General features: G+C 40.0%; 1 protein-coding gene and 1 non-coding gene across 2 annotated transcripts; both read left to right on the forward strand.

Moving 5' to 3' along the window:
- Positions 1–32,550: 32,550 nt before the first annotated feature.
- Positions 32,551–114,714, forward strand: LOC129651056 (CWF19-like protein 2). The gene is made up of 2 exons (XM_055579781.1): positions 32,551–32,690; positions 112,474–114,714. Exons 1-2 carry the CDS (start codon positions 32,551–32,553, stop codon positions 114,176–114,178), a joined length of 1,845 nt encoding a protein of 614 aa, XP_055435756.1. The 3' UTR covers positions 114,179–114,714.
- Positions 80,534–80,641, forward strand: LOC129651867 (U6 spliceosomal RNA). The gene has a single exon (XR_008714371.1). It is a non-coding gene; the product is annotated as a U6 spliceosomal RNA (small nuclear RNA).
- Positions 114,715–144,179: the final 29,465 nt, after the last annotated feature.

The following is a 144,179-nucleotide window of genomic DNA, read 5'->3' on the forward strand; positions in this document are numbered from 1 at the left end:
GCCTGGTGGGCTGCCGTCTATGGGGTTGCACAGAGTCAGACACGACTGAAGTGACGTAGCAGTAGCAGCAGCAGCAAGGCTGTATATTGTCACCCTGCTTATTTAACTTCTGTGCAGAGTGCATCATGAGAAACGCTGGGTTGGAAGAAGCACAAGCTGGAATCAAGATTGCTGGGAGAAATATCAATAACCTCAGATATGCAGATGACACCACCCTTATGGCAGAAAGTGAAGAAAAAGTAAAGAGCCTTTTGATGAAAGTGAAAGAGGAGAGTGAAAAAGTTGGCTTAGCTCAACATTCAGAAAACTAAGATCATGGTATCTGGTCCCATCACTTCATGGCAAATACATGGGGAAACAGTGGAAACAGTGTCAGACTTTATTTTTTTGATCTCCAATCACTGCAATAGTAATTGCAGCCATGAAATTAAAAGATGCTTACTCCTTGGAAGGAAAGTTATGACCAACCTAGATAGCATATTCAAAAGCAGAGACATTACTTTGCCAACAAAGGTCCGTCTAGTCAAGGCTATGGTTTTTCCAGTGGTCATGTATGGATGTGAAAGTTGGACTGTGAAGAAAGCTGAGGGCTGAAGAATTGATGCTTTTGAACTGTGGTGTTGGAGAAGACCCTTGAGAGTCCCTTGGACTGCAAGGACATTCAACCAGTCCATCCTAAAGGAGATCAGTCCTGGGTGTTCATTGGAAGGATTGATGCTGAAGCTCAAACTCCAATATTTTGGCCACCTCATGCAGAGAGTTGACTCATTGGAAAAGACCCTGATGCTGGGAGTGACTGGGGGCAGGAGGTGAAGGGGACGACAGAGGATGAGATGGCTGGATGGCATCACCGATTTAATAGACATGAGTTTGGGTAAACTCCGGGAGTTGGTGATGGACAGGGAGGCCTGGCGTGCTGTGATTCATGGGGTCGCGAAGAGTCGGACAGGATTAAGTGACTGAACTGAACTGAACTGAACAATTCAGAAATAATCTGATTAGATTAGATGTTCATCTTTGATCCATCCAGTCAGATACAGCCAAGTGGCAAGTTGTCTGTTACAGCTAAGTGGCAGTTATTTTATGCAAATCAATATTCTGAAACTCCACACATGCAAACTCTAATTTGCTCTCAAGAGAAAGAATGTTCTCCTATTCTGCACTGTTCTTTTTCCAATTAGACAGTGAAGTCAATGGATACCTTTAAGATGATTGGCTAGTTTAGACACATTTCTTTGAGGAACACATAGAATCAAGAGGAGTCTATTTAAAACTTTTAAAAGAGAAAAGAATGGAGGGGATAAAGGAAAGGAAATCCTTATATCCTAAGAAATAAGTGCACTCAAATTTCTAATATGTGTTTTATGAGACACTACTGTATATTTAGTTTTTAGGCCAAAGATGCCAAGATTATGGCCCATTTGGTGAGCTTAGCACCAATGGGAAAAAGCCCATAAGAAGAATGTTATGGTTAAAATGTACTAGAATCTTACTCCTATAACTGCTAGTTTCAAAGAAGCTCTCATTCTATCCTATACACATTTCCCAAAAGCTGTAGGAACTTTTTAAAGCCACCAACCTGAACACCAAGATTATTATTTTCAAAAAATCTCTTCCAACTACCATAATGCCTCAGAAACCAAAGCACTTGTTAATCCATTTTGAAGTTTATTTGGGTCAAACAAAAGAGAGCAACCTTGACTTTTTTAAGCACATGACCTCCAGTTTAATGTTTATTTTTTTTAAATATCACAACATTGTTAATCGTCTATGCTCCAATATAAAAACAAAAAATTTAATTAAAAAAAAACAAAAAACAATGTTCACTGTTTTGATATTTAAAAACACTTTTTAAAATAAAAGGCTGCTTTTGCTTTGAGAAGCACACACAGCGAAATGCCTGGCAGAGTATCCAAGGCCTCCCAGGAGGTAGCTACAATAAAAAGGAGAGATGGCGTTGGCTATAAACTTTACCATCATGTTAGGTGAAGCCACTCTTCATTCATCTTCAAGCATTCATTCAACCCACATGTGGTTCCTACTGAGCCCATCTTGCCTGTGAGGTTCTGTGGGAATCCAAGGCAAACCACAGCTACTAAAGACACATTGCTACCAAGTAAGAAGGGGAAAGAGATAAGAACCCACATACCTAAACAGCAAAGCAGAGTGTACTACATAACATTCAAAGCACTAAAGAAGGTTGGAAGAGAGTGTAGCAGTAAGGTGTTTGGCTTTGGAAAAATGGAAAAAAAAGAGGTTTAAACACCAGGTTTGCCACTCCTAGCTATTTGACCCTGATCAAGTTTTTACTATCATTTAACTATAGTGTTTTCATCTGCAAAATGAGGATAATAAGAATACTCACCTCACAGAATTGTGGTGTGTATAAAGTTAGAACAGAATGGAAAGGTACTTGTTGTATGAAAGAAATGTCACTTGTCCGAAGCCTTAAGTGATGGCTTCTATATTTGAAAAATAATGTAAATAATGTACTATAAATTTGTTATACACAATAACGGTACAAACTTTCAAAAATATAATGAGTTAAAAAAGAAAAATAAATTCCAATTCCCATTTCCAGTGACAAACCCTAGTGAAATTTTGCTAAACTTCTGTCTAGCCTTTTTTCTTCTCATAGATTAATACTATTATATGTAATAAATAAATAATATAGTTAAATTTCCTATATTTTAGAGTCAAATAAACTAGTTATTTACTTTATTAATTTTCTATTGCTTTTTATTTTAGAGGGCCTCATCTAAATTCACATATTGTATGTTAACATATACTGTATTATACTCTATCATCAGCTAGGGCTTCCTAAACTCTCTTTCACAATTCAAGGCTAAAAGGACGGGATTAAGAATAAACTATGAATTAAAGGAAAAGATGCAAAGAAGGAAAAGTCCTACTCTAAAACGCATGAAAAGAAGTCGCTCACTGATTAACTCACATTTTTACACACAGACTATATGCTGTGATACTAGGCTCTGAGGATTGTTGTTGTTTAGTCCTTCAATTGTGTCCCACTCTTTGCAACTCCATGGACTGCAGTATTCCAGGCTTCCTTATCCTTCACTATCTCCCAGAGTTTGCTCAAACTCATATCCATTGAATTGGTGATACCATCCAACCATCTCATCCTCTGTCATCCCCTTCTCCTCCTGTCTTCAATCTTTCCCAGCACCAGGGTCTTTTCCGATGGATCAGCTCTTCATATCAGGTTTCCAAAGTATTGGAGCTTTAGCTTTAGCATCAGTCCTTTCAATGAATATTCAAGGTTGATTTCCTTTAGGATTGATCTCCTGGCAGTCCAAGGGACTCTCAAGACTCTTCTCTAGCACCACAGTTTAAATTCTTCAGTGTTCAGCCTTCTGTATGGTCCAACTCTCACATCCATGCATGACTACTGGAAAAATCATATCCCCTGGAGAAGGGAGAGGCTACCCACTCCAGTATTCTGGCCTGGAAAATCCCATGGACTGTACAGTCCATGGGGTTGCAAAGAGTTGGCAATGACAGAATGACTTTCACTTTCACTGGAAAAACCATAGCTTTGACTATATGGACCTTTGTCAGCAAAGTGATACCTCTGGTTTTTAATATGCTGTATAGGTTTGTCATAGCTTTCCTTCCAATGAGCAAGTGTCTCTAATTTCATGGCTGCAGTCACCATGCACAGTGATTTCAGAGCCCAAGAAAATAAAATCTGTCATTGCTTTCACTTCCCCCCTTTCTATTAGCCATGAAGTGATGGGACCAGAGCTATGATCTTAATTTTTTGAATGCTGAATTTCAAGCCAGCCTTTTTCACTCTCCTCTTTGACCCTCATCAAGATGCTCTTTAGTTCCTCCTCACTTTCTGCCATTAGACAAATCTGCATATCTGAGGTTGCTGATATTTCTCCCTGCAATCTTGATTCCAGCTTGTCATTCATCCAGTCCAACATTTTGCATGATGTACTCTGCATTGAAGTTAAAAAATCTTGTTGTACTCCTTTCCCAATTTTGAACCAAGAAGCTAGAGTTCTTATTAAACTGTATGTCAATGGGAAAAGGAAACCAATGCACTATATATGAAGCTTTTGCCCTGCATGATACATAAAATGCCATTTACCATAGCCCTGAGAGGTAGGCATGACAGTCCAGTTTACATGTGAAGAGACTGAGGCAGAAAGGAGATGTGACTTGTTCTAGGTAATAGGTAGACGAACTAGAATTAGAACCAGCTGGCTTCACAAGTATGCAATCCATGTAGTCATGTGGCACCTGGTGCTCTCAAGGGTCCCAGTTGTCACCATTTTGAAATTTTTAATAAACTTACCTCTGAAGTTGAGTTTTATAAATGAAGTCTAATAGGCCAATGGTACATGTTCTTGGAGCTTGGCACCCACAGCGCATATGCACTCTCCTTTTCCACCACCTCCCTGACTCCCTGGATGGGTTCTTAGCCTCCTGCTTCCTGACCCCAACTCTCTGCTGCATGGCCTTGCCCGCTCCACACACAAGCACTGGGTCCTCCACCCAGGCCAGCAAGGAAGTCTTGTTGGCAGCAAGAGGTCTTCTTTTTGCCTACAGTGGGCCTGTGGGCACAGGAAGAATTCATGTCAGGTGTGTGCCCTTCAGCATCTCTGGATAAGGCAAGGCAGTGCCTGTCCTTGCCATGGGCTAGCAATGCCACAAACATTCGACAGGTGAGTCAGTGGAGACCTCTTACTCACTCCCATACAGGTACCAAGAGCGTCCCTGCAGAGAGGTTGCAGTCCCTTAGGGGATGACCTTATGGGAAGCGGAGATTGAATTCCCGTTATGGGGCCTCTCATTTTCAACTTCCATGTCCCGTGTCCTTTCCGTGGGCTCTGCCAGTTATGTAGCAGGCCCTGATCCAAATCCAGACCAGAATGACTTCAAAGTCTTTGCTTCCTGCAATGTCCCACAAGGTTGGGGATCAGCACAGCACAGTGTGAGTCTGAGGTCAGAGGGCTTCAGTCAGCCTCGCACCAGAAGTTCTGGCAGGAACCTGGCAGGAGAACAACTCTGCACCAGCTGCCTGGAGAACACCCACCATTTCTCCTGCCTAAGCAGCAGTTTCTATCATATCTACATTGTCTCCCTCCTTCTCTCTGTCCCCATGAAACAGTTCTGTTTTACTGTGCAGAAGTATCTCTTTCCTTCTATACACCCCTCCAGAGAAATCATGCCAGTGGTAACAGATGAGTAACGTTGGTGGAGACAGACCTGAGAGGTTTTTGGAAAGTCTCGAATGCTCAATAGGAAGAAAGTGAACTGGAGAAGAGGCAAAGGAAACAGAGATTAAGGAGGTGGATGACCAAACATCCTGGTTTTCACAGAGCTGAGGAGTTTCTCAAGATATAAAACTGGACAGCCCAGGGCAAACTAGGATCATCAGTCACTCCAGAAGATCAAATCATAGAAACAGTGAGCACTAATGATGCCAGTGTTTCACAAATGCCAAAGCTCTTTCCTTTCCATGATCAAATCTCATTCAGACAACAATCGTGTAAGGAAGGCTGAATGGATTATCAACCTGTTTTACTTATGAAGATGCAAGAGCTCAGAGAATATAGTGATTTACCCTAAATTCAATAGTTCCTAAGTACTGGATACACCTGAAACTAACACAACATTGTGAATCAACTCTACTCCAATATAAAATAAAATGTTTTGATGTGGACCATGTTTTTAAGTCTTTACTGAATTTGTTATAATATTGCTTCTGTTTTATGTTTTGGTTTTTTGGCCGTAAGGCATGTGAGATCTTAGCTTCCCTGGTGGTTCAGATGGTAAAGAATCTGCCCACAAAGCAGGAGATCTGGGTTCAATCCCTGGGTTAGGAAGATCCCCTGGAGAAGGGAACAGCAACCCAATCCAGTATTCTTGCCTGGGAAAGCCCATGGACAGAGGAGCCTAGTGGGCTACAGTCCAACGGGGTCAGAAAGAGTCAGACATAACTGAGCAACTAACACTTTCACTTTCATGTGGGGGTCTTAGCTCTCTGACCAGGGATGGAACCCCTATCCCCTGCTTCAGAAGGCAAAAATCTTAACCACTGGACCACCAGGAAGTCCCTAGTCATGGAACAATACTGCAAATCTACATAAGTTAACAGAGTAGGACTAATGAGACCTGATAACTGATTGAATGTGCTGAGGAAGAAAGAGAAGATGGGCTTTGGGTTGACTGAGAGCAGAACACTTTCTTGAAAAGAAATAGAGAAATTAAGAAGAAAGAATTGTTTGGGTTGGAGCAGCTCATGCTCTGAATCTCTTCAGTGGGCCAAGGTCTTGAAAATACTCAGCCAAAATCATGGTTGCCTAATCAATCAATCTGTTTTAAGCTCTGAGACACACCTTGGCTTTCTGCTTCTACTCAGGAAATACTCTAATATTCTAGGCCCCCTTCCTGACAAGATACGCATTAAGTACTGGCAGTAAATCAGGGTGACTTTACAGTGGGCAGGAAGTAAGCAAGAGGTAATCAATTCTCTGTAAAGGTCCTGAGGCTGGGGACCACAAAAGTAACCCAGAAGGGAGGGAAGTGGAGAGGTCGGGACGCTGTCTTTAGGATTCCTTTCTTTCATTTACTCAATTAATTTCTTTAAAAATCAATTTCCAGAAGCCAGGCTACGTTCAGAGAATGCGAAGTGACAGTCCTGTCCTTGCAAATCCCATTTATCTGTCACTGAAGAACACAGGCTGTGACCTGTGCTGTAATATACGTCTGTCAGTGCCTGGAGCTGGGGGGAAGTCTAGGAGAAATAATGTAAATGGGACCTTGAAGAAGGAGCTAAAAAATTTCCAGGTAAACAAGGATAGAAAAAAGCAATTCATTCCCTTATTCCTTTATTCAGCTGAAGATTTATTTTGTGTCTACACAGTGCGCCTGGACCTGCGCTAAGTGACTAGTCTCCACACAGTACTCAGAGACTGCGTTCAAGGCTGCCAGGCTATGCCGTGCTTAGTCGCTCAGTTGTGTTGACTCTTTCTGTAGCCCACCAGGCTCCTCTGTCCATGGAATTTTCCAGGCAAGAATACTGGAGTGGGTTGCCACTTCCTACTCCAGGGGATCTTCCTGACCCAGGGATCGAACACACGTCTCCTGCATTGGCAGGTGGATTCTTTACCACTGCTCCACCTGGGAAGGCCAAGTTCAAGGCTATCTGGTACCAACTTGTACCATACTGGGACTCCCCCACAGAGGACCAAAACCTTCTAGAAATGGAGAGGGGCTCTGGGTGGAGGAGAGGGCTTATGTCCAAAGATGAATTCCCCTATAGTCCTCTGCTTCAAGCTTACCTGAAGGGCAGATGTAGATACACTACCTGTAGAGAATTTGTGGGATGAGTATAACAAATACAGAAGCTACCACTTCTTAAAGCACATGTCATGTTCCCAGGACTGAGTTTTGTCACGTTTTAAGTTCATCCTAACTTTATTTCTGATGTCAAAATGAAAACTCAGAGAAGTTAAACGAATTCCTCAATGCCACACAGCCAAGAAGTAAGAGTCCAGTGCCTTTCTGACTCATATTCTATGTTCTCACCACTGTACTGGACTTTCCCCAAGGCAAGTAACTAGTGTGTGACTATTGATGGAATCGTCAATCCTTCATATCTTCCATTCCACAACTGCTCTGCCTTTATAATTATCATCATTCCTTCTACTACTACAAAAGTTAATAACTAGAAGGCAGGATGTTATATAACAATCATGTTTCATGATAGAAATAACTACTCTTGGGCTCTTCCAATAGGAAATAGCTAGATATGTATTCATTGGATGAGCTTTAAGATCACTCCTACTCTTTGAGATGCTGATTTCCTGAAAACTCCAGGATAAGGCTCAGAACCAATCTTGTTGAGTTTCACTGGTAACCAACACATTTGTGACATTTTCCCTCCCTGTTCTCCCAGCTTCCTTTTTTTTTTTTTTTTTGGTTTTGTTTGTTTGTCTTACTGCGCATTTGTTTAATTCTTCCAAAATGCTGGTAGAAGTTACGAAAGTTGTGTAAGACCTCACATTATCAATCTAGGCTATTCAAAGCATATGCTAGCACAGGACTGTTTTGTGGATATTATTCCTCTTGGTTACAATTATGACAACCAAACAGAGCTTTTACTACAAACAAAGTTGCAATTACAAATTAAAAAAAAAAAAAAGTATCTGGGCAACAGAGAAAAGCTGTATCTCTGAAATTGACTCTTAGTTTTTAGAAGCAGAAGTGGGGCAGAGGAGGAGGAGGAAAGAGGATTATGCCGCCTACATTCAGCGATTCCATCCAGAAAGCCTCTCTTCTGTGGCCGAGAACCTCGACTCCAGCTTCCATCTGGTTTCCATAAGGCAAGGGAACTTGGCGAATGACTGGCCACGTAAGTGCCGCACGTGCATATCCTGACCACGAGCACCAGTATAAGAAGCCAGACGGAATGAAGAAATTTCCCTTGGTCCCTCCATGCAGTCTAGAGCAGGGAAAGTTGTTGCTTTCAAGAAAAATGGAGCTCTCCTCCACCCTGACAGGAAGGTTCATAAAGAACTAAGCATTTAACTGCATCAAGAATGCCCAAACCCCCAATAATGTGATGTTACCAATTATTCTAGAAATGTCAGGTATATGGTCCAACTCCACTGCTGCTATCAATTCTATACCATGTACGCACAGGTAGCAGGACCAAAGAGAAAGAGCCGAAACTTGGATCCAAATGGATATGACAATTCTTTACTCACTAACTGTGTAGCCTTGAACAGAGTACTTAAACTCTTTGAAGAGCATGCAGACTGGCCCTAATTTATGAGATTGGTATTCATGATACACAGGAAACATCCTGTACACAGTGGATGTTTACTAAATAGCTAATTAAGGCTGAGGTGATGCTTTTGTTCAAGATTTGTAGTTATTAAAACATGTTTATTGTATGTCTGGCCCTGGGATACTGCACAAACATTGCCCCCCATTAACCTCTTTAACACAACTTAGTTGCTTTTAATATATACAACTTACAGCACTTCAATTCAAAGGTCATGGAACATTCAATGGTCCTGAGATTGCTGCTCCAGAATAAAAGGCCCACCCATGGGTGCCCAGGATGCAGAGCAATGCATGGCAGATCTACAGCTAACCCAGTGTCCCAAGTCAGTTTTTCTGTCAACTATTCCACTTGCTCTCCTAAATCTTTCTGAATCTAATACAATAATTTCAGTCATCTTTCTAAAAGCCTCACCATAGAGTTACAGAGCTGGGAGAGGTCTGAAAAAATCCCTACTTTGCTTTTTAGAACAATCAGGTAGTCTAAGTGATAGTCCCCAAAGATGCCTAGTCCCTGGAGCCAGTGAAAATAAGAAAGAAAGTTTAGTCCCTCACTCGGGTCTGACTCTTTGTGACCCCATGGACTGTGGCCCACCAGGCTCCTCCGTCCATGGGATTTTCCAGGCAAGAGTACTGGAGGGGGTTGCCATTTCCTTCTCCAGGAGATCTTCCCAACCCAGGGATTGAACCTGGGTATATAAACGTATATGAAACATATATGAAAAAGGGACCTTGCACATACATTAAGTGAAGAATTTTGAGATGGGGATGAGCTGACAAATGGAGGAGTATGGGTTTTACTCCACATGCCTGGAGAGTCACTGAAGGTTTTAAGCACAATGAGATGACCAGACTCATTCTTTAGAAAGTTCAACCTGTAAATGGAAAGAGATTCAAGTTAAGTGGTGTTAAGGAAAGCTGAGTTCAGGGCAACAGCTGTGCAGTAGCAAAGAGAGGATGAATTTAAGCAGAGCCAATATGACTTGGTGAGAAGAAAGGGAAGCATTATGGGTGGCAGGGAGTGATGAGCCTGAGTGACTAAGTAGCCATTCCAGTGCCCAGGAGGAAACTGTGGAGGTGAGCTTGATCTGGGCTGAGAGGGCAGGAACTGTACCTACGTGAAAATCTGAAATTGATGCTCACACTAGATATTTTAAAAGATGTTCTCACCCCAATGACACGTTGATCTGTTGAATTGAAGGCAAGATGGAGAACATTTACACTGATAAGAAGCAATCACCGTGATTAAATTAATACATCATAGCTTTTAGTTTTGTCACTTTATTAATGACAAATTCATAAGATAGGATATAATGACTGTATTATTAATTTGTTTTTATTAGTATTATAGTTAGAAAGAAAACTATTTTCATGACCTATATTTTCCAAATTGGGAAAGGAATATGACAAGGCTACATACTGTCACCTGCTTATCTAACTTCTAAGCAGAGGACTTCAAATGCCAGGCTGGATGAATCACAAGCTGGAGTCAACATTGCCAAGAGAAATAGCAACAACCTCAGATATGCAGATGATACCTTCTGCAAACATTAGAAATGCAGAAAGTAAAGAGGGAACTAGAGTCTTTCAATGAGGGTGAAAGAGGAGAGTGAAAAAGCTGGCTTAAAACTCAACATTCAAAAAACTAAGATCATGGCATCTGGTCCCATCATTTCATGACAAATAGAAGGGAGAAAAGTGGAAACAGTGACAGATTTTCTTTTCTTGGACTCTAAAATCACTGCAGATGGTGACTGCAACCATGGAATTAAAAGATATTTGCTACTTGGAAAGAAAGCTATGACAAACCTAGACACCATATTAAAAACCAGAGACATCCTTTTCTAGTTGCTTTAGGTGTAGAGTTAGGTTATTTATTTGACTTTTTTCTTGTTTCTTGAGGTGTGCCTGTATTGCTATGAACTTTCCCCTTAGGACTGCTTTTACAGTGTCCCACAGGTTTTGGGTTGTTGTGTTTTCATTTCATTTGTTTCTATGCAAATTTTGATTTCTTTTTTGATTTCTTCTGTGATTTGTTGGTTATTCAGCAGCGTGTTGTTCAGCCTCCATATGTTGGAATTTTTAATAGTTTTTCTCCTGTAATTGAGATCTAATCTTACTGCATTGTGGTCAGAAAAGATGCTTGGAATGATTTCTATTTTTTTGAATTTACCAAGGCTAGATTTATGGCCCAGGATGTGATCTATCCTGGAGAAGGTTCCATGTGCGCTTGAGAAAAAGGTGAAATTCATTGTTTTGGGATGAAATGTCCTATAGATATCAATTAGGTCTAACTGGTCTATTGTATCGTTTAAAGTTTGTGTTTCCTTGTTAATTTTCTATTTAGTTGATCTATCCATAGGTGTGAGCTCCAGAAAAATAAATGACCCGATCAAAAAATGGGCCAAAGAACTAAATAGACATTTCTCCAAAGAAGACATACACATGGCTAACAAACACATGAAAAGATGCTCAACATCACTCATTATCAGAGAAATGCAAATCAAAACCACTACGAGGTACCATTTCACACCAGTCAGAATGGCTGCGATCCAAAAGTCTACAAGCAATAAATGCTGGAGAGGGTGTGGAGAAAAGGGAACCCTCTTACACTGTTGGTGGGAATGCAAACTAGTACAGCCACTATGGAGAACGGTGTGGAGATTCCTTAAAAAACTGGAAATAGAACTGCCTTATGATCCAGCAATCCCACTGCTGGGCATACACACTGAGGAAACCAGAAGGGAAAGAGACACGTGTACCCCAGTGTTCATCGCAGCACTGTTTATAATAGCCAGGACATGGAAACAACCTAGATGTCCATCAGCAGATGAATGGATAAGAAAGCTGTGGTACATATACACAATGGAGTATTACTCAGCCATTAAAAAGAATACATTTGAATCAGTTCTAATGAGGTGGATGAAACTGGAGCCTATTATACAGAGTGAAGTAAGCCAGAAAGAAAAACACCAATACAGTATACTAATGCATATATATGGAATTTAGAAAGATGGTAACAATAACCCTGTGTACGAGACAGCAAAAGAGACACTAATGTATAGAACAGTCTTATGGACTCTGTTGGAAAGGGAGAGGGTGGGAAGATTTGGCATTGAAATGGCAAAGAATGGCATTGAAACATGTATAATATCATGTATGAAACGAGTTGCCAGTCCAGGTTCGATGCACGATACTGGATGCTTGGGGCTGGTGCACTGGGATGACCCAAAGGGATGGTATAGGGAGGGAGGAGGGAGGAGGGTTCAGGATGGGGAACACATGTATACCTGTGGCAGATCCATCTCGATATTGGCAAAACTAATACAATATTGTAAAGTTTAAAAATAAAATAAAATTAAAAAAAAAAAAACAGAGACATCACTTTGCTGACAAAGGTCCGCATAGTCAAAGCTATGGTTTTTCCAGTAGTCATGTACAGTTGTGAGAGTTGGACCATAAAAGTGGTTGAGCACTGAAGAATTTATGCTTTCGAACTGTGATGCTGGAGAAGACTCTTGAGTGTCCCATGAACTGCAAGGAGATCAAATCAGTCAGTTCTAAAGGAAATCATCCCTGACTGTTCATTGGAAGGACTGTTGCTGAAGCTGAAGCTCCAATACTTTGGCCACCTGATGCGAAGAGCTGACTCATTAGAAAAGACCCTAATGATGGGAAAGATTGAAGGCAGGAGGAGAAGAGGGCGGCAGAGGATGAGATGGTTAGACAGCATCACTGACTTAGTGGACATGAATTTGAGCAAACTCCAGGAGGTAGTGGAGGACAGGGGAGCCTGGCCTGCTGCAGTCCATAGGGTCACAAAAAGTTAGTGAACAAAACTTAGTGACTAAACAACAATAAATACTTTAAATACTGGAATGTGCCGGATTCATTTTGATATTTGGCAAAACTAATACAATTATGTAAAGTTTAAAAATAAAATAAAATTAAAAAAAAATAAAAATAAATAAATAAATACTGGAATGAAATTATCAGCTTTCAGTGATCACAAAAAAGAAGGAAACTCAGCCTGATCCTTTCCTTAAAGGTGACAGGTGTTTTGTCCTCTCTATCACAAAGAGTGCAGAAATAAATAATGCAGGTGTCCATATGTATAAGCCTTAATTTCTTTTTTTCTTTTTTGGCAGTGCTATGGTAACTTGCAAGACCTTAGTTCCCTGACCAGGCATTGAACCTGGACCCATGGGTGTGAAAGTGCTGAGTCCTAACCATAGGGCTGCCAGGGAATTCCTGTCTTCTAATTCCTTTATCTGTTTTTCAGACACAAAGAATGTCTACTACATAAACAATTTCTACATGTCATTATATGAGTAAGCACCTTGATTACTCAGTGCCAGTAATTTGACCTATTAAAAAGTAAACATTTTCAAAAAGGCATGATTTATTTTCCTGTACATTACTTTGCCAACAAAGGTCCGTCTAGTCAAGGCTATGGTTTTTCCAGTGGTCATGTATGGATGTGAGAGTTGGACTGTGAAGAAAGCTGAGTGCCGAAGAATTGATGCTTTTGAACTGTGGTGTTGGAGAAGACTCTTGAGAGTCCCTTGGACTGCAACGAGATCCAACTAGTTCATTCTGAAGGAGATCAGCCCTGGGATTTCTTTGGAAGGAATGATGCTGAAGCTGAAACTCCAGTACTTTGGCCACCTCATGCGAAGAGTTGACTCATTGGAAAAGACTCTGATGCTGGGAGGGATTGGGGGCAGGAGGAGAAGGGGACGACAGAGGATGAGATGGCTGAATGGCATCACTGACTCGATGGACATGAGTCTGAGTGAACTCCAGGAGTTGGTGATGGACAGGGAGGCCTGGCGTGCTGCGATTCATGGGGTCGCAAATAGTCAGACACGACTGAGCAACTGAACTGAACTGAACTGAAAGCCACTTGAACACATTCTTAAAGATATATTTTTAAAAACTTTCTGTTTCATTTTCTTAAGAGATTTGTGAAAATCAGTGTTCTTTTTTTATGTATTTATTTTTAATAGGAGAACAATTGCTTTATAATATTGAGTTGGTTTCTGCCATATATCAACATGAATCAGCCATAGGTACACATACGTCCCCTCTCTCTTAAACCTCCCTCCCACCTCCCACCCCATCCTACCCGTCTAGCTTATCACAGAGAACCAGATTTGAGCTCCCTGTGTCGTACAGCAAATTCCCATGGCCATCTAGTTTTACATATGGTAATGTGTATGTTTGCATGTTACTCTCTCAGTTTGGCCCACCCTCTCCTTCCCCTCTGATATCCACAAGTCTTCCTTATGTCCATGTCTCCATTGCTGCCCTGCAGACCAGTGTACTTTAAAAACATAAACTCCCATCTAATAAAGTTCATGCGATTCTGAGATCCCGAATAAATCCTGGGTAAATCCACTTGTTCTAACATTTGCAGGTGCTTCAAGAGAATTTCTGCCTGAACAATGTGCGTTTTAGAGCTAGAAGGTGCCAGAGGAAACTGAAGGTGCCAGAGGAAACTGAGACCTGCAGGGAATTAAATAAACTGCTCCAAGTATTGCAATTAGAATCCAGCCATACTCCCTATCCACCATCCTTGTCATTACTCTCACACAGGCCTCAGGCCTTCGAGCCCTGTGGCAGCCTTTGGTACCACTCTGCATGAAAGCAGAGCTTGTTAGCGGAGCCAGGGCAAGGAGCCTCCCAGATCCATCAGATTTCCTGTGTCTGATGATAGGTAGGCCTCAGAGAAGAACAAAGTCACTCAAGCTTCACCTTTGAGTAATATATGTTTACATGCTAAATCACTTCAGTGTGTCCAACTCTGCGACCCCGTGGACTTCAGCCCACCAGGCTCCTCTGTCCATGGGATTCTCCAGGCAAGAATACTGGAGTAGGTTGCCATGCCCTTCTCCGGGGGATCTTCCTGACCCAGGGATCAAACCCGCATCTTTTATGTCTCTTGCATTGTCAGGCGGGTTCTTTACCATTAATACCACCTGGGAAGCCCTTGTAATACAGGGTTCTATTAACCTTATCCTCGGGGTTGTACAGCTGTAGCTTTCTGCACATGGCCCACCAGGCTCCAGTGGGTTTTCCTGCCATGCCATGTCTAACAGCAGCAGGCCTAGGACTAGACTCTGATCAGCCCTCCAGTGTAAGCATCATGAATCAATCTATGGTTAAATACACACACACCACAGAACTCGGACTTGTGACAAAATCTTGCATATGCCTACCAACACAGCAGTATGGCTGTGAGTTATGAATTGCACCATTCCTGATAGACCCAGGACTGCCTCCCTTCAGAGAGAGTCTCTTTCTTGCACTGTCACTAAACACAGAAACCAGGCTGCTTTCTTTTTCTGAACAATTTTTTCAGTAGGGTCACTGTATTTCACCTCTGTGACATGTTAGGGTCTAAAGAGAGGCAAATGGTTCTTCTTCCCTATGCTTCCTCTCACAGGAGAAGTGAATATTATTTCTCAGTGACCCAGAGGGTCTGCATCTAATATAAACCACACAAAGTCAGCCTGGAAGGGAAAAAATCCCTAAGAAATGCAGGAGAGAATGGATGTGCTATCAGATCAATGCAGATGCTCAGGTCCCCAAGAGTCTGTCATGGACTGAATTGTGTCCCTTCCCCAAATTTGTATGTTGAAATCCTAATCCCGAGGTATCTTAGAATGTGACCGTATTTGAGACAGGATCTTTAAAGAGGTAATTAAAGTCAGATGAGGCCACTGTGGCGGGGCCTTAATCCAATATGACTGGTGTCCTTATAAGGAGGAGAAGCACCAGGATGTGTGCACCCAGAGAACAGGCCATGTGAGGACACAGCGAGAAGATGGCCAAGATCTGCAAGCCAAGGAAAAAGGCCTCCACAGAAACCAAACCTGCTGAACTTTGATCTTGGACTTCTAGCCTCCAGAACTCTGAGAAAAGAAATCTCTGCTCTTTAAGTGACCCATTCTGTGGCATTTTGTTATGGTAGCCCTAGCAAACTCATACATAGGGTGATTCAGAAAATAACATGGATCTAGACCTTGATTCTAGAACCCAGCATCCAAAGGGTGCACAAAGCTCTGTGCTCTATGTCACTTGACATGATCAAATCTGACCAGTTTTCCTTCAGAAGGAGCACAACCTACGGTAATCAATCTCCCAAACAATGAAAGAGAAGGACAATGGCTGTGCAACAAGGTGGATTTCTTTTTGGCAGCCAAGGAACAGGGTCATATTTCATGGAGCAAACCAAATCCAAAGATTATCCTGCCCAAGAAAATGTCTATTCTATCAAACATCCTTATATAGCATTTGAAGTAAGAGTTCTTTCAGAAGAAGGAAATGGCATCCAATATTTTTGCCTGGAAAATCCCATGGACAGAGGAGCCTGATTGGCTACAATCCATGGGGTTGCGAAGAGTCAGACATGACTGAGCATGCACACAAACATACACAGTAAGAGTTCATTAACTCAAACCTTCCACTTACTTGCAATCTGCGATAGGAATTATACTAAATTTATCTTTATAGAAGGTATAAATGAGGTAATTAAGGAAATCAATCAATCAACTTGAAGGAAATGGAATATTTACTTAGCTCAGCTTCAAGTGCATTAGAAATACACATTTGCATGTACATAATGACTATGCCAAGTCTAAAGCACTCATCTCTCTTCATAGAGCAGTTCATCCCTTTCTGTCTCATCCTAGAAGATTGGTTCTTAATCCTTGCTCACTTGAAAGTTGACTTGGAGAAGCTAGAAAGATAATGAAAATCTACCAGAACCCATAGAAATGAGAGGGTAGGATGGATCAGTATGATTTCTTATGTTTAAACATCCCCAAAGATAGCAAAAAGTGCACTCTATAAATGCTATTTCTAGACTCCTTTACCTGTTATCTAAACAATAAGTTTTACTATAATGACAGATTTAGGTACTAAAGAATCATAAGAAGTTTATGAATTATAAAGCTGAAATGGCATTAGAGACCATCAGCTCCAACTCCTTTATTCTGAGTTGTAGAAACAAGGGCAAACAGAGGTTAGCAACTTTTTAAAGTTCATTTACTCATCAATAAGTACTTTTTTGTGTGGCAAGCGTTGGGCTGGTCACCAAGTTGGTTGCTGACAAAGTCAGGACCAGCACCCAGGACCTTTGACCTTGAGCTGCTCCTACTCCCACCCTCAGTGCTGCCCCTGAATTCATTTTTTCAGAAATCATGTGACCTCCGGCATAGCTTGCGTACCTCTGTCTGCATGCATTGAGGATTGATTCCCCTTCCTCAAATGTGGGAAAAGAAGATGCCTAAAACAAATCCCAAATGCTAGCAGAATTACACTCATAGAAAGGAAGAAAAACTCTACAAATTCTACCTCGAGTATTTGAAAATGCCTGTGATGTTTCAATGACACTATATTTTGAGCAGAATTGAGGCATAAGTAGTATTTGCTAACAATATGATTGAATGTAAAAAGTATCATGGGGACATCAAGAAGTTGTGGAGCAAGGCAGAAGGAGGAATATTATGACAGGAGTTGTAATAAAGTTATGGAGGTAGAAGTGGGGAGGTTGGGAACAAATTAGATTATTGTTGAAGAATGACTAAACGGTCAGAGAGGGAAAGGAGTGGTGCTCAAGGCAGATGGAAGAGAATATATATGTGTACCTAGAAACATATGTTTAATGTGGAAAGTGAAAATGTTTTAAAAAGTAGAAAGTATGACACAAAAATATGTCATTATCAATAACATGATGTTCTTTTGTCTAAGAACTTATGTGGGCTTCCCTGATGGCTCAGTAGTAAAAAAAAATCTACCTGCCAATGCAGGGGACATGATTCAATCCCTGGGTTAGGAAGATCCCTAGAGAATGAAATGGCAACCTACTCCTGTATTCTTGGGAAATCCCATGGACAGAAGGAGCCTGGTGGGCTACTGTCCATGGGGTTTCCTGAGAAACCTATATGAGAGTCAAGATGAAACAGAACCAGACATGGAACACCTGACTGGTTCAAAATTGGGAAAGGAGTACGACAAGGCTGTATATTGTCACCCTGCTTATTTAACTTCTATGCAGAGCACATAATTAGAAATGCCAACTTGGATGAATCACAAGCTAGTATCAAGATTGCTAGGATAAATATCAATAATCTCAGATATGCAGATGACACCATGCTTATGACAGAAAGTGAAGAGGAACTAAAGAGCCTCTTGATGAAGGTGAAAGAGGAGAGTGAAAAAGCTGGCTTAAAACTCAACATTCAAAAAACAAAGATCATGGCATGTGGTCCCATCACTTCATGGCAAATAGTTGGGGAAACAATGAAAACAGTGAGAGACTTTATTTTCCTGGGCTCCAAAATTACTGCGGATGGTGACTACAGCCAGGAATATAAAAGACCCTTGCTCCTTGGAAGGAAAGCTATGACAAACCTAGACAGTATATTAAAAAGCAGAGACATCATTTTGCCGACAAAGGTCCCTCTAGTCAAAGTTATGGTTTTTCCAGGAGTCATGTATGGATGTGAGAGTTGGACCATAAAGAAATCTGAGTGCTAAAGAATCGATCCTTTTGATCTGTGGTGTTGGAGAAGACTCTTGAGAGTCCCTTGGACTGCAAGGAGAACAAAACAGTCAATTTTAAAGGAAATCAACCCTGAATGTTCATTAGAAGGACTGATGCTGAAGCTGAAGCTCCAATACTCTGGCCACCTGATGTGAAGAGCCAGCGCACTGGAAAAGATCCTAATAATGGGAAAGAGTGAAAGCAAAAAGAGAAGGGTGCAGAGGATGAGATGGTACCAACTCAGTGGACATGAATTTGAGCAAACTCCGGGTGATAGTGGAGGACAGAGGAGCCTGGTGTACTACAGCCCATGAGACTGCAAAGAGTCGGACAGGACTTAGCAATTGAACAACAATAAAGAAGTTACATGAATGGGCTATTTTTCAGTCTTATTCTTTTTTTTTGTTAATACCTTCATCAAGTCTCCAAAAGTGCCTCAAATGCAAATATAACAACTTTTTTGAATAAGTCAATATTTACCCTGTTTTCTTTGGGGATGGGGGGACTTGCTTGGCCATTCAGCTAATATTTCAGCAATGCTTCTAATTGGGCATTGGGTAGTTTGAGATGCTTCTCAGACTTGTGAATGAACCAAAAATAATATTATACCTGCTATGCTCACAAATTGGTCTTAGTTTATTGATGCCCTTCCCTGCCCGCCAACAAAGTGATACTGGTAAATTTCTCCAGAACAGAATTTATGAAATTCAAGTAGTAGCATCAAGAGCACACATGTGTGCACGCGCGCGCGCACACACACACACACAATCTGCCCATCTGTTTAATGCTTTGGAATCTAACAGAGACCAAAATAAGTGTCTATTTTGTTTAGAGTCCTAAGAGCATGTTAGAAAGAAGAAAAATAGCAGTTCATGAGGAGATACTTCAACATTCCTGTATTTATTATTAAAAATAAAACCTTGTATATATAAATGTTCTAAAATTAAAAAAAAATAAAATAAAAAAAAATAAAACCTTGCTTTTGGCTTATGATAGAATATCTGGTACCAAGCTAGTTTTCCTTCTATAAATGTTAAAACTCAGAGCAAATAATGAGAAAATTAAATTTTAAAATAGCATTTGCAATAGCATGAAAAGTATAACATTCTTTAAAATAAATTAATTAAAGATGTACAAAACCTCCACACTGAACACTAGCAAATTTTATGAAATAGGTTTTTAAAAATCTAAATAAATATATAGGTATATGTTTATGGGCAGCAAGCTCAGTATTGTTAATACGTCCATTCTCTACAAATTGATTCGTGGATCCAGTGCAAACTTAGCTAAAATTCTAGAAGACAAGATGACTCAAAAATGTATATGGAGATGCAAAGGGCCACAAATAGCAAAAGTAGTATTAAAAAAGGACAAAGGTCAGATGAGTTACACAACATAATGCAAAGATTTACCATAAACTTTGTTAAGCAAGACCTCACCTATTGACTAAGGATACAGATTCATCAATAGATCAACAAGAAAGACTAGAAAGTCCAGACATAAACTCACACATATATGGCCAGCTGATTTTTGCAAAATACACCAGTGTAATTCAATGTGAAACAAGAGTATTTTCAACATGGGGTTCTGCAACCGCTGTACATCCTTGTGCCAAACTCTTCCCCCAAATAAAAACCCATAATCTCCATTCCTATTTCATGTCATACACAAAGTTAATTTAAAATGAATCACAGACATAGCATAAAGGGTGAAATTGTAAGAACTCTGGAAGAAAACAAAGGAGAAAATCTTTATATACTTTGGGTAGGCAAATGAAATGCAAATTCCTTAAACAAGACACAAAAAGCATGCAACATGAAAGAAAAAAATTATAAATTTATCATCAAAATTGAAATGCTCTGTTCTTTAAAAGATACTACTAAGAAATGGAAAATGTCAACCACTGGAAGAAAATATTCATAATACAGATATATGACAAAGAATTAGAAAATAAAAAGAACTCCTCCAACTTGATAAGAAGAGAAAGAAAAATAAACAAATACACCAAAGATTTAAAGAGATACCTAATTAAAGAAAATATTTGAATGACCATAAGTGAATAAAGATAGTAAACATCTTTAATCATCAATCAGACTCCATGATATACTTACAAAATTGCTATAATTAATAGACCAATAATTATACCAAGTGTTGACAAGGATAAGGGGCAGCTTATACAGCGCTACTTGTATAGTAAAATGTTACAACCACTACATGGTTTCTTCCAAAGTTAATCATAGACTTATCTTACAACTCAGCAATTTCAATCATAGGTAGCTGCCTAAAAGAAATGAAAACATATTCACAAAATGATTTTATGTGAATATTTAAGTAACTTTTATTCATAATAGCCCCAAACTGGAAATAACCCAAAAGTTTATCAGCTGGTGAGTAGATAACCAAACTGAAGTGTATTTAAACAATGGAATACTACTCAGCAATAAAAACAAATGAGCTACTAAGAGATGCAACAACATGAATGAGTCTCAAACATGGAGTGAAAGAGTCCAGACATGATAGAACACACCCAATATGATTCCATTTACATGAAGCTCTTGATCTTGTAAAGCTAATTAATTGTAATAGAAATCTGGTAACTGTCAGCCTTAGGCAAGGATGGGGTGGCGGGGAGGGAACCTACAAAGACCATGAGAGAAATTTCTGGAGTGATGGAACTATTTTGTGTCATATTGAGGTGGCAGTTGCCCTTGTACCATACATTTGTTAAAACTCATCAAAGTATAAACTTAAAATGTAAGCATTATATTATGTCAAGTATAATGGAAAAAATTTGATTAAAAAAATCATAAACAGAAATACATGCTACTTTATAGTTTACAAAGGCATTTCAATGTTCAGTTGATCTTCTTAATCCTTAACACCACCATGTGAAATAAGCACGTATATCAAGCTTCACTTGTGAAAAAAATTACAGAATCACACAGTCTGTTCATGAACTACAGTGTATCATTTGCACAAAGGATTTATTCCAACCTATCCTGGAAGGAATGAGACAAGAATTCACCACCCCCCCATGCACACAAATTATAAAAGCTGCTTAGGATGAAGCATCACCTAGATTTTCAGGGAAGGGGTGCTTACAATAATAATGGGCATCATGAGCACCATTTATTTATAAGGTGGCACTATGACAAGCTCTATCCAAGCAATTCTCAAAATAATCCTGGGAGGTAGGCCTTATGATCGCCATACACAGATGAGGACAATGAGCTTCAGCAAACTTAAGGGACTTGCCCATGTTCAAACAGCTATTTGGAAAAGCTGGGAACCAGACCTGATGGAGTCAAAGCACAGCTTTCTGCATACATAGCACCACATTGGCTCCATATTTGAAATAACTGGAGATATATCTTCTTGGCAACTAAATTTACCCAAGCAAGCTGTCTGGGAATGGTACTTCAGAAAAGATTAAGGTAAGGTCGAAAGAACTTCAAGAATAGGATGGTGTGTTCTACAACGCAAAGATCATGTAGGTGTCAGCACTCCTCCTGAGGGTAGACACTGAGCTCCAAAGGAAAGAGGGGTATCACTCTATGAGGGAACAGGGAGGCTCACCCAGCCACCTGTGCTGATCACCTGGGAAGCTGAACATGGATGTAATAGAGACTTCAACATGGCCAGGCAGGCAGTACACCCTGGGATGAGAAGATGTTTCCAGTAGAAGATCTGGAGCCACAGAGTCCTTGATGCAAAGCATTGTGGGATAGATGGGTGTTCATTTTCTTTAAAGAAAAATGAACACCCATTTTTCTTTAAAGAACAAAAATTAGAGAAACAGCAAAGCACAGGGGATCATTATAACATATTGGGATTGAGTATTAACATTTGGTGAAAAAGAGTTTGAAGCTAAAGAATGCTGTGTGAAAATTCTGACTCTGATACTGGGTTAAAATCATGTCTCTGTATTTGCTTGGATAGGCATGCAAACTTGGATAAGTTACTTTACCTACTTTACCTCTTAAGCTTCCCTCACCTTAGCTGTCTAATGTAGATAACATAATATCTACTACTGTGGGCAAGAATACCTTAGAAGAAATGGAGTAGCCCTCATAGTCAACAAAAGAGTCCAAAATACAGTACGTGGGCGCAATCTCAAAAATGAAAGAATGATAGCTGTACATTTCCAAGGCAAACCATTCAATATCACAGTAATCCACATCTATGCTCCAACCAGTAAAGCTGAAGAAGCTGAAGCAGAATGGTTCTATGAAGACCTACAGGACCTTCTAGAACTAACAACCAAAAAAGATGTCCTGTTCATCATAGGGGACTGGAATGCAAAGTAGGAAGTCAAGAGTTACCTGGAATAACTGGCAAATTTGGCCTTGGGGTACAAAATGAAGCAGGGCAAAGGCTAATAGAGTTTTGCCAAGAGAAATCACTGGTCATAGTAAACACCCTCTTCCAACAATATGTATAGAGAAGATTCTACACATGGGCATCACCAGATGGTCAATAACGAAATCAGATTGATTATATTCCTTGCAGACAAAGATGGAAAAGCTCTATACAGTCAGCAAAAACAAGATCAGAAGCTGGCTGTGGCTCAAATCATGAACTCCTTATTGCCAAATTCAGACTTAAATTGAAGAAAGTAGGGAAAACCACCAGACCATTCAGGTATGACCTAAATCAAATCCGCTATGATTATACAGTGGAAGTGACAAATACATTCAAGGGATTAGATCTGATAGAGTGCCTAAAGAACTATGGATGGAGGCCCATGACATTGTACAGGAGGCAGTGATGAAGACCATCCCCCAAAAAAAGAAATGCAAAAAAGCAAAATGGCTGTCTGAGGAGGCCTTACAAATAGCTGAGAAAAGAAGAGAGGCTAAAGGCAAAGGAGAAAAGGAAAGATATAAGCATCTGAATGCAGAGATCCAAAGAATAGCAAGAAGAGATAAGAAAGCCTGCCTCAGTGATCAGTGCAAAGAAATAGAGGAAAGCAATAGAATGGGAAAGATTAGAGATCTCTTCAAGAAAATCAGAGATACCAAAGGAACATTTCATGCAAAGATGGGCTCGATAAAGGACAGAAATGGTATGGACCTAACAGAAACAGAAGATATTAAGAGGTGGCAAGAATACACAAAAGAACTATACAAAAAAGATCTTCATGACCGAGATAACCACGATGGTGTGATCACTCACCTAGAGCCAGACATCCTGGAATGTGAAATCAAGTGAGCCTTAGGAAGCATCACTATGAACAAAGCTAGCAGAGGTGATGGAATTCCAGTTGAGCTATTTCAAACCCTAAAAGATAATGCTGTGAGCGTGCGGCATTCAATATGCGAGCAAATTTGGATAACTCAGCAGTGGCCACAGGACTGGAAAAGGTCAGTTTTCATTCCAATTTCAAAGAAGGGCAATGACAAAAAATGTTCAAAGTACCACACAATTGCAATCATCTCACACGCTAGCAAAATAATGCTCAAAATCTCCAAGCCAGGCTTTAACAGTACACAAACCATGAACTTCCAGATATTCAAGCTGGATTTAGAAAAGTCAGAGGAACCAGAGATCAAGTTGCCAACATCTGTTGGATCATAGAAAAAGCAAGAGAATTTCAGAAAAACATCTCCTTCTGCTTTATTGATTAGGCCAAAGACTTTGACTGTGCAGATCATGACAAACTGGAAAATTCTTCAAGAGATGGGAATCCCAGACCACCTTGCCTGACTCCTGAGAAATCTGTATGCAGGTCAAGAAGCAACAGTTAGAATTGAACATGGAACAACAAACTGGTTCCAAAATGGGAAAGGAGTATGTCAAGGCTGTATATTGTCACCCTGTTTATTTAACTTATATGCAGTGTACATCATGTGAAATTGCTGGATGAAGCAAAAGCTGGAATCAAGATTGCTGAGAGAAATATCAATAACCTCAGATATGCAGATGACACCACCCTTATGGCAGAAAGTAAAGAGGAACTAAAGAGCCTCTTGATGAAGGTGAAAGAGGAGGGTGAAAAAGTTGGCTTAAAACTCAGCATTCAGAAAATGAAGATCATGGCATCCGGTCCCATCACTTCATGGCAAATAGATGGAGAAACAATGGAAACAGTGAGAGACTTTATTTTCTTGTGGTCCAAAATCACTGTGGATGGTGACTGCAGCCATGAAATTAAAAGACCCTTGCCCCTTGGAAGAAAAGCTATGATCAATGTAAACAGCATATAAAAAGCAGACATATTACTTTGCCAACGAAGGTCCATATAATCAAAGCTATGTTTTTTCCAGTAGTCCTGTATGGATGTGAGAGTTGGACTATAAAGAAAGCTGAGTGCCAAAGAATTGATGCTTTTGAACTGTGGTGCTGGAGAAGACTCTTGAAAGTCCCTTGGACAACAATGAGATCAAATCAGTCAATTCTAAAGGAAATCAGTCCTAAATATTCATTGGAAGGACTGGTGCTGAAGCTGAAACTCCAATCCTTTGGCCACCTGATGCGAAGAACTGACTCATTAGAAAAGACCCCGATGCTGGGAAGATTGAAGGCAGGAGGAGAAGAGAAGGACAGAGGATGAGATCTTTGGATGGTATCACCAACTCGATGGACATGAGTTTGAGTAAGCTCTGGGAGTTGGTGATGGACAGGGAAGCTTTGTGTGCTGCAGTCCATGGGGTTGCAATGTGTCAGACACAACTGAGCAACTGGACTGAACTGAACTTCCTGGTACTGATGTTAAGATGGGTGCTTGCAAAGCGCATATCTACAGCACGTCAGGAATTATAAATGACAACCTTGAAAGTAGGCTATTTTTCCACTATGGAAAAAGTGCCTTATAGAGTAAAGAAAGAAAAAGAGAATTTCTGCAGTAAGAGATTTCCCAAAGGACCCCAGCAAATAGGGCCAACTGCAATCCAAGGCCACTGGACCACCCTGGAAAAGCAAAGACCTCTTCTTAGATTTGTGTGGGAAACCCCTCAGCCCACACTGTGCTTTTAGCCCATTCAGTCTGGAAACAGAATGTCACATTTTTTGGTCTGTGCTGTGTACTAGCCTGCTCCAAAGTTGAAGGGAACGGCATTCTCTAGGCACAAAGAATGCACCCAGACCCACTGATTGGAAATGTATTTTTAAACCAAAAAGTTTGGGTAGAGTTAAGCAGCCTGGAAGCTTTTAGAGATCTGTAGCAAATGGGATTCAGCACAAAGACCTCCCAGGATGTAGAACTTGTCCCAGCAGGAATTAAAGCTGTCTCAGATCTGGGAAAGATTTCTAGGGACTTAAGTAATTACCAAAGATCTATTTGTGGCAGATCCCCAAGGTGGACACTAAGACTCTGAGGGTCTGTTCTCATGTGAGACCTGCAAATGCAGGCTTCTTTGCCCCAACAGATGGGCAAATTTTGACAAATATAGGCTTAGTTGGATCCTTGAGATATTGTTGTGTGGAAAGACTTCAATTTCTAGTTTGGATGTTATACGGGGATGTGTCATTGATGATTATTTCCTACAAGCTCAATTTCTTCATCTCTAAAATGCAGACCCACTGAAACTGTGTCCCCAGGGGACCACAAATCAGGACAGTGGATCTGACAAAGGATGGGTACAACACAGCAGCTGAGCGGGTGGTCTCTGGGGTCTGAATGCCTAGGTTAAACTCTGGCTTCATCAATTATGTATAATGTATTTTCTTAACTTGCCAGCCTCATTTTCCACATCTGTAAAATGGAAATAATGCAAAGTTGTATAAGAGTTGGGATTCAGTAGAATTTTATATTGAATAATTAAAAAAAAAATTAAATCCTTGCATGTTCCTGGCTTAGAGGAGCTAAGGATCAATATGTTTTAACTCCTGTTAGTGAAATGGGACTATCCTTGACAATCTGGGGCACACAGCAGCCACAAGAATGATGGGACAGAATCCTTGCTCAAGTGGTTCATCTTATAACATTGCAAAAGAGTCCAGTAGCTTCTGTTATAAGATGGCCATTGATCTGGATTTGTTCTCCTTGTCACTCAACACATAATTACTGAGATTATGTGCCCAGATAGGGCCAAGCATCTGGGGATACAAAGATGTAGGAGGAATGGTCCCAGACTTTTCTGAACTCACTGAAGGGTGGGAGAGTCAGGTCCAAAAAGATACCATGGTAGACTAAAATCCATCTCATTACAGTGTGATAAGTCAAGTGAGAGAAGAAGGCAGAGGGCTGTGGACATGCAGAGAAAGGGCCCAAGGGGAGTGAAAGGCCTCCTAAAGGACGTAAGACTCAAGGGGATACACAAGAGAATGAGAAGGTGAGCTCATAGCTGAAGAAGCCAAAGGAAGCATGTTCAAAGCAGGAAGGCCAGCCAGGACAAAGGCCTAGAGATGCCACACACAGTTTGGGAACTGTTGAAATGACCGAGAGATCTGACAGTAATTCACCTTGGCTAGAGGCCAAGATGTAAGGGCAGCAATGAAGCTGGAACCTGATGTGAGTAGAAGCTTATCAGGGAGCTCCCATGGGCTGAACTCGGGTTTCCAACCTCAGCACTGCTGACCTGTTGAGCGGAATGATTTGTGTTACGGTGGCTGTCCTGAGTGTTACAGGATGTTTAACAGCATCCCTGGCCTTCACGCACCAGGTGTCAACAGCCCATGCACGTCCCATTCCCCACTGTGACAGACAAAAATGTCTCCAGACGTTGTCAAATGGCCCTGAAGGGGCAAAATCTCCTGGTTGAGAGCCACTGGACTAAACTGAGGACCTTGAACATTATACTGGGCTACAGACTCCTAAGGTTAGGTGACATGGTCAGATATACATTTAATTTAGGTTGTTTCGGATTAGGAAGTCAGCACAAAGACAGCCAATCTGGCTATTTCAACCATCTAGGAAAGAGATTACGAGTGACAGTGGAAATGCTAAAGAAAGGATGTTCTTGCTACAGCAATAGCAAGACACAGATACAGATAAACATATAGATACACAGCTCTCTACATAGATATATAATATATACTAATTGATAATTAGCATATATACTATACAGATATATAATAATATCAGTGTGTGTATATAATACTAAGTATACTATAATATATATGTAATATATAATACATACACACACACTAACTGGCTCTATCGGAAAATGGGGTGGGGTGGCTAAGGGAGAAGTGAATATTAAGTCTACCTCCTCTCCAAAGACAAACAGGAAAACTTTTTTATACTATTATTCTCAAGAAAATTTATAAATGCCACCATTGCACTTGAAAATTGATAACACAACTTCACAAATATTAGCTCATCAAATTCTCACAACAGCCCCTTCAATTTGGTTTTACCTGATATGAAGAACTGACTCATTGGAAAAGATCCTGATGCTAGGAAAGATTGAAGGCCGAAGGAAAAGCGGACAACAGAGGATGAAGTGGTTGGATGGCATCACCGACTCGATGGACATGAGTTTGAGTAAGCTCCAGGAATTGGTGATGGACAGGGAAGCCTGCAGTCCATGGGGTCGCAGAGTCAGACACGACTGAGCTACTGAACTGAACTGATATTACAGATAAGGAGTCTAAGGTTTAAAGGGTTAGTGATTCACCCAGAATCACACAGCTAGTAAATTGTGGAGCATGGATTCACTTCTGGAGTTCAAATCCCATTCTCTTTCCCGCATATCATGAAAGATGTTTCATAAACACAGGCTTATGGTATTCTGACACTGCAATCAGTTTGATCTAGGGCGTTTTTAAAGGAACTTCGCTAGTTTTTCAAACAATACATTTCCAAGCAGATGATCTCATAAAAATATATAAAGAATAGAACCACAAAAAGTTCTGCAAAGTTTTTATGCTTTTTTTTTTTTTTGTATGTGCTTTCTTTTTTCCCTCTTTGTTAGGTGCTAATTAAAAACGTGCTGTCCTTTTTTTATACTCACTCCAGGCTCTTATAAATAGGGCTCACCACCCCTCACTGAAATGCTTGTACCCAGAAATTCTCCAGGTTTCTGTGAATTTCATGCCTGGAGTCCTTGCACCCTAAGCAGACAACTGAGGCGAGAGTGTCAAGCCCTCTCCTTAGCTGGTTTGAATTCCTCCTGTTGCTAACAAATCTTTCAGCTTTATGCTTAAGAGGAGAAAAAAAATTAGTGTTCTTTTTTTTTTTCTTGCTTGGTGCAAAGTTTACAGCTGATAAATCTGTCTAAATATTGTTAACAGGTCAAGTGCACCTGGGAGCCAAACATGATTTCTCCAGACCCATGAAGAATGTGTGCATTTTCCCTGGCTATACCCACACATCATTTGTTATACTATTTGAAAGGCTTGGCCAGTGGCTGTACCCAGCCTCACTCCCACCCTGAGTTATAAAGCTTGCTCCACTTACAGAGTTTTCCAGCAATTACGGGAAAAAATTTCTGGGAGGAACATCAGTATTGTTTTGCACACTGGGCAAGAAATAGAAAAGTTATGGAATGTATTCAAACTATACAGTTGCTCTGTTTCTTTCTTTCTCTCCTTCTCTCTCTCCTCTCCCTCTCTTGCTTTCTCTTCCTTTCTCTACATAAATTTCCTGAAAATTGGATTACTGTCAGAAGACTACTTTGGCCACTGGAGGTGAAAAGAAACCAATATTTGTCTAGAGCTTTTCATAGGCTAGGTCTTGCATTACTCCTTAGCCTGTTTATCTCATGAATTTCCTGCTTATCTAAGGAAACTTGGAGGCTCAGAGTATGAAAGACTTGCTGAAGAGTGCTTAGCAAGTGAGGGTGCTGCTGCTGCTGCTGCTAAGTCGCTTCAGTCGTGTCCAACTCTGTGCGACCCCATAGACGGCAGCCCACCAGGCTCCCCCGTCCCTGGGATTCTCCGGGCAAGAACACTGGAGTGGGTTGCCATTTCCTTCTCCAATGCAGGAAAGTGAAAAGTGAAAGTGAAGTCGCTCAGTCGTGTCTGACTCTTAGCGACCCCATGGACTGCAGCCCACCAGGCTCCCCCGTCCACGGGATTTTCCAGGCAAGAGTACTGGAGTGGGTGCCATCACCCTCTCCTGCAAGTGAGGGTAGAACTGACATGAGAGTCTGCTTTTGCCAAAGCCTGTTCTGGGCACTGAAGTGGCATTGATGAACGAAACAAAGACCTCTGTCCTTATAGAACAGACATTCTAGACATGCAGACAGGTAATAAACATGATAAATACATAGAATATAGAGTATGTTCAAGACAACGAATGCTGCAGCAGCCACTGATGCTGTTCACTAAGTGTTTCCTGCGCTCAGCTTTCCATGAGTCTGCTTCTTGCAAATGAGTGGTAAGCAGTGTCACTTCTGGGGTACATAATTACTAGTTTGAAACTCTCCAGGACATTCTTGTCTCTGTTATGATGATTGTTCTATTAATCTGGGTCCCAAGTAAGAACCCAAGAGTTCAGCTGAAGGAAAAAAGGGCAAGGCTAGGCACAAGAGAGAGGTTCCATTGCTACTGTGTAAGCAAAGAACACTTAATTAGCAGTAACACCGTAAGGGGAACTGGGAGGCCCTGTCCTGGGGCTCATAACCAACAGTACAAATAGCCCGCAGCCAGGGGAACCAGGTGGTAGAGTCACGTCCCATTGTGGAAGGAGCACCGGATAGTTAGTGGAGGAACTGTGGAAGGTGTGTCAAGTAGACATGGGCTCAATCTCAGCTAGGCCATTAACTAGCTAAACAAACATCCTTGACCTTGAAATAGTGTTGGGGCTCAGTTTATTTGCAAATGCAAGTAACGAACTCTGGCTTTACAGAGTTACTGCGTTGAAATGGAGTGTGTGAAATGGAAATGGCTGGTTCTGTGTTCATTACGATCAGCGTCCCCACAGCGCCTTTGTCTCCCGACCCTAGTGGTCTGCAGGTTCTCTCTCTCCTTCTCTCCCTCTCTCTCTCTCTCCCTCTCTCCCCCTCAGGAATGAGAAGTCAAGTTGTGTACTCTCTGCATCAGGGTACAGGCATGACTTTTTCTCAGTCAAATGGCTGTAATTAAACCGTCTTTCCTTTTATAAGCCTGGTTTTTGTTTTCCTCTCTTTGGTTTCTTTGTTTCATTTTGTTTGTGTGCTTTTTTTTTTTTTTTTGCCTCTTTTCATTTGTCTTCAGAAAATTATTTATGCATTCACTGTTAAACATTCCAAAGACTGAACATCCTCTTCAAGATTTGTTTTATATTGTGTAACAAATAACATTGATTCTCACTTCCTATGACAGCTGCTTCTCCTCTCTTGGCTCCTCTCTCTCTCTCTCTCTCTCTCTCTCTCTCTCTCTCTCTCTCTCTTTCTCAAGAAAACTGAAGCACACAGCCTCCTAGCTCCCCTTCAGTGGTCTCCATCCGCATCTCCATCCGCACATCATCCTCTCCTCTCTTGGGACCCTGTCTGTTGATTGAAATATATAATTGGATTAAGCAGGTTTATGTCTCTGTGTCCTGTTTCCTGTGCAATTTATGTCCTTCACCACACATCAGTAAGAAGGATAAAAAAAGCTAGTGTCTTCCTTGCTCAAAAAGAAAAATCAATTATCCTCCTTCTAAAATGAAATCATATGTATTTATTTGGCAAGAAGTCTTCAAAGAAATCAAAGTATCCCTCTAAAATATTCAGGCCATTATTACAAACCCCCAGAGTCTGCTTGAATGTTTTATTAACCATAAGTGTATTGGCTACCTACTAGGCACTTGATATCAAATACAAACAAGCTCTAGTCCCTCCCCTCAAGGAGCTTCCAGCACAGAAGAGGAGGCAGACATGGCACATTACAGAACAGGATGATTCACGCAGCGAGAAGAGTGCAGCAGCCAGAGGGCCCAGGGCAAGGGGCGATAACGCAGTGGCCATTCTGGCAGGAGTTCAGGGTCTGAGGGCACAGGGGCATGGGAGGTACGTTGATAGGGAGAGAGCACCCAGACCAGATCATAAAGAGGCCCAGTTTATTTTTCTTAATTGCAGTATAACTTCTTAACAATGTTGTGTTGGTTTCTGCTGTATAGCAATATGAATCAGCTGTAAGTACACATATATCCCCTCCCTCATGAGCCTCCCTCCCAACCCCTCTAGGTCATCACAGAGCATCGAGCTCAGAGCTCCAGTTTTATGAGAGAAAAAGTGTGGACTTTTCTTGTCTTCCTCAAGAGAGGGGAGAATTAGAAGACTGTGGGTGTGGAGGTTGATTCCATAGTGACTTTAGATTGGTTCTAATTCAAAAATGGAAAGAGCAGAGAGAAAGCAAAAGAATGGAATCAATTAGAAACTGTGCTGGGAAACTAAACACATTATCTTGCTTGATTCACAAGCTATTGTTACTGCACTCATTTTACGCATGGGAAGGCTAAGGTTCAGAAACTTGAATGTGGGGAGAGGCATTGCTGCACTACTTCCCATGAGGGCTGACCACTGGGGGCCAGTGGCGTGTATCCCTCCCGGCTAGGATGTCCTCACACGGGGTAGGAGATGGGCCGAGTGCCCTGTACCTGCCTGAAGGGCTAAGAGGCATGAAAAGCTCTTCTGAGTGCTGGCTGGAAAACCCAAATGCCACGTCCTTACCATACAGGTTTTCTTCCACCAATTTGTCCACTCCAGGGGCTTTTATAATTATGGTTTTTAGAAGCTGACAGAAGCTAGATGGTGAGCTAGATGAACTACTGGTAGCTGGAAGAAAGACGAGTGTTCAGCAAATTTTAAAATTATTAAGATGGCATATCCCTAGATAAAGATTTTATAGCCCCTGAAACACTTCTGTTCTCTCCCATTGTTTGGAACTTCAACTTTGATATGTGAAAAGTGCTTAGACCCCAGGACATCACAATTGGATAAAAAGTGACTGCACAAAAGGAAGACAAGAAGCTTTGCCTTGGGATGAAAAGAAGCACTTCACTGGAGAAACCACAAGTTCATCACCCAGCCCAGCAGTGTCTCCTGCATCTCCTCCCTCTGACAGAGACAGAAGGTGGTGCTGAGGGCTCCAAGTAATTCCCACTCACGGCAATTCCTTCAGCAGGCTTTTTCCTTGAGGCAGACTACCTGGAAAAGGAGACTTCCTGGACTCTTGCTTCCGTGAGGGTCAATCAGGAGGAGTTAACAATGACCTTGGCCTTTGTCTTAAGCCCTCATTCTCAAAATGATGGTGATTTTTATTTTTCAGTGGTTTGGCAGATTGCAGGTTCACCAAGGCCTACTACCAGATGCAAGCGGTCAATAATGGCCAATCACAACGTGGATACTGGGCAAGACCAGGACCCCCTGAGCAAGAACCTGGTTCCCCAGAAACTAGTCAAAGCCATTTCCCCAGACTACCTGCATGATAAGGAGCTGCTGGCTGGCACCAAGAAGAAACTTAGGTACGTTGGCCAAAAAATCACTGTTCAATCTGTTTGGAAGGCTAGGCTTCTAAGAAGAGTAGAATTAACCCCAGGAAAGGTGTGAAGGATCACAGCCTGGGGCCTGTCACCCCTCATTACTGGTCAACCTCAATTAAGCCTAGTTTTAACAGATGGGTTGTCATTCCACTTTTCCTGTTTCCTTGAAAATTATTGACCAAGTTTAGCAATTATTCTCTCCACCACATTTGTACAGAACTGATTCTTTGGCTCAAGTACTGAAAAGCAAGAGTTCTTTGGGTTTTCTAGCACCCTTAGTCCCCTTTTATCCCCTAATGATCCTTTCGGACAGCTGAGGCAGATAATATCAACAACTTCTCACCTGACATTTAAGAATTGGAATGAAGGGTAGCTTTTCCAGAATTAGAAGGGAGACCGCCTGACAAGCAAAACAGTTTTCTCCATGAATATCCTGTAGGATTGAACAGTGAGGCCCTGGTTCCCCCTGTTGCATATTTACATGCTGCAGTTTTAAGCCAAATTTCTCTCTCCCCTTTGAAAGTGCTGTAGGGAAGTAGTTTCATAATGCAGAGGAACTCCATCAAATTTGGATTTTATTTGTAAGATGAAAGGTCCCCTTTGTATGTAGGCATAATGGGAACAGGATCCAAGTCAAGACCATCTTCCTGAACTCCTATTTCCTTTTTTCTTTCTTTTTTGGGGGGAGGATTCCTCTCCAGGCAATGCTGTGTGTCTAAAAAGGGCAAAACAGTCACTGTTATTATTGCTTTTTGTCACTGTTTTCATTCTTATTAATTCATTGGTGGTGGTGGCAGTCTTCATCACCTCGGGCTCTCTCAATTCCTGATAGAAACTTTAGTTTTTCTGGCTTATTCACCAAGACATTGCACTGACATGAAATTCTACCATCTATCTGACACTGGTCTGCCTCCATTCTGCCCCTGATTCCCCCCCTCCCCCCACCCTCAGTGCACAGGTCAGAAAGTCACACTCTTGTGGCCTTTATCTCTTTCCTATGGTTTGTAAAACTTCATAACCACAAGACTCCTCTCTATAAAATGCTCAGATTCAAAATTTTGTGTTTCTCTCTCAGTGTTGAGCAATGTTTCTACTCAGATAATTCAGGAAAAAAGAATATTTATAACCCCCTTTTCTCTACAATTCAAAATGAGGACAGCTGTATTGGGTTCCCAGACACTCTGCTATTGGAGGGGCCAGAGGGCTAGAGAAACTTTGTGGACAAGTTCACCAAAAACGCCCTGGGAATTAAGGACTGCCCCAGGGCAGGCTGCTCAATCCATCCCCCTGAGAGCTGGAGACCTAAGAACACCTCACCAGCCTCGAGTATCAATGAGTTCCAGTTATACTTGGGCAGTTGTGCTTAATCGGTTTGATATGATATTTTTGATAGCTTGCTTATAATATATCAGATCAGATCAGATCAGTCACTCAGTTGTGTCCGACTATTTGCGACCCCATGAATCGCAGCACGCCAGGCCTCCCTGACCATCACCAATTCCCGGAGTTCACTCAGACTCACGTCCATCGAGTCAGTGATGCCATCCAGCCATCTCATCCTCTGTCGTCCCCTTCTCCTCTTGCCCCCAGTCCCTCCCAGCATCAGAGTCTTTTCCAGTGAGTCAACTCTTCGCATGAGGTGGCCAAAGTACTGGAGTTTCAGCTTCAGCATCATTCCCTCCAAAGAAATCCCAGGGCTGATCTCCTTCAGAATGGACTGGTTGGATCTCCTTGCAGTCCAAGGGACTCTCAAGAGTCTTCTCCAACACCACAGTTAAAAAGCATCAATTCTTCAGTGCTCAGCCTTCTTCACAGTCCAACTCTCACATCCATACATGACCACAGGAAAAACCATAGCCTTGACTAGACGAACCTTTGTTGGCAAAGTAATGTCTTTGCTTTTGAACATGCTATCTAGGGTGGTCATAACTTTCCTTCCAAGGAGTAAGTGTCTTTTAATTTCATGGCTGCAGTCACCATCTGCAGTGATTTTGGAGCCCAGAAAAATAAAGTCTGACACTGTTTCCACTGTTTCCTCATCTAGTTCCCATGAAGTGATGGGACCGGATGCCATGATCTTCGTTTTCTGAATGTTGAGCTTTAGGCCAACTTTTTAACTCTCCACTTCCACCTTCATCAAGAGGCTTTTTAGTTCCTCTTCACTTTCTGCCATAAGGGTGGTGTCATCTGCATATCTGAGGTTATTGATATTTCTCCTGGAATTCTTGATTCCAGCTTGTGTTTCTTCCAGTCCAGACTTTCTCATGATTTACTCTGCATGTAAGTTAAATAAACAGGGTGACAATATACAGCCTTGATGTACTTTCTCCTTTTCCTATTTGGAACCAGTCTGTTGTTCCATGTCCAGTTCTAACTGTTGCTTCCTGACCTGCATACAGATTTCTCAGGAGGCAGATCAGGTGGTCTGGTATTCCCATCTCTTTCAGAATTTTCCACAGTTTATTGTGATCCACACAGTCAAAGGCTTTGGCATAGTCAATAAAGCAGAAATAGATGTTTTTCTGGAACTCTCTTGCTTTTTCCAAGATCCAGCAGATGTTGGCAATTTGATCTCTGGTTCCTCTGCCTTTTCTAAAACCAGCTTGAACATCTGGAAGTTCTTGGTTCACATATTGCTGAAGCCTGGCTTGGAGAATTTTAAGCATTACTTTACTAGCATGTGAGATGAGTGCAATTGTGCGGTAGTTTGAGCATTCTTTGGCATTGCCTTTCTTTGGGATTGGAATGAAAACTGACCTTTTCCAGTCCTGTGGCCACTGCTGAGTTTTCCAAATTTGCTGGCATATTGAGTGCAGCACTTTCACGGCATCATCTTTCAGGATTTGGAATAGCTTAACTGGAATTCCATCACCTCCACTAGCTTTGTTTGTAGTGATGCTTTCTAAGGCCCACTTGACTTCACATTCCAGGATGTCTGGCTCTAGGTCAGTGATCAAATCCATCGTGATTATCTGGGTTGTGAAGATCTTTTTTGGACAGTTCTGTGTATTCTTGCCACCTCTTCTTAATATCTTCTGCTTCTGTTAGGTCCATACCATTTCTGCCCTTTATCGAGCCCATCTTTGCATGAAATGTTCCTTTGGTATCTCTGATTTTCTTGAAGAGATCCCTAGTCTTTCCCATTCTGTTGTTTTCCTCTAGTTCTTTGCATTGATCGCTGAAGAAGGCTTTCTTATCTCTTCTTGCTATTCTTTGGAACTCTGCATTCATATGTTTATATCTTTCCTTTTCTCCTTTGCTTTTCGCTTCTCTTCTTTTCACAGCTATTTGTAAGGCCTCCCCAGACAGCCATTTTGCTTTTTGCATTTCTTTTCCATGGGGATGGTCTTGATCCCTGTCTCCTGTACACTGTCACGAACCTCATTCCATAGCTCATCAGGCACTCTATCTATCAGATATAGGCCCTTAAATCTATTTCTCATTTCCACTGTATAATCATAAGGGATTTGATTTAGGTCATACCTGAATGGTCTAGTGGTTTTCCCTACTTTCTTCAATTTCAGTCTGAATTTGGCAATGAGGAGTTCATGGTCTGAGCCACAGTCAGCTCTTAGTCTTGTTTTTGTTGACTGTATAGAGCTTCTCCATTTTTGGCTGCAAAGAATATAATCAATCTGATTTCGATGTTGACCATCTGGTGATGTCCATGTATAGAGTCTTCTCTTGTGTTGTTGGAAGAAGGTGTTTGTTATGACCAGTGCATTTTCTTGGCAAAACTCTATTAGTCTTTGCCCTGCTTCATTCTGTATTCCAAGGCCAAATTTGCCTGTTACTCCAGGTGTTTTTTGACTTCCTACTTTTGCATTCCAGTTCCCTATAATGAAGAGGACATCTTTTTCGGGTGTTAGTTCTAAAAGGTCTTGTATGTCTTCTTAGAACCGTTCAACTTCAGCTTCTTCAGCATTACTGGTTGGGGCATAGACTTGGATTATTGTGATAATGAATGGTTTGCCTTGGAAACGAACAGAGATCATTCTGTTGTTTTTGAGATTGCATCCAAGTACTGCATTTAGGACTCTTTTGTTGACCATGATGGCTACTCCATTTCTTCTGAGGGGTTCCTGCCCACAGTAGTAGATATAATGGTCATCTGAGTTAAATTCACCCATTCCAGTCCATTTCAGTTCGCTGATTCCTAGAATGTCGACATTCACTCTTGCCATCTCTTGTTTGACCACTTCCAATTTGCCTTGATTCATGGACCTGACATTCCAGGTTCCTATGCAATATTGTTCTTTACAGCATCGGACCTTGCTTCTATCACCAGTCACATCCACAGCTGGGTATTGTGTTTGCTTTGGCTCCATCCCTTCATTCTTTCTGGAGTTATTTCTCCACTGATCTCCAGTAGCATATTGGGCACCTACTGACCTGGGAAGTTCCTCTTTCAGTATCCTATCATTTTGCCTTTTCATACTGTTCATGGGGTTCTCAAGGCAAGAATACTGAAGTGGTTTGCCATTCCCTTCTCCAGTGGACCACATTCTGTCAGATCTCTCCACCATGACCCGCCCATCTTGGGTTGCCCCACGGACATGGCTTAGTTTCATTGAGTTAGACAAGGCTGTGGTCCTAGTGTGATTAGATTGACTAGTTTTCTGTGAGTATGGTTTCAGTGTGTCTGCCCTCTGATGCCCTCTTGCAACACCTCCGTCTTACTTGGGTTTCTCTTACCTTGGACGTGGGGTGTCTCTTCACGGCTGCTCCAGCAAAGTGCAGCCAATGCCTCTTACCTGGACGAGGGGTATATATATATATATATATATATATATATAACTTTGTTAATAAATCTCCTTGAATATCTCATTCAGGATATGTCTATGGTGAAAACTGTCCTTAATGGGTCCTTGGGACCCATTCAATAATACAATTTCTCCATGGCTATTTCAAAATACTTTTGATTTACAAAGAAAGTTTTTTATTTTTCTGTGTATATTTTACCATGTTGTTTTTCAACAGTGAAACTAATATCATGCTAATCCAATCAGAAAATGGGTTTATAGTACTACTTGCCTCTTGGGAAAGTAAATGAGAGAATATTGTGATTTCTTCATCAATATAATTTGGAGAGGAAAATAGATTAAATAATTTGCCAAAGAAATACAATTGGTGATAACAATGAAGCCTTCGGTCTCATTTTTTTCCATAGCCTGTGGCTGTCTTGCACAGTTGGATTAGGAAACCCGAACAGATACTGAGTTTGTTTCTGGGGCTTGGTTTCACCTTTTCATTTCACAAATGGGAGAATAAAGGACAGACTAGGGTAGGGACTTCCCTCAGGTCACATGTAAGTTTGATGACTGATTTGCAATAAGATGCCTGGCCGCTTGACTCCCCAGGCAGAGTTCTTTCCAGGCTTGCAGGAGCTCCTTACTGGTTCCGAGTCATTTCCTCTCCACACTGGCACCACTTAACGCTCTCCTTTATTGCATTGAATAGCTGATTACTGAGGCTCCAAGCAACACCAGAAACATAGCTCTACCTCCCCGTGAACACACATTCTTGCTGCCTTCTCATGGGAACTCAGTCTTTGAAAGCATGGTATAAAAAAGCAAATCTGCTCAGTTGAAAGGCAATATGGTCCAGTAAAAAGAGTTTGGGCTTTGAAATCAGACCAATTCAGGTTTTAACCCTGGCTCTATTGCTAACCAGCTGCATGGCCTTGACCACATTATAGACCCTTTGTAAGTTTAATTTCATTATCTGAGCCAAGGAGACCTTAGTGTCTGTTTCCCATTCACAACTGTATGCACCAGACGAGGTGGCAGACAGATTATATTGAAAATTCATAACAGAAAAAAATGGCTATAAATTCCTCAAATGTAAGGACAACATTTTAAAGTGAAAGAAACTTTCTGGACTAGTCCAATATTCCCTGTGTATACATGATACCAATTCAATCTATAGATAGTTCCTAGGACATGAATAGGTTCCTCAAATCTTGTCATAATTCTACAGGGAAAAGCCTCCCCTTCCACCAAAAAAAAAAAAAAAATCCCATCTCATCCTTGATTCTCAGGATTATGTCCATCTATCAAATACCTGACTATTAAATAACCACTAATCACATATTTACATTTTCTGTAAAAACATACCAAATATAGAGTATGTGATATTAGAAGACACAATTTTCTATACACCAAAAACCTATACTTTGTTTAATAGAAGAATAAGAGAGTACTCTCAATAAATGGGGAACTGCATTTTCTTAGAAAATATGAACTTAGAGAAAGATATCTTTCAGCTAAGAAAGTGTAGTTAATAAAATAAGATTTTGATCAATTTATTACTTAAATGTATAGTTTGAAATGTAAAAACTATAATATTTTTGCATATTCTCCTTTCTAAAACTTTCAGATAACTTTCATTCATCTTTTCTAACATTCTCATTAGCAAGGACAAATATAGTTAGTTGTAACTGGATTTCTTCAAATGAAGTACAAAAAAGTTGTGTTTTTCTGGCCTGCCCAGAGAATCAACATTAGTTGAACAGTTCTAAAGCAGATGTTCTAAACATCTACACACCTCAGCATTTCCCTGCTCTTTGGTTTTTCCCTATCCACAATCATGAAGAAGAGTTGGTGATTATAGTGGTTTCATTCTTTAGTCCAGAATCTAACCCAAAACAAGGATCCTGTGAACGTCCTCAATAAATAACTGGGTTCCTTCCCACTATCACTGTTTATGTGGACACAAACCTTCCAAGCCTTTTTAGATATTAGGATTTAACTTAAGGATTTCTAGTCTCTCTTTCATTGTTTTTCCAGAGTCAACCATACAAAGCTCCATCCAATTTCCTTGTCACTTCTAAGTTATACCAAGAGAGTCTTTACTCCTGACAATTATATTAAATGGGAATAGACTGTACATATGATGATTAGATGTGAATAAATAGGCCACTTTCCCTGATACTGTGGGTCTCTCGGTACACTAATGTCTTTGGGATAGAAAAGGTGTATTGAATAAATGCCCTTGCCCATGTGAATTCCCCTGTCAAGACCCATACTGCCTAAAGCCAGTTCTCAGGGAGAATTCTCCACTGCCAATCTCAAACTGCATATTCTTAATGCATGCCATTAAAATTAATCTTTGCTTTAGCTGTCCATTCTTATTTACAGACCTAATTTTCTTTGCTGCAGTTAACTCTAGTTATGAAATCTTCCCTGATTCTGAGGCCTCCATGCCACCTGAAATTGACTGGACTTAATTTGAGGATTGAATGTGTATGAAGAAGCTTAAGACATATCTGAATTCACAATTCAGTTAATACAGATGAAACTTCTTTATCTTGTGGATTCTTTGAAGGAAGTGTGCCACCAATACTTTCTTGCACACAAAAAATCCCTATGTTCTTGGCCAAATATAGATGGCACAGGGAAGAAAACTACCATTGACTGAACATCTGTCATATATGGACATTGTGTTCACAGCTTTACATACTTTAACTCATTAATAACAACCCTATGGAGAAATTAATATTTTCTCCAAATTGCAACGAAGAAACATAAATCTTAGATAAAGTAACTTACCCAAAGCTATAAAGCATAGTGGATGAAATTAAAACAAAAACAAAACAGGGGTTTCTGTTCTTCTGCTACTGCCTTTATCACTATAACACACAGAACAAGAAGTTAAAAGCTTTCAGCTTTATTCCTCATTTTCACAACTAATTAAACCCCATAACAATTATGGTCTATGAGTTCACATAACTTGACACATAATGCTAAATAGTTGTACCTGATATATAGATCATGCTAATATAGCCAAAGGATATAAAGAATTAGGCAACTGATTCATTAGAATCCATGTTCTGTCATTTCTCTCAGGATTAATTATTGATTCATTTCAGATAAAGAGGTTCTGTTTTTCACCTTGTCAGTCATTCCCACCAAAAAAGTGACTGTTGGTAGGAATCTTCAATAGTATTCTTAAGGTTCTATTCCACTATTTCTGTTTCCTAGAGGGACCTGTAACTCCGTACTCTTATTGAAGACAGACATTCCTGACTCGGAGTCTTAAGGAAACTCACAGTTATCCAGCTTAATTCTAATGCATAAGCAGAACTCCTCACTGTGGGCAACAGTTTGGTTAAGCTCAGCACAGTCTGCACAGGATTGGAATCAGGAGAAAGCAGAGATCTTCACCCTAATCTTGGAGATGTAGAGTCAAAGGCACCAAATCAATGACTTTATAGACACCAGAGGTGATGTAGTATAGTTATGCAATTAGTGCTAATAGAAAAGAGTCAAAAAAAAAAAAAAAAAGTGGGGGAGGGAGGAGAAGGGAAGGAAGAAAGATACAAACAGCAGCTTCACCAGATAAACTTTTCCTCAAAAAAATAAAATTCTACTTCTACTTAAATATGCTAAGCTGAACACACATATTTAACCTCTGCTTTCTCTTTCCCAAAAGTGTTGTTAAATGCTATTAGGCACTATAGTGCTTTGTTATTATTTGTCTGTCTGCCTGTTTGTTTTGAGATATAAAGACACAGAGACAAAGAAATAGAAAGAAGCTAAGAGCAACAGAAATTTGGAAGGTCTGGAAAGAAACTGGATCAGTTGGAATAGACTTAGCAGAATCCTAAACTGGAAGCAATTATTTTAAAACAAAGAGAACAAATGAGATCCTACAAGTTTGCAGAGAAGAAATACAGCTTTCATATAAAAGTGCAAGAATTATGTCGACATCATAGTTTCAAACAGAAATCCTGGAGACAAAAGAAAATTGAGCAATGCTTTCAAAATTCTGCAGGGAAATTATTTCCTACCGAGAAGATTATATCCAACCGAGCTATTGATTAAATGTGATGCAAATAAACCCATATTTGGACACGCATGGTTTAAAAAACTTGATCTTCCATGTATTTTCCTCAGGAAACTACTAGAGAATGTGCTGCATCAAAACAACAGAGTAAACCAAAGAAAAAAAGGCAGTAGGTCCAAGAAATAGAGAACCCAGCATAGCAATACATAAGAGGGAATCTCCAGGGTGACCGCGAGGGGTGTTGTAAGAAAACTCCTGTGCAGAAGCCTTATGAGAGTAACTAGTTCAGGTTGGGTCCTCCAGAAGCAGAGGCTGAGAAGGAGTTTGGAATGTAGAGAATTTATTAGAAGTCAGTACTTCTCAGGAATTGGGGAAAAGTGAGAGATAAGAAGCAAAACTGAGCAGAAGGAGAAGCTGAGTTATGATGCAGATACAATAAAGTCTTGGCCAATCCCTTAGGGAGTTCTGGAGCATTGGAGTCCATTGGAGTTGCTCCTCAGTGGGCTGAAGTGACTGTTATAACCTCTCCATTATCAGTCGCTAGATATGGACCACCCAAAGGCATGCTCTTGGGTGGGACAGTTCTCTGCAGCTGACACAGAAGATGAAGACGCTGACAGCTGGAGGCTGTCTGCTGACTCATTCCCAGCAGCTGGAACAAAAGGTTCCTCCTTGAAGGGGCTTCTAGGCAACACATCTCCGTGTCCACCTTACTGGCCCAAGTTGGAGCAGGCTAAAAGAGTCCAGAAGAAAGTTCTTTGAAGAGATGAAATTGGTAAGACTACCTTATATGTTTTAAATTTACACAACTTAGTATTAAGTTTGGGGATGAATGAATGAGTGATCAGTACATAGAAACCTAAGCAAAGGATAATAACAAGATTAACTCCAAGGACAAGAAAATATTGTGCAAGAAACTAATCATATAATACTTCATGTTTGTCATTGTTTAGTCACTAAGTTGTGTCCGACTCTTTGCGACCCCATGGACTGCAGCCTGCCAGGCTTCTCTGTCCATGGGATTTTCTAGAATACTGGAGTGGGATGCTATTTTCTTCTCCAGGGGATCTTTCCGAACCAGGAATTGAACCCACATCTCCTGCATTGGCAGGTGGATTCTTTACTGCTGAGCCACCAGGAAAGTGCCATAAGACTTCAAGCCCTTCTATAAATCATCATTATGCTCAGTTGTGTCTGACTCTTTACAACCTGGTGGACTGTAGTCCTCCAATAATTGTTATATGGTCATACAATTACATTGAGAGAAGGAAAAAATGAGACATGTGGATAGCAATGAATCTGCATCTACCATAGTGTAGTACTTAAAATAATATTAGTATTTAAAGTACTTTTTACAAAGAAATAGCAACATAAGTTTGGTTTAAATATATAGAACTAACTGGGACGACCCAGAGGGATGGAATGGGGAGGGAGGAGGGAGGAGGGTTCAGGATGGGGAATACATGTATACCTGTGGCGGATTCATTTTGATATTTGGCAAAACTAATACAGTTATGTAAAGTTTAAAAATAAAATAAAAGAAAAAAAAAAGAAAAAAAAAAGACTAAAAGACTCTGTTAGAAGTGCTGCAAGTTGTTGCCTTGAAGAAGACAAATATAGAGAAGTGCTATTTTCATAGAATTATGTACATGTATAGCTTCTCAATGCAGAGTTCCAAAGAATAGCAAGAAGAGATAAGAAAGCCTTCTTCAGCGATCAATGCAAAGAAATAGAGGAAAACAACAGAATGGGAAAGACTAGAGATCTCTTCAAGAAAATCAGAGATACCAAGGGAACATTTCATGCAAAGATGGGCTCGATAAAGGACAGAAATGGTATGGACCTAACAGAAGCAGAAGATATTAAGAAGAGATGGCAAGAATACACAGAAGAACTGTCCAAAAAAGATCTTCACGACCCAGATAATCATGATGGTGTGATCACTGACCTAGAGCCAGACATCCTGGAATGTGAAGTCAATGGTCCTTAGAAAGCATCACTACGAACAAAGCTAGTGCAGGTGATGGAATTCCAGTTGAGCTATTCCAAATCCTGAAAGATGATGCTGTGAAAGTGCTGCACTCAATATGCCAGCAAATTTGGAAAACTCAGCAGTGGCCACAGGACTGGAAAAGGTCAGTTTTCATTCCAATCCCAAAGAAAGGCAATGCCAGAGAATGCTCAAACTACCACACAATTGCACTCATCTCACATGCTAGTAAAGTAATGCTCAAAATTCTCCAAGCCAGGCTTCAGCAATATGTGAACCGTGAACTTCCTGATGTTCAAGCTGATTTTAGAAAAGGCAGAGGAACCAGAGATCAAATTGCCAACATCCGCTGGATCATGGAAAAAGCAAGAGAGTTCCAGAAAAACATCTATTTCTGCTTGATTGACTATGCCAAAGCCTTTGACTGTGTGGATCACAATAAACTGTGGACAATTCTGAAAGAGATGGGAATACCAGACCACCTGATCTGCCTCTTGAGAAATGTGTATGCAGGTCAGGAAGCAACAGTTAGAACTGGACATGGAACAACAGACTGGTTCCAAATAGGAAAAGGAGTAAGTACATCAAGGCTGTATATTGTCACCCTGTTTATTTAACTTATATGCAGAGTACATCATGAGAAATGCTGGACTGGGAGAAACACAAGCTGGAATCAAGATTGCCGGGAGAAATATAAATAACCTCAGATATGCAGATGACACCACCCTTATGGCAGACAGTGAAGAGGAACTCAAAAGCCTCTTGATGAAAGTGAAAGTGGAGAGTGAAAAAGTTAGCTTAAAGCTCAACATTCAGAAAACGAAGATCATGGCATCCGGTCCCATCACTTCATGGGAACTAGATGGTGAAACAGTGGAAACAGTGTCAGACTTTATTTTTCTGGGCTCCAAAATCACTGCAGATGGTGACTGCAGCCATGAAATTAAAAAATGCTTACTCCTTGGAAGGAAAGTTATGACCAACCTAGATAGCATATTCAAAAGCAGAGACATTACTTTGCCAACAAAGGTTCGTCTAGTCAAGGCTATGGTTTTTCCTGTGGTCATGTATGGATGTGAGAGGTGGACTGTAAAGAAGGTTGAGCGCCGAAGAATTGATGCTTTTGAACTGTGGTGTTGGAGAAGACTCTTGAGAGTCCCTTGGACTGCAAGGAGATCCAACCAGTCCATTCTGAAGGAGATCAGCCCTGGGATTTCTTTGGAAGGAATGATGCTGAAGCTGAAACTCCAGTACTTTGGCCACCTCATGCGAAGAGTTGACTCATTGGAAAAGACTCTGATGCTGGGAGGGATTGGGGGCAGGAGGAGAAGGGGACGACAGAGGATGAGATGGCTGGATGGCATCACTGACTCAATGGACGTGAGTCTGAGTGAACTCCGGGAGTTGGTGATGGACAGGGAGGCCTGGCGTGCTGCGATTCATGGGGTCGCAAATAGTTGGACATGACTGAGCGACTGATCTGATCTGATCTGATAGCTTTGATAAAACACAACATCAGTTTCAAAAACAGAAAATATATTATATTACATTCTGTGCTTCCTGTTGGCAAGTATGAGGGTCTGGTTCTCACCTGTGTTTTTTCCAACCTATTCAAAGCAGATAGTCAAGGTAATTCTTTTGCCCACAGTCAACTTCCCTTTCTGGCTCTTGTCTTCCAAAAGTGAGACCTTGAGAGGATACTGCTGGGGAAACTGGAGCAGTGAGTGCCTTTGAGTAGAGGAAAGGGAACACAAAGGGACAGAAGACAGAGAGTACCTAAGGCAAGGAAGGTGCTGGCTTTGGGGAAGGTCCTATGAGTAACTCCTAGTCACTGAGGCTCCCAAGATAAGCAAAAATTCTGGAGTCAAGTTTGTGATTCAGGTTCCAGAGCCACCTGAACTTAAGACACCCTGTAGACCTAGATGATGAGAACATTAATAATGTTCATGAGAGCCTGAGGAAAAAGACACCATCCCCAATTCCCCAGTTCTGCTTAGTTTTCTAATATTTCCATGGCTCTCCGAGGACTACTACCGCAATATACAGAAACACTGGTGTTATTACTCTCATCATCATTATTTAAAATAACAAACAAGAGTACTGAATAGCTTCTATTTAGTGACTTGTAAACCTATTTTAGTAGAAACTATGCCTGCCTATATATAATCTTCTGGACTATCTTGTTCCAGAATGTTTTAATATATGGATAACAAGTATCAAATTATCACAAGCCTAACTTCAATACTTATCCAATAACTGGGATGATAGAAGAAAAGGTTATCACGGCCCTGAAAACAGCCCAGCTCTCCATCAGATGGTCCATGTTTCTAGACCTAGGGCTTTGTCTGTGCTTTTCTGGCTTCCTGGACCAGTCTTGCCCCTGCTCTGCAGAAGTTGCTTCTCACTGAAGTTTAAATGTCAGCCACAGCCCTAGGCCTTCCAGGAGTAGGATCACTCTATCTCAATAAGTTCTCTGTTACTCCCCAGCTGAGTCCCCCAACACTGTGGACAAGCTCTACTTATTGTATTTATTCACAGATCTGCTTTTTTCTTAACTCTCTCCTCGCTTGAAAGCCATTTCCATGCAACCAGGAGTCTTGCCTGTCCTTTTCATTCTGTATCCAAGAACTTGGTAATGGCTCAGTGAAGAGTTACTGAACTTAAAAACCAATGGGCTTCACAGTTAACAACATTAATCAGCCATAGGGTTTTGGCTGTATTTTAAAATAGTTAACATGTCAATTACGACAGCTGTTGGACACAGTCACTACAAATGTGTGACTGAGCACCCTGCCGTGTGTACAATAAGAAAGCAGTTGAATTTTCAAGGCTTCCGTACAGGTAAGAGCTCATGTGTCCCACATCATAGCTTCCTAAATTAAATTCCCAAGCTCAGAGACAAGTTGGTAATTCATCGTTCATGTGCCAGTTGTTCCACCACCATAGGAACTGACAAAGCAGAAAGCAAAGATGTGAGCGACTACTACCATTTATTGAGCATTTACTACAGACATGGTACTCGGGACATTATACTTTTCATCCTTATAATACGAAAGACAGTTGGGGGGCAGGGTTTAAATCTCACTTTAAGATGGGAAAACAGAAGCCTGGAGAAGTGAAGTAATATGTCTAAGAATACACAGTAAGTAAGTATCTGAGTACTGAATGAGAGCTCAGGTCTGTCATTTCTAAAGCTGGTATTCTTTTCACTGTAAAATGCCATTTCTGAAATCTAAATTTGTACCTTTTCACATCCAGAAAATCAAACCACAGTAGCTAAAAATGTTCTATTAAAATAACAGAGTCCCTTTTAAAGGGGAAAGCTAAGAAACCAACTCCTTTCAGCTTGTTGTCCAGAAGTTTAAAGAAAATTTGTTGTTCATGGAGCACTTATGCAATTTTATATAATGACCCTGAGAATCATGGCTCAATCACTGAAGTCTCAGCATAAATCAAGAGGGAAAATGATAATAAATGTCTTTGAGATAATAATGGAAAAGTACCAGTCTTCAAGGGGTTACAAGTTAGCAAAAAATGATATGAAATGCAAATGACACTTCATTTACTGTAAGAACAAGGTACAAATGTTCAGAGTAATTTCTTTCCAGCATGAATTCCTAATGAAATGTTGAGATCAATGTCAAGCAGGTTATTACTGAAAGAGGACACGGAATAGATGTCAAAGTTAAGTCAAACCAAATGAAGTAAGTTAGAGGAAGTGGGGCCGTATGATCCTTTGTCTTTGGTTTCAAGAACAAAGAATTGCTTTCTTTCTTTCTTTTTTCAAAACAATTGTATTTAGAGTTTATTAGTCATGTTGAAAATGCCAAATTTTTAAGGTAGAGCTGCAAGTTCAATAGGCACTGGAAAAAATCAAAAACAATTTCCTCTTTAAAATAAAATTTATCAAAATAATTTTTAAAACCAACCTTAATGTCAAGTTTTCTTAGTTATTATTTTGATAGATATACCAAGATAATTTATGGAGAAAAATTTATAGAAAAATTCTTTATTCATCAGAAGATATCCTCAATAAGGATTATAATCACATTGCTTCTAATTATAAAATACATATTCATTTGAAACTTGAAAAAATGAGAAAGAAACCTCTCCCATAATCTTACAAACCATGATAATGTTTCTATGAGTAGAAATATGTTCATATATTACACATGTAATATATATTTTAAGCTCAATTTTAGAGTGCTCATAATATTTCCTTTATTCTGCACTTGGGGATTAGGGTTTTCCAGGATGCTGATAATTTTATGAAATTATTTTTTAAATTAAGGTGGTTTTTATTAAACATATGGTTATACATGATTTGATTCATATGCCTTCGAAAATCTTTTCATATAAACACATTTGAGGATCTTTTGCTAGATGGTGTCTTTATACTGAGTTCAAAAACTATGTTGCCAACACCTCACAACCGTCTTCACTCCCGCTGTGTTATTACATATCCTCTTGCTGGCCTTTCCCAAAAGGACACAAGTTAGTGAAGTCCCATTTTGTTGGCAACTCTCAGCACCATTTCCTTTTCTCTCTGCTTAATAACTGTCTACATAAAAATCTGTTTCAGAAGCCCGCATTATAATTATCTGTGAAAAAGGAGTAGGTTTCACCCTTGCCCACTCTTGTCCTAAAGCCAATCCATCAACTTCTCAGGTGTCACGACTGTCAACCTGGTTTGGTTTTGAGTGTGCGTGTGGGATGGGTTGTTTGTTCATTTGCTTTATTTGTTTAGAGGATATATCATTGTCCAAAAGCCATGGAAAAGATGGCAAAGGGCACCCCTTACAAGGTCTTGGGCTGAAGAAGTTGTAGAGGGTTGCTGTGTGGACACTGTCATCCTTCACATGGATGCCCAGATCTGGCCCTCCATCTCACACCAGACAGCTCCAGAAGGCCATTGCTCTTCCTCTCCACAAAGCACACCCTAGCCACCAGTGACATAGAGAATGCTTTCAAAATTTCCTGTGTTAGCATACAGTTTACCCCCTGCTTCCCTTAAGCAATGCAGAATATCTGGGCTCAATCCCTGGGTTGGGAAGATCCCCTGGAGAAGGGAAAGGCTACCCACTCCAGTTTTCTGGCCTGGAGAATTCCATGGACTGTCTAGTCCATGGGGTTGCAAAGAGTCAGACACAACTGAGTGACTTTCGCTTTCACTTTCCCTCAAGCTTGCCTTTTCTGTTTTGGGTCTCAAAAACCTATGTTGAAAGGTGAAAAGACAGCCTTCAGAAAGGGAGAAAATAATAGCAAATGAAGCAACTGACAAACAACTAATCTCAAAAATATACAAGCAACTCCTACAGCCTCAATTCCAGAAAAATAAATGACCCAATCAAAAAATGGACCAAAGAACTAAATAGACATTTCTCTAAAGAAGACATACAGATGGCTAACAAACACATGAAAAGATGCTCAACATCACTCATTATCAGAGAAATGCAAATCAAAACCACTATGAGGTACCGTTTCACGCCAGTCAGAATGGCTGCGATCCAAAAGTCTGCAAGCAATAAATGCTGGAGAGGGTGTGGAGAAAAGGGAACCCTCTTACACTGTTGGTGGGAATGCAAACTAGTACAGCCACTATGGAGAACGGTGTGGAGATTCCTTAAAAAACTGGAAATAGAACTGCCTTATGATCCAGCAATCCCACTGCTGGGCATACACACTGAGGAAACCAGAAGGGAAAGAGACACGTGTACCCCAATGTTCATCGCAGCACTGTTTATAATAGCCAGGACATGGAAGCAACCTAGATGTCCATCACCAGATGAATGGATAAGAAAGCTGTGGTACATATACACAATGGAGTATTACTCAGCCATTAAAAAGAATACATTTGAATCAGTTCTAATGAGGTGGATGAAACTGGAGCCTATTATACAGAGTGAAGTAAGCCAGAAAGAAAAACACCAATACAGTATACTAACGCATATATATGGAATTTAGAAAGATGGTAACAATAACCCTGTGTACAAGACAGCAAAAGAGACACTGATGTATAGAACAGTCTTTTGGACTCTGTGGGAGAGGGAGAGGGTGGGATGATTTGGGAGAATGGCATTGAAATATGTATAATATCATATATGAAAAGAGTCGCCAGTCCAGGTTCGATGCACGATACTGGATGCTTGGGGCTGGTGCACTGGGACGACCCAGAGGGATGGTATGGGGAGGGAGGAGGGAGGGGGGTTCAGGATGGGGAACGTATGTATACCTGTGGTGGATTCATTTCGCTATTTGGCAAAACCAATACAATATTGTAAAGTTTAAAAATAAAATAAAATTAAAAAAAAAAAAAAAACCTATGTTGAAGGTTGAAAAAGAAAAGCTTATCCCATCTGCTGTTTCTTACCCTTTCAATCCTGCTTCCCTCGGAGTTAGTGTGAAAACCATTGAGGAAGGGTCATATGCAACGATGAAGAGAAAAAGAAAGTATGATGGTTTATCTTCCAAAACATCAAACTAATTCAATCGCTATCTGCCCATCAATGACTGTGAGCCTCTTGAGGGCAGAAGTGCCACTCCAGATGCCAGCACCCCACTGCTCAACAGTACTTCTGACTCAGCTGTGCAGCCTCAGAACTACTCACTAAATAGATTCACATGTGAGCTATCAAAATTTTTGATAATCAGATATGGAGAAATTTGGTGCAACAAATGGTATTCTCAAATTCCAATAATACAAAGTTTCAATCAAGCAGAAAAATGCTTTACTTCTAAGTAGAATACTGGAGTACTTAGTATAAACTGCTGAATTAAACAGATTTATGACAGTTCTGCAAAAGTAAAAGTTTACAAGGTGTTTTAAAGAAACTGATATCACAGGCCATATAATTTCCGCAAGCATTTCAACGTGAGACTGTGTAATTCCTCTGCTTCTGATGATGATGTAAGTGCAAGCGTCAAACACTCAGCCTTCCACCCTCAGTCAAATGGGATGACCAATGGATATAAAATTAGGGAAAAACCAGCATCAGCACTGGAAAATAGGAAGGATGCCATGTACATGCCTGACACCTTAGAGGATGTATATTTCACACAGACTGGTGGTAACGAATGGAAGGGTACCTTTTAGGCTCTAGTCCTTGAATGTCCTTGTGATACAGAAGGGATAGTAAGGAGGTGGAGGGAGCCAGATAATTCCTGTGAGACCAACTAATTTGCAAGAGTGAAAAGGGACCTTAGAATAGGAAAGTTCAACAATCAAAATGCTAGTTCTGCTGCTAGGCTTTCTCTTTGAGCCAGAGGCCATCTCAAGAAGAAAATGCTCACAACAGAAGCAAGAAGCCCCTTCAAGAGGGAGGTCACGTTGCAAGTCCAAATAAGAAAATCACCTTGAAAAGATGAAATGCTTCTTTTCAAATATTTCCTCTAAGAAATAAGAACACAAATATGCCAGTTAATGTCAGAAAGATACTAGAGGGTTTCTGAATGAGTATCTGATAACAAACTCAGCAGTGAAATGAAAAAACATAGTTGTTGAATGTGACATAGATAGCTGATTGACCACCAGATATTCATAGCCCCTCCTCCATCTTTATTCTTGGAAGGCACTTGCCCCTTGACATTGGGGTAGAGCCATATGAATAGTTTTTGGTAAAGGAATATAAGCAGAAATGAAACGTCTCTCCTGGGTTTATGCTTTTAAGAAGCCAGTATGCCTTCTCTATTGAATCTTTCTGCATTGTCTGGCTGGAGACAGAGGACTCAGGGGATGGAGGATGGAAGAATCTGGGACCTAGAACCATCACACAGAGGATGGACAAATACGTTTCTACTGTTAAATAGAATGTCGGAGATTGTTAGTGTGAGAGATGGTTTAATGGCTGCAAATTCCTCCCTTTCCAGTTATCCACACTGTACCACAATATGACCTTGCTGTGCCTTCAGAGAGGAAAAACTATTTCCTCTCTACATTCTCTTCACTAACTAAAAGAAAACTCTGGAAACAAGTCGCCAGTCCAGGTTCAATGCACGATACTGGATGCTTGGGGCTGGTGCACTGGGATGACCCAGAGGGGTGGTATGGGGAGGGAGGAGGTAGGAGGGTTCAGGATGTGGAACATGTGTATACCTGTGGCGGATTCATTTGGATATATGGCAAAACCAATACAATACTGTAAAGTTAAAAAATAAAATAAAAAATAATAAAATAATAAAAAAAATAAAATATAGAGTGAAGCAAAGTAAAAAAAGAAAAAAAAAGAAAACTCTGTTTTTCCATACTCAACACCAGATGTGTGTGCTGTTTCCCACACAGAGTAACTCTCTAGTTCTCTGTGGACACCAACTCTGTGTCGTATAACTCACTTAAATTCTGACGCTCTACCTAGAGTTGGCATCAGATCCCACAAGTTACGGGCTCAGCCCCAGAAGACTGCCTCCACTTGAGGTGCCGATCACCAGGCCAGGTTGTCATTTGTGCTTGTGACTAACCAGCTATAAATCGAGGAGTCCCACGACCTCCTCCTTGGGTTCAATAATTTGTTAAAATGGCTTATAGAACTCAGGAAACAGCTCTAGCTGCGGAGCACATATTGTGTCCCCTCTATTGGAAGGGGAATCCTTAACCACTGGACAACCAGGGAAGCCCAATAGTAATTTTTAAAAGAGAAGCTATATGATGAAAATAACAATAATTGGGTTAAAATAAAAAATTATTATCAATAAAAACTGGACACGAGGACATGTGGGAAAAGATATACAAAACTACGTTAAATTTCTTATGTAATGGAAAAGAATATAGCTTAATTCTCAACATCAATAATAAAATAAAATAAATTCAAATATATTTTTAGTTATAGGGAAAAGTATAAGTCAAATAAAAAGATTACATTTTTTCTTTTATTAGTGAGACTTTGAGCAATCTTTCCCCAGTTCAGTGATTCCTTAATAAATTATATAGAGACACATGTTCCATCATATGTACTTATTTATGTGTATGTATTATAGAATAGATGCTAACAGACTCATCAAAAGGATGAGATAAACCTAAAATTAATCCTAATTTAAAATCAATTTAATTGTGTTTATTAATAACAAAGCAACTTTTTTCTTTCACTAAAATAATAATTTTTAATGGGAATCAATGATTAATATCCTCTCAATGTTTTTAAATAGCTTGGTTCCACCTCTTGCAATATGGCAATTCAAAGGTGTGATTCTGGGTCCATTTTTATTTCAAACTTGGTTTTAGTGACTGCAATAGCTGAATAATCCTTCACAGACAGACAAATTCCAAGTGAAGAAGTATGTCACTGGCTACACTTGATAATCATGACGCTTATGTCCTATTCCCTCCACCAATTATGTAATTGTTATTGTTGAAATGTGGTAGTAAATTTCCACCTTCCATTGATATCCATCAACTGCTCTTGCAAAGGGAATTAGTCCCTGTTATATTTTTATGTTTCAACAAACGGGTTTAAAATTCTCCAAAACCTTTAAACAGAATAAAAATTCGATTTCAAGTTTTTGAAGTGTGTTGATATGAGAGATTTTATTTTATAGGTGTAACATCTACATCGTTTTCAGCAACGTATCAGATAGCAGTGGAAACACACGGGGAAACATTCCCCAACATCCGTTCTGAAAATGCTCTCTCTTACCTCATAACGTGGCTAATGGTGAATTCCTGCCAGGAAAAGGGAAAGTATGAGCTTGGCTGGTCTTCTGTGGAGGCGGGGAGAGGGCTGTTGTTACTGTTTTCTTGTGTTTGCTTTTACATAATGGACATTACTTTTAGCCTGCTTTCCCGCCCCCCCCCCCAGGAATCATTTTAAGAACCTTGCCAATTCTGTGACATAGTTTAGATAAAAGTAAACAAAACAACCCTAAATTCACTTAACTGATTACACTAAAATTCCAATGAGTCCAGGAAAGTGCGCAAAATGTTAGTGTCACTGTTATTCACCCTGACTTCTAAAAGTCACTCTCTTCTACCTCAATTATTAGGATTAAACTGACTAAGTCTGCCTTACATGTGGACCAGAACAAAATACAAGTATTAACTCATATTAAATATTATTACAGCTTAATATCTTTCTTAATTTTTAAGTAAAAAATAAGATTTTCTTCAGAGTCTCCAATGAATGATTTTGTATATCACCTGGAGTATATGCATCCTACTTTGGAGAATAAAATAAATCAGTATGGATTCAGTATGGAAGTGTAACAGACTATCATTGAAGTGAGACCAAATATATCAATTCTGACAATAAATATAGATGGTCAGAAATCAAAACTTGTCTCCAACAGCTCTAAAACCAAAGTATTAAATTATTTTATAAAATTAAAAACACAAAGACAGGGAAAGGCACACTTTGATTTTAGCAGGCCCAAACAGAAAGAAATGAGGAGTCATAGTATTAATTTCAGACAAAAAAGAATATGCAGCAGGTAGCACTACACAGGACAGGGAGTGTCCTTCCATACTGACAAAAAGCACAGCCTGCAGAGATCTCAAGAACAACAAATGCGTATCTATTTGAAAGACTATGCAAAATATACAGGAACACAACTATTAGAGACTGAAATGCCACTCCAGCTTTAGCCATTCAAGTTTATAAAAACCAGGGAAGAATATAAAAGATATGAATAATAAAGTTAAACTTAATATGTATACATGTATATATTAAATTTCAGGGGAAGAGAAAATACCTTCATCCAAGATCTTGTGGAACATCTACACATACAGATCAGATATTTGGCTGCAAAAATAAAGCCAGATAAATTCGCAAATGTAGGAATTGCACAAGTCATGTTCTCAGAGCACAGTGAAATTTAAATGAAGAAATTAATAACTTACATGGTCTCATTGGCCTTTTACTATAAGCTTTCCATCAAAACATCATAGAGATCACTCTGATCTAGGAATACATAAATTTATTGTGCTCTGAGAATATTCCTCTTCTATTAATTTCATGAAAAAAGGCTTTAGGAGAAGTAAATGGCACCCCACTCCAGTATTCTTACCTGGACAAGTCCATGGACAGAGGAGCCTTGTGGGCTACAGTCCACAGGGTTACATGACTGAGCACGCGGGCATGAGGGTGGAGGGAGATGGGATGGTAGCAGTAAACTAGTAGAACTGAAAAAAAAAAAAAAAAGCCTTTAATTCAAGGCTTAAACCCTTCATAATTGAAGAAATAACATGTATATTGCAAGGAATTCTGACAATCAATAAAGGAATTTAAAAAAAGGTAAAAATCATCCATAACCACACTACCCAGAGATGTTTTTGATCTCACCATTCCAGGCTTTTTCTGATATATATATACATTAACACACACAAGTATCCATATGCATTTCTCCCCTCACCCCACAAAATAGGATTATATTGTAAGTTTATGAAAATATGATAACACTATACCTTTCCAAGTAACTAGCCACTTGAGCCAACCCATTCACCAAATAACCTTTGCTCTCATTCCTAATGGAAACCCTGTTTTAATCATCTACTAAAATTGAGGATACTATCTGTATATCTGGCCCTATCCCCTTCACCAACACTTTAAGTTATTCTGATTTAGGGGGGCTTCCCTGGTGGCTCAGAGGGTAAAGCGTCTGCCTACAATGCTGGAGACCTGGGTTTGATCCCTGGGTCGGGAAGATCCCCTGGAGAAGGAAATGGCAACCCACTCCAGTACTCTTGCCTGGAAAATCCCATGGACTGAGAAGCCTAGTAGGCTACAGTCTATGAGGTCGCAAAGAGTCGGACACGACTGAGCAACTTCACTTCACTTCATACATTTGGTGTAAGTATGCCTTCATCAGTCCTCTTTTCCAAAATATTCTGGATTCACTCTACCCTTATATTCTAGATTAAGTTGAATTTCATTAAACTATTTTAATTATTAAAATATTTCATTAAATTATTGTATTAAATTCTAAAAATTTCACTAGAATAGGGATTGGGTTGAATTTATGGATTGATATAGGGATAATTAACCTCTTCACACCAAAACAATTTTAATAACAAACAGTTTACATCTTCTAAAACTAAGGTTCAAAAGGCTTGGGAGCTCACAGAGGAAACATGTGACAGAGTCAAGATTTATATCTGGACCTGTTCACTTGTCACCTACGTGAATGCATAATTTATGAACATCAATTTGAATTAAAATATACTCATATAATTTTAGAGATTAAATTTTTTTTTACCAATATGTTCACATTTCTGCCCATTTTCCTAGTCAATCCTTTTATATTTGGAATGGTGTGCATTCCAAAAGCAACATGTAATCTTGATGTCAATAAATTCTACAAGCAGTGGCAATGTTCTCTTTTCATAGCATGACTATAAGCAGAGAGATCTCATTAAATGCTGACATTTATTTCTATTTACCAGTGCATCTAACCTAGAGACAATATGCAAATGTATATGAGTTTTTCTCTAGTTACATAAGATATGTTTAACAGAAGAATTTCCCTTGTGGTGAATTTTTTTAGTTTGTTGCAAAAGTCTTTGACAGTCTACCTCATGCCAGCATTTATATGGGTCCTGGGGTGAAGAGATGAATAAGACATGGTCTCTTGCCTCAAGAAACTAGCATTAAATTGTTAGATATATACAAATACTTCAAATACATTTGGCTATTATTACATCCTATTTCTTAGAAATATGGACAAGGTTGAGGGAAGACTCATAGGAGGGAGGAGCAGAGGACTCTCTGGGGCCAAAAGAGCCTTCACTGAGTATGTGATTTACCTGGGTCTTGATGGATGAATAGGAGTTCATCACTGACCAATGGGAGGAAGGGAAATCTAGGAAGAGAGAAAAATGAGAAAAAGTTGTGAGGTCAGAAAAGCAGGCTGAGAAACTGTATGTGATTTCATACACCATTCAGTATAGTTTCCATCCCCCCCAAAATTTCTTAGAACTTCAGTGTATGAAGACTTCATCAGACTCCTGTCACCCAGTCAGCCATTTCTTTTCTCAAGGTCACTTTACACCATCAATTATTAAAGTTTTATCTCTCTTCTGACTTGATACTTTCCTAATCTTCTTCTTTTATGAATTTTGAGAATACCTTGAGAAGAAACATTTATAAAGACCTTCCAGTTTTTCTTCTGCTGAGATGAAAAATTGACTAAGTCTTAACCATTTGTACTAGCCAATTGATATGCATGGTTTCTGTTGCGTGGCATCAACATGCCCTTCATAAGATTAACAGTCCCTTCTGTGTTGTTTGGGGCCCTATCTAATCCCCAACTCCCAGTGTTTCGTGAAGCTGAATGAAGGGCCTGGGACTGTACATCATCTCTGCAGGAGACAGAAGGTTGAAAAAAGTACCTAGACTTTGGAGGGTGAACTTAGATTCCACTCTCAGTGCTTCCATCTGTCTGTCCTAGGAGTGATCTTGGGCAAGTCATTCATCTTTCTGAGCCTCAGTTTCTTCAGCTAGAAAAATAGATGCCCTTGGATTTACTTAATTGGGTTTTTGTGAGGAGCAACGATGAATAATGTACATGAAAAGTCAGGAAAAGCTCTCAACTTTTCAAGGAAAATCAAATCCTATTTATCTTTGTGCCTGGTCCTGCGCTACAGGCTTTACATGCTTTTCCTCCTTCAATCTCCATTTACAGTTGAGGGGACAGCTCCGAGAAGTTGAATAGCTTGCCCAAATTCATATATTTCATCTGTGTTACAGCAAAACTAAATTCTGTATCTCCCATCTCTTTAAGTATTAGCTTTTTCAGAAGGTGGGATTGAGCTGGATGATAAAGTGCATCTCTGAGACCAAACCAAAGTTGGAAGCGCTAAAGAGGTCTTATAATTATATACCATTACCAGACATTTAAAACTTCTGGCCTAATATTAACTATTTCCAACCATCCTTGGCTAAAGATTCTATCCATAGTTGTAAAATTTAAAGAAACTATCCTGTCTGAGAATCAGAACAAAGAAGGAATTCTACAAGTTTTTCCTGCAATTATATGTAAAAATGAGAACTTTATACTACTTAACTAGCATACCTTGCTCCTTTGAATACCCTTTTATTTCATGTTGAGTGGCTTGTATGCAAATTGCAATGTAAATTCTTTCTTCCCCAGCTTCTACAGTTTTCCATTTTGCAACTTATTTATTATTCCTTGAAATGTCATAATAACAGGTTAAATCCAAGCTCTTGTGGGCTTTGTGCCAAGATGAGATTTTTAAAAAATCATGTCTAAATTACTTCATGAAATAATGTTCCTGTCTGCCTCCAAGCTGCTGTCAAGGCTGAGGCCAAAAACTTGCTAAGAACAGAGCAAACTGAGCTAGGAGTCTCCAGGGAAAGGGTAGAGTAGAAACCAGCTCTAGGGAGAGCCCTCAGTAGATATCCTCTTATTTCATATTTTCCTCTAAATGGTGTAGATGTTATCTCTACAAAGTATATTTCCTAATCAGATTTGATTCTACAGGGACTGGAAGCCCCCTAAACCATGTGCCCTTGGCTCTCATCTGAACTCATACTATGATGAAAATGAAATATGAGGGAAACATCTGAGAAATCTTAGACTAAGTAACCCGACCCTTAATATAAAATTTTGTCATTCGTGTATTTAGCAAACATTCTCTGATGTGAATGTATATAAACATTCATATAATGCCTGTATATAAACATACATTAAAAACATCTTCCCTGCCCTGCAGAAAATCAATCTCTGATAGGAGTGATAACCATGAAAATAGATTATTACAGTACAAAGTAATAGGAAGTACTATTGCCCAAAGGTAGATTGTGATACCTTGAGGGCCAGTGGTATTCTGTCCATTTAATTTTCATTTGTTTTATTCTTCATTCACTCAGCAAATCTTTACAAAGTAACCACCATTTGTGATGTGCTATTAATTGTTCAGGGGTACACAAAGATGAACTGGATAAAATAGTCTGCAAAAAATCCTGTGTCAATTTTATTAACTTACTAAAGAGACTTACTAGCACACATGCTAGATATGTCCTCCCCCGCCCAAGACCTATTATCTATCCTTTCCTTCTGCTCTGTGACCCACAAGGTACACTCTTAGTTGACTTCAACATTGATTAACTTTCCTCCAAAATGTGTTTTGTATCAACAAACCACTCTATGCCATTTGAAGTCCTTGATCAGTAATCTTTATAGCACAGTGAAACCACATGTATTTGTGTGTTTTAATATTTACTTAAGTTATGTCCACATGGTTTTTTCCTTTGTTGTTGTTTAGTTGCTCAGTCATGTCCAAGTCTTTGCAACCCCATGGACCGAAGCACATCGGGCTTCCCTGTCCTTCGCCATCTCCCAGAGCTTACTCAAAATCATGTCCACTGAGTTGGTGATGCCATCTGACCATCTCATCCTCTATAGCTCCCTTCTCCTCCTGCCTTCAATCAGTCCCCAAATCAGGGTCTTTTCTAATGAGTCAGCTGTTCACTTCAGGTGGCCAAAGTATTGGAGTTTCAGCTTCAGCATCAGTCTTTCCAATAAATATTCAGGATTGTTTCTTTGGGATTGATTGGTTTGATCTCCTTGTAGTCCAAGGGACTCTAAAGAGCCTTCTCCAACACCACAGTTCAAAAGCATAAATTCTTTGGCACTCAGCCTTCTTTATGATCCAACTCTTACATCCATACATGACTCCTGGAAAAACTATAGCTTTGACTAGATGGACCTTTATCAACAAAATAATGTCTCTGCTTTTTAATATGCTGTCTAGGTTGGTCATAGCTTTTTGTCTAAGGAGAAAGCGTCTTTTAATTTCATGGCTGCAGTCACCATCCACAGTGATTTTGGAGCACAAGAAAATAGTCTCTCACTGTTGCCATTGTTTCCCCATCTATTTGCCATGAAGTGATGGGACTGGATGCTATGATCTTTGTATTTTTAATGTTGAGTTTTAAGCTAGCTTTATCACTCTCCTCTTTCACTTTCATCAGGAGGTTCTTTAGTTCCTCTTTACTTTCTGCCATAAGGGTGGTGTTATCTGCATATCTGATATTTCCCAGATTATTGATTCTCAGGTTATTGATATTTCTCCTGGCAGTCTTGATTCCAGCTTGTGCTTCATCCAGCCTGGCATTTTACATAACGTACTCTGCATATAAGTTAAATAAGCAGGGTGACAATATATAGCCATGATGTACTTCCTTCCCAATTTGGAACCAGTCTGTTGTTACATGTCTGGTTTTAACTGTTGCCTCTTGACCTACATACAGATTTCTCAGGAGGCAGGTTAAGTGGTCTGGTATTCCCATCTCTTTATGAATTTTTCACAGTTTGTTGTGATCCACACAATCTTTTCTTTATACATCACAATAAAGACATTTTTCAATTTATCAGGTTTTTTTCCCCTGATATGAAAATGTTCAAATGTATTAAAATGTTCAAACTATACCTGCTTCACAGTGATTTGTTGTTGTTACTGTTAAGGTTATTTCTATTGAGTGCATTTTTTTTTTTAATCTGGATATATTTTTCAGATAATCTCTTTAAGGTAATAAAATCTTTTGTCATTTTTTAATCAATAAAGTTTAACTCTACATATATCTGTTGTTATCAATATTGCCTTATGTTCACTATCTCTACCTGCAATATTTAGTTGTGATTTGATTAAATGAAAGTCTCTCAGCTGTGTCTGACTCTACAGTCCATGGAATTCTCCAGGCCATAATACTGGAATGGGTAGCCTTTCCCTTCCCCAGGTCATCTTCCTAACTCAGGGATCGAACCTTGGTCTCCCGCACTGCAGGCAGAGTCTTTACCAGCTGAGCCACAAGGGAAACCCAAGAATACTGGAGTGGGTAGCCTATCTCTTCTCCAGCGGATCTTTCCAACCCAGGAATCAAACCAGGGTCTCCTGCATTGCAGGCAGAAAAATAAAATCAATGTTTTTTGAGGCTGCTAAATTTCAGAAGAACTTTTAATTTTACCTCAATAGCATTAAAACAGCAATGTCAAAATGCTGAGGTCAAAATATTTTGCTATACATTGTGTAGCTTCTTGGATTTACACATCTTTAAGAGCACTTAGCATAATATGTTGAGATTCATGTTTGCCTTCCTCAGGAAATTGTGAGCTTCTTGAAGTATGAAATTAAGCATTATTCACCTCCAGGAAGCCAATGCCTTGCTCAGCCTGCTTCAGATGGTGTTGAGTAAATGTAGGTTGATTGTAGAGTCATAAATGTTTTGGTTTTCTTTATACACTCTTCTATATGTATGTATGTAGTTCTAGAGAACTAATCAGTACAGTGTTGCCAACATGCTCAGATGTAGGGAATCCTGAAGTCCCAGTGTCCATTCACTTTAACTCTGTTCCTACTCTTGTCCCAATTGGTGTTCATTTGTCCAAGCCCTAGCCATCACATGGAAACACTGGGCTTCACATACCAGACCTGACCTCAGATCTATCACTCCTGGGGCTAGATTCTAGCCAGGCAGGATCTGCAACAGGAATTGAGAGCAAATGAGTTAAAGAGGAGGGGAGAAGAGGGAGCCAGGGAGGAAGGAAGGGAAGAAATGCTGTGCACGTGTATATTTATCAGTCTGTTTGCTAAAAGCTCCATGGAGGCAGCAAATTCATCTTTTATTCATTATTATGCATCCAAGAACGCTGCCTAGAACACAGTGCCTAGAACTCCTAGAACACTGCCTGGTACACACGAGGTGCTCAATAAACATTTTAATGAATGGGAGACCTGACAAAGGACACTCTGATTTACTGAGAACCTCTATTTGACAGGTTTAGTGCTAATCACTTCACTCACGATCTCATTTTAAATGTGGTTCTCAAGCCATCTTGGTGAGGGAGGTGGTATCACACCTGTTTAATGAGAAAGCACAGAGCCTTCACTACCACATACTGGCTGTTAGTAACTCTTCATAGATTAGGCCTCATGGAGTAAAAGATTTGTCAGAGCAAAAGGTAACTTGGAGATGCTCTAACCCAACCTTCTTATTTTACTAATGCAGAAAATAACTCCTGGATAGCTGAAGTGACTTTGCCAAGGTCTCACAGGGGTTAGGGTTGGCAACTGACCCTGAACTCAGATGTCCCACCTTAGTCAGGGATCTCTCTGCTTTGCTTGGATGCCTCTTGCTTGTTCCTATCATTGCCATATGGAGAGAGGACAAGACACCATGAGCCATAAAGTTGTTCAACCCAAAAGAGCTAATTTCAGGTGTTCTTTAAATCACATTCCACAATCAGCCACCATACCCACTCCTGACCCCCATCAACTCCATGACTTTGTCTACACTGGGTGGCCTTGTGTGCAGCTCTTGGCCCTGTTAGCCTCTAGCCTTGTATACAGCCCTAAAAACTGTGGAACTTTTGCACTTGGCAGAGGAAAATTCACCAAAGAACAGAACATACTCTTTTTCTTGTTTTAACTTGACTCCACTCTTCACCAAATACATTTTTTTTTCTTTCCATGAAGTATAACTGAACAGTTTATGACAAGATTGAACACTGAAATCAGTGACATAAAGATCTCTCTTTGTCCCTGTACCCTGATGGTTTATCAAACAAGGTTCATGCAGATGGCAAAAAGCATGACTACACTATTAGATAATTCCTCAGGTTAGCTCTTTGCATCCATGCATGTTACAGACAGCAGAATCAACAAGAGGAATGGGGATCTGAAGCAAAGGAAGGGGAAATGCAAATATAAACCTGTGTTTCTAAAGGGCACCGGTTCTTGCTGTTTCAGAGGACTAGAGTCTGGATTCCTGAGGCGGGCATCAGACACGATCCACCTCATTTCCAGGGAACTCCCCTGCTTTGCATCAAAGTAAATACTTCCCTATTGCTCACACTTTGGACTCTTCTGTTGACTATGATGGCTACTCCATTTTTTCTAAGGGATTCTCCCCTACAGTAGTAGACATAATGGTCATCTGAGTTAAATTCATCCATTCCCGTCCATTTTAGTTCACTGATTCCTAAAATGTCAATGTTCACTCTTGCCATCTCCTGTTTGACCACATACAATTTGCCTTGATTCATGGACCTGACATTCCAGGTTCCTATGCAGTATTGCTCTTTACAGCATCAGACTTTACTTCCATCACCCATCACATCCACAATGGGGTGTTATTTTTGCTTTGGTTCCATCTCTTCATTCTTTCTGGAGTTATTTCTCCACTCTTCTCCAGTAGCATATTGGGCACCTAATGACCTGGGGAGTTCCTCCTTCAGTGTCATACCTTTGCCTTTTCATACTGTTCATAGGGTTCTCAAGGCAAAAATACTAAAGTGGTTTGCTACTCCATTCTCCAGAGGACCACGTTTTGTCAGAACTCTCCACCATGACCCATCCGTCTTGGGTGGCCCTACATGGCATGGCTCATAGCTTCATTGAGCTAGACAAGGCTGTGGTCCCTGTGATCAGTTTGGTTAGTTTTCTGTGATTGTGGTTTTCATTCTGTCTGCCCTCTGATGGAGAAGGATAAGAGGCTTATGGAAGCTTCCTGATGGGAGAGACTGACTGAGGGATCTTGTTATGATGGGCGGGGCCATGCTCAGTAATCTTTAATCCAATTTTCTGTTGATGGGCGGGGCTGTGTTCCCTCCCAGTAGCTTGACCTGAGGCCAAACTATGGTGGAGGTAATGAAGATAATTGCAACCTCCTTCAAAAGGTCCCATGAACACACTGCTGCACTCAGTGCCTCCGACCCTGAAGCAGGTCACCATGGAACCACGCCTCTGCTGGAGACTCCTGAACACTCATGGGCGTGTCTAGGTCAGTTTCTTGTGGGGTCACTGCTCCTTTCTCCTGGGGCCTGGTGCACACGAGGTTTTGTTTGTACCCTCCAAGAGTCTGTTTCCCCAGTCCTGTGTAAGTTCTGGTGGTTCTATAGTGGGGTTAATGGCAACCTCCTCCAAGAGGGCTTATGCCATACTCAGGTCTCAAAAATGGCAGAATGATCTCTATTCATTTCCAAGGCAAACCATTCAATATCACAATAATCCAAATCTATGCCCTGACCAGAAATGCTGAAGAAGCTAAAGTTGAAGAGTTCTATGAAGAACTATAAGACCTTCTAGAACTAACACCAAAAAAAGATGTCCTCTTCATTATAGGGGACTGGCATGTAAAAGTAGGAAGTCAAGAGTTACTTGGAATAACTGGCAAATTTGGCCTGGGAGTACAAAACAAAGCAGGGCAAAGGCTAACCCAGTTTTTCCAAGAGAACACACTGCTCATAGCAAATACCATTGTCCCCAACACATGTAGAGAAGACTCTACACATGGACATCACCAGATGGTCAATACTGAAATCAGATTGATCACATTCTTTGCAGACAAAGTTGGAGAAGCTCTATACAGTCAGCAAAAACAAGACCTGGAGCAGACTGTGGCTCAGATCATGAACTCCTTATTGTCAAATTCATACTTACATTGAAGAAATTAGGGGAAACCACTAGACCACTCAGGTATGACCAAAATCAAATCCCTTACGATTATACAGTGGAAGTCACAAATATTCAAGGGATTAGATCTGATAGACAGAGTGCCTGAAGAACTATGGACAGAGGTTCAAGACATTGTACAGGAGGCAGTGATCAAGACCATCCCCAAGAAAAAGAAATGCCAAAAGGTAAAATGGTTGTCTGATGAGGCCTTACAAATATCTGAGAAAAGAAGAGAAGCTAAAGGCAAAGGAGAAAAGCAAAGCTATACCCATCTGAATGCAGAGTTTCAAAGAACAGCAAGGAGAGATAAGAAAGCCTTCCTCAGTGATCAGGGCAAAGAAATAGAGGAAAACAATAGAATGGGATACACTAGAGATCTCTTTAAGAAAATTAGAGATAAGATGGGAACATTTCATGCAAAGATGGGCACAATAAAGGACAGAAATGGCATGGAACTAAGAGAAGCAGAAGATATTAAGATGAGGTGGCAAGAATATACAGAAAAACTGTACCAAAAAAATCTTCATGACCCAGATAATCACGATGGTGTGATCACTCACCTAGAACTAGACATCCTGGAATGTGAAGTCAAGCGGGCCTTAGGAAGCATCATTACGAACAAAGCTAGTGGAGATGATGGAATTCCAGGTGAGCTATTTCAAATCCTAAAAGATAATCCTGTGAAAGTGCTGCACTCGGTATGCAAGCAAATCTGGAAAACTCAGCAGTGGCCCCAGGACTGGAAAAGGTCAGTTTTCATTCCAATCCCAAAGAAAGGCAATGCCAAAGAATGCTCAAACTACCGCACAATTGCACTCATCTCACATGCTAGTAAAGTAATGCTCAAAATTCTCCAAGCCAGTCTTCAACAATACTTGAACTGTGAACTTCCAGATATTCAAGCTGGATTTAGAAAAGGCAGAGAAACCAGAGGCCAAATTTTCAACATCTGTTGGATCATCGAAAAAGCAAAAGAGTTCCAGAAAACCATATACTTTTGCTTTATTGACTATGCCAAAGCCTTTGACTGTGTGGATCACAACAAACTGTGGAAAATTCTTAGAGAGATGGGAATACTAGACCACCCGACCTGCCTCCTGAGAAATCTGTATGCAGATTAAGAAACAACTGTTAGAACTGGACATGGAACAACAGACTGGTTCCAAATAGGGAAAGGAGTACAGCAAGGCTCTATATTGTCACCCTGCTTATTTAACTTGTATGTAGAGTACATCTTGTGAAATGCCAGGCTGGATGAAGCACAAGGTGGAATCAAGATTGACGGGAGAAATATGAATAACCTCAGATATGCAGATGATACCAACCTTATGGCAGAAAGCAAGGAAGAAATAAAGAGCCTCTTAATGAAAGTGAAAGAGAGAGTGAAAACGTTAGCTTTAAATTCAACATTCAAAAATCTAAGATCATGGCATGCAGTTCCATCACTTCATGGCAAATAGATGGGGAAACAATGAAAACAGTGAGAGACTTTATTTGAGGGTGCTCCAAAATCACTGCAGCCATGAAATTAAAAGATGCTTGCTCCTTGGAAGAAAAGCTATGATCAACCTAGACAGCACATTAAAAAGCAGAGACATTACTTTGCCAACAAAAGTCTGTCTAGTCAAAACTATGGTTTTTCCAGTAGTTATATATGGATGTGAGAGTTGGACTATAAAGAAAGCTGAGTGCTGAAGAAGTGATACTTTTGAACTGTGGTGTTGGAGAAGACTCTTGAGAGTCCCTTGGACTGCAAGGAGCTCCAACCTCAATCCTAAAGGAGATCAGTCCTGAATATTCATTGGAAGGACTGATGCTGAAGCTGAAACTCCAATCCTTTGGCAACCTGATGCAAAGAACCAACTCATTGGAAAAGACCCTGATGCTGGGAAAGATTGAAGGTGGGAGGAGAAGGGGACAACAGAGGTTGAGATGGTTGAATGGCATCACCAACACAATGGACATGAGTTTCAATTGGCTCCAGGAGTTGGTGATGGACAGGGAAGACTGGCGTGCTGCAGCCCATGGGGTTGCAAAGAGTCGGACACAACTGAGCAACTGAACTGAACTGATTGCCCACACGTAATTGCTTCTGTATTGATCTAAGAAAGTGGGGTTATTTTTCATTCAGAACTGTATAGTTTGATTGTATTTATGATGCATGACATTAGCTAAGTGTTTTACCAAATGAAAGAGACAGTAAGTAAGATGCGACAGACACTGGTTTATGGTAAATGCACACTCACTTCATGTATTGGGTGAACCATTGCAAGCATCTTTAAACCACTTTCCCTGCTTCCCTCTCACCTTCATAGCATCATCTATGATATACATCTTATAGAATGTACTATGAGATTATCTGGCATATAATGTATTGAGAGTCCTTGGACAGCAAGGAAATAAACCAGTCTAGATAAAACCATCTAGAACATAAATCTCATCATGTCACTCCCTTGCTTATAACTGTTTAATGTTACTTTAAACTTAGAATGAAATACCAACATCAACATGGTAGACAGACAGGTGCTTAAAAATCTGGCTCCAAACTGACCCGTCTGATGTTTCTTACCTCACACCAGATCGTCTCTTCTCCAACAATATTTGATGATTTGTTTCTCAAGACAGCCTGTTACTTCACAAATAATACTCTTGGGCCTTTTCTCTGCCTCACAATCTCTTAGTTATACTTCAAGACCCAGTATACAGGCCCCGTCTCCTGAAAATCATCAAGACCTTTCCAGGCAGAGTGAAACATGCCTTTCTTTCATTAAAGCACTGATCACACTGAAGTCTAGTTGTTCAGTCACGAAGTCATATCTGACTCTTTGTCACCCCATGGCCTGCAGCATGCCAGGCTTCCCTGTTCTTCACTATCTCTCAGAGTTTGCTGAAACTCATGTCTGTTGAGTCTATGATACCATCCAACCATCTCATACTCTGTCACCCCTTCTCCTCCTGCCTTCAGTCTTTCCCAGCAACAGGGTCTTTTCCAGTGAGTCAGCTCCTCACATCTGGTGGCCAAAGCATTGGAGCTTCAGCTTCAGCATCAGTCCTTCCAATGAATATTCAGGGTTTATTTCTTTTAGGATTGGCTGGTTTGATTTCCTTGCTGTCCAAGGACTCTCAAGAGTCTTCTCCAGCACCACAACTCTAGTTATCTGATCCCTTATCACATCTACCCTACTGGACTCTGAGCTTTTCAAATCAGAAGACTATGTCTTATTCTTTTTTTTTTTTTTTTATCAACCCAGTAGTTGGCACAGTACCTGGCAAAATAATGAGTCTATAAAAATACTCATCAGATGAACATTTACTCTGTTCAAAGCACCAGGCTAAGTGCTATGAGGAATGCAAAGGTAGATTATTCAAAGTCTGTTCTTTGATGGCACCCAGCTGGAATGAATTACATCCATGGTTCTTGTGTTTTCCACTTGGTCACTCTTTAGCATTCCTTGAGAATTTTTACTAATTGCCCTCTGTTATAGAGTCATTAGGCAAAGCACTGCATGTGTTCCTTCCAACACAAAACCCCACCTTGATGCTGACTGAGTTTTCTCCATACGACTTTTCTGAAGCATACATATTCTCAGTTGAAACAAAATTAAATGTACACACTGATCAAAAGCTGACAAAACATCTGAGGGTGGGTTTTAGGTGCGTATGAATGACAAGACATGTCAAGTGGGCAATGCTGACTTATGCAGGTGGTTATCATAGGATTATACTTTTTAACCTAGGAATGCATCCTATAGACTCTATAGTAAAGATGTTACTAAAAAGGTCTGAAGTATCAAGAACAAAGAAACAAGAAGATCGAGGAAGGCTGCACAGAGAAGAAAATGTCTGACCCTGATAGGAAAATAGAACTTTTAAATCCTATAAATAATTCATACATTTTTTTTGAGTCACTTTTTGGAATACCAGTAAGGTAATTAGAGTATTTCACCCGGAGCAATCCAGTAACTAAATGCATGCAAAACAAATGGAGAGTCAACCCAGAGATACAATTAAATAGCATGTAAAAGAATCTTTTGAGCAGCTCAGGATTGATCACAAAGGGTTTTATCTTAGAGTTGGGTTCTGCATTTGGTAAGATAAAAATCACACAAGATTGATTCCAATTGAGGGTGATAAAGATGATCAATAAAAAATGTTTTCAGAGAAGAAAACATTTCCTCCCCCAAACCCATAATCCCAGTCTAAGCATGAACAAAACATCAAAGTCACACTAAAGTGAGAAGCATTCTACCTAACCAGTACTCCTCAGTTCAGTTCAGTTCAGTCGTGTCCGACTCTTTGTGACCCCATGAATCGCAGCACCCCAGGCCTCCCTGTCCATCACCAACTCCCGGAGTTCACCCAAACTAAAATCACGTCCATCGAGTCGGTGATGCCATCCAGCCATCTCATCCTCTGTCCTCCCCTTCTCCTCCTGCCCTCGATCCCTCCCAGCATCAGAGTCTTTTCCAATGAGTCAACTCTTCGCATGAGGTAGCCAAAGTATTGGAGTTTCAGCTTTAGCATCATTTTTTCCAAAGAACACCCAGGGCTGATCTCCTTCAGAATGGACTGGTTGGATCTCCTTGCAGTCCAAGGGACTCTCAAGAGTCTTCTCCAACACCACACTTCAAAAGCATCAATTCTTTGGCACTCAGCTTTCTTCACAGTCCAACTCTCACATCCATACATGACCACAGGAAAAACCATAGCCTTGACTAGACAAACCTTTGTTGGCAAAGTAATGTCTCTGCTTTTGAATATGCTATCTAGGTTGGTCATAACTTTTCTTCCAAGGAGTGAGCGTCTTTTAATTTCATGGCTGCAGTCACCATCTGCAGTGATTTTGGAGCCCAAAAAAATAAAGTCTGACACTGTTTCCACTGTTTCCCCATCTATTTCCCATGAAGTGATGGAACCAGATGCCATGATCTTCCTCAACCTGTCAACAAAAACAAGGGAAGTCAGAGAAACTGTCACATGGCAGAGGAGGCTAAGGAGACACGATCCCTAAATCTAACATGGGATCCTGGGACAGAACAAGGATCTTAGGCAAAACCTAGTGAAATTCAAATAAAGTGCAGAGCTTGGTTAATAGTGACATAGTAATTAATGGCTAACAGTAATGTACTGATGTTGGTTTCATAGTTGTGACAAGTGTACCAGTGATGTAAGATGTTTACAATCAGAGAAACCAGATGAAGAGTTTATAGGCAGTCTCTGCGTCATTTTTGCAACATCTCTATAAATTTAAAACTATTGTAAAAAATGTTTTAAGTTTGTTAAAAAACAAAAAAACTGCCTCAAGCCTTATTGAAATTGGCTCAGTTAGATAATCAACTTCCAGGAGACAGCTTTGCAAGGGATATAAGGCAGGCAGACAAATGTTGCCAATTCTGTTTTATGTAGAAGAAAGTGGAGGCTTGCAGAGTTTTAAGGTCAATCAACTGTTAAAGTCCCAGGATGGGTTTGAACTTGTGATTTTCAGCTAGCGCATTAATATTTACCTCCCTTGCAAAACTGGACAGGCAGCTTACATACCGATATCTTTTTGAATCCTCACAATGACAGCAGACACTGTAAAACCCATTTTGCAGACTACAGAGGCTCAAAGAGGCTAAACATCTTGCTTACGGTCATATTATTAGGACTTGTTAAAGCCAAATTTTGTACACAGGTTATCTATCTCCTGAGTTGTTTCCTGCTGCCTCCCTTCCTCCAGGCTGCCTCCCATGGAATATAAACATAAATGCTCTGGAAACTGCCACCCCACTCTACGCTGCTTCCAGCATCAACGCCTGAGAGCCAACTAAACACATATGGGAAAGGGTCTCTCTCCACTTGCTGGGACTGAAAAAGCAGTTCCTCAATTGGGCACGGGGTACTTGAGCAGCCTTCCTGGGCACCAGGGATCTGCTCCTCCTGTGAGCTCTCATGTTCTTCTTTCTACATCTTTGGGGGCTGCCCTGGGGAGTGCTCAGCCTGCCCTTTGGCAGCTCCACAGGCTCCTCCTTTCTGCAGCAGAGTGCTTTCTATCAGGGGTGTCCAGGGCAGGAGCCAGAGAGGCGTATTGGTAATGTGATGCGATAATAGTGTATCAAATTCAAAACGCCATTTCTGCCAAAAGAAATTTAATTAAGCACAAAAGTGGGTTACTGCAATGAAATGCACATGTGTTCTTTAAAGTCACACGTGCCTTTGGGTATTTGGAAAATACCCTAAATGCATGTTATTGCAGGAATCTTGTTATCAGCCAGAAGGAAGGCTTTAGATCCTAGGTATATGGTTTGACATATGTGAGCATCTTGAAACCTTGGTGTTAATGTGTCAGTTTATCTGCATTGGATAAACTGTATTTTAAGACATAATCTTTCATGTCACTAACCAGGATACAATGGACTTTTCTCATCTAAAATTTCAGCTTTGCTATCAAATCCAGACCAAGCTTTCTTTCCAAAGATCTAGAAAGTAGTAGAAAGTTACTACTATTAAGAAAGTTACTAAGAAAGTTACTACTATTATTTTCCCTTTTAATAAGAAAATTAACTGGCTTTGAACGGAAGCATTTGTTATCATAGATTCATAAAAAAAAAATCACGAATTTCTTCATCCACAGGGTTATTAAAGGGCCATCTAACTTGGTCCCTTCTTTTAGCAAGTGAGGAAATTGAGACTACAAGGGTAACTAGCCCAGGATGGCCCAGGAGGTCGCTGGCAGGGCTGAGCCCATATCTGAGGCTGGTGGAACATAGCCTCACAAATGTCCTATTTGGATCTAGGTGATCCATTAGATTACTATATGTGCTCAGTCGCTCAGCTGTGTCTGACTCTTTGCGGCTCCATGGACTATAGCCCACCAGGCTCCTCTGTCCATGGAATTTTCCAGGCAAGAATATTGGAATGGGTTACCATTTCCTTCTCCGGGGGATCTTCCCGACTCAGGGATCAAACTCATGTCTCCTGTGTCTCCTGCATTGGCAGATGCATTCTTTACCACTGTGCCACCTGGGAATGCCCCTTGATTAGTATATATGTGATCAAGTCTTTTTTAAAAGTCACACATCCAGTAGAGAACGAATAACATGAGTCGAGCTGGAGGGGAAGGGCTTCCCTAGTGGCTCAGTGGTAAAGATTCCACCTGCCAGTGCAGGAGACCCAGATTCAATCCCTGGAAGACTGATAGGAAAGATCCCCTGGAGAAGGAACTGGCAACCCACTCCAGTATTTTTGCCTGGAAAATTCCATGGACAGAGGAGCCTGGCAGGCTACAGTCCATGGGATCACAGAACAGTCTGACATGACTTCACAACTAAACAACAAGCTGAGGGGTGGAAGAGGGAACATGGAACGCACACCAAGTGAGGAACAATTTAATTTAAAAGGAAGGAAGAAATTATATTCTCCAAAAATAGCAGTGTCATAAAAGACAACAAAAGGCTGAGTGACTATTTTGGAGGAAGGGAGATAACTAAATATATGACTAGAGAGAACTATCCTAGAGGAGGAAGTGCTAAAAAGGACATTATTGGGTTAATTGATAATTGAAATACAGACCATAAACTGGCTAAAAGTATGTGTCACAGTTAAACTTATTAAGGTTGATAACTATACCGTGCTTGCAGAAGAGAATATCCTTATTCCTAGGAAATGGACAGTGAAGTATTTGAGGGTAAATAAAAATGACATGAAGCTTACTCTCAATTTGATCAGTAAAAAAATTTATATAGGCAAAAAGATGACACAATTAAGGCAAAATGTCAACAATAGATAAACTTGGAATTAGACTATAGGAGTGTTCTTTGCTTTATTTTTATAAGTTTGAAATTGTTCCAAATAAAAAGTTTTTTAAAAAAAGTTAACCAATGCAAATGATTACCACCAGCACCACAAAATTATAACCACTCTTCATTCAAGAGCAGAAGAGGGCATTTTAAGAACATCTCTAAAAATATAGAGTCATGACATCCCTCATGCATATTTACTACAAAACCAAAATCTCAATAAATGAAAGCAATGAGCAGGGTCACCTCAGAAGTCCTCCCAGCCTGGTGTTTATGTCTGGATTTGGGGCTGGCACTACCCCTTCTGGGACTGCTGCCATTTACCCATTTTGTTATAATTTTTCATAGTGAAAACAAAATAATAACTTTCTATTATCCTAAAAATTACAACGAGAAAATTGATACCTACTGATTGCAGCAAAATAATTAGCCCACATGGTTTTTCTTTAAAAAACAAAAAGCTAAAGTTTACATTTCTGGATGTGAACAGGAAAATGGTCACATCAGGCCATGCTGAGGGTCCTGGTTCTAAAGAGACAAGACAATAACCACTTCCTTGGAGGCCTGAACAATCAGCTTCATGACAGAGCTTCATCTACAGTCATTATTTACACTTGCCCAGAATAGCAACTGCAATGCCTGCTCATCCCAGTTGAAAGCAAAGCCTCTTCTCTGAATTTGTCATCTGATTCTGGGCAGTGCCTGTCAGTTGTCTGCTTCAGGAGTCTGTGCCAGCCCTGACTGTCCACACAAACCACGTGGCATTGATGTTCCCCAAAGATAAAAACCAATCCTGGCCACCACTCAGTATTCTTGGTACTTAGAGAATGTTTTCTGTTAACAGCAGGGGAGCTTTACTAAGTCACTCACAGATAAATTTATACCCAGTATGTTTGGAGATAAAGGTATGTGTTCCATTCTGGAAAAGAAACGAAGTCCAAAGGTTGGGTCCTGCCCTCAGGAAGCCTGTAATTGCATTGGGATCACACAGAACGCAAAAGGCAACAACAGCAGCCATCCTGGCCACAGGCCATAGAAGCCAGATGTTCTATGCACACACACACACACAAAAAGAGTTGTGAATGCAGTAACCCTGGTGCAGAAGGTCCTAGCATAGCAACGTTTCTATCACATTGTTTAGTCACGATGACAAGCTTGCCTAATCAAGCCAAATGTGACATGCTCTCTCACCTCCTGGTCTTTGTACATACTGCTCCTTCCACCCAGAACATTATCTCCTACCCCACCCTCACCACCCAGTATCCTGCCTTCCCACCACCACATCACCTCTTTCTTTGGTTAACTCCTACAGCTTCTAGCTTGGATGTTATCACCCTTGAAAAGCTTTCTTGACCCCTTCCTTCTTGGCCTGGGCCCTTCCTGGATTCTCCCATTATAGCCTTTATCATGTTGCAAGGGGTACTCTAGAGTGAGACTGGGTTCAAATTCTGGGTCCCTCACCTACTAGCTTTGAGACCTAAGTCAAGTTCAGTTCAGCTGCTCAGTCGTGTCCGACTCTGGCGACCCATGGACTGTAGCACTCCAGGCTTCCCTGTCCATCACCAACTCCCAGTGATCACCAACACCCATCAAACTCATGTCCATTGAGTTGGTGATGCCATCCAACCATCTCATCCTCTGTCATCCCCTTCTCCTCACATGCATAACCCCTGTGTATCTCCTATGGTTTATTATCTCATTTAAGCTCAAGCCAATTCTCTAGTGTTGGCCTCTCTTCACAGATGAGGAAACTGTGGAGGAAACAGAGGCTTCATAACTCACCCAATGTGACACCTGGGGAATGGAGATCCAAAGCCAAGTCTAGAGGATATCGAAGACATCAGTTTTAAGCATCATCATGAACTTTCTTAGGGGCTCACTCCCTTGGTGGCTCAGACAGTAAAGAGTCTGCCTACAATGTGGGAGACCAGGGTTCGATCCCTGGGTTAGGAAGATCCCCTGGAGAAGGATATAGCAACCCACTCCAGTATTCTTGCCTGGAAAATCCCATGGGTTGAGGACCCTGACAGGCTACAGTCCATGGGGTCACAAAGAGTCAGACACGAATGAGTGACTTTAGTCACTCATGAACTTTCTTAATCAAGTGATACCAGAATTTCTGCTACTATGGGGAGGAGTCTTGGCAAATGGAATTGGAACTGCCTTTATGGAAGAGGTCAGGCAGAAGAGCCAAGAGGTTGTGAGCTGAGACCCCCACCCCTGAGACTGTCTTCCAGGGAAGGAACCTCCAGGTGAAAACTATTAGAAACTGTTTGACAGCCATTAGTTTAGTTTTAATATCACATTTAGTGACACAGTTCAATTTTTTTATGTTTATATTTTCATTTTCATTAACATAGAAATGCATGGAAAAGACTGAAATAGGAGGCAGCGAAACAAAGAGTTTAAAATCATGGCTTTTGAAATCAGAGCTGATCCAGCCCCTTTACAGCTGTGTGACCTTGGGAATGAAAACTGAGGAACTCAAGTTTTCTCTAACTAGAGTTAAGCTAAATATTCCAAGTCAAACAGGGGTGTCAGCTAGATATCAAAGAAGGGGGAAGAGAGCAGTACAAGGCCAAGAGGGTAGTGTGTATAAAGACAGTCTGTCCTGTCTGGTAACATCTCTAAATGGTGCTAGAAGAACCCCACTGCTGTTTGTCATGACACATCCACTTCTACTTCACAGCTGACCCCAATTCCTTCGCTGGTAAACATGTTGCTGTAATTTCATCTCAGCTGTTTATTTAGAGGTTCTGAGTGCTAAATTTTGCTTTTGAGGTTAAAGTATCCTTTAAAAATAGTTTCAAGATGCCTTAACTTGTGGCACAACTAACAGGGAATTGTAGTTTTTGTGTCGTCAGTGTCTCTAGTTAAACACTAGTATCTTCTTTCAAAAGATTTCCTCCCATCAATAATACATCTCCAGAAATCTATATTTTAACCATACTTATTTTCAGTAGCTCTAGAATTACTGTTTAAATTCATCACTAATAGAAGGGAATGCATATGGTTTAATATATCATCTCATTTTCTGAAAACTGGTTCATAGATTCTAAGGACCAGCACATGATCAGTGCATAATCAGTAATGGTAATAAGAGAGGTTGCATGAGGGATGGAATCTAAGGTGAGGCTTCTGGGAATGGAGTCACATGGTGGGCTTGGACCAGTGGGTGAACACTGCTGGGAGGGAAGTTTGGGGATATACCAGACTGACTTTGGCAGGCAGAATTCAGACTTTGAGTCCCTGCTTGATTTCGATGGCATGGGCCAGGCTCCTGCATGTTACAGTTATGCTCCTGCATGTTAATTAGCTGGCATTTTCCACTAAGATTGTGTTAGTGCCTTTAGTAAAAGTGTCACTTATTACTCCTGGACAGGTGGGTGAGATGGGGTAGTTTGAGAAGACTGAGTCCATCTACTTTCCAAGAGCATCAATTGAGTAAATTAAACAAATTACATGAGTAACAAAGTATTTCATTTCTTCATAATTACCCATATTTTAGCACCAATATGAGTATGGGATATACAATTATAAAGTATAAAAACGTTTTTATTTTGATTTTAATTGTAATATAGGAAAAATTATAGAAACATTTTAATATGTAACATATTTAATTATTAGGTATCTAGGCAGTATCACTGATGTTGCTGGCACAACTCTTTTTCTATCATTAAAGTTGAGCACATACATCTGTGCTCAACTTTATCATTCATTTTCTACACTGAGTTGCCCCAAAGAGGAAAAGTGTCATGATCATCAATGTCTATAGTTTGAGGTATCTGTCAGGTGACCACTGACTTCAGTTCACACTTGAAATTAGTTCCTTCTTTGTCCACAGCTCAGCAGCCCTGGACTATGACTGCCTGGTTCTCTGAGCTGTCACACTGAGAACCTAAGAGAGGCCTGGAGTGCCACATGGTCTGCATTCTGAGTCAGATCCCCTCAGACATAGTTTTGAATTTGACAAACTTTCCAATCATATCCATATGACAAATTAGAGGGAAGAAAATTAATTATATTCGTGTAAATGTTATTAGATTAATAAAGTTCATGTATAGCTTTTGTCCTCCTTCATCATGAACTGTTGGGACACAACACTTGCAGTAAATGAAGCAGTAAAATTAAATTCCAAAACTATTTGCTTTTTTATTGAAAAATCAGTAACAACAGTGGAAGAAACCAAAAAAGAAAAATCATCTCTAATTCCAACACTCAATCAAAAGATTTATTTTCATTCTAACCCCACTCCTAGCTTTAGTTTACATGATTGCAATCATAGAAGACATAAATCTTTATAATCTGCTGTTTCACTTCATGCTCAATTGCAAATATTCTCAGTGTTGATATGTAATTTCTATTTTTTATTTCATTTTTTGGTACAAAATTTAGGCTTTTTCTTTTTTTTTTCTGACTGCATAGTTAATCAAATACTGTAACTTTCTTAGTCAATTCTCTAGTAATTTGAACACTTAACACAGTAAGTTAACATGTAGTATAGTTTTTCCTTGAAATAAATGCCCAGAACTGAGATTTTTTAGATAAATGTGAGAAGGTTTTTTGGCTTTTACTCAAACCATTTATTAGCAGCTTGGATGAGCCCCTGGTGGAAATCTTTGCCAGTTCTCCTCTCCTCAGTCTGACACATGACTTCTCTGAGCTCTTAAAGTCCTCTTGGCTCTCTAGCTCCCCTTCCACTCCCAGACCCAACAAATGAAGGATGCTAACCAGCATTTAAACATTTGGCTAAGCAAATCCTAGGCAACTTCACACTTCATTACTTTATCTCCACTCTCCTTCCTTTCTAAAGAAATGCCATTTCTTATAATGAATGAGGTGTGTATAATCCTCAGTTGTTTGGGTGCACTTTTAGAAATTCACAACTATGGCAATGTAGCAAGTTATCTGAACTATAGAATGTGACTGACACACCCATGGGCCTAATTCTACTGCAAACATAATGAATAGGGTTTCGTAAGGAACAAAGCAGACAAAATATGGGAAAGTACTTTCTAAATAGCAAAGGAACATGCAGAAAGTATAACTACTATTAACCACCCCTAAATTTACCTTTACATGTGTGGCATAAGGAGAAATGTGTGTGTGTGTGTGTGTGTAATCCCAGCTCCATTTCCTGGCACAGAGCTCCTAAAACACTAGGAACTTCCTGAGGATAGGACTGATAGGAGTGTCTTCTGTTATTCATAACAAGCCACTTTAGACTACACCTATATTTATGCTAATGACGTGACTCTCCAGAGGACCCTAGATATCTAGAGGACACCAGCTTGTTGGTGGAAAGACCAAGCCATGCTTAGAGGGCTGCAATATTTATCCCTTACCCTTAGCCACCAGGAAGGAAAAGGGTCTAGAGATTAAGTTCATTCATCAGTGGTCAATGATTTAATCAGTTGGGCCTACATAACGAAACTTTCATAAAAACTTTAAAAATAGGTTCGGAGAATTTCTGGGTTGGTAAATTACATGAAGGTGCTGGGAGGTGGGTATACCTGGACAGGGCATGGAATCTCTGTACCTCGTCCCCTGTATCTTACTCTATACACCTCTTCCACTTCAGTTCCGTTCAGTTGCTCAGTCGTGTCCCACTCTTTGCGACCCCATGAATCACAGCACGCCAGGCCTCCCTGTCCATCACCAACTCCCAGGGTTCACTCAAACTCATGTCCATCGAGTCAGTGATGCCATCCAGCCATCTCATCCTCTGTCCTCCCCTTCTCCTCCTGCCCCCAATCCCTCCTAGCATCAGAGTCTTTTCCAATGAGTCAACTCTTCACATGAGGTGGCCAGAGTACTGGAGCTTCAGCTTTAGCATCATTCCTTCCAAAGAAATCCCAGGGCTGGTCTCCTTCAGAATGGACTGGTTGGATCTCCTTGCAGTCTAAGGGACTCTCAAGAGTCTTCTCCAGTGCCACAGTTCAAAGGCATCAATTCTTTGGCACTCAGCCTTCTTCATAGTCCGAGTCTCCCATCCATACATGACCACAGGAAAAACCATAGCCTTGACTAGACAGACTTTTGTTGGCAAAGTAATGTCTCTGCTTTTCAATAAGCTATCTAGGTTGGTCATAACTTTCCTTCCGAGGAGTAAGCGTCCTTTAATTTCATGGCTACAGTCACCATCTGCAGTGATTTTGGAGCCCAAAAAAATAAAGTCTGACACTGTTTCCACGTTTCCCCACCCATTTCCCATGAAGTGATGGGACTGGATGCCATGATCTTCGTTTTCTGAATGTTGAGCTTTAAGCCAACTTTTTCACTCTCCACTTTCACCTTCATCAAGAGGCTTTTGAGTTCCTCTTCACTTTCTGCCATAAGGGTGGTGTCATCTGCATATCTGAGGTTACTGGTATTTCTCCCAGCAATCTTGATTCCAGCTTGTGTTTCTTCCAGCCCAGCATTTCTCATGATGTACTCTGCATAGAAGTTAAATAAGCAGGGTAACAATATACAGCTTGACGTACTCCTTTTCCTATTTGGAACCAGTCTGTTGTTCCATGTCCGGTTCTAACTGTTGCTTCCTGACCTGCATACAGATTTCTCAAGAGGCAGGTCAGGTGGTCTGGTATTCCCAACTCTTTCAGAATTGTCCACAGTTTATTGTGATCCACACAGTCAAAGGCTTTGGCATAGTCAATCAAGCAGAAATAGATGTTTTCCTGGAACTCTCTTGTTTTTTCCATGATCCAGCAGATGTTGGCAATTTGGTCTCTGGTTCCTCTGCCTTTTCTAAAACCAGCTTGAACATCAGGAAGTTCACGGTTCACGTATTGCTGAAGCCTGGCTTGGAGAAATTTGAGCATTACTTTACTAGTGTGTGAGATGAGTGCAATTGTGCGGTAGTTTGAGCATTCTTTGGCATTGCCTTTCTTTGGAATTGGAATGAAAACTGACCTTTTCCATTCCTGTGGCCACTGCTCTTCCACTTAGCTGCTCCTAAATTTTATTATTAATGATAAGCCAAGAATAGTTAAGTAAACAGCTTTCCTGAGTTCTTTGAGTCATTCTGGCAATTTATCAAGTCTGAGGGAAGGTTGTGGAAACCCCTAAATTTGTAATTGGCCAATCAGAAATGTGGGTAGCCTGGACAATTCATTTTCACCTGGTGTATGAAGTAGGGGCAGTCTTGAGGGACTAAGCCCTTTAACTAATGGGATCTGATATTAACTCCAGGTAGATAGTTTCATAATTGAATTAAATTCTTGGACATTCAATTGGTGTCTGGATAACTGCAGAACTGATGTTGGAAGAGACAGCACATATCTGGTGTTGAGGGAAAACACTTCTCAACATGACTCATCTGGTGATCCTGTTAAGATGGAGACATTGATTTGAGAGCAAATCACTCCTCACAATGTGATCCATGGATCAGCAGCATTGGCATCACTTGGTAACTTAGAACTGCAGAATATGAGACTCCATCCCAGACCTACTCAGCCAGATTCTGCATTTTAACAAGATTCCATAGTGGGTCGTATACACAGTAAAATTTGAGAAGAACTGGTATAAGTCTCAGATTGCTTGTTCCTAAAAGCTTTGCAGCCACATACAATACACACTCAATGAGTGGAAGCTACTATATAGGCTTTCCTCTGGGTTCAGAGCTTGGATTTTAAAAAGTATTCCTTATAAGTAAGCAAAAAAGTAACTTGTCTGATCTTACTGTATGTCCCATGGAAATTTACTTCATGTTTTTATAACTTAGTTTATCTTTTCTAATAAAACAAAGATAACAGTAACTATCTCATAAGATTATTGTAAGGCTTTATAAGAAAACATAATTATAGTAACTAACACTTAGGGAGTACAATGAGCCAGGCTCTATGCATAGGTCTTTATGTGGATTCATTCACTTGATGCATATTTACTGAATACCTACCTGTTACTGGGCACAGTTTGCAGGCATCTGGAATAATGTTATAATAGTTAACATTATTGAACATTTCCTATGTGCCAGGTACTTTTCAAAACAAGTTATTTCTTTTTTAAAATTTCATCTTTATTGAGGTGTAATTAATATACAAAAAACTGCACCTCATTAATGTATACAACTTGGTGAATTTGGACTTACGTATCCATCCATGGTGGGCTTCCTGAAGGAGGGCATGGCAATCTGCTTCAATATTCTTGGCTGGAGAATCCCATGGACAGAGGAGCCTGGCAGATTCCAGTCCATACAGTTGGAAAGAGTCAGACACAACTGAAGCGACTTAGCACGCACACTTGCATACACCCATGTTATCAACACCACCGTACAGGTAGTAAACATATCCATCGCCTGCAAAAGTTTCCCTGTGTCCATCTGCTAGATAAACATGTTATTTTTCAACAGATCACATTTCTAAACAGGTTAAATCTTCACAATAGTCCTCTAACTTTCTTCAATCTCCACAATAATCCAATGAAGATCATCCAAATGGGGAAACTGACTAGCCCAAAGTTACAGTGTGGCACATGGAGTAAATGGTAAATGGTAAATGCTAGTAAATGGAGAACTCCAAAGATCACACTCCAAACTACTGGGGTATGCTGTGTGATGTATGAGGGTAAATTGTATGAAATCACCAACATTCCACCATTATTGATTCTTGCAAACAGTAATTTTGTAGGCAGTGTCCACAAGATTGTGAATTATTATCTTCCCTTTGCTTTTTTTTTTTAAATGACAATGTGTGTCCTTAATCTTTGCCTTAGGATCCAGGATCCACTGAAGGCTATGAAACCAATAGAAAGACAGGAACTATAAACAAGGTTCTCTCCATTAGATAGTCTATTTCACTTCAAGCCCTTGTGGAGACTCAGTAAAGGTTTTTACTCTAGTCATTAAAACATTAAAAATAACACAATTCTAGTGCTTGCTTCAGCAGCACATATACTAAAAATTGGAACGATACACAGAAGATTAGCACGGCCCCTGCCCAAGGTGGACAAGCAAATTCCAGAAGTGTTCCATATTTTTAACCAACACAAAGCTGTAAAGCAATTATCCTCCAATTTGAAAAAACACAATTCTAAATAGCAAAATAGGATATGTTTATCACTTTGGCAGAGAGAAGAAGAAAGGAAAAATAAAAGTCTGGTGTCCACTGGGAATATGTTTGATCTTTTTCCTCTCTGAATTCAGAACGTGGGAATATATTTGATCTTTTTCCTCTTTGAATTCAGAACGAGCTTCAGCATTTGCTGTGTACAAAGTGCCAAAATGAGCTGATAGGGTAGATGTTTTAAGACATATGAATACAAACATGAGTTCAGAACCAAAGCCTTCACCTGAGAGTACAGCTAATATTATCAGTGTAAGTATTTTTTATTTGTAGTGTACACAGGCTGGGGAGACATAAGCTGCTTTAATAGTTTCTCTTTGAATAACAGGAATGACTTCTACTAAATGTAACTCTGAAAGATTAGAGAAGAGTGATAAAAAATAATTTTCACAGCCATGATCCCCTGTCCTCCCACTTAAATAAACTCTGCCTATTCTATTATTGTATTATACCATAAGCTACAGGGCTAGGAAACTCCCACTATTTCCAGACTCACTCATGCATAGAACGTTTGTGATTGACGGACAAGTGAGGCTGAAATGTGCAAATGGAAATGAAACATTCTAAGATTATACATCTCCCAGGTAGGGGTTGGCCCTCTTCCAGCATCTTAAGCTTGGCCAAGCTCTGCAGGGATGAGTATTCAAGGAAAGATGCTTGTTCTCAACCAGAGCCTAGAATAACTCCTCCCCTTCCTAAACCTCTAAATACGCCCCCTCAAAACTTGCTCTTTCATGATCTATACTCATTTAGTCAACAAATAGCAACAGAGCCTGGAAAATCCACTTTTATCCAGGCCCTGAGAAAACATACAGTTAGTTGAGAAGAGGTCCAAAATCAGAGGAACTTAGAGTGAAAGAGAGTGATTCTCAACTCTGAATGCATGTTAAAATTACCTAAAGCTTTACAAAAATCCTAATGGGTCCCACTGCTAACTAATTAAATTATAATCACTGGGGTAAAGACCAAAGAGGAGCCAAAGTTGAGAATGACTAGGAAAGAGTCAAATATATCACTGTCATACACTGCTATTGTGGAAAGTGTAAGATCTATTAGACCCTAAAGGAAGGATCCCATCCCAACTTTGAGGGAGTCACAGGTTGGCTGGAAGGCACCTGACCTCCTGTATTATACTTGAGGAGAAAAGGAGATAACCGAGAAGGCAGGGTAAGGAATGAGGGCTGAAGGGGCCGTGTGGGCAAAATGAAAGGCAGCATGAAATTCTCCAGAACTGCAAATTGTGTAGTGCAGTGTAGTGTAGCATAGTATATTGTGGTGTGGTGTAGTACAGTGTAGTGTGGAGTGGTGCGGTGTGGGTAGTCTAACGTCGTACAGTGTGGTGCAGTGTGGTGTAGCATAGTGTGGTGTGGTGTGATATAGTATAGTGTGGCATGGTGTGGTGTGCTGCAGCACAAAGTAGTATGGTGTGGAGTGGTGTGGTGTAGTGTAGTATAGTGTGGTGTGGTATAGTATGGTGTGGTGTGGTGTAGTGTGGTGTGGTGTGGTGTGGTATAGTATAGTATAGTGTGGTGTGTGTGGTATAGTATAGTGTAGTATGGTGTAGAGTGGTGTGGTGTACTGTAGTATGGTGTGGTGTGGTATAGTGTAGTATAATGTAGTACGGTGTGGTGTAGTATAATGTAGTATGGTGTGGTGTGGTGTAGCATAGTGTGGTGTGGTGTGGTATAGTGTGGTGTGGTATGGTGTGGTGTGGTGTGGTGTGGTATGGTGTGGTGTGGTGTGGTATGGTGTGGTGTGGTGTAGTATGGTGTGGTGTGGTATAGTATAGTATAGTGTGGTGTGATATAGTATAGTGTAGTCTGGTGTAGTGTGGTGTGGTGTGGTGTGGTGTAGTATAGTATGGCTGTGTGTGGTATAGTATAGTATGGTGTGGTGTTGTGTAGTACAGTATAGTGTGGCATGGTGTGATGTAGTATAGTGTGGTGTGGTGTGGTATAGTATAGTGTAGTATGGTGTGGTGTGGTGTAGTACAGTGTAGTGTGGCATGGTGTGATGTAGTGTAGTGTGGTGTGGTGTGGTATAGTATAGTGTAGTATAGTGTGGTGTGGTGTGGTGTGCTATAGTACAGTGTGGTCTGGTGTAGTATAGTGTGGTATGATGTGGTGTAGTATAGTGTAGTATAGTGGGGTGTGCTGTGGTATAGTGTAGTATAGTGTGGTGTGTGTGGTATAGTATAGTGTAGTGTGGTGTGGTGTGGTGTTATATGTAGTGTAGTGAAGTATAGCACAGTGTAGTGTGGTGTGGTGTAATATAGTGTAGTGTGGCATGGTGTGATGTAGCATAGTGTGGTGTGGTGTGGTATAGTGTAGTATGGTGTGGTGTGGTGTGGTATAGTGTAGTATAGTGTGGTGTGTGTGGTATAGTAATAGTGTAGTATGGTGTAGTATAGTGTGGTATGGTGTGGTGTGGTATAGTGTAGTATAGTGTGGTGTGGTGTGGTATAGTGTAGTATAGTGTGGTGTAGTGTGGTATAGTGTAGTATAGTGTGGTGTGGTGTGGTATAGTGTAGTATAGTGTGGTGTGGTGTGGTATAGTATAGTGTAGTATGGTGTGGTGTGGTGTGGTGTGGTGTGGTATAGTATAGTGTGGTCTGGTGTAGTATAGTGTGGTATGGTGTGGTGTAGTATAGTGTGGTGTGGTGTAGTATAGTGTGGTGTGGTGTAGTATAGTGTAGTATAGTGTGGTGTGGTGTGGTATAGTGTAGTATGGTGTGGTGTGGTGTGGTGTGGTATAGTATAGTGTGGTCTGGTGTAGTATAGTGTGGTGTGTGTGGTATAGTAATAGTGTAGTATGGTGTAGTATAGTGTGGTATGCTGTGGTGTGGTATAGTGTAGTATAGTGTGGTGTGGTGTGGTATAGTATAGTATAGTGTGGTGTGGTGTGGTATAGTGTAGTATAGTGTGGTATGGTGTGGTGTGGTATAGTGTAGTATAGTGTGGTGTGTGTGGTATAGTAATAGTGTAGTATAGTGTAGTATAGTGTGGTATGGTGTGGTGTAGTATAGTGTGGTATGCTGTGGTGTGGTATAGTAATAGTGTAGTATGGTGTAGTATAGTGTGGTATGGTGTGGTGTGGTATAGTGTAGTATAGTGTGGTGTGTGTGGTATAGTAATAGTGTAGTATAGTGTAGTATAGTGTGGTATGGTGTGGTGTAGTATAGTGTGGTATGCTGTGGTGTGGTATAGTAATAGTGTAGTATGGTGTAGTATAGTGTGGTATGGTGTGGTGTGGTATAGTGTAGTATAGTGTGGTGTGTGTGGTATAGTAATAGTGTAGTATAGTGTAGTATAGTGTGGTATGGTGTGGTGTAGTATAGTGTGGTATGCTGTGGTGTGGTATAGTGTAGTATAGTGTGCTGTGGTGTGGTATAGTGTAGTATAGTGTGGTGTGTGTGGTATAGTATAGTGTAGTATGGTGTAGAGTGGTGTGGTGTACTGTAGTATGGTGTGGTGTGGTATAGTGTAGTATAATGTAGTACGGTGTGGTGTGGTGTAGTATAGTGTGGTGTGGTGTGGTATAGTGTAGTATAATGTAGTATGGTGTGGTGTAGTATAATGTAGTATGGTGTGGTGTGGTGTACTATAGTGTGGTGTGGTGTGGTATAGTATGGTGTAGTATGGTGTGGTATAGTATAGTGTAGCATAGTGTGGTGTGGTGTGGTCTAGTATGGTGTGGTGTGGTGTGGTGTGGTATAGTATAGTGTAGTATGGTGTGGTGTGGTGTAGTATAGTATGTGTGGTGTGGTGTAGTATAGTATGGCTGTGTGTGGTATAGTATAGTATGGTGTGGTGTCGTGTAGTACAGTATAGTGTGGCATGGTGTGATGTAGTATAGTGTGGTGTGGTGTGTTATAGTATAGTGTAGTATGGTGTGGTGTGGTGTGGTGTGCTATAGTACAGTGTAGTCTGGTGTAGTATAGTGTGGTATGATGTGGTATAGTATAGTGTAGTATAGTGTGGTGTGTGTGGTATAGTATAGTGTAGTGTGGTGTAGTGTGGTGTGGTGTGATGTGGTGTGGTGTGGTGTGTGTGGTGTGCTGTGGTGTTATATGTAGTGTAGTGAAGTATAGCACAGTGTAGTGTGGTGTGGTGTAATATAGTGTAGTGTGGCATGGTGTGATGTAGCATAGTGTGGTGTGGTATAGTATAGTGTAGTATGGTGTGGTGTGGTATAGTATAGTGTGGTCTGGTGTAGTATAGTGTGGTATGGTGTGGTATAGTGTAGTATAGTGTGGTGTGGTGTGGTATAGTGTAGTATAGTGTGGTGTGGTGTGGTATAGTGTAGTATAGTGTGGTGTGTGTGGTATAGTAATAGTGTAGTATGGTGTAGTGTGGTGTGGTGTGGTGTGTGTGGTGTGGTGTTATATGTAGTTTAGTGAAGTGTAGCACAGTGTGGTGTGGTGTGGTGTAATATAGTGTAGTGTAGCTGGAACAAAGGGTTCTATGGGAGAGAGATAAGCAGTAAGACAGGAGACTGAAGAAATAGACAAGAATCACATTATATTCATACTTGACCCTCGAACTTGTCAGGTATATCTAAATATATTTTGTAATTTATACTGAAAGCCATGGGGTTTAATGAAGGATTTTGGTTGGGGAATAAGTATTTTGATCAGATTTCTATTTTAGAATCACCCAGTTATAGCAAATGAAGGGAAGTGATAAATGGAGAGCAAGTGTTTGAGAAGGGATGAGGAATAAAAGAGTAAGGGCAGTTAAAACACTGGTGATACAGAGAAGAAGATAGATGATGTGGGACTGAACCATGGCAGGGAGAACAGGGAAAGAACAGATTTAAGAGACAATAAGAGTAGAATAAATGAAACTTACTGATTGATTAAATGTGAAAGTAAAACAATGAGAAGCCTGACTCCCAGCTTCCTGGACTGGGTGGCCAGATGTCTGGAACAGCAGCAAGAGTAGAGAAGGGATAACTTTAATCTTCTGGCATCCTGTCCTGCTGTGGCTCCTGCCATCCTTTCTCTTTGACCATTTCATGACCTACCTATGCCTTCCACCAGCATTTGAGGGAAGAACATAGAGATATTATTTCTGTTAATGATACGCCAATGGGAAACGTATGAATGGATGCTTTCAAACAGCTTTTGGTCCTTTGAAAGAGTTTATTACAGCCCAGTCCTCATCATCATTTCATTATTATCAGACAAGTCAGATACTTTCTCTCTCCCAACTCCAGACTATGTGAAAAGACACTCCAGAGATCTCTATCAATGCAGGCCAAGAAGGCTGAGGGACAAAACATTAGTTTCTCCTGTCCATAATCAAAATGGAAGAACTGCAAGAGAATGAGTGGTTAATTCCTTTTTAGCCTTGCTCCAGTCAGGAGTAGCAGATTTGGGGAGCTCAGATGATACAGAGAATGAAAAGAGAAACATAAAATTACAACTGGTTCTATGGATTAAAAGATTGCCTAATAATTTATGAACTGTGCTTTTGAACTGTGGTGTTGGAGAAGACTCTTGAGAGTCCCTTGGACTGCAAGGAGATCCAACCAGTCCTAAAGGAGATCAGTCCTGGGATTTCTTTGGAAGGAATGATGCTAAAGCTGAAACTCCAGTACTTTGGCCACCTCATGCGAAGAATTGACTCATTGGAAAAGACTCTGATGCTGGGAGGGATCGGGTGCAGGAGGAGAAGGGGACGACAGAGGATGAGATGGCTGGATGGCATCACTGACTCGATGGACGTGAGTCTGAGTGAACTCAGGGAGTTGGTGATGGACAGGGAGGCCTGGCATGCTGTGATTCACGGGGTCGCAAAGTGGGGGGATGGGAGCGTCCCGTAGCAAAGAGTCGGACACGACTGAGTGACTGAACTGAACTGAACTGAACTGAATAATTTATGGTCTGTAATTTCACTCTGAGATATATTCCTAAAACAACAGCATATATTTCATCAGCAAAAGGCATGTACTAGAATGTTCATAAGCAGTATTATTAGTAAAGCCAAAAGCAGAAAATTACCCAGATGTCCATCAGTAATATAATGGATAAATAAATTATAGTAGCTTCTTCATCCATGGTTTTGCTTTCGCAGTTTCACTAATCAGTGGTAAACCCCAGTCTGAAAATATTAAATGGCAAATTCAGGAAATAAGCAATTAATAAGTTTTAAATTGCATGCCATTTTGAGTTGCATGATGAAATCTCACACTGTCCCATTCTGTCTTCCCTGGGATCCCCAATAACTGATGTCTACTCATGACATCCAACCATTGACATCAAATGGCTCCAGAATCCAGAATCACCCAAAGCAGATGATCCTCTTTCTGACATATTTTGTCAGAAGACAAATAGTAGCCTAACGCTATGTCACAATGCCTATGTCATTCATTTCATTTCATCTCATCACACAGGCATTTTATCATGACACATCATTACGGAAGAAAGATGAATACAGTACAATAAGGTGTTCTCAGAGAAAGAGACCACATTCATATAACATTTATTACAGAATATTGTTATAACTGTACTTATCTTTTAACTTTAAAATTTTTTATTCTATATTGAACCAGAGTTGATTAACAATGTTGTATTGATTTCAGGTGTACAGGAAAGCGACTCAGCTAAACATATACATATATCTCAACTCAGTTCAGTTTAGTTACTCAGTCGTGTCCGAGTCTTTGTGACCCCATGAACCGCAGCATGCCAGGCCTCCCTGTCCATCACCAACTCCTGGAGTCCACCCTAACCCATGTCCATCGAGTTGGTGATGCCATCCAACCATCTCATCCTCTGTCATCTCCTTCGCCTCCTACCCTCAATATTTCCCAGCATCAGGGTCTTTTCAAATGAGTCAGCTCTTCGCATCAGGTGGCCAAAGTATTGGAGTTTCAGCTTCAACATCAGTCCTTCCAATGAACACCCAGGGCTGATCTCCTTTAGAACGGACTGGTTGGATCTCTTTGCAGTCCAAGGGACTCTCAAGAGTCTTCTCCAACACCACAGTTCAAAAGCATTAATTCTTGGCGCTCAGCTTTCTTTATAGTCCAATTTTCACATTCATACATGACTACTGGAAAAACCACAGCCTTGACTAGATGGACCTTTGTTGGCAAAGTAATGTCTCTGCTTTTTAATATGCTCTCTAGGTTGGTCATAACTTTCCTTTCAAGGAGTAAGTGTCTTTTAATTTCATGGCTGCAGTCACCATCTACAGTGATTTGGGAGCCCAGAAAAACAAAGTCAGCTACTTTTCCACTGTTTCCCCATCTATTTGCCAGGAAGTGATGGGACCAGATGCCATGATCTTTGTTTTCTGAATGTTGAGCTTTAAGCCAACGTTTTCACTCTCCTCTTTCACTTTCATCAAGAGGCCCTTTAGTTCTTCTTCACTTTCTGCCATAAGGGTGGTATCGTCTGCATATCTGAGATTATTCATATTTCTTCCCGCAATCTTGATTCCAGCTTGTGCTTCTTCCAGTCCAGCGCTTCTCATGATGTACTCTGCATAGAAGTTAAATAAGCAGGGTGACAATATGCAGCCTTGACGTACTCCTTTTCCTATTTGGAACCAGTCTGTTGTCCCATGTCCAGTTCTAACTGTTGCTTCCTGACCTGCATACAGGTTTCTCAAGAGGCAGGTCAGGTGGTCTGGTATTCCCATCTCTTTCAGAATTTTCCACAGTTCATTGTGATCCACACAGTCAAAGGCTTTGGCATAGTTAATAAAGCAGAAATCGATATTTTTCTGGAACTCTCTTGCTTTTTCCAAGATCCAGTGGATGTTGGCAATTTGATCTCTGGTTCCTCTGCCTTTTCTAAAACCAGCTTGAACATCTGGAAGTTCACAGTTCACGTACTGCTGAAGCCTGGCTTGGGGAATTTTGAGCATTACTTTACTACCATGTGAGATGAGTGCAATTGAGCGGTAGTTTGAGCATTCTTTGGCATTGCCTTTCTTTGGGATTGGAATGAAAACTGACCTTTTCCAGTCCTGTGGCCACTGCTGAGTTTTCCAAATTTGCTGGCCTATTGAGTGCAGCACTTTCACAACATCATCTTTTAGGATTTGAAATAGCTCAACTGAAATTCCATCACCTCCACTAGCTTTGTTCATAGTGATGCTTTCTAAGGCCCACTTGACTTCACATTCCAGGATGTCTGGCTCTAGGTCAGTGATCACATCATCGTGATTATCTGGGTCGTGAAGATCTTTTTTGCATAGTTCTTCTGTATATTCTTGCCACCTCTTCTTAATATTTTCTGCTTCTGTTAGGTCCCTACCATTTCTGTCCTTTATCGAGCCCATCTTTGCATGAAATGTTGCCTTGGTATCTCTAATTTTCTTTAAGAGATCTCTAGTCTTTCCCACCCTATTGTTTTCCTCTATTTCTTTGCACTGATGACTGAGGAAGGCTTTCTTATCTCTCCTTGCTATTCTTTGGAACTCTGCATTCAGATGCTTATTTCTTTCCTTTCCTCCTTTGCTTTTCACTTCCCTTCTTTTCACAGCTATTTGTAAGGCCTCCTCAGACAGCCATTTTGCTTTTTTGCATTTCTTTTTCTTGGGGATGGTCTTGATTTCTGTATCCTGTATACATATATCTATTCTTTCCCAAATTCTTTTCCCATTTATATTATTGTAGAATATTGAGCAGAGTTCCCTGTGCTATATAGTAGGTCTTTGTTAGTTATATGTTTTTAAATATAGTAGTGTGTATATGTCAATCCCAAACTCCCAATTTATCGCCGCTCAACCTTTCCCCTTTGGAAACCATAAGTTTGTTTTCTATGTCTGTGGGTCTGTTTCTATTTTGTAAATAAGTTCATTTGGATCATTTTATTATTAGATTTTTCATATAAGTGATATCATATGGTATTTGTCTTTGTCTGTCTTACTTTACTTAGTATGAATATCTCTAAGTCCATCTATGTTACTGTAAATTGCATTATTTCATTTTTAATGGCTGAGTAATAGTCCACTATATATACACATATCTACCACATCTTCTTTATCCATTCATTTTTCAATGGACTTTTAGAATGCGTCCATGTCTTGGCTATTATAAATAGCACTGCAATGAACATTTGGGTCCATACATCCTTTTGAACTATGGTTTTCTCTAGATATATGACCAGGAGTGGGTTACTGGATCATATGGGAGCTCTATTACTAGCTTTTTAAAGGAGCTTATATATTGTTCTCCACAGTGGCTGTACCAATTTACATTACTATTAACAGTGAACAAGGGTTCCTTTACTCTATACTCTCTCCAGCATTTATTGTTTGTAGACTTTTTTGATGATGGCCATTCTGTTTGGTGTAAGGTGATGTTTTATTGTAGCTTTGATTTGATTTTCTCTAATAACTAGTGATGTTGAACATCTTTTCCTGTGCCTATTGGCCATCTGTATGTAGCCTTTAGAGAAATATCTAATTAGGTCTTCTGACCATTTTTTTAAAAATTAATTTATTTATTTTAGTTGGAGGCTAATTACTTTACAATATTATATTGGTTTTTGCCATACACTGATATGAATCAGCCATGGGTGTATATGTGTTCCCCATCCTGAGCCCCCCTCCCACCTCCCTCCCCATCCCATCCCTCAGGGTCATCCCAGTGCACCAGCCCTGAGCACCCTGTCTCATGCATTGAACCTGGACTGGTGATCTGTTTCACATATGATAATATACATGTTTCAATGCTATTCTCTCAAATCATCCCACCCTCACCTTCTCCCACAGAGTCCAAAAGTCTGTTCTTTACATCTGTATCTCTTTTGCTGTCTCACATATAGGGTCATCGTTACCATCTTTCTAAATTCCATATACATGTGTTAATATACTGTATTGGTGTTTTTCTTTCTGACTTCACTCTGTATAACAGGCTCCAGTTTCATCCATCTCATTAGAACTGATTCAAATGCATTCTTTTTAATAGCTGAGTAATATTCCATTGTGTATATGTACCACAGCTTTCTTATCCATTCGTCTGCTGATGGACATCTAGGTTGCTTCCATGTCCTGGCTATTGTAAACAGTGCTGCAATGAATATTAGGGTACATGAGTCTCTTTCAATTCTGGTTTCCTCGGCGTGTATGCCCAGCAGTGGGATTGCTGGGTCATATGACAGTTCTATTTCCAGTTTTTTAAGGAATCTCCACACTGTTCTCCATAGTGGCTGTACTAGTTTGCATTCCCACCAACAGTGTAAGAGGGTTCCCTTTTCTCTACACCCTCTCTAGCATTTATTGTTTATAGACTTTTTGATAGCAGCCATTCTGACCAGCGTGAGATGGTACCTCATTGCAGTTTTGATTGGCATTGCTCTGATAATGAGTGATGTTGAGCATCTTTTCATGTCTTTGTTGGCCATCTGTATGTCTTCTTTGGAGAAATGCCTGTTTGGTTCTTTGGCCCATTTTTTGATTGGGTCATTTATTTCTCTGGAATTGAGCTGGAGGAGCTGCTTGTGTATTTTTGAGATTAATTCTTTGTCAGTTGCTTTGTTTGCTATTATTTTCTCCCATTCTGAAGGCTGTCTTTTCACCTTGCTTATAGTTTCCTTCACTGTGGGTCCATCCATTTTGAATTTATTTTTGTGTATGGGATTAGAGAATTAGCTGGTATTAGTTGAATGAGTTGGTTGCTCAGAAGAATGATTTGTATAAGAATCATGGAAACAAAAAAGGAACTTGCTCTTCCCCTCTTCTAGAAAACATACTTCATAGAACAAGCACAGAAAGTTAACTAATTACCCCTTTAACACTGAACCTCTTGAGCAAAACTTTTCTTTTTCTGTTCTTCATGAGTCTTTCTGCAGCAGTGTTTTCCTGACAACAACTGCTCCTAGTTGGCAAAGGACTGGCTATTTTAAACTATTATGGAATACTCTCACAGCATATACAGATATTCTAAATTCTTCATGCACTGAGATGGACACTCGCTAACTGTTTACCACGTCCATCTCCTCTTTGCCCTGGGCACACAGTGAGATTACCATTCCCAGGCTTCCTCGTAGTTAGACATGGACATGAGCTTTGGCTCTAGACAGTACAGAATGACTTGATATGATGGGTGCTGCCACTTCCAGACCTGACCATTACAATCTCTCACATATAATTTTTCTCTTCTCTTTGCTCTTCTCCCTTCTGCCAGTCTGAAGCAGACAAGTATGACAACCTTGGAAGTCATGCAATGAAAGTAAAGGAATAAAAAATGGAAGGGCCCCAGGTCCTGAATATCTTCTAGTAGAGAGCCACTCACTGTACAGAAATACCTATTTTGAAACTCTATGAGATGAAGAAATAAACTTCAGATGCCACCCTCTCTAACTAGCCTTTGCAGATATTCCTACATGAAGAGAACTCTACATAGGCCACCTACCTCAGATTTTGACAGCACTTTATTTGCACCTACCTAGGTTATGACAGAGGATGAGATGGCTGGATGGCATCACTGACTCAATGGACATGAGTCTGAGTGAACTCCGGGAGTTGGTGATGGACAGGGAGGCCTGGCGTGCTGCAATTCATGGGGTCGCAAAGAGTTGGACACGACTGAGCGACTGATCTGATCTGATCTGATGTTATTCTGTGTCTTCTATTTTGATCACATGTACTCTTGTCTACTAGATTAAAAGTTCTGAGTGGCAAGAATCGACCCTTTATTTTCCAACTGAGAAGTTAAACTGTTTTTAAGAATTTTAACCAGGTACTCAACACTTGTAAAATTAATGAAATAAATGCATATTGGATAAATTCATTCACACATGGACACATGGATATGAGTGGCAAAATAAGGAGGAGATGCCTGAGATTTGAAGCCTGGTAAAAATGGAGAAAGCTAGTAAGTGTTAATGGCAATAAGAAAGTCCAAAAAGGGGAAATCAGTCTTCGGGTATTCATTCATAGTTCATTCCTCCACTCATCTCATCTTCTCTCAATGAAAACAAACTGAGCAACTCTGGTAACATAATGAGATAGCATTGCTGTACGCACTTTCCATGGAATAACTCATTACATCTTCATAACAAGCCTATTATGTGGGCATTCTTATTTCATTCATTTTATAGATGAGAGACGGAGAAGGCAATGACACCCCACTCTAGTACTCTTGCCTGAAAAACACCATGGACGGAGGAGCCTGGAAGGCTGCAGTCCATGGGGTCGCTAAGAGTTGGACACAACTAAGCAACTCCACTTTCACTTTTCACTTTCATGCAAATTGGAGAAGGAAATGGCAACCCACTCCAGTGTTCTTGCCTGGAGAATCCCAGGGAGTGGGGAGCCTGGTGGGCTGCCGTCTATGGGGTTGCACAGAGTTGGACACGACTGAAGCAACTTAGCAGCAGCAGCAGCAGCATAGAAACTTAAATAAATAGCTTGTCAAAGCCACATAGGTAGCAGTGAGGCTGAAACTCAGACCCACACAATCCCAGTCTACAGCCCCAGAGTTCAACCACAATGCTACAACAACTCCTACCTGCCAGCCATGATTTTCCTCATGGAGTTCAGAGAAGAATAAGTAAACAACCTTATTCTTTAAAACATCATCATAGCAGTTTTAATATGCTGTCTAGTGTGACATATATTATGAAAATTCTGAAAGAAGCAGGACAGAATTGTTGTGACTTTAGGTTAAGCAAAGATCTGACAGAAACTAACAATATAATACACCAAAGAAAAGACTGATAAATTGAACTCCATCAAAATTTAAAACTCTGTTCTTCAGAAAAACACTATTAGGAAAATCAAAAGACAAATACCACAGAATGAGATAAAATATTTGCAAAACACATACTTGAGAAAGAGCGGGAATACACTTTTGATTTTACTCTAAAATTTGAATGCAATTGTGAGGTCCTAGCTTAGTGGTTTTGAGAATAAGCCGTGGAGTCAGGAAGACTGACATTCTCTCTGAAAACTGACTCAGTCTTCTCACTTGTAAAATGGAAAGAACAATAACATCTAGCTCATGAATTATGGAGATTAAATTAATATAAACTATTAAGCATAGTTTGTGGTACATATAATCCTCAGTAAAATTTTTCTAACCAAAATTTTGTAAAAGACTGCAGGATATGAAAAATACCATCTTCCTCTTATTTGGGGATATTTAAGTTGCTTCCAATTGTTATCATAAGTAACATTATGAAAAATGTATTTGTGCTTGAAACTTTTCCTATATTTTTTATTATTTCCTTAAGATCAATTCCTAGATTTGTAAAGATTTTCAAGGCACTTCGTAATTCTTATTATCTTCTCAAAAGATTATATCTATTTCTCATTCCTACTGATCAGCAAGTTAAGAATTTTAGCATCATTATACCCTACAGAACAGTAATTTTTTTATTTACATGCTTGTTATAGAAAATGCAATTATTATAGAGATATTCACCACTCTGGTAAGATGGTAAGCAGTTAACGAGGAACTCTCTCTCACTAAAAATGCACGAATATGCTGTATTAAATATAAGAACTAAAAAAATACACAGCAATGTTTAAGAGAGAGAAATAAAATCTAAGAAACAAAAGGGAAACTCAGAGTTTGATCAGTAAAGTTTAACAAGCATCCTGGCCTATGAGTATTAAACCCACAAATAGGTCAGAGATCCAAGAGATGGGAATTTAACATCCATTTTTGGAACAGGAAACATAGATAGAGAGACACCTATATTAACTTTAGACTTTCAAAAGGCTGCCCTTTTTATGAAAAGAGAATTAGAAAAATCTTAAGCAATAACTCTCAGATACACCAAGGGAAATTGCTGCATACTCAGGAGTTAAGGGAAAAAATGTTCTGTAAGAAATCTGGACTCCAAGTCCACACCACACATGGATGCAGCATTAGTGTGGCCAACTTATCACCTTTGCTAATACTCTCCTGGTTTTAGCCCTGTGATCCTGTCTCTTAGGCAGTATCTCAGCACCAGGGCAACCTGGAAGTCTGATCATACCACACATCATCCAAAGGTACACACCCATACTTTCTAGGAAACTCAAGCCAAGTAAGTATATAAAAACTGGTCTGACTCTTGTGAGTCCCTGTGGATCCAAATGGACTCAATTATACAATCATTCTATGTACAGACTTTCACAAAGCAGGTTTCTGAGGACCCTCCAGATAGCGTTGTCAGATAAAATACAATTCACCCAGTTCAGTTTGAATTTCAGTTAAACAATTTTAAACTTGCAATATGAGAACACTTATGCTAAAAAATTCCCTTCCCTGAGAAGGGAATGGCAACTCACTCCAGTCTTCTTGCAAGGAGAATTCCAGGGACTAAGGAGCCTGGCAGGCTACAGTCCATGGGATCATGAAGAGTCGGACACAACTGAGCAACTAACACTACACTAAAAAGTTAGTTAATATTGTTCTGAAATTCAAATTTAACTGAATATTCTGTATTTTTATTTGCTAAATTAAGCAACCCTGTAGTGCCAGAAATAAACAGCAGCAAGCCACAATTAACCATATGTCCTGGAGATAAATTCACTCATAAAAATTTAAAAATTATACAAGGAAATGAGCTACAATGATGGATAGTCAGTAGACATATAAAATGTAACAATTTGTACTTAAAAACCAGAAATTATAAAACAAACTCAGACAATACAAAATAAATACAAAAGTCCCATCTATCAAATAATTGCATTTTGATTTTTCTTCCATACTACATAGTTCATATGGCTGCTGCTGCTGCTGCTAAGTCACTTCAGTCGTGTCCGACTCTGTGCGACCCCATAAACGGCAGCCCAACAGGCTCCCCCGTCCCTGGGATTCTCCAGGCAAGAACACTGGAGTGGGTTGCCATTTCCTCCTCCAATAGTTCATATGGCTATGCTAATACAAAGTGGCACTGCCACACCGTTCCCCAGCCAACTGCATGTTTGGGGCTCCTTCAATTATTAAAGAGATAAAAGAAGGAATGGAAATTATAATAAAAGAACAGGACACTGTTAAAAAGAACAGATGGATCTGCAAAGGGACCAAATAGAACTTGGAGAAATGAAAAATGTAGTCACTGAAACTAAAAACTTGAGATTTAGGTTAAACAACAAATTAGAGGGTTGAGAAGAGCTATAAGACCTTGGGCTAGTTAATCAACTCTCTGTGCCTCAGTGTTCTCAATTGCAAAATAGGATTAATAAAAATACCTTTCTTAAAAGTTGATTATAAAAATAAATATAAAACATATAAAGCACTCACAATAGGGCCAGTTTATCAAATAATAATTATTATTCAGTTCAGTTCAGTCGCTCAGTCATGTCCAACTCTTTGTGACCCCATGGACTGCAGCACCCCAGGCCTCCCTGTCCATCACCAACTCCTGGAGTTTACTCAAACTCATGCCCATTGAGTCGGTGATGCCATCCAACCATCTCATCCTCTGTCGTCCCGTTCTCCTCCCACCTTCAATCTTTCTCAGCATCAGGGTCTTTTCAAATGAGTCAGTTGTTCATATCAGGTGGCCAAAATATTGGAGTTTCAGCTTCAGCATCACTCCTTCCAATGAATATTCAGGACTGATCTCCTTTACAATGGACTGGTTGGATCTCCTTGTGGTTCAAGGGACTCTCAAGAGTCTTCTTCAACACCACAGTTCAAAAGCATCAGTTCTTCAGTGCTCAGCTTTCTTTATGGTCCAGCTCTCACATCCATACATGACTATTGGAAAAACCATAGCTTTGACTACTACGACTACTAAGTCGCTTCAGTCGTGTCAGACTCTGTGCGACCCCATAGACGGCAGCCCACCAGGCTCCACCATCCCTGGGATTCTCCAGGCAAGAACACTGGAGTGGGTTGCCATTTACTTCTCCAGTGCATGAAAGTGAAAAGTGAAAGTGAAGTCGCTCAGTCGTGTCCAACTCTTCGCGACCCCATTGCCTGCAGCCCACCAGGCTCCCCCGTCCATGGGATTTTCCAGGCAAGAGTACTGGAGTGGGGTGCCATTGCCTTCTCCATAGCTTTGACTAGACGGACCTTATTCAGTCATGACTTATTAGATAAGTATGCAGAACATCCTCACATGGTGATGATCCCCAAACATGTGGCTCAGAAATTTAGCTCTGTAAGGTCCTCTGAGAAAAAAAGTACTCCGTGATGAAATACTTTGTGAAGTCCTACATTACCCTAACAGCCTCTCAGAGATTCACAGTTTATGTTACCATCTTAAAAAACCCTCAAAATTTCTGCTGTGAAGAAACCTGTTTAGCCTGGTCATTTAAGTGGTAACTTAAAAAAATGACAGAATGAAGACTCATGGAAGTTGTCACTTGGCAAAGTCCTTCAGCTGGTAAATGGCAGAGCTGATCTACAAACCACGGTTGCCTGGCCCTAAAGTCCATGCGTTTAATGACTGCACAATATTGTAACATTTGGAAGGAATTGATAAGAATCTTCTGGCAAAAAGCCTTCTTTCTGAAAGTGCAGAAACCCAAGGATGAACTCACCCTAGTGTCCCTTCATACAAACGTCTGTATGTCTGCCTCAAGAGCCCCCAGCCAGTCCCCTGAATCCCAGGGGCAAGCAAGGTATCGTTTGAGCATTTCCTCTCTTCCTGAGGCACAGGCAAGGCACAGGCAAGGCACAGCAGGAGAATGACCGGCTTCTAGGGCCCTGGTTCTAAGCAGTCCCATCAATCATGGAATTGCATTATGAGGCTTCTTCCATACACACAGCTCCTATGGCTCTGCTAATACGTGGTGACGCATCCACATGTTTCCCTAGTCAATTGCATGCGTGGAGCGCCTTCAATAAATAGCAGTAGAAAATCAAAGACTAAGACATGAATTCACTAACACTGTTTATAATTTCCAGCTCAAAACAGCTTTTTTTTAATTAGGTCCATGATTGTTGTGCTGTCACTCTCAGGGTCAATGTCTTCTTCTTATGTAGACGTCTAAGTGTTCGACTTGAGAGAAATGAAGGTGGAATTTTCTGCACTGCATTTTATTCAAGGCAGGGATTTGGATTTCACAGGAACTGATAGGCCTTGAACAACACTATTAACTGATTTCCATTAAAGGTTAATCCTACCCCAGATGTGAGTTAAGTTGGAATTTATGTGCTCGGTGTGTCACTTTTGTTTTCCTAAAGCTGTACTTTTAAATAAGACTATGTTAAAACCTTCTCAACTATACTCAGAGGTCCCAAGGTAATCATACTTATGACTACAGCTCATTGGTATTAAGTTGAAGTTAAAAAAGCTAACTAATGATCATCAAATATTCTGACAACATAGAAATTCTTCCTAAGTGAATCTTTAATATCCATAATATTTGGCTGCTTCTTTCATTAACATTTCATTCCTTTCAGTTCACAACATTTTAATTAAACACTCATATTCATATTTTCAATCCTCAACACAAATTGACCAAGCACTTTTCAAGGGCCAGTCTCTAAATTTGGCACTGATTCTAACATTAATAAGACAAGTTTGGCCTTTGAGGAGTATATTCTGGATAAAAAAAAAGACTCAAGCAGTTAAAAGTAACCAACCAATCCCTTACTGATTGTAGACATGGCAACATAAATGCATCTTAAAATACATGTTACTTATTTACAAAGAATGAGCTGTATAATACCACGGTATTTATGCAAATTTTAAAAAGCATCCATACAAAACCACAGTTGAATCTATTTTACAGCATACAAATAAAACAATACACAAAAAATATGCCTGAATGGTTGTCTGTGGGAGAGGAGGTAAAAGGAAGTGGGGAAAGGAAGGAAAGAAGAGAGAGAGGGAAAGAGGGAACAGAGGAGCAAAGGAAGGAAGGAAGAAGAGGCTGAACTTGCAAGTAGCTCTGCCAACTTTCAGTAGCTCAGGCAGCTCTGCCAGCTGTCTGGTAGACAGACAGTATTCTCTAGACATGTTCTTTTACCTAATCCCTTCCCTCTTTTGTCCCGAGTCCTTAATTATGAGAAATCTTCTTAATCAGAAAACTGTTAAAATAAGAAATAAACCAATAATAAACTGTGTAACCATGTAAGTGACTTTGGTTTCAATTTCAATAATAGAAGGTGAGCATGTAGGTGGGCAGATGGACTGGTAAGCCCACCCACCTTCTGTAGACACCAAGTACCTTAAGACAGAATCATCACAGCAGACCCAGGAGAGTCAGCTGCCCACTTCCCACCCTCCTTTTAACATGGGTGATTGCTCATGCTTAATCTGACTCAGATTGTAACCTGTACCTCTTTTTGGAAGATCATGCCTTAACCCACTTCTGTTCCTCTAGTAATTAGAGTCTTCTTCCTCAAAGCTTTAAACTTGAGAGAAACCTGAGGAGAGTCTTTCTAAACCAATCTTTTCTTGTCCTGGGATTCAACACAGCCATCAGTCAATATTTACTAACTGCTCCCCTCCCCCCAACAAAGGCCTGGAAAATTCCATGGACTCTATAGTCCATGGTGTCACAAAGAGTCGGACATGACTGAGCAACTTCACTTTCATGAATGAACTATGGTTTTTCCACATGAGACATATCTGATAAGAGAGGCAGTGTAGAATAAGGAGAAAAACAATGGCTAGAGGTCAGAAAAGTCAACCCCAGCTCTACCTCTGACTAAATCTGTGGAATTGGGCCACTGATGTCTCCTCTGTGGTCCTCAGTCTCCTCACCTGGAGAATGGGAGTGGAAGCCTAAATGACTGCTAGTGATTCCTTCTGCTTCAGCCCTCAGTGGTATTCATTGTATTTACCTAATTTAGTGACAGTTTAAGACAGTTTTGTTGTCCTGACCCATGCAGGAACAATAATACTAACACAAAAGAAGATTTCTTCCTCTTCCCATATTTCAGTAAAAATTCCTCTCTGAGGTATTATGGTTGTTACAAAAAAACTGAACCCTGAAGTTCAGGCTCAATAAGGAAGCCAAAGATTGCAAATGCCGTTAGCAAAACTGAACCACAGCAGAAGCCTTGGTCTGAACAGTGTTGTCTTTAGGCCTTATATATAAGATATATACAGTCCAGAGTACATATCTTAATTAACAAGGTTTGAAGAGCAAGAGGTAGATCTGCCTATGTTTTAAAACAGTTAATAAACTATCCAAATATGACCAGCCTAAATTATTCTGTGTATCCCTTAAACTATGCAATACAGTATAGTTGAGAAAAAAATTTCCATTCGGAATATTTAAAATCAGAAATGTGCATCATTTAGAAGGATAAATTTCAGTGATTTGGAAAATTAATTTATCCACAATAAATCATTCTATGACTTGATTTTTTTATTTTTTTAACTTTCTATTTTGTATTGGGGTATAGCCAATCAACAGTGCTGGGGCAGTTTCTGGTGAACAGTGAAAGGATTCAGCCATTCACACACATATTCATTCTCCCCCAAATTCCCCTCCCATTCCAAGGTGCCATGTGCTATACAGTAGGGCCTTGTTGGTTATCCATTTTAAATACAGCAGTGTGTACATGTCCATCCCAAACTCCCTAACTATCTCTTGCCCCAATCCTTCCCTTCTGGCAACCATAAGTTTGTTTTCTAAGTTTGCGAGTCTCTTCCTCTTTTGTATGTAGTCCATTTGTAAATGATTCCATATTTTTTAATAACAATAAAGATAGATCATAATTTGGCCGATTATTGCTCTATGGCTAGGAGTATGAAAAGTGTGTAAATTTAACCAAATTTTGATCCTTACCACTCCTAGAGTTTTTTACTATAGCCTAAAGATTCTGAACCCACAGCTTTTTCTTGTGTCCCAATTTTCATTTTCAATCCTGTTAAGTCCAAATGGAGGTAGAGAACTAAGATGTCCCAGAGGGCAGATAGTACGTCTCATCTACCTGAGATCCATTCATCAGTCAACTACTAACTGTGTCTCTTATACCAGAACTTGGTACATAGAGAATACAAACTGGCGAGTTGTGCCCTTATCAGTACAGACTTAAGTGAATATAAACAAAGACCTCCTTCTAAGGTTACATCATTTATGCTGAGCACATCGTTGATAAATGCTGTAATATACTCTAAGGAGTCCCTCAATTTCTTTGGATCTTATTTCTTTCGCCTCAGATCACAGCAATGCATCAACTACACTGAGAAAGAATTCAGGAATGTGTTGTCCTCATGAGTTTGTTCCTACATTAAGTCACGTCTAGTGCTCAGAAAGCACGTCACATGCTCTGAAATGTCTACATTAGGTGCCAAAACCTCTTGTCACACAGAAGCCTCCTGTCTCAGCAGCTTCTGCCAGCATCATGAACTACAGTGAGGATAACCCACCATTGGATTATGTAGGACAGTCCTGGTTTTTCATTTTTTATGCCTTGTATCAGGCTTAAAAATGTGACTGAATAAACTTTGTCATACAGTTCTACTGATTCTGTCTCATTAATTTTATTGAGAAAAGTCCTGGTGTGGTCTATAAGCATCAGAATGTCATTTAAAACAAAACACAATGTAATGGGTTCTTCAAACTCAAGAAACTTGTGGAAAATAAACATTAACCATTTGTTGCAGTAATGAGGTAAATCAAAGTGTGCCAACTTGGTTGGGATCCTGTCTGCCATATTTGAGTTATTTTAGCTCTTTAAGCCTCCATTTCTCTATCTACAAAATAAATTTTAAAACATTTATTGCCAACTACTACATGTTCTAACTCCTTGGAAATGCATCAGTGAATAAAACAAAATCCCTGACCCTACTGAGCTTACTGTACAGGGAGAATGTATTAAAATAAGCCAGTGAGGCAAAAACTGTGACATTATTCCAGCAGTTTATTTCTTATACAAATAACATTTTAGATATTTTTACATTACAATAAAAGAGAAAAGATTTTTATATCTATTATGAGATAACACTTTAAAAGGAAAAAGAAAATTAGGAAATCATCACTTAGAAGCCACCATAGTAATAATTGTTCATGCAAAACTTACCAACATATGCTAAAAACTAGTAGGTGACAATCGGAAGAGTACAGAACATTCATATAGTCTCAAATATTTTCCCACATGATACTTCTGAGTTAAAAAGAATTAACACCTATTGTTAGGAAAGAGAATGCAACCTTAGTCTTAGCCTATATGCGTATTACCATTACTCTGGCCACAGGATTTTTACGTTGGATCACCTTAACCAAGAGATCAAAGGTAACATCTCTAGTGATGAGAAAAATTCATAGGTACTGTCTACATCCTGATACAAGGTATAAAAACATGTTCTATGATACTCCTGTTAAAAAAGCATAGCCTGGATCGAAAAATATGGAAACATTAGGGAAACCCAAATTGAAGGGTATTCTACAAAAAATTGAATAGTACTCTTCAGAAATGTCAAGGCCATGCCAAAAATAGAAATACTGTAGAACTCTTTCAGATTTAAAAAGACTACAGAGACATGACAACTAAATGCAGTGTGTAATTCAAAATTGGGTCCTAGGTCAAAAAAATACATTATTTTGCTCTGATGATATGAAGAGGACAACTGGTGAAATTGTTAGGCCTGGAGGCCAGATAATAATACTGTAGTAATGTTAATTCTCTAATTGTGACCATTACAGTATGGTTATATAGGAAAATGCCCTTGCATACTTGTTACGTAGAAGAATGCCCTTGCACTGAAGTATGTAGATCAGAAAACTAACATCATGGCATCTGGTCCCATCACTTCAAGGCAAATAGATGGGGAAACGATGGAAACAGTGACAGACTTTATTTTTGGGGGCTCCAAATCACTGCAGATGGTGACTGTAGCCATGAAATTAAAAGATGCTTGCTCCTTGGAAGAAAAGCTATGACTAACATAGATGGTATATTAAAAAGCAGAGACATTACTTTGCCAACAAAGGTCTGTCTAGTCAAAGCTATGGTTTTTCCACTGGTCATGTATAGATGTGAGAGTTGGAGTATAGGCAAGCTGAGTGCGGAAGAATTGATGCTTTTGAACTGTGCTGTTGGAGAAGACTCTCGAGAGTTCATTGGACTGCCAGGAGATCCAACCAGTCTATAGTAAAAGAAATCAGTTCTGAAAGGTCATTGGAAGGACTGATGCTGAAGTGGAAACTCCAATACTTTGACCATCTGATGCAAAAAACTGACTTATTGGAACAGACCCTGATGCTGGGAAAGATTGAAGGCAGGAGGAGAAGGGGACAACTGAGGATGAGATGGTTGGAGGACATCACCGACTCATTGGAAATGAGTTTGAATAAACTCCAGGAGTTAGTAATGGACAGGGAGGCCTGGCATTCTGCTGTCCATGGGGTCTCAAAGAGTTGGACACGACTGAGTGACTGAATTGATATAATGATAAAGTGGCCTGTGTCTATCTTTAATTTTTCTCAAATATTTCAGGAAATGAAAAAAAATACATATATAAAGAGACAGAGAGAGAGAGACAGAAAAGAGGGAGTATAAAGTTAAAAATATTTTTTAAATCGAAACATTTGAGAAACATAAGTGAAAGGTATATAGGAATTCTTTGTACTATATTTTCAATTTTAGTGTTGTTACTATCTGGCAGTGAACAACCTAACCAATGAATCCAAATTAGCATCACTAAAAGTGGGATAAGCTGATATTTTATGCCCCTTGATGTGACGCAATATGAAACAGACAACATCACCTATGATGTATTCCTGCCAAGAATGTTTTATCTCAATCTAACCCTTTACACATAGTTTCCAATTAACAGAAAATAAAGGAACAGAAGAATAGGTTAAATGACACCAAGTGAAAATAATTAGAGAAGCTCAGAATGCAGAACATTCTATAACATTCTATAAGACAATTACCCTGGACTCATAATAATGTAAAATATCAGGGAAGAAAAAAAAAAGATATGGGGGAAAGAGAGGGTTTGCATTGTGATTCAGAACAGTTCACTTCAGTTCAGTCACTCATTTGTGTCCAGCTCTTTGTGAGCCCATGGACTGCAGCACGCCAGGCCTCCCTGTCCATCACCAACTCCCAGAGTTTACTTAAACTCATGTCCATTGAGTCGGTGATGCCGTCCAAGCATCTCATCCTCTGTCGTCCCCTTCTCCTCCTGTCTTCAGTCTTTCCCAGCATCAGGGTCTTTTCAAATGAGTCAGTTCTTCACATCAGGTGGCCAAAGGATTGGAGTTCAGCTTCAACATCAGTCCTTCCAATGACTATTTAGGACTGATTTCCTTTATGAAGGACTAGTTGGATCTCCTTGCAGTCCAAGGGACTCTCAAGAGTCTTCTCCAACACCACAGTTCAAAAGCATCAATTCTTCGGCACTCAGCTTTCTTTATAGTCCAACTCTCACATCCATACATGACTACTGGAAAAACCATAGCTTTGACTAGATGGACCTTTGTTGGCAAAGTAATGTCTCTGCTTTTTAATATGCTCTCTAGGTTGGTCGGTCATAACTTTCCTTCTGAAGAGTAAGCATCTTTTAATTTCATAGCTGGTCACCATCTGCACTGATTTTGGAGCCCTCAAAAATAAAGTCTCACCATTTCTGTTGTTTCGCCATCTATTTGCCATGAAGTGATGGGACTGGATGCCATGATCTTAGTTTTCTGAATGTTGAGTTATAAGCCAACTTTTTCACTTTCCTCTTTCACTTTTATGAAGAGGCTCCTTAGTTCTTCTTCACTTTCTGCCATAAGGCTGGTGTCATCTGCATATCTGAGGTTATTGATATTTCTCCTGGAAATCTTGATTCCAGCTTGTGCTTCATTCAGCCCAGAGTTTCTCATGATGTACTCTGCATATAAATTAAATAAGCAGGGTGACAATATAAAGCCTTGACATGTTCCTTTCCCTATTTGAAACCACTCTGTTGTTCTATGTCAGGTTCTTACTGTTGTTTCCTGACCTGAATACAGATTTCTCAAGAGGCAGGTCAGTTGGTCTCGTATTCCCATCTCTTGAAGAATTTTCCACAGTTTGCGGTGATCCACACAGTCAAATGCTTTGGCAGAGTCAATCAAGCAGAAATAGATGTTTTTCTGAAACTCTCTTGCTTTTTCCATGATCCAGCAGATGTTGGCAATTTGATCTCTGGTTCCTCTGCCTTTTCTAAATCCAGCTTGAACACCTGAAAGTTCACGGTTCAAGTATTGTTGAAGCCTGGCTTGGAGAATTCTGAGCATTACTTTACTAGCATGTGAGATGAGTGCAATTGTGCAGTAGTTTGAGCATTCTTTGGCATTGCCTTTCTTTGGGATTGGAATAAAAACTGACCTTTTCCAGTCCTGTGGCGACTGCTGAGTTTTCCAAATTTGCTGGCATAATGAGTGCAGCACTTTCACAGCATCATCTTTAAGGATTTGAAATAGCTCAACTGGAATTCCATCACCTCTGCTAGCTTTGTTCTTGCGATCCTTCCTAAGGCCCACTTGACTTTGCATTCCAGAATGTCTGGCTCTGGGTGAATGATCATACCATTGTGATTATCTGGGTCGTGAAGATCGTTTTTGTACAGTTCTTCTGTGTATTCTTGCCACTTCTTCTTAATATCTTCTACTTCTATTAGGTCCCTACCATTTCTGTCCTTTATTGAGCCCATCTTTGCATGAAATGTTCCCTTGGTATCTCTAATTTTCTTGAAGAGATCTCTAGTCTCTCCCATTCCATTGTTTTCCTCTATTTCTTTGCACTGATGACTGAGGAAGGCTTTCTTATCTCTCCTTGCTATTCTTTGGAACTCTGCATTCAAAAGGGTATCTCTTTCCTTTTCTCCTTTGCTTTTCACTTCTCTTCTTTTCACAGCTATTTGTCAGGCCTCCTCAGACAGCCAGTTTGCTTTTTGAATTTCTTTTTCTTAGGGATGGTCTTGATCCCTGTTTCCTGTACAATGTCACAAACCTCCATCCATTCATCAGGCACTCTGTCTATCAGATCTAATCCTTTGAATCTATTTCTCACTTCCACTGTATAATCATAAGGGATTTGATTTAGGTCATACTTGAATGGTCTAGTGGTTTTCCCTACTTTCTTCAATTTAAGTCTGAATTTGGCAATAGGGAGTTCATGATCTGAGCCACAGTCAGCTCCCAGTCTTGTTTTTGCTGACTGTATAGAGCTTCTCCATTTTTGGCTGCAAAGAATATAATCAGTCTGATTTTGGTATTGATCATCTGGTTATGTCCATGTGTAGAGTCTTCTCTTGTGTTGTTGGAAGAGGGTGTTTGCTATGACCAGTGTGTTCTTTTGGCAAAACCCTATTAGCCTTTGCCCTGATTCATTCTGTACTCCAAGGCCAAATTTACCTGTTACTCCAGGTATTTCTTGACTTCCTACTTTTGCATTCCAGTTCCCTATAATGAAAAGGACATCTTTTTTGAGTGTTAGTTCTAAAAGGTCTTGTAGGTCTTCATAGAACTGTTCAACTTCAGTTTCTTGAGCATTACTGGTCAGGGCATAGACTTGGATTACCATGATATAGAATAGTTTGCCTCAGAAACAAACAGCTATCATTCTGTCATTTTTTAGATTGCTTCCAAGTACTGCATTTTGGGCTCTTTTGTTGACTGTAATGGCTACTCCATTTCTTCTAAGGGATTCTTGCCCACAGTAGTAGATATAACGGTCAATGGAGTTAAATTCATACATTCCAGTCCAATTTAGTTCACTGATTCCTAGAATGTCGACGTTCACTCTTGCCATCTTTTGTTTGACCACTTCCAATTTGCCTTAATTCATGGACCTAACATTCCAGGTTTCTATGCAATATTGCTTTTTACAGCATCTGACTTTGCCTCTATCACCAATCACATCCACAACTGGGTGTTGTTTTTGCTTTGGCTCCATCTCTTCATTCTTTTTGGCATTATTTCTCCACTGATCTCCAGTAGCATATTGGGCACCTACTGACCTGCTGAGTTCATCTTTCAGTGTCCTATATTTCTGCTTTTTCATACTGTTCATAGGGTTCTCAAGGCAAGAATACTAAAATGGGTTGTGATTATTTCAGATTAAAAGGGTCTAAAAGAGATAACAACCAAAGGCAGTATACGATCCTAGGTTGGATCCTGTTTCCAAAAACATTTTTAAAGCTCCAAAAAGAAATTATTTGAGACAACTGGGAAAATTTAAATCTGGCCTGAGTATTGGATGATATGAAATTATTGCTAATTTTCCAATGACTCATAATAAGTATGCAGCAGATTATCCTTATATTTAGGAGATGTTTGCTGAATATTTCAAGATGAAGTTCCATGATGTCTACAGTGTACTTTCAAAGGGTGCCGAAAATTTTATGGCATGAGAAAGACACAAACAGAGAGAGAGAGTAAATAGAGCAACTCATTAATAATTGTTGAATCTAAATAAAGAATATATGGGTATTTATTATACCCTTGTTTCAGTTGCTTATGTAACAGGTTTTATAATAGCATTGAGGGGGAATAAATAATAATGCTTTTACCTTCATAATATATTCCTATTAGTCTTCTTCTAGAGATTTAAAAATTTGAAAGTAAGCAAGAGAATGAAAAGATTTTAAAAGCACATCATTGTTCACAAGCTTTGTTCTAAAACCTCACTAAATTTAAAAAGATAACACAATTTACCTCAGGGTTGTGTTTGTAGCACAGATGAAGGAGGGTTGACGATCTACAGTGATTCCCTCAGCGAGTAGCAACGTAGAGAATAAGACATAATTGTGGCCGCATCAAAAGTTAACTCCCTCCAAGTCTGGGGGTGACTGTGAGATCTTCCAATTTGAGACTGTCTCCAGGTCTGAGGTAGACAGCAGAGGTGGATGTAAACTTTCTTTTCTAATTCCTTTCTGACATGTGGAGTTGTTCTATTTCTAGACATGAATCCAGACTATTTCTTTCTCAAAGCCATCCATGTATACTGAAGATGGATACGCTTAACTGCCAACGCTACTGAGTTTTGGGTTTTGCCTTGTATTTTCATAAGTATTATTATGATAGTATGTGTATGATTTTATCAATGAGAGTTGAGGAAACAGCACAACTGCACACTCTGCCTTCTATGTGTGAACTAAGTAACAGATATATGGGTATCTAATCACCACAAGCTTTGAAGGAAGTGATGTGATAGGCTGCTGATCACATGTATCTGTTATTCACACAGTGATTTGTGGACTGAAGAGCTAGCAGCAAAGTCTGTACTTTATGCAACTGTTACTGTTGTTTAGTCACTAAGTCATGTCTGACTGTATGTGGCCCCATGGACCATCGCCTGCTAGGCCCCTCTGTCCATGGGATTTCCCAGGCAAGAATACCAGAATGGGTTCTTTTCTTCACCAGGGGATCTTCCTGACCCAGGGTTTGAACCTTCATCTCCTGATTGGAGGTGGACTCTTTACTCCTGAGCCACTCTATGCAATTACTAACAACAAATCTATCTTGAGAACTGAAATTTGAACCATGTTATTGTTTTTCATTCCATAATCATGCCTGTACTATCACTTTAGCCTCTTTTTTGTGCTCCTTGAACATCCAAGAAAAAGTGTTACTGGGTGAACCAGTGTTACTGAATCTGTGTTATATGGAAAACCTGGAAAACCCAGGCAAGGAATAAAAAACAAACCATTCAGATGAGCAATTGTACTTGACTAATCCATGAATCTTTGTTTTCGGAAGGATAGCCATGAAGTTTTAAACCAAGAAATGACCCCAGTGAACCAGAAAAAGGCCATGAACAAAGGCTCAAGTAGTCTACCAACAGTAAATTAGAATTAGTACATCATTTTTCTGTGTACCTATGAAAACCTATCCTACTAATCCATCCTAAAGGAATTCAACCCTGAATATTTATTGGAAGGACTGATGCTAAAGCTGAAGCTCCACTATTTTGGCCATCCAATAATAAGAGCCAACTCATTGGAGAAGACTCTGATGCTGGGAAAGATCGAGGGCAAGAAGAGAATGGGGAAACAGAGGATGAGATGGTTAGATAGCATCACTGACTCAATGGACATAAGTCTGAGCAAACCCTGGGAGATAACCAAGGACAGAAAAGCCTGGCATACTGCAGTTCATGAGGTCACAAAGAGTTAGACATGATTTAGTAGCTGAATAACAACAAAAACCTACTGATATTTTTGGTAACTATTAAGAAAAAGAGATGGGAAAACAGTGGAAACAGTATCAGACTTTATTTGGGGGGGCTCCAAAATCACTGCGAAAAGAAGAAAAGCAAAAAGCAAAGGAGAAAAGGAAAGATATAAGCATCTGAATGCAGAATTCCAAAGAATAGCAAGAAGAGATAAGAAAGCCTTCCTCAGCGATCAATGCAAAGAAATAGAGGAAAACAACAGAATGGGAAAGACTAGAGACCTCTTCAAGAAAATTAGAGACACGAAGGGAACATTTCATGCAAAGATGGGCTCGATAAAGGACATAAATGGTAGGGACCTAACAGAAGCAGAAGATATTAAGAAGAAGTGGCAAGAATACACAGAAGAACTGTACAAAAAAGATCTTCATGACCCAGATAATCACGATGGTGATCACTCACCTAGAGCCAGACATCCTGTAATGTGAAGTCAAGTGGGCCTTAGAAAGCATCACTATGAACAAAGCTAGTGGAGGTGATGGCATTCCAGTTGAGCTATTCCAAATCCTTAAAGATGATGCTGTGAAAGTGCTGCACTCAATATGCCAGCAAATTTGGAAAACTCAGCAGTCGCCACAGGACTGGAAAAGGTCAGTTTTCATTCCAATCCCAAAGAAAGGCAATGCCAAAGAATGCTCAAACTACCACACAATTGCACTCATCTCACACGCTAGCAAAGTAATACTCAAAAACCTCCAAGCCAGGCTTCAGCTATACGTGAACCATGAACTTCCTGATGTTCAAGCTGGTTTTAGAAAAGGCAGAGGAACCAGAGACCAAATTGCCAACATCTGCTGGATCATGGAAAAAACAAGAGAGTTCCAGAAAAACATTTATTTCTGCTTGATTGACTATGCCAAAGCCTTTGACTGTGTGGATCACAATAAACTGTGGACAATTCTGAAAGAGATGGGAATACCAGACCACCTGACCTGCCTCTTGAGAATCCTATATGCAGGTCAGGAAGCAACAGTTAGAACCGGAAATGGAACAACAGACTGGTTCCAAATAGGAAAAGGAGTATGTCAAGGCTGTATATTGTCACCCTGCTTACTTAACTTCTATGCAGAGTACATCATGAGAAATGCTGGACTGGAAGAAGCACAAGCTGGAATCAAGATTTCCAGGAGAAATATCAATAACCTCAGATATGCAGATGACACCACCCTTATGGCAGAAAGTGAAGAGGAGCTCAAAGGCCTCTTGATGAAAGTGAAAGTGGAGTGAAAAAGTTGGCTTAAAGCTCAACATTCAGAAAATGAAGATCATGGCATCCGGTCCCATCACTTCATAGGACATAGATGGGGAAACAGTGGAAACAGTGTCAGACTTTATTTTTGGGGGATCCAAAACCACTGCAGATGTGACTGTAGCCATGAAATTAAAAGTCGCTTACTCCTTGGAAGGAAAGTTATAACCAACCTAGACAGCATATTGAAAAGCATAGACATTATTTTGCCAACAAAGGTCCGTCTGGTCAAGGCTATGGTTTTTCCTGTGGTCATGTATGGATGTGAGAGTTGGACTGTGAAGAAAGCTGAGCACCGAAGAATTGATGCTTTTGAACTGTGGTGTTGGAGAAGACTCTTGAGAGTCCCTTGGACTGCAAGGAGGTCCAACCATTCCATCCTAAAGGAGATCAGTCCTGGGTGTTCATTGGAAGGACTGATGCTGAAGCTGAAACTCCAATACCTTGGCCACCTCATGCAAAGAGTTGACTCATTGGAAAAGACCCTGATGCTGGGAGGGATTGGGGGCAGGAGGAGAAGGGGACGACAGAGGATGAGATAGCTGGATGGCATCACTGACTCGACGGACATGAGTTTGGGTGAACTCTGGGAGTTGGTGATGGACAGGGAGGCCTGGTGTGCTGCAATTCATGGGGTCGCAAAGACTCAGACACAACTGAGCGACTGAACTGAACTGAACTAAAGAAAAAGAGATGAAATTTTAAAGAAAGAAAGTAGGCATTCATATTTCTGTAATAATTTGAATATTTCCACACAAAGTAGGGTTTCTCTTTACATAAAATATTTAGGGATATTTCTTTTAAGTTTAGTTTTACATAGTTTTCATGTTCATAGGTAAGGTTCAACTGATTGTAGCTTTCAGAGAGTCACTTCAGTCAATATCACACAAGCATCTAGTAATCACAGGAAAACCATTTCTTTAAATTCATAAATGCTGATAATAACAGGTGGCCGACAAGTGGTAATGACTACTGCATATATGTATTGTGTATTTTATTTAATATTTAATTATAAGAACAAATTTAAAAGTTGTCACAAGCAATTGTTAAATATTTGTTACCTATCTTGATCACAATACAGTGTACACTTGTATTTATTACCAACCCATAGATTAATTAACCCCAGGGATTAACATTTCTTATTTTCTCAAGAGCAACAGAATAACCTTGTGACTTACATTAACAAGGTGTCTATATTATTTCATTTTTAACTGTGCAATTTCATATTTTAGTACAGGTAAAGTTTGTGGTTTGCTGCTGCTGCTAAGTCGCTTCAGTCGTGTCCGACTCTGTGCGACCCCATAGATGGCAGCCCACCACGCTTCCCGTCCCTGGGATTCTCCAGGCAAGAACACTGGAGTGGGTTGCCATTTCCTTCTGCAGTGCAAGAAAGTGAAAAGTGAAAGTGAAGTTGCTCAGTCCTGTCTGACTCTAGCGACCCCATGGACTGCAGCCTACCAGGCTTCTCCGTCCATGGGATTTTCCAGGCAAGAGTACTGGAGTGGGGTGCCATCGCCTTCTCTGAAAGTTTGTGGTTTAGGGCCTCCCAAACTCATTTCACATCCCTGGGGCTAGGATCACCAACATTTCTCTGCTTCCTCCAAAGTAGAACAAGATAAAGCCAGATTCTTTCTCACTACATCCCTGTGATTATGAAAACTCTTTGATGTGACCAATTCCATTTCGCATCAAAGAGAAGTAAAGCTATCCAGTAACATTTCTGTCAAAATATACCAGTCTATGTGTTTTATAACTATTGAAAAGATTGATCAAGAAAGCATCTTTTGTTAAAAGATATCACTAAGTCCTTGTAAACATGTAATGACATTTATTGGCCAGTTCCTTCATTTTGGCTTTATTATGTTATAAAAGTAGTGGACCTGAAGATAAGAAATCCAGCTTCTTTTAATTTCAACTGAAATACTTCCATTGACCCGTATCTTTCAGCTACAATGTCCTCAAAATTTCTATTTTGTTTCTCAGCTTGTTCTTTCATTCTTTGATAAGACTTCCTTAGCCAGCTTAAACCACCATCTTCTTTAGTGACTGATGATACATTACAGTCTTCTGGTGGAAGACCTGTCCCACCATCCTTCCAGTATGGATTCAATTCTCTTTCCAGCAGTCTGGACTGTTCAAGTGCCTGGGTTTTCTCTTGCTGTGTTCTCCTTGCAGCTTCCTTTTCAGCTTTGAGTGACGATGACGACACAGTTTTAACAGACATAAAATCAACAGTCATCCATTCATCCCTCTGAATAATCTGATTATCTTCTTTTTCTAACTTTTCATCTTTAATCTTCCATGCCTTTTCCTTGCCAGGAGTCTGGAGGGGAACAGCCTCAACCCACTCATCTTCAGAGCTTGATGAACTGTCGGTTGACTCATTTTTTTCACACTTTTGTTTCTTGCTCTTTTTTTTCTTCTCTTTCTTTACTTTTTTTGAATGCTTGTCTTTTTTCTTCTTTTTCTTCACAACAGTATCACTAAAGATAAGTTTAGTGGTGATGTAAAAGATGGTAGATCTGTGTTTTCAGAAACATATAGAAGAGAACCCAGTCCAAGGAAAAATCAAGAATTTTCTTCTCATGTAAATTTAAGAGCTAAATTCTTAAGACCCTCTGATGATGAAGAAGTATCATTTCATAGCAAGCACAGAAATTTTGAACCATCTAGTTCATCTTCAGCAGTAGTCCCTCAAGATTCTGTGCATTGTGGTTTTCAAAAATCCACAGAGAACAGTGAAGAAAGTTTATCATGCTGGAGTCGATTTGGGAGGGGAGACAGGAAACATTCAAATCAAAAGCCATTAGAAACCAGTCATAGTGTTGACCATGGATACGTTTCAGAAGACGTGAGAGAAAAGTCACAGGAGGAAGGCTTGAGAGATGACTATGTGACAAAAGAACATCTACAGGACACAAAATCTTCGCTTGCCAGAAGTAGTCCAGGGGATGAGTCTATCCACGTCTTGAGTGTTGATGAGAAGAACAAGTTAGGAGCCAAAATTATCAAGGCAGAGATGATGGGAAATATGGAATTAGCTGAACAACTTAAAGCCCAACTTGATAAGGCAAATAAATTCCAAGACACTGTAACACAGATGTCATCAAAAAAATCTAGGGTAGAGGATGAAGATCAGGAAGAAGTGATCCTTGTTAGAACAGATCATTCCGGAAGAGTCTGGCCTGTAAACACACCAGGAAAACAAGAAGGAAGAAGGAAAAGACAGAATGTTTCAACTCATGAGGAAAAAGAAAGGGTCAGATACTTTCATGATGATGATAACTTAAGCCTAAATGATTTAGTCAAGAATGAAAAGATGGGAACAGCAGAAAGTCACAACAAACTTTTTATGAGAATGACATCTAAGTTTATGGGAAAAACAGATGGAGATTATTACACTCTGGATGACATGTTTGTCTCCAAAGCAGCTGAGAGAGAACGTTTTGGTGAAGAAGAAGAGAATCAGAGGAAAAAAGCTATTGCTGAGCACCGGAGTCTTGTTGCACAAATGGAAAAATGTCTTTATTGTTTTGACAGTTCTCAGTTTCCCAAGCACCTTATTGTTGCAATAGGTGTTAAGGTTTATTTATGTTTACCCAATATACGATCTCTTACTGAAGGGCACTGCTTGATAGTCCCTTTGCAGCACCATAGGGCAGCTACCTTATTGGATGAAGACATCTGGGAGGAAATTCAGATGTTTAGAAAATCGTTGGTGAAAATGTTTGAAGAGAAAGGATTGGACTGTATCTTTTTAGAAACGAATATGAACATGAAGAAACAGTACCATATGGTTTATGAATGTATTCCTCTCCCAAAGGAAGTGGGTGATATGGCTCCTATCTATTTTAAGAAAGCCATAATGGAATCTGATGAAGAATGGTCTATAAACAAGAAATTGATTGATCTGTCTTCAAAAGACATCAGAAAGTCTGTACCCAAAGGCTTACCTTACTTCTCTGTGGATTTTGGCCTCCAGGGAGGGTTTGCCCATGTCATTGAAGATCAGCACAAATTCCCACATTACTTTGGAAAGGAAATCATTGGTGGCATGCTGGATATAGAACCAAGAGTTTGGAGGAAAGGGATGCGAGAAAGCTTTGAAGATCAGAGGAAGAAAGCACTGCAGTTTGCTCAGTGGTGGAAACCATTTGACTTCACCGGAAGTAAAAAATGTTGAGGCAAAGCTTTCATTTTTTATTTCCTTTTTGGATTTCTTTCAGTTTTATTTCCATTGCATCTAGCTAAACAACTAACCATCAGGTAATAGAAAAAGAGTGTCATGATCTAGGTTTCTGACAACTCTACATCACTGAATTGTATTGGTTTCCTTCACCACCTGCTCCTGTGGACTGCATTGTAGTAACCATGGAGACCAGTTATGTTGGGTGACCTGTTCATGTTCTGTTCTGTACCTGTGTCTTCATGTTCTAAACTGTTTAGTTAATCTGTAGAAAGACTTTTCTGAAGAATTATCTAGGAAGTATTGCAAATCATTGGTTCAAAGGGAAATGGCTCTACTTAGAGTTTGTTAAGTCTACTGACTAGCTTCTTTTGCATTTAAACTAAAACTTGGCATATTTAGTGATAATTGAAATTTCTTTTCACAGTGTTTTATAGAAGCTCTTAATTTTCTTCCAATACCATATATATCATTGCTATTCTTTTTATTAAAGGAAAAAAGAATGCCCCCAATAATAAATAATTAAATGAATTATATAAAAAAAAAAAAAAAAAAAAAAAAAAGATAAGAAATCCAGGATGTACTGTAGACCAAAACCTGTCCCTAATTAACTAAACAACCTTAACAAATGCTTCAGCTTCTATCTATGAGCCTTAGCTTTTTCACTGTAAAATAGGATAGCACTTCTTCATCTGCCTCAGAGCTTCATCATGAGAAGAAAATAGATGTCCATAAGATATGATTAGTGGGACTCTATACGAGTGTGACTACAAAATAAGCCAACCTTACTATGTGAACCAGTATGCAAAATTAATAGACGTATAGTCCTGTTCAGAGTATTCATAATTAGAAAAATTCGAAATTGGTGATGTGTTCATTAATTAATCTTTGCACAAACTGATCAGCTTCCAGAAAAATAATACATTTCCCAATCTTTGAAAGTGGTTTGCTTCATCTGAGACATGAGGCTGAGTCTGAATTCCAAAGAAAACATGGCGTAAGCATTAACATGAAAAAAATGTTTAATCCCACACAAAAGGCACATTATATGGCGATGTAACCAGCTTCCCAGGTCTGTTACCACTAGAAGCTGACTCTTCCAATGATTCAGAAGGTGTGGGGTGGTCATGAAGCCAAATTTCAACTGTCTTGCCCACTCAACGTTGGCTATTTCACTTGTTTCCCATGTGTGTGTTTCGCCCGTATGGAAACCTTCTCCTGCTACAAAGGTATCTCTGTGGTTGTACAATACACATCACAGGTGTTCAGGCAAAGAGGAGAAAGCTGGATTTAGTTTTCATATCTGAAAAAGATCCAGACAAGTTTCATGGATCATTCTTTTAAGAGTAGGTAAAAAACTGTCAGAGCCCTGGTGAAGATGGGAGAGTCTAATTACCCACTTCTACACATTTTCTGTGGGTGCAGCCCACGGTCAACTGGCAGAATGAGAAATTTTACTTGTTTGTCCAAAAGCCTAAGTTCATAACTCATCATTCCTGGTTGAACATTTATCATCATTTACTAAGCAGCACCTGTATGCCCTTCCTATACAGGAGAAGAGGGTAGAAAAGGGAATCACTCTCCTTGTAGGAACAGGGAGGAACTGATTTCCATACTATGGAACCAACACCTCTTCTCATCTGCCTTCCCCATATGCTGAGACAGCAGCCTGTGACTAATCTTGGCCTAGTCAATCAAAAAATAGGGATGTCCTCCGCTGGAACTCTGGATGCTCCCAGGGGAGTGATGCTAAGATGCAGGGCAATTTGGGAAACTATTACAAAGGAAGGAGGAACACTGATAATCCAGAGACAAAGAACAAAAGTGTCCAGGACCAGGGATGCCCGTAGTGGAGGTCAAAGGAGACTGTTTCCAAGGTTGTTCCTAGTGCCAGTTCTCCACGGTTTTCATCCATCCTCTGAGCTTGATTCTCTAGCCTTTCAATGAATGTGCATCCAATATTTGTGATAACCCAAATATGTGCCAGACTCTTCAAAAGAGAATTAGCTGGAAGTGTGCAAGGAGACACTGTAGATGTAAATATATATGACACATATTTTGCCTTGGAGAAGCACATTGTAGTGAGGCTGGTGATGAACTAAAATTCAATTCTGATCCCACTTCCTCCCAGACCCCTATCTTCTTTCCTTCCTCCCAGCTCCCAGGTTCTATGATCAGTAGCCTTCTCTGGAAATAGTTTGCTTTCTAATCTCTTTTATAGGTATTTCTTGTCTACCCTCTAAGATTGTGAGCATATAACCCTCATAGGTTTTATTTTTAAATCATCATAGCATTCAGCCCCATGTCTAGAATGTGGGAGGTTCTTCTCACAGAAACACGCCCTGACAATTGCCCCCCAAATATCCCATGCATCATAATAATGGAGCTTTGCTGTACTTGCCCACCTCTTAGAGAGAATATTAGATTCCAAACAATTCAATTATGTGAGCACCATAAATGTCTTTGTGTTAGGTTCTCGCTTTAGCACAGCTGATGAAGAGCCTCCATAATCTGATGATCCTTCACCTCATAAACACGTCATCCTGGCACCTACTCAGGGCAAGCTCTAAACTAGGAAATGGAGACACAAAGATACATCATCTTCCTTTCACTCAGGGAGTTCACAATTATGCGGAAATAAAGACATTAAAAATATTCCCTGTTCCCAGTCTGAGAGACAGGTTTGTAATGGGGTTTATTCCAACTGTCAATACAGAGACATAATGGGACAGCTGAAAGTGGGAAAGAGAAGTCACAAGTACAGAGAAGACAGGAAGAAACCGGAGGCTTCTGAAAAGGACCTGAGCAGTTGCTGTGACTGAATGAAGGTCAGGTATCAAATTGGTGGTAAAAGGAATTCTCAGAATCAAGCAAAGACAAAAAGCCTGGGACAAATTCCTGATTAGAGCTGGAAGGATTGGCTAAGACTAGGGCAAGGACAAAAGGATGGATACACAAAAAACAGATTCCCTGGGCAGCATATTGGGCTTGTGCAGTAGGATGGATGGGTCACTGGTGGGTCAAGGTCATGGTTTTCTGAGTTCATCACCTGAGGTTAAGTGTGATAGCTAAAGTAAGCATGAGACACTCTAGAAGAACAATGGAAGAAATTGAACTTCAAAAGTGAGATTTCAATTAAAATTTATCCAGTAGATAAAAGATCAACAGCCATCGGCAGAAGAAGAAAAGTACGAATAAAGCAAAGAAGCTGGACAGAGAATCATTTGTCATGGGCAGGGGGAGACATGACCTGTGGCTGAAGTACAGGGGCAAAAATTTCTCAGGGAGGATTCAGAAGAAGTAATTCAGGGTTAGACTGGGAGGGGCCTTTGAAAACATGCTAAACATTTTGAACTTCATCCTGGAATCAATAGAAAGTCCACACGGGGGGTGTTGTGTTGCAGATTGGGTTCCATGGGAAGCTGGTTCAGAGCACAGATTTGCATGTAGGGAGATTAGTGGATAATGCCAGAAGCTTAGCAACTATTGGGGCAGTGAAGGAAGTCATGCTGGGCAGAGGGAGAAGTTGGACTGAGATGTTATCGCAACAAAGGCCTCAGCTGACCTCCAGATGCTACTATGAACAAGTGACAAGTCAGTTACTGCTGGAAGGCCCAACGTTGGTGCTCACCTACGCTCTATTCATCGCTACAGACCGAACGGTGCAGCGTACTAGGGTGAGCTCGCTCTGTGTGCCAGGGCCTCTGCTAAGACATGTTTCATACTGTACATTTTTCAATCCTCCCCAGATCTTACATACCATTTTCATTCAACATACCACACTATTAAGGACCTCAGAAGTAGAATCAGGTAAAATCAATGAGCAAAAATTATTCTTGCTATAACCATATACAAAAGAATAAAAAAAGATAACCCAACACATATATTTCTTTGGCGTCATTTTTTTAAGAATTATTTGGCATCTTGGGTAGAAGAAAAAGGTTGGGAAGTTATGTCTTTTCCTTGTGAGTTTTTTGTTTCGTTTTGTCTTAACTGTTTGTGAGAGTGAGATGAGGAAAACAAATGAAATTTCTATGTAAATAAACTGTTGCAACTGTCCATCATGCTTTTGTGAAATAAAACAAAAGAAAAAAAAAATAGATGAAGAAAGAATTAAAAAAAGGAACTAAATCAGTGTTTCAGAACACAGTCATAGGTTAGGAGAATAGAATCACAGTCTAGGAGAGAAAATAAATAGATGTATGAAGTTGCTGCTCTTCATTTTACCAGGTCTTCCCAGGTGACTCTCGTGGTAGAGAACTCGCCTGCCAGTGCAGGGGACATAGGAGACAAGGGTTCAGTCCCTGGGTGGGGAAGATCCCCTCATGGAGGGCATAGCAATCCACTCCAGTATCCTTGCCTGGAGAATCCCATGACAGAGGAGCCTGCCCAGTCCACGGGGTCTCAAAGAGTCGGACACAACTGAAGCAACTGAGCATGCACGCAGACATTTTACTTAGATTCTGCCCCTGCAGATACATGTGCATGTGGGTGACCTATACTGGATCTTGCCACAGAAGGCAACAATTCTAACCATGATTAACATTTGTTGCTTTTGAACTGTGGTGTTGGAGAAGACTCTTGAGAGTCCCCTGGACTGCAAGGAGATACAACTAGTCCATTCTAAAGGAACTCAGTCCTGGGTGTTCATTGGAAGGACTGATGGTGAAGCGGAAACTCCAATACTTTGGCCACTGATGCGAAGAACCGACTCATTTGTACCGATGAGGAGACCAAGTCTCACTGAATTTAGAAATCTTGAGTTAGACCAAGTCTCACTGAGTTTAGAAACACCAGATTTCTAAAATGAAGTGATACCTTTCCATCTGGAGAACCCAGTAACTCAATAACTCTGTCAACATTCCTACAGAATTTATATTTACAAAGCACCTACCCAGCCCTTATATGCAGAGTACATCATTAGAAACGCTGGGCTGGATGAAGCACAAGCTGGAATCAAGATTGCTGTCAGAAATATCAATAACCTCAGATATGTAGATGACACCACCCTTATGGCAGAAAGTGAAGAACTAAAGAGCCTCTTGATGAAAGTGAAAGAGGAGAGTGAAAAAGTTGGCTTAAAGCTCAACATTCAGAAAACTAAAACCATGGCATCTGGTCCCATCAATTCATGGCAAATAGATGGGGAAACAATGGAAACAGTGACAGACTTTATTTTGGGGAGCTCCAAAATCACTGCAGATGGTGACTGCAGCCATGAAATTAAAAGACTCTTGCTCCTCAGAAGAAAAGTTATGACCAACCTAAACAGCATATTAAAAAGCAGAGACATTACTTTGCCAACAAAGGTCTGTCTAGTCAAAGCTATGGTTTTTCCAGTAGTCATGTATGGATGTGAGAGTTGGACTATAAAGAAAGCTGAGCACTGATGAATTGATGCTTTTGAACTGGGGTATTGGAGAAGACTCTTGAGAGTCCCTTGAACTGCAAGGAGATCCAACCAGTCCATCTTAAAGGAAATCAGTCCTGAATATTCATTGGAAGGACTGATGGTGAAGCTGAAACTACAATATTTTGGCCACCTGATGCGAAGAGCTGACTCATTTGAAAAGACCCTGATGCTGGGAAAGATTGAAGGAGGGAGGAGAAGGGGACGACAGAGGATGAAATGGTTGGATGGCATCACCGACTCAATGGATATGAGTTTAAGTAAACTCTGGGAGTTGGTGATGGACAGGCAGGCCTACCATGCCATAGTTCATGTGGTTGCAAAGAGTCGGACACAACTGAGTGACTGAACTGAACTACCCAGCCCTCAACTCAAGCGCCTGTCATAACTTTGTGGCAAGCATGTCAGTAAACACTTTGCAAATGAAGCCCAGAGAACTTGAAGAACTTGTCCTGATCATACAGTGGGTAAGTGGGAAAACCCAGGCTTGAACTCCTGATAACAAACACTGGGCTTTTGCTACATAAAGCACACTGATGCTATATTTAAGAAAAAAAAAAAAAAACAAGTTTGTCAGTCGGATGCTTTAAAGATATAAATATCAAACATGACTGACTATGCATATAGACAGATGATAATAAAAATGTTTGGCTGAAGGAATCATTTCTATGAGACATCAATAATACAGATCCAAGAGCTTGGGAAAAAGTTCCTGGCTGACAGAAGAGCAAATCAGTACCAAGTCTTTGGAATGCTATTCAGCAATATATACAGAGAGTTTTCAGTGTGCAGACTCTTTGGCCCAGTAATTTTATTTCTACTTTACAATAGCATCTGGCTAGCAGCCCCGGCGGGAGCTGCTGCCATTAAAATGTACAGAAGTCAGAGGATAACCTCCATCAGCACTGAAAATTAAGCCTGACAGAAACAACCAGAAAAACTTGGAAATCCCACTCTGTAGCATGGGCACTGGTTTTTGAGGTAATCAAAAATGCTGTAGCTATTTTACCTATTTAAGGAGAAAGCGATGGCACCCACTCCAGTACTCTTGCCTGGAAAATCCCATGGACGGAGGAGCCTGGTGGGCTGCAGTCCATGGGGTCACGAAGAGTCGGATACGACTGAGCGACTTCACTTTCACTTTTCACTTTCATGCATTGGAGAAGGAAATGGCAACCCACTCCAGTGTTCTTGCCTGGAGAATCCCAGGGACGGAGGAGCCTGGTAGGCTGCCGTCTATGGGGTCGCGAAGAGTCGGACACGACTGAAGTGACTTAGCAACTAGCAAGGACTAAAATTCTAAGTAATCACATGTCAGGCCTTGCGAGAGGGCAGCATGGTACACCTGGGAAGTGGGGCCTGCAGGCAGGAGGAAGAGGCAAAGAGCACTGCACGCTGGACTCCAGAATGCCATCATGGCTTCCATCAGTTCTAAGTGCCAAAAGGCCAAGTGGTAAGAGAGGAGAACACTCTACCCTAAGCTGACAGAGCTTCTCTTGTTAAAAGTCAGATCTATGTGGAGCTTTCATTATGAGGAGAATTTCAAGGGAAAACTGCTGAAAAATCTACAGAATAACCAAAAAAAGAATATTAACCATGCAATTCAGTGAATAAGTTACTTCCTTAAAAAGATTTATGACAGGAACCATAAGAAAATTTTAGAAAGTTATTTGGTATCTTTTGTAGCATAAAGAAAAAAGACGTGCTAGTTTTGAAATAAGGTAAGAGTTGGGTGTGGAGGGTAAAGGAGGGAGAAGCCATAAAGAGAGAACAGAATGAAGTAAAATGAGAAAAGAATAAGATGAAAGAAGAGGATAACAAAAAATAATAGAAACAATGCAACACTGTACTGAGAAGGCAAAAATTGAGAGACTAAGACTTTTATACCAAGTCAAAATGTCATTCATATATGAATGCAAGAAACAGATATTCTCAGATTTGTAAGTTCTCAGAAAATATATATTTAAAACATATTTTTGGAGATATACACCAGTCTACAGAAAGATAAAAACCCAAGAATGAAGAAGTCAAGGTATAAAAGGTTCAGTGCTAACTACTGACTGGAGAAGGCAATGGCACCCCACTCCAGTACTCTTGCCTGGAACATCCCATGGATGGAGGAGCCTGGTAGGCTGCAGTCCATGGGGTCGCTAAGAGTCGGACATGACTGAGCGACTTCACTTTCACTTTTCACTTTCATGCATTGGAGAAGGAAATGGTAACCCACTCCAGTGTTCTTGCCTGGAGAATCCCAGGGATGGGGGAGCCTGGTGGGCTGCCATCTATGGGGTCGCACAGAGTCAAACACAACTGAAGCAACTTAGCAGCAGCAGCAGCTGACTACTGAAATGTGGTAAACATAGAGCTCATTAAAAGGTTGTAAATATGGTTACAAAACAAAACAATTATTTTCTTAAGTATTAAAATTAACAAATATGAGGCAAAGCTTTATTATACATTAATAAAGTCCATGTATGAAGAGGAACGAAGATTAGGGATTAAGTCAAGAGTGTTAAATTCTCAGTGTAAAATGTTTCATTCCCCAGCCGCCCCAGGTCAAGAGTCAAGAAGGTTCAACAACTCCCAGGCTGTCATTTTACAGAAGACAATTTTAGGGTCCCAAAAGGGGAAGGGCATAGCATAAACCTACTTCAGATATTGTGAAAATACAGTTCTTTAATTCTCCCCCTTCAGGTTAGAGCTGCATTCAGTTTAGTGCCGGGATTTTTGGAGAAAAGAATAAGAAACTTGCTTTTATTACCTCTATGAAATCAGTGAAGAAGGCTTAACAGAATGAGAAGTTCTGACCTCAACGTTAACAAATGTAGCAATAAGTGTTCATAATTTTTTTTGTTTTAACTTAGAAACAAACCAGTTGAAACCAAGGCTTCCACTATCCAAAAACTTTCAAGATCCAGCAAATATAGTCTCTTCTTTTTTCTCTCCCTCTTTCGTCCCCCACCCCCAACTCCTCATACAGCAGAAAAATGCTTTCATTTTTCTCACAAGATACTTTCTTTAGGAAATGCAGGAAACATTACCTATGACTTAGAATGTATTAGCATATGATCATTTCCTTATAAAAAATACATGCTCATTTGCTGAAACAGATTCCAACTATAATTGTTATGGCATTACTCTGTCAGGATTAACGAAGACACTTTCATTATCAAATAAGAATATGCAAATCAGCCTTATTTAGGGACTTATCGAATCCAAGAGTACTTCAAAATAGTTCATGTCACGAAGTTTCTCATTTTCTCTAGTCCTTCACTGGCTCTCCATTTTTAACCTCATGGGGACTTTAAAAGACATCAAATACTGAAGTATGTTTCTAATTTATTTACACTTAAATCATCAAAATGCTCTTTTGTAAGAGTCATTTGATGTCCAAGTATGCTTATGGGGCCTTATTCATTAGCCATGTCCCTGCCCTGGAAAAAAAACAGGAAGTCACAATTTGCTGCAATTAAAAAGACTGAGCCGGAAAACAAGGTTTGAATTCAGTTCCACATTAGTCACAGCACACTCCTGCCTCTCTCCAAATCGCCTTCTTGTTTTTCAAAAATGATTTAGAATACAGCAGGTTCCTTTAAATTTAAACTTCACCAATGGACGTTCATAATAACTTCACTTGGATTGTAGTTTACCATTCCAGCATGTATGTGTGTGTGTGTGTGTGTGTGTGTGTGTGCACACATGTGCGTGCGTGCACGCGTGTTGGGGGAGGTGGTAGGGATTAAGATCCTTTAAAAAAGAAGCGTAAATAGGAGAGATAAAGAGTCCTAACTTCTCAAGTGAGATATGCTGATTTCCTGTGAGATGACTCAAAGGGATTCACTGCCGAAATAAAATTCTAGCCAAAAACCATATACTCAAGGGAAAAAAAATAGTAGAGAGAAGTTCCACAATTTTCTGTTCTTTTTCTGCCATGAATGTAAATTAGATCTCTGGCCTATTATTGATTTTTGGTAATAAGCTAAGATAATATTAATAGCAGCTGAGGAGAAAATGATGTCTTCTCTCAGTGTATACTGAATGTCAGTCTGTCAGAAGGTTTTGCTTCAAATGCCATAACCTCCAGGTGTTCTGCTTCCTGAGTGAGTCTGAGATTTCCCAAGTTGCCAGTCAGGATCCAATCAAGAGCCAGAAACCACACCAGTTATTTGAGCAGAGCTAATTCAAGAGAAAGGATTGCTAAATAGGCATAAAGTGGTTAACTAGGTAACAGAACAAATAGGAAGAGGACTCAAAGCTATCTGTTCAGTTCAGTTCAGTCACTTTTTCTTGTCCGACTCTTTGTGACCCCATGGACTGCAGCACGCCATGCAACAATTTCAAGAAGCAACTTTCACTCCTTAGGCTCAGGGAACAATGGAAGAGTCCAGAAGTACTGAAATGCAGAAGCCCATGGACCCAAACTCAGATTCCTAATGCAGGAGGCAGCTATGGCAGATAAGAGGTTTACAGGCTCCCTGTCCCAGCTCCACAATGTAGGGCATAGAAGGGGTGACTTTGGAGATGAGAGACAATATTTAAAAATCAGTTCTCTGAGATATAAAGTAATTTAGGAAGGCGCTTGAGCATCCTGGTCTTTCTTGGTGGCTCAGATGGTAAAGTGCCTGCCTGCAATGAGGGAGACCTGGGTTCGATCCCTGGGTTGGGAAGATCCCCTGGAGAAGGAAATGGCAACCCACTCCAGTACTCTTGCCTGGAACATTCCATGGACCGAGGAGTGGGGTCGCAAAGAGTCGGACACGACTGAGCAACTTCACTTTCAGCATCCTGAGAGTTATTATTCCCATTTTATTCATATTTTTCCAGCATTCCCATTTTTCCAGCAGACTGGAAAAGTGAGTGCTGCAACAGAGTCAAATAGCCAGTAATAATAATAGCAGTATTGATCAAATGCTATGTGCCACATACATTCCTAAGTGACTTATAAATGTTAATCCTTCACCATCACCTTTGAGTCTTTCTGTGAGGTAGGTACTACAATTACCACACTTCTACTTGTGAGGAAACTGAAGCGCAGAATGGCTAAGGAATTTGTTAAGGTTGCTTAGCAAATAGATGGATGAGATTCGAAGACCAAGTGGTCTGAACCTACCATCATAACCATTACATAATGCCACCACTCCTGTATCTGTCTTCATGTATCATGCTGCCTCACTGAAATAATAACAGCTGCTGATAGCTAACTAGCTATGGCAAGGCCCTTTTCTAAGAGCATGCATATATTTTCTAACTAAATTCTCACAGCAACTTTTTGAAGTAAGTACTGTTATTTTCTTTGTTTTACAAATGAAATACAGAGAAGATATTTTATAGCCCTAAGTCTCAGGCCTAGTAAGAGGCTGTGCTATGATTGAATCCAGAGTGTTTGGCAAGAAAACTCATGCTTTCAACCACAATACTAGAATGCATGATAAGTTAAGCCTCAGTATGCAGAATTTATGGCATCTCTCCTTGAAAACCCTTTGGCTAGTTACAGTAAATGGGCCATTTACTCCCATCTTTTTTAGGCAATCAAACGCCCATCTTTTTAGACATATTCCATAATGTAGACTTTTACCAATCAAGACTGCTCTTCCTTTCAGATTCTTGATGAGCATTAAAGAAGCTTTGCTTTATGTCATCATCCATGAAAACAGAGTTTCACTGAAGATTATGCATTTAAGAAAACTGAAAGGGTCTGAGTCAGTGTTTCTTTACATGTATATATGGACACATACTATGTGTGCACAGATAGTTAATAATCCATTTCCTTGACAAAATATGTGATTTTTACATATTTCTGATATGATTATTTTTATTTCCTTGAGCCATATTACTATCTATGTTATAATGAAAAACTGGCTTGTGACAATATCCAGAAGGAAAATTTTGTGACATGATTTCCTTTTCCAAAAGAATTGATTTTTATTGTTTTGTAAGAAGAGCATATTTCTCTAAATCCTTCTCAATATTATTTATTTTCTAAACCTTTATTTATCCACAGCATCTCAGAAACCCATCCAGTGTCTAAAGTGAGGATATACTTATTTAGCCACACAAATTAAATAACTGTTTTTTTGTCCTGATTTTTTTAAATTAATTTACTTTTTATTGAAGGATAATTGCTTTACGGAATTTTGCTGTTTCCTGTCAAATCTCAACATGAATCAGCCATGGGTATACATATATCCCCTCCCTTTTGAGACTCCCTCCAATAGCTGTTTTAAATGAAGGCAAAGCAAAACATCCTTTAAAACTAAAATGCAATAGGCACAAAATAAGAACTTTATTCAAACTAACAGCAATAAGAAAAAACAAAAAGTTGCAGAAAAGAATATAACATGGCTAAACACTGACAACAAGAACATGGCAAATCACCAGCTCTTTATATATGTGGCATTCGTTATACTGGAAGTGCTCTTTGCAGAAAAGTGAGAAAATCCTTTATAGAACAAAGAATACAAAAAAAAAAAAAGGAGGAGGAGAAAGAGAGGAAGAGAAAGAGGAAGAAGAAGGAGAAGAGGAAGAAGGAGGTGAAAACTACACATGGTCCAGAAGAGAAACACTGTAGAAAAATTTAAGTGGGCCTCTAATCTTGTCTGTGCACATACATACATGCACATAAATAAATGCATAGTTTCCCTTTTCAAAATTTAGCTCACACTGAACATACTTTTTTGCAACCTGTCAGAACTTTTTAAGCTCTGAAATTCATAACTCAAGCCCTTGAGGCAAACTCTGGAAGAAAGAGAGGAATAGGCTTGAATAGCAATCTTACAAGAAAAAGAAAGGGAAGGAAAAGTAGAAGGCAAATGAGATCAAAGAAGACAGAGGATGTGGAGCTAAAAGGATATCACAAAGGAAGCAAAAGATAAAGATGGACTTTTTCAATTTAAACTTCATTTTCTAATTTTCTTAATTGCATCAACATTGCACTATTGTGTGTTTTTTGGAAATTCTACTCTCTTCCTCCCCCTTCTCTGTGGCTGGGGTAGGTCACAGCACAGTGTAGGGATGCCAACCGCTGGAGCCAAATTCAATTCCAAAGCCAAACATAAGCAATGTTTGCAAATCGAGACTCCTTTGAGGTTCACCCAACTCCAATTTTACCAATTCCCTTCAGGGAAACATTTCCCTTTGAAGCTTCTGTGTATCCAAGTGCATTCTGGGATACAGGTTTGAGTTTCCAGTGCGGGGCAATTTACATATAGAATGAATATGTTCTGCACCTAGCCCTCTCATTACTTTATGTGAGCACAGTCTGTGACAGTGTATATAGTAAAGTCAGTACTTGAAGGCATGGCTGGAAAACATTTTTGGTCATGTGAATCTAAATTAAAATTCAAAAGGCAAATTGAGAACATTGAATTAGCCCAGATGTTGTAAAGTTAATATGCATTTTGATTTCTCTAGAAATACTCTTTGCTGCTGCTGCATCGCTTCAGTCGTGTGCGACCCCACAGACGGCAGCCCACCAGGCTCGCCCATCCCTGGGATTCTCCAGGCAAGAACACTGGAGTGGGTTGCCATTTCCTTCTCCATTGCGTGAAAGTGAAAAGTGAAAGTGAAGTCACTCAGTCGTGTCTGACTCTCAGCAACCCCATGGACTGAAGCCCACCAGGCTCCTACATCCATGGGACTCTCCAGGCAAGAGTACTGGAGTGGGGTGCCATTTTAGCTTTAAAAAAAAAAATGGGTCAAGGAAGAACTTGAAATGAATCTGATATTAAAATGGTAGTTTCAAAACTGTTTATTGTGTCAGGGATTGTCTCCTAGATAAATGCTACAGGCCATAACTTGAAATGCTTAAACAAGCAAAAAAAAAAAAAAAATTGTTTTTCCTCTAGAGAGAAGAGCCTACTAAGTATGTGGGTTGGAGTATGTTTCTAATGGACTTGGCAAGTGGGGAGTGTAGTTGATCAAGTTTAAGGGAATCTACCTGCCCTGAAAGTTCTAAAAGCACAGCTGGAGAAATAAATAAGCTTGAGCTTAAAGTAAACCGGGAACTGGGGAAGGGCTGAGAATTGTGCCTGTGCTGAGAATTACATGCTCACAAAGCCCACATGTGGGGTGGAGGTGGGTGGGCAGTGGCATTCACCAATGTTTATATTATCATTTTGTGGGTGAATGGAATCTAAGAAGTCTTTAAACCCAGCTAGGAACCTGAATCCCCAGTTTTCCTAGCCTTCTGAGAGGCATCTCCCCTCTCCCTGTACACCAGATCAATATGACTTGTGACCAAAATAAGACAAAGTGTTAATATTTTCAATCAGGGTCACAGTTGACTCCATTCTTAATCCCTCCTACCATGCATACCTGTTTCCATGTCTCCTCTCAGATTAAACATCTAGGAAGCTGGGAGTTTGTCTCCTTATTTAACCATTAGGCACTACTCCCCAGGGCCTCATCATGATGTCACACACTCAATATGTACTCAGGAAATATCTGAGAAGAATGGCCTCCATTATCATCTCCTTAAATTACTGAGACAGATTTGGGAGTGGGCCTGCAGAATTATGTCTCCTGAGACTCTGAGAGTCTTTATGCTATACTCAATTATTTTACATTATTCTACACAGCTTCATTTGGCTGTTTGATCAGAAATAAATGCTATCTGGTTGACCTACCATTGTGAATTTTTCCAAAACACATCAATACTTAGAAAATAAATTATTTTTTTCTATCCTTTACATTAATCTACTTTCCTCCCTTTATAGACTGTCAGTTTGGAATCCCCATCCTAACAAAAATCCCCTCAATGGTTTTTACATTATTATTCTTCCTGGACTTTCCAAAAGAAATATGCTTTTGATACAGCATGTATTTATGAAACAATGGTGTGTACACAACATTGTATAAACAAATGTATTGACCAAATTGAAGTGTACTTTTATGATTAGAAAAATCCTCACCCTCTTAAAAAACTATACTAAGCCTGTCTTATTCACCAAGATGTGAAAGGTGAGGTGTGGCCCCTTTACCATGTACACCACGCTATTACATCAAGTGGTATTTATGCCAGATATGCAAGCCTGGCTCAATATTTCAAAATCAAGTAATGTAATCTATTGCACAGACTAAAAAAGAAAAGTCACATGATCATATCAATATATGTAGACAAAGGATCTGGCAAAATCTAACACCCATTCATGATTTAAAAAAAAACTATGCAAAACTAGTAATATAATGGAACTTCCTCAACTTGATAAGAATACCAACAAAACCTACAGCTAAGATCACACTTAAATGGTGACTATAAAGTCATGAAATTAGAAATCAATCACAGAAAGAGAAATGAGAAAATGATTATATGGAGACTAAACAACATGTTACTAAAAAAAAAAAAAATCAAAGGGTCAATGATGAAATCAAAGAGGAAATTTCAAAATATCTTGACAAACAACAATGAAAACACAACTATACAAAATCTATGAGATGCAGCAAAAGCAGTTCTTAGAAGTTCATAGCAATACAAGGCCTTCCTCAAAACACAAGAAATAATCACAAATAAACTAATCTACAACCTGAAAGAATTAGAAAAATAAGAACAAATGAAAGCTATGGAGCAGAAGGAAGGAAAGTTTAGAGGCTGGTCAGCAGAAGGAAGGAAAGTTTAGAGGTTAGAAAGGAAATAAATTAAAATAGAGACTTTTAAAAATAGAAAAAAATCAATAAAACCAAGAGCTGGTGTAAATAGCACTGACAAACCTCTGGCCAAGATCATGAAGAATAAAAGAAAGAGGACCCAAACAAAAATAACAAAAATAAGCAAAATAAAAAATTAAGGAAGAGAAATAACAACCAATACCACCAAAATACAAAACAGTAACACTAATAGAATACTATGAACAGTTACATGCCAACAAACAGGGCAACCTAGAAGAAATGGACAAGTTTCTAGCCCACCAAAACTGAATCAAGAAGAAACAGATCATTTGAACAGACCAATCACTAGAAATAAAATAGAATCTGTAATTAATAAAATTAAAAAAAAAAAAAAAACTCCCTGAAAACAAAAGCCCAGGACCAAATGGCTTCACTGGGGAATTCTACCAAACATAAAAAGAAATCTTACCAAACCTTCTCAAACTCCTCCAGAAGACTGAAGAGGAGGGAACACGCCTAAAGGCATTCTATGAAGCCACCGTCACACTGGTGCCAAAACCAGACAAAGACACCACCAGAAAAGAAAATTTCTGGTCAATATCTTTTTCTTCTCCACCCAGCGTGCTGGACCTAGTTCCCTGACCAGTGATCAAATTTGCATCCCCTACATTAGACGTGCAGAGTCTTAACAACCAGACTGCCACAGAAGATCCTGCAGGCCAACATTTTTGAATGAATATAGTTGCAAAAATTCTCAACAAAATATTAGCAAACCAAACACAACAACACATTTAAAAAAAAGATCATCAGCAGATGAATGGATAAGAAAGCTGTGGTACATATACACAATGGAGTATTACTCAGCCATTAAAAAGAATACATTTGAATCAGTTCTAATGAGGTGGATAAAACTGGAGCCTATTATACAGATTGAAGTAAGCCAGAAAGAAAAACAGCAATACAGTATACTAATGCATATATATGGAATTTAGAAAGATGGCAACGATAACCCTGTATGCAAGACAGCAAAAGAGACACAGATGTATAGAACAGTCTTCTGGACTCTGTGGGGGAGAGAGAGGGGTGGATGATTTGGGAGAATGGCATTGAAACATGTATAATATCATATAAGAAACAAATCGCCAGTCCAGGTTCGATGCAGGATACAGGATACTTGGGGCTGGTGCACTGGTATGACCCAGAGGGATGGTATGGGGAGGGAGGTGGGAGGGGGGTCCAGGATGGGGAGCACGTATACACCTGTTGCAGATTCATGTTGATGTATGGCAAAACCAATACAATATTGTAAAGTAATTAGCCTCCAATTAAAATAAATAAATTGAAATTAAAAAAAAAAAAAAGATCATATACCACAATCAAGTTGGATTCATCCCAGGGTCACAAAGATGGTTCAATAAATACTAATCAATCAATGTGATACACAACATCAACAAAAGAAAAGGTCAAAACCACATGATCATCTCAATAGATGCAGCAAAAGCATCTGATAAAATTCAACATCCATTCATGATAAAAACCCTTACCAAAGTTAGTACAGAGGGAACATATCTCAACATAATGAAAGCTATTTATGACAAACCCACAGACAACATAATACTCAATGGTGAAAAACTGAAGACTTTCTGCTAAACTCTGGAACAAACAAGAATGCCTATTTTCATCACTTCTATTCAACACAGTATTTGAAGTCCTAGCCACAGCAGTAAAACAACAATAACAAATAAAAGGTCTTTAAATTGGAATAGAAGAGATGAAACTGTCATTATATGCAGATGACATGATACTATATATCTGTTCAGTTCAGTTCAGTTGCTCAGTCGTGCCCAACTCTTTGCGACCCCATGAATCCCAGCATGCGGGCCTCCCTGTACATCACCAACTCCCGGAGTTCACTCAAACTCACGTCCATTGAGTTGGTGATGCCATCCAACTATCTCATCCTCTGTTGTCCCCTTCTCCTCCTGCCTCCAATCCCTCCCAGCATCAGGGTCTTTTCCAATAAGTCAACTCTTTGCATGAGGTGGCCAAAGTATTGGAGTTTCAGCTTTAGCTTCAGTCCTTCCTATGAACACCCAGGGCTGATCTCCTTTAGGATGGACTGGTTGGACATCCTTGAAGTCCAAGGGACTCTCAAGAGTCTTCTCCAACACCACAGTTCAAAAGCATCAATTCTTTGGCACTCAGCTTTCTTCACAGTCCAACTCTCACATCCATACATAACTACTGGAAAAACCATAGCCTTGACTAGACAGACCTTTGTTGGCAAAGTAATATCTCTGCTTTTTAATATGCTATCTAGGTTGGTCATAACTTTTCTTCCAAGGAGTAAGCGTCTTTTAATTTCATGGCTGAAATCACGATCTGCAGTGATTCTGAAGCCCCGAAAAATAAAGTCTGACACTGTTTCCACTGTATCCCCATCTATTTCCCATGAAGTGATGGGACCAGATCCATGATCTTCGTTTTCTGAATGTTGAGCTTTAAGCCAACTTTTTCACTCTCCACTTTCACTTTCATCAAGAGGATTTTTAGTTCCTCTTCACTTTCTGCCATAAGGGTGGTGTCATCTGCATGTCTGAGGTTATTGATATTTCTCCCAGCAATCTTGATTCCAGCTTATGCTTCTTTCAGCCCAGTTTCTCATGATGTATTCTGCATATAAGTTAAATAAGCAGGGTGACAATATACAGCCTTGACATACTCCTTTTCCTATTTGGAACCAGTCTGTTGTTCCGTGTCCAGTTCTAACTGTTGCTTCCTGGCCTGCATATAGGTTTCTCAAGAGGCAGGTCAGGTGATACTATATATAGAAAACCCTAAAGACTACACACAAAAACTACTAGAACTGATAAATGAATTAAGCAAGTAGCAGGATACAAGATTAACATACAGAAATCTATTGCATTTCTTTTCACTAACAATGAAATATCAGAAGGGGAAAGTGACAAAAAATCCATTTAAAATCACATCCAAAAATATAAAATACTTAAGAATAAATATGACCAAGGAGGTGAAAGATTTATATGCTGAAAACTAGAAAACATTGATAAAGGAAACTGACGATAATTCAAAGAAATGGAAAGATAGCCCATGTTCTTGGATTGGAAGAATTAACACTGTTAAAATGGCCATACTACTCAAAGGAATTTACAGATGTAATGTGATCCCTATGAAATGACCCATGACATTTTTCTCAAAACTAGGACAAATAATCCTAAAATTAATATGGAACCATAAAAGACTCAGAATTGCCACAACAATCCTGAAGAAAAAGACCAAAGCTGAAGCCACAACATTCCCAGGCTTCAGACAATATTACAAAAACTACTGTAGTCAAAACAGCATGGTACTGGCATAAAAGGAAAAAAGAGAAGAGAGAAACCAGAAGTAAACCCATACACCTATGGTCAATTAATTTTTGACAAAGGAGGCAAAAATTACAATGGAGAAAAAGATAGTCTCTTCTCAAAGTGATGTCAGAAAAGCTGGACAGCTACATGTAAATCAATGAAGTTAGAACATAGCCTTACACCACACAGAAAAATAAACTTAAAATGACTTAAAGGCTTAAATATAAGACATGACACCCTAAAACTTCTAGAAGAGAACACAAGCAAAACATTCTCTGACATAAATTATAGCAACATTTTCTTAGAAGCGTACCCTAAAAGAACAAAAGCAAAAATAAAAAATAAGACCTGATCAAACACAGCAAGTTCAGTTCAGTTCAGTTCAGTCACTCAGTCATGTCTGACTCTTTGCTACCCCATGAAACGCAGCATGCCAGGCCTCCCTGTCCATCACCAACTCCCGGAGTTCACCCAAACTCATGTCCATTGTGTCAGTGATGCCATCCAACCTTCTCATCCTCTGTCATCCCCTTCTCCTCCTGCCCTCAATCTTTCCCAGAATGAGGGTCTTTTCAAATGAGTCAGCTCTTCGCATCAGGTGGCCAGAGTATTGGAGTTTCAGCTTCAACATCAGTCCTTCCAGTGAATATTCAGGACTGATCTCCTTTAGGTTGGACTGGTTGGATCTCCTTGCAGTCCAAGGGACTCTCAAGAGTCTTCTCCAACACCACAGTTCAAAAGCGTCAATTCTTCAGTGCTCAGCACTTTTTATAGTCTAACTCTCACATCCATACATGACCACTGGAGAAAACATAGCCTTGACTAAATGGACCTTTGTGGACAAAGTAATGTCTCTGCTTTTTAATTTGCAAGATCAGATCAGATCAGTCGCTCAGTCGTGTCCGACTCTTTGCGACCCCATGAATCGCAGCACACCAGGCCTCCCTGTCCATCACCAACTCCCGGAGTTCACTCAGACTCACATCCATCAAGTCAGTGATGCCATCAAGCCATCTCATCCTCTGTCGTCCCCTTCTCCTCCTGCCCCCAATCCCTCCCAGCATCAGAGTCTTTTCCAATGAGTCAACTCTTCGCATGAGGTGGCCAAAGTACTGCAGTTTCAGCTTTAGCATCATTCCTTCCAAAGAAATCCCAGGGCTGATCTCCTTCAGAATGGACTGGTTGGATCTCCTTGCAGTCCAAGGGACTCTCCAACACCACAGTTCAAAAGCATCAATTCTTCGGCGCTCAGCTTTCTTCACAATCCAACTTTCACATCCATACATGACCACAGGAAAAACCATAGCCTTGACTAGACGGACCTTTGTTAGAATGGCCAAAATCTGGAACCTTGACATCATCAAATGCTGACAAGAATATGGAACAACAGGGACTATTTTTCATTCCTCGTGAGAATGCAAAATAATAATACAGCCCCTTTTGAAGACAGTTTGGCAGTTTCATACAAAACTCAACATACTCTTAACATATAATCTGGCAATCATACTCTTAGTTATTTATCCAAAGTTGAAATTTAGATCCATGCAAAAACCTGCACATGAATGTTCACAGCAACCGATTTCATACTTGCCAAAGCTTGGAAGCAACCAAGATGTACTTTAACAGATAAATAAACTGTGGTATATACAGACAATGGAACATTATTCAGCACTAAAAAGAAACAACCTATCAAACTATGAAAAGACATGTAGGAAACTTAAATACACATTACTAAGCTAAAGACGCTGATCTGAGAAGCTACATATTATATGATTATAAGTTATGACATTATGGAAAAGGACAAACAATGGAGATAGGAAAAATATTAGTGATTTCCAGGGGTTAGGGGAGGGGAAAGAATGAATAAGCACCACATGGAGGATTTAGGGGCGAGGCAGTGGAACTATTCTATATGATACCACAAGGGTGGATACATATCATTACACATTTGTCAAAACCAAATAATGTCCAAAACCGTTAGTGAGCCCTAATGTAGACTACAGACTTCGGGTGATAATGAAGTGAATGATGCGCCAAGGTACTTCATCAGCTGCAACAAATGTACCACTCTGGAGCAACCAAGGGTGCTGACAGTGAGGAAGATTGCACATCTGTAGGGACAGGTGTATATGCACATTTTCTATAGTTTCTGTTCAGTTTTGCTATGAACCTTAAACTGCTCTAAGAAATAAATTTTACTAAAAAAAAAAAAGTCTTGGGCTTGAGTTCTGACTCTGCTGCTCACTAGTTAAATTGCCCTGGGCTAATCAACCTAGATAGCATATTGAAAAGCAGAGACACTACTCTGCCAACAAAGGTCCATCTAGTCAAGGCTATGGTTTTTCCTGTGGTCATGTATGGATGTGAGAGTTGGACTGTGAAGAAAGCTGAGCACCGAAGAATTGATGCTTTTGAACTATGGTGTTGGAGAGTCCCTTGGACTGCAAGGAGATCCAACCAGTCCATTCTGAAGGAGATCAGCCCTGGGATTTCTTAGGAAGGAATGATGCTAAAGCTGAAACTGCAGTACTTTGGCCACCTCATGCGAAGAGTTGACTCATTGGAAAAGACTCTGATGCTGGGAGGGATTGGAGGCAGGAGGAGAAGGGGACGACAGAGGATGAGATGGCTGGATGGCATCACTGACTTGATGGATGTGAGTCTGAGTGAACTCCGGGAGTCGGTGATGGACAGGGAGGCCTGGCGTGCTGCAAGTCATGGGGTCACAAAGAGTCGGACATGACTGAGTGACTGAACTGAACTGAACTGAATCAACTTATTAGCCCTTGTAAACTGCTGGTACAAGTAGTATGTACTTCCCAAGCTTGCCAAGATTGCAGCGAAACACTAGGTATGAGAACACTTTGTAAAGTGGCTATAGACCCGTGCCTTTGGCTTCCTATAGAAGCAACCAAACAATTTCTCATCATTTTCCACTGAGCAAGCACTGGTAGTTGCAGATGTGGAAATACCTCATCCTTTTTACAACCTTAAAGAAATTAGCACGAGCTGCAAGAAAATCCCCAACAAAAGAAGATGAGACTCCGCTGGATGCCAAGGAAGCAGCTGGCACCATAAGCACTGTGGGAGCTTTGCTGGCATGCCTCCCTCTATTGTCCTGCCAAATGGTCTGGATGGGGGCATCTGGTATTGCAGTGGGGAAACCAACAGGAGAGAAGAGGCCACCCTATACCTGCCTCTGGCCTAGAACAAGGGGATACTTTTGGCAAACTACTGCCGCAGGACCCCACCAAGTTTAAGTGCACATTCCATGATATACCCTTTGGGGAAATGTGGGGAATGGCCCAGATCCTTCAGGATAAAACACCCAGGTAACATAAGTACTGTTTTTCTTCTAAACATATCATCAATCTCTATTTCTTTAAGTCTCTATACAGAAACAATCTTAAATTACCTTCTAAACGTGTATATGTTTGTTTACTTCGGTCTGCTTATCTTTGGGGCACTTCCCAGACAATTTTTAAAGAACCTTAAAAATGTTTCCATTATGAAGAGATGGACAACAGTTGTAATGTGAGTACTGCCAGAGGAAACAAGAGGACAATGACTATTTTCCTTTATTAGGTAAACCTTGATCCATTTTCTTCACCTTCCTTTCTTATCCTGAGCAGGCTCTATATCACCCACTCTGGATAACTCAAAAATTCTTCCTAGTTACAAAAAAGAATTTTTGCCTCCTATACAAGTGGCATGCCAGGAAAGAACAGGAAAGGCAGCCCCACAATGGATTTGCTCACCAAGTTCACATTCCCTTGCCCCCACTGAGAGATGTGCTGTCAGCTCAGACTTGGGCAAGTAGGCAAGTGTTCTCCTGGGCACTCCACCTCCTGGCCTTTCATCCATGGCTTGGCACTGGCCAAGCCCAGCCTGGGGTCTGCCTCAGATCCCATCTCTCATGCTTGGGAGAGCTATGATTTAAAGGGGAAACATAGGTGAAAGAGGACCCTGGCTTTTCTCACAATCCTTCACAATTAAGTCTTTTAGGAAAGACCAGAAAAACAGAGTCTGTATACATGGGGCCAGGGCATGTTCAAAGCAGAACTTATGTTGCCGGAGTTTGTCCACTGGAGTGACTTCTACTTATGGTAACAGTCATAGCAAGATGGTCTATCATCATTTCTAAGTTGCATTTGAAGTATAGACTTGAACATCCATAAACTGATACTCAGAAACACCTTCAGGGTCAAACTGACCCTCATATTGAAAGGATTCCATTTCAAATTAGGAATGATGTATATTTTAAAAAATATTTATCTATATATCAGCTTGGAAATTCATTTAAGAATATTGAAGCCATATATTAATACAATTGGCACATTTTTCACTGGGGAACTGGGATGATGCTTTTTTCTATTTCAAGAAAATTGAAAAAATAAGTTTCACTCACAGATCTCTTCAGACCAACAGCAGCCTGCATGATGATGTCTCTGAACACAGGAGAGAATAGCTGAGAATGTAACTCCAATGATTTTTACATGTTTATCGGTTGTTGTAAAAACATTCCTTGCCCCAAACTTAAAGGTCTACTGACTACTCTATAGCAAACCAAACTCTGGGATATCAGTGCGATGTTAGACTTCCAATCCCAGAAAGGAGTGAGTCAAAAAAACAGAGATATGTAAGAAAGAAGGGAAAGAAAGAAGGGAGCAGAAGAAGAGGGAAAAAAAAAGATGGAGGGAGAGAGATAGTCAGGGAGGGAGAGAAGGAAAGAAGCAGGGTGGGAAGGAAAAAACAGCATCAATCAATACGTGTTTCAAAGTGCATCACCTGTTTGGCTATGAGGCTAGTTTTCTGACTGGCTCCAATTACTTTAAATTCAACGAATATTTATGGAGTCCATACCATACGCAAGGCATCCTAATGAAAAGTCAGTAATAAGATAGTGTCCTCAAACATTTTAAAAATAAGATTCAACTTAAAATAAAACCTTAAATAAGCCACACAAATGCACAGGAATGTCTTCATACCACTTGTGTATAATATAGGTACAACGAGGTATTATATGGGCTTCCCTGGTGGCTCAGTGGTAAAGAATCCACCTGCCAATGCAGGAGATGTTGGTTCAATTCTGGGGTTGGGAAAAATACCATGGAAAAGGAAATGGCAACCCAGTCCAGTACTCTTGCCTGGGAAACCCCATGGACAGAGGAGCCTGGTGGGCTTCAGTCCATGGGATCGCAAAAGAGTCGGATATGACTTAGCAACTGAACAGTGGTATTATATAAGCGCCCAGAGAACTGCAGCTCACAAAAATACAAATCTGGGCATCTTACCATGCCATTTTAAAATCCTACTTGATAACAATGTAAAAGTTTAAGGCATGGAGCATACCCACCTACTGATCTACTTACCTATCTAGTTTCCTTCCTTCCACCTACCCATCTATTGATCCACTCTTCCTCTATGTCATATCCCTCTAAAGTCAGCCTGCCAGTCTGACTTCATAATCTATTTACCTTTCTAGCAACAGGCTAGAGATCTCATCTCAAACTAGGTAGACAATTACCCCTTCCCACTTCAAGCCCCAATCAACTCTTAGCCGAACAACTGCAGTAGACCTCTAACTGTTCTCATCTTCCTTCTTTATGCTTATTCTCATGTAGTAGCTAGAGAGAAATTTTTGAAATGTATCAGATCTTGTTATTCACCTTTTGAAACCCATACAAACGTGGCACTGATAATAAAACCCAGGGTCCTCATCAGGATATCAAAGGCTCCATTTAATCAGCCCTGCTAGCTCTCCAACCTTGTCTGTACCTTTCTGCCTCCAGCTTTTCCCTTCCTTGAATATACCAAGCTTTTTCCATGTTAACACCCCTTGGCCAGGTTATTCCATCTTTCTCAGCTTCCTCCAATAAAGCCCTTCTCTTTCTTCCTAGATTAACTAAAATGCTACCTTCTCCAAACATGCTGCCTGAAGAGGCCTTGCCCCCTTTATCCATTCATTCCTTCTCTATAACCTCTCCTTGCTCATTTTCTGCACAAAACTTAGGACCTTCTCAAACTCTTTTGTTTTTTCATTCTCCCCTGCTGGAATGTAAGTCCTTAGAAGGATCAACAAAATTGACAACATTTAGCTAGACTGACCAGGGAAAAAGAAAGATGATTCACATTACTAAAAATCAGGAATGAAAAGCGGGACATTACTACTGACCTTAGAGAAATAAAAAGATTACAATACTCTAAACAACTGTAGGCCCTAAAATGAGACAATTTAGATGAAACGGGCAAATTCCTAGGAAAAACACAAACTACCAAAACTGACTCAAAAATAAAGAGATGCTCTGAACCTATAACATATAAGCAGACTGAATTATCAATCAATATGGCTTCTCTGATTGGTCAAGTACTCTTCAATGTTTCCATTTTAAAGAATTCTTTTACAGTCAGTTGTGAAGACTTGCAAGATATGAAGTAAAATGCTTCATCCCTTTAGGTAGGGAGAATGATATTTATGTCAACAACATAAAGATATGGTTATCAAAATTAAGTGCTATACTATTCTTATTGGCCATAACATTTAGTTATATTTTTTCCAAAAAAGAAAAGCCAATAAGTATTTGTAATTCTCCCCCAGGTTTCAGGACCTGAAATAATTCCAGATGACCTAATATTTAATCTTCATAAAATCAGTAAAAATGATGGTTTTTGGAATCAAACCTGGGATAAAATCCCAGCCCTTTTGTTTATGTTACCTGTGGGACTTAAGGACAAGTCTCGGAGAATCCATGCCCTCATTCTTTGGGACAATATGGGTATAATAGTGGCTTTCTCCTAGAATTAAAAAGAATAATTGGGGTAGTATTTAAAAGTGTACAACCTAACAATTAATGTAGCAGCTATTATTGATCATCTCCTACATACCTGGTACTCTACTGGGGGATACAATTGCAAGTAAAACATGGCTTCTCCATGGGGCCAATAGAGTGGTTGAAAAGACACAGTCAAGGTTAATAGCTTTTTCTTCATTTCTCTGCTTAATGTAGAATTAATTTTTTAACTTAATGACACTTGATTAATAGGCCTACATATCATTGTGGCTAACAGTGAAAATGATCAATGACAATTTTACAGGTGTAAAATGCAGCTGATGAGGTTTTTAATCCTTTCTTTAGGGAGGTTCTCTATGTATCTCTTGAGAATTGAGAGTACAAAAAACACCATAGAAGTTGGGTTAAAATGCTAACTTCCTGTGTATTAATGAATGAAAACAAAATGAAATACGTAGAAGAGCTTATACATTTGCTCCCAAATGATAAGTACTGGATGAGGTTTTTAGAATTTCAAATCCTTATGAATCCTCTTGAACCATTTCAGCAACATATTCTGCCGCTCATATTCTGCAGAAGTGAAACTATAGAGACAGAGAATGTTGGCACCCAAAGGATAAAGATTAAGGAGTGGTCACAGAGCAGGGGACAGAGACATCTTCCAAATGAAGTGTGACTTGTGGCAGAGCTCAAACATATAAAATATATGACAAGGACTTTATGACCGGAGAAAATTTAAAGCACCTTCCACCACTGGGGAAAATAATGTTTAAAAGTGACAAAGGACAATGTTTCTTGGTGAGAAGCTTTCACCAGCCCTACAGACAAAGGCAAAAAAAATCATAGAGTAAATTGGAGTATCCCAATTTCAGTTTGATGACAACTTTTGGTTATAAGAAGAAATGTGTTCCTCAGAGGACTCCCAGATTTCTGAGCTGATACTTACCCTAAGTCTAAACTATATCTAGCACCATCTAGTGAAATAAGAGAATATGTAAGGTTTTTGAAAATAAAAACTTAAGAAATGATTAAAAATACAAGTCAATGAAAGAGGTAAGGTTTTAATAGGACAGGATGGGGGAAAGTGTGTTTATTGTCTTACTTATTTTTGAAATACGTTTTTGAACTCTTAGATAATATAAGAATGCTTTTAACTCAGTCAGTTGTTTGATAGAGCAAACATCCTTAGGCATTGGTTTGGCATTACAGGGAGAGAAATGTTGGAGTAAGGAAGAAAGAAAAATATTGGCTGTAGAGGTGAGAATTGGGTCTAAGCTAAGGGTGTGCGAATTGCTAACTGAGAAGAAAAGAATGCACATTGATGCGCTGGAACCAGCTAACACCGCTGGAGAGAGCCAAGCGTGCGTACCTATTCTCACCTTTTTGCTCAGTGATGTCTCACCTGAACATGAAATTGCCAGGGTGGAAACACTTACACAGTGGAAACTGGCAAAAGCAACAAGTCAAGGTTGTGTGCCTGTGCTTGTGCTTAGTCGCTCAGTCATGGCCGACTCCTTGCAACCCCTTGGACTGTGAATTGAATTAGACTGTTTCCAAGGGTGTATCTTCTCTTCCAGCACTGGTATTCTAAACAAGGAACTGGCTATCAGCTGCATGTCTCCCCACCACCCCTATCTAGAGGAGTGAGTCTCCTCCTCTTCTACCCGATCTAAGTGGGTGGAGGAAACAGAGTCCAAAACCAGCTTGTCTCCATAGACGACCCAAGGGCTGTTCTCCAACTGTGTTTTCAATCTGCAAACTATTGATCCTAGATGGGTCTTCAAGTCAGAAGAACTTAATGCAGAAGCAAATCATATCTGGGCAAGATTTCTCTGTCCCATTCCAAAAACATTCTGCTGTTTGGAGCCTGCATGCATAGATGAATTACTCATATTATTCTGAAGTGCTTTCATCTTATATGAACATGGTTTAAAACTATAATTTTTATCAAGAGATAATGATCATGGAGGGTTACCTTTTCTTAAGCTTTTAGAAAAATATTCCTAGTCAAGAACAGCAAAGATATTAGATAATTTCAGAGCTAAAATCTTATCTATGGGGGGTTTTGTGGCTTTTTCATTTAAAGGTGATTATGCTTCTAAGTGGCCTAAGTTCATACAGATAAAGGTGGTGTCTCCAGGACCACAGAGTGACTAGTGGCCTACAGGCTGGCACTGCATATCAGAAGATAAACACGTTGTCAATGGGACAACTCCAATCTCTACAGAGTTGGAGAGTAATGAGGATTAGCTGCCAACATGTAAAACTTGGGAAAATATCACATGAAAATTCAGATTTGTGGCTTTTCTTGGGGAAAATAAAAAGTATATAGTAAAACTGGGCCTGCATTCTTATCTGGCAACCCCCAGCTAAACTGAGAGCTGCCATTCCCTGCTCTGATGCTGAAGCTCCAGTACTTTGACCACCTGATACAAAGAGCAGACTCACTGGAAAAGACCCTGATGCTAGGAAAGATTGAGGGCAAGAGGAGAAGGGGGTGACAGAGGATGAAATGGTTAGATAGCATCACTGACTCAATGGACATGAGTTTGAGCAAACTCCGGGAGAGAGTGAAAGACAGGGAATTGTTTCAGGGCTTGCTGCAGTTCATGGGGTCACAAAGAGTCACACACGACTTAGCGACTGAACAGCAACAAATTCCCTATTCTCCGTGGTCTTCCTGATGCCCCTGCAACCCGTTTGGTACCTCCCTGCCTTCATTCGACTTTGCACTTGCTGACGTAAGGCCATGCCAGACTGAGCTGCAAGAGACATCGGGCCTTTCTGAGGAAAGTGAAGAAAATTCATAGAAAGTGAATACATTTAAAGTTGCTCAGGCCTGAGCCCCACCTGGGCCCTGGGCCCTGACTGAAGGGACAGGAATGCTCCTTGCAGGCAAGAGTACACCCTACTTAATGGGCAGACAGAAAACCTGAGCTGCCTTTGGAGCAAGATGGGGAGTTTGTGGTTGAGCACATTTATTTCTGAACTTAATGACATGGAGAACCACAAGCCTACCCAAAGTATCAACTTTTTCATAAAAAAAAAAAAAAGGAGAAAGTCTATTGAGTCAAATGTTCCAAGAATGCCTGGGCCAGGGAAACCTCCAGTGTATTTATAGCTTGGATATACAAACAGGAATGACTTGTTCAGCAGAGAAAAATAATAAGAGCTAATCACTGAACACTTGTTTCGCGCTCTCTTTCCATGCTCACAATTATCCAGAAAGGTTTTATATTTACAGATCAGGAATTCAAAGCTCAGAGAGGTTAACTAACTTAGGCAAGTCACACAGCTTGTTATTTGATAAACCTATTATGCACTGCATAGGCTGACAGCAGACCTGTGCTTTCTTTACTATGTTATGCTGAAATTTTATATTTTAAAATGGCCCTTCGTACTCTCCAACACATTTTCTTAAATATTACTGCCCAGGAGCTCTGTTACAAGTGCATAAGGTGGAGAAATTATTATCCACATTTTTCAGACAAACAGCTCAAGCACAAAGAATCAAACTTCTTAATAATTAGTAACTAAAAACTAATACCCAGGTTTGCCAAATGTTCTTTTCACATCATCACACTAAAAGCTGACTCTGGGCTGAGTATTTGTGTCTTCCTCTTCAGATGCTTAAAGAGTTATACAATTTTATATTATAGACATTTTTACATTACTTTGAATAAAGGATTTCTTTTCATTTTAAAAAGTGTCGGAAAATGAAGAAAACAAAACTTTCAGATTATTCTTATTAAACTAACCATGCTTCTTTTAAGGTAGCCAGTAAAACGTCTCTCTGTAACTGAGCTCTATTTATAATAGAGACGAATTTAGTCTTTTGTGGCGAAGGCAGTTGACAAGGAAAATAAGTCTGGGTAAAATACTTTTTTTGTTTTTCAAAATAGTACAACCCAGTTTAGAAGCAATAGAAGTTACCAAAGTGATGCCACAAACTGAAATTCTTTTTTTTTTTTTTCCAAATGGTGGTAATGAGGCAGAAAAGGGGGCTGAGAAAGACCAGTGGTTTAAACAGATTGATTTTTAGTGTCTGGAAATATATTGTCTTTATCTGCATATGGTTTTATGGGTAAGAAATTTCCACGAATAGGGATATTTTTAAAAAGGCAAACCTGGACACTACAGAAATGGAATAAGTTCTTATAATACTCTGGGAAGCACTGTCTCTCTGGATTCAGTCATGCCAGGAGAGCATCTTATAATTTCCGTTATAGCGTTTCCACTGAATCCATAGATCCCCAAGTTGGAAGGAGACATCTGTTCCACTCTCATCTAGACATGCCATTTTCTTCTGTCATGACAACCCTCAGCCAACACACACTTGCAAGCCCAAATCCAATTTATTCTATGAAAGGAACCGACTTTTATTCCCTTGAGATAAAGGGAGGGCTTTGAGATCCCTTGAGATAAAGGGAGGGCTTTGAGATCCCTTGAGATAAAGGGAGGGCTTTGAGATCCCTTGAGATAAAGGGAGGGCTTTGAGATCCCTTGAGATAAAGGGAGGGCTTTGAGATCCCTTGAGATAAAGGGAGGGCTTTGAGATCCCTTGAGATAAAGGGAGGGCTTTGAGATCCCTTGAGATAAAGGGAGGGCTTTGAGATCCCTTGAGATAAAGGGAGGGCTTTGAGATCCCTTGAGATAAAAGGAGGGCTTTGAGATCCCTTGAGATAAAGGGAGGGCTTTGAGATCCCTTGCAGGGAGGGCATATGCTGGTGCTGGGCTGCCACAGCGCTTTGGAGGATGTGGGGATGTGAGGCATAAAGACTAGAAGACAGCAGTGTCAGGGCTTCCATCAGACTGGGGACAGC

This window comes from Bubalus kerabau, chromosome 4 (genome assembly GCF_029407905.1).
Source record: "Bubalus kerabau isolate K-KA32 ecotype Philippines breed swamp buffalo chromosome 4, PCC_UOA_SB_1v2, whole genome shotgun sequence".
Classification (NCBI taxonomy): Eukaryota; Metazoa; Chordata; class Mammalia; order Artiodactyla; family Bovidae; genus Bubalus; species Bubalus kerabau.

Bases quoted from the DNA above. Each gene is read 5' to 3' on its own strand.
- LOC129651056 (XM_055579781.1), top strand. From the start codon at position 32,551: ATGGCCAATCACAACGTGGATACTGGGCAAGACCAGGACCCCCTGAGC. The intron at 32,691-112,473 runs GTACGTTGGCCA...TCTTCACAACAG, and splicing joins GGCACCAAGAAGAAACTTAG to TATCACTAAAGATAAGTTTA.